Here is a 132233-nt window from a genome sequence, read left to right as displayed (position 1 = left end):
TGAAAACCATTTTGAAAGACCATTTGGGCCTACGAAAAGTCAAATCTCGTTTGGTACCGAAAACTCTCCATTTCTTGGAAAAAAGTCGACGCGATGATGTGTGTGAAACAATGCTTTCAGACTATCAGGACAACCTCAAATGCATCATTACGGGAGATGAGACTTGGATTTATGCTTACGACCCTGAAACAACCGACCAATCAAGCGAATATCGTGCTAAAGGCGAGGCCAGACCGAAAAGAGCACATCAAAGTCGTTCAAAAGTAAAGCTCATGATGACAGTTTTTTTCGATTTTCGTGGTGTGGTGCACTAAGAATTCCTTCCACTTCCTTATGCGTCGTTTACGTGAAGCGATTCGTCTAAAAAAAACCGGAATTATGGGCCAACAACTCTTGGTTTTTGCATCTCACACTCCACTCGTTCTTCGAGACCATTTCGCCAAAAATTCCACGCATATCGTTCCGCAACCACCGTATTCGCCTGATTTGGCTCCGTGTGACTTTTGGCTATTCCCAAAACTCAAGAGACCACTCCGGGAAACGCGTTTCGAGTCGATTGAGGAGATAAAAGCTGAATCGAAGAAGGTGCTGATGGCTATACCGGAAATGGTATATTTGGCATGTTTCGGGGATTGGAAAAATCGTTGGCATAAGTGTATTTCATCGGGAGGGGATTATTTTGAAGGGGATGAAATTGATTTACAAGAACAAATAAAGATTTTTCATTTCACAACCAAATTCACCTTACTTTTTGCCCACCGTAGTATATATCAATACTTCCAGTATAAAGGTGAACGCCTGTACATTGTCCACTACGAAACGACAACACCAAATGACGTAAAAATTTGTGTACTTTCATATTTTCACCCAATGAAGGTTATAGGCATGTTTTTATGATGGAACTACCTTCCCACCCAGGCCGCGCCACCACTCTCATTCGTCACTAATAATCGAATATTTGCTTAAATTTAATCTAAAAAATCTTAGTTTTTCCTATTTCCCACTATTTATAGCACTCTCTAGACTTCATAATCCGCAAAAGCTGTTCAACAATGACCCAAATGCAAAGTTCAAAAACGGTTTGAGATAAAAAATTAATAAAAATAGTTTTGCTTGATATTTTTCTGATTGGTTGTTCTGATTTTATTCAACGAGGCATAGCAACGGATGCCGGGTATTGTAATATTATGGTTATTAATAAAAAATTATTTTCTATGACTTACTTTGTAAACTGCACTATTCTCGTTAATTCTTCCATTTCGTGTAATAAAAAGGCCTTTTTCTTGCGATCAAGCGCATTCCGAAAATAAAATTAAGTTTAGCAGAAGATCAATTTTTCGGTCTTATTCAATAGACGCTTACACTCTTTTTGTAGTGTTTGGCAGAGCTACTCCTCCTATTTGTGATTTGTGTCTCGATGTTTTCTACAAATATGGGGACCTACTGTTTTATGCCGCCTGCAAAGTATAAATAGTTTTTTTTCTCTCTTATCGTTAGTGTTTCATAACCATAGGCTCTACCGATTAGTAGTAACGAGCTTTGCAATAGTAAATCGATCGAATTTGGAATGTACACCGCAGGCCTCATCGATTAGCCAAGCGTTAGAAAAATTGATTTGAGGTTTGCACTTCGACCTCATGATCTTTTGAGCCTCAAAGTTTAGCAAGGGGCGAATGATGGCGCTAGAAAAGTGCAGCCAAAAATTACTATTAAATTTTATGAAAACTTTTTCTGCGGCGAATTCAAGTTGCGAAAACCACCAGATAGCATCACGCGAATGGCACTGGAGTGGAACCCGCAAGGGAGCAGAGGTCGCGGCCGACCAAAAAACACTTGGAGAAGGTCGATGCTGCGCCAACTAGTAGATGCCGACATCTCATGGGACGGTGCAAAAACAACAGCACAGAACCGTGTACAATGGAAAAGTCTTGTCGAGGCCCTATGCTCCCGAGACGAGTGAACAAGGAAAAAAAAATGTAGGGGGTCTTAACAATCCACCTACAACTGAAATATTGGGAATTTTTTGTTTTATTAAATTTGTAAACTCCTTTTTCTGTGCGGCGAATTGAATTCAACGCCAAAGTCATGAAAAAACTGTTTAGCGCTTTTTTTTACTTAGAAATGTACTATGCTTTAAATACCATTTATTTTCAGTTAACGATTCTAAAGAATAACCTTACTCGTTGGTGGTGGATCTTGCTCTTTGACTTTGTTGTTGCTCCCACATGCAAAGTGTTTTACTTTCACACGTTAAGTGACAGAGGCCAGGGATAGCGACCAGAGAAGTAGCGAATCAAAGGCGCCTTGCATTAGCACTGGGATTTATTCACCAATTTTTTACTTCTCACATTTTTATAATTTTTTTATGAAAATGTACTTCATACTCCTACAAAAACCATATGACTCCAAGTTTCAAGCTTTGTGCAAATTAAAAAAAAAAACAAATCTACAAATTTTCACTTTTTAATAAAACTTAAAAAAAAAAAAAATTAGGTATGCAGTTTTGTAGCCTATTGAATTTTGTGTAACAAAGACCAAGTCTTAATTGACTGAGAATTCGCGTTGATTTTCGAGATATTTTTTTTTTTTTGCAGACAGTGTTGGGTATTTTCTTCTATAAAAATAATACTAATTAGAATTTTATGGAAATTAAAAAAAAAAATCTCCGCCCTTATATAGAATATGAGAAAAGGTTGTATGAAATTATTAAAATGTCTTACTCTTGATCAGAGGTGTTAACTGCATCCAATGAATAGAACATTTGACTAAAGGATGCAAAATTGAAGTCAATAGTCTTTGTACGAGATTAAGTCGCAACTTTTAAAATGCACCGTCCACGCTAGTCTTTGCTGTCATTAAAAAGGACCTTTCAAACGACGAGCCTAGATGTTGTTTCAAATAGATGAAATTAAATGATGATTCTTTCGGGTTTCACTATTTTTATTCAAAATACGACTCTCAAGAATTATATTTGAAAAATTACATCAAATTACAATCAATTACATTAAATGGTACCATGAGCTCGTCTACAGGTAAAATCCGCCAAACAGTCGATTCATGAATGCCTAATTGTTGAGAACATCGAATTATCGATGTCGAAGATTGTTCAGCAACACTTTACGCTACAGCACCAAATTCTCAACAGAGCGTTCAGTTTTTCGTCTGCCAGTCCTTCTTATATTTCCGATAAAACCAGTTTCGGGGAATTTTTTCACCAAACTTTGAATTGTCAACTCAATGGGACGATTACTTCCACAAAAAACATCAGGAGTTTTGCGATATGTTTTTATGTTTCAATGATTTTGGTTGAAATGGTTAAAACTGTTCATCTGTCTACTTGACAAATTTCAAAGGTGGCATAAAAAAGGTAAAGTCTAGGCTTATTCCATACTGACAAATTGGAGTCACTTTTGAAATACCTTTTATATTATCTGTATTATTTGAAACGCCCTACATACATATATATGTATACATCCATTATACCGTTTATTCTTTGTTATAAATCACAGATTTTCGGCGTCATTTATTGTAGTTAGTTCAAACAAAACTATTCGTATTTCTTACACTTTTTGTAGATTTCTTTGAAGAATTTGAATAATTTTTATCACAAAAACTAACAGCTCAATGCAGTCGAAGGCAATGAAAACTATTGCAATTTTTTTTAGTCTTAGTCAGGGTTTCAGTAAAAATTTACTATATACATCAACACCTCTGCAATTGGCAGCCTCGAAACAACTTATAGATCGGGTTATAATTTTGTGTAGGTGATTGGAAAAACAGCCGTTTTTTGTTTGCTCTATTCAGTTATGAGTTACAGGTTGTTGTTAAGTCAACAAACAGAAAATTCGGTACCTGTGGTACTCTTACCATCAGCAGCTAATTAAATGCAATTTTTGTTTCGCCGGCTCCATTGCCGAACTTTTGATGTTCAAGAAATCAAAGCCCAAGAGCTAAAAATCGACCATAAAACAATTTTAAATCATTTGCGCAAAATCAAAAATAGAAATAATGGATATCTTTTTCCCCAAACTAATATGGTCAAGCATTTAATCTTGTGGAATTTAACTTCTATGGATTAAATATTAACGCAGTTGAAATAGTAGTGACAACTTAGCCAATTCATTGACTAAAATGTATGATTTAACTAACACCCACACCTCTTTACATTCATATCCAATCACAAGCGAGGAAGGCTATCCCAAGAAAAACCAAAGCTTCCATTGGCTCAAGCGTTCAGCACAATCGCAAAAAGTTAGGTTGAACTAACCACTGAGATCTCAATGCCATGAGGCATGATGCTACCGATGCTCAGTTTTATCAAACGCTTCAAGACTGAACTGGGCAATAAAAAAGATTTGGAAAGCGTTATTTAAAAAAGAATCAGCTCTCATCAGCAGCGCTCATTCTCACATTCTGTAGAAGGTGGAAAATACCACAAATTCGAAGGGTGCGAATACCACCCTTTGAGAAAAGAAAACGAAATTTATACAGGTACAACTCGTGCTCAGGGCAAAATAAATGCGACATTATTGTGAGAAAAGAAAGCACCATTAATTGTCAGACCTGCTACTTACTCTTTCTTCCTTAAGAACCTCTTACTTACTCTTTCTTTCTGGAAGAACACAAAATAAACAAAAAATTCACGCCAATATCTATTAACGGCATAATAAGAGTTTGTAGAATAAATTGGTCACGCATACATTTGCACATAAGAGTTTGTTTATTTTCTACACTGACGTCACTCAATCGACAAATTCGCCAAACACAAAGTAGCACTTTTTGGTTGGCGCTATCTCTCTATTCTCTATATCGTTATTAACAGTATCTCCTTAGATGAAAGTGTATCTTTCATTTTTTGAGTTACGACGCTCATCCAACCAATGAGCAGTGGCGGCGCTAGGCGTCGGCGACGTCGGCCACCGCCGACGGCCTCGCGTCTGAGGGGGCCTCGCAGATAAGAGTTACCTATTTATTTTCGTTTCGCCAATCATCCTGGCTTTGCCTTTATGAGCGTTTTCACACACACTGCCCGACACGATATCTTTATTGGGTGAAAATATTTGTAAGTAATGTGTATGGCATTTATCATTTATTTATTGATTGAATTCATGGGTGCAGCTAAACCTATGAATGCAATAAATAAATCAGTTATACGTGCAAAAGATCTTAGTTTAGCATATATACAAACATAATGTGTGTGTGTCCTCTTCATTATGAGCGTCCAATGCCAATATCGAGCGCTCGATTTCGCGCACGCCGCACGAGACTCTGGACGGGGAGTCCCCGTGTTGTTTAGTTTATTTATCTATATTTCATTTGTCTGTGAGAGTAGTTTTCTTCATACGGCAACTGGCAGACTCGCAAGCGCAAAGTTTCTTTTTATTGTATTGTAAAGTCATCACCCCGACGTTCTAGTGGATAAAAGTTTTACGTTATTTGTTATTAATTTCATACCTTATGTTAAGGTAAGTCAACATCAACTTTTTAACGACTTTAACGATAGTATCTTACAACCCAAGGCCAGAAAGTTGGATTTCCTGGCGGGTGTGAGATGGTGGCCGAGAAGAAGCCGAGCCGGCCACGAAAGTCTTGTAATCCGCTAGAGCGCGCTGCAGCTCGAGCAGGCCTCAAAAGTCGCTCTTCCTGGAGTCAAATGCGGCCAGACACACCGTACTTTCGGCAGAGTGATCAAGAAAAATTATTTCGTCAAAATCAATAGTTACCTATACCTTTTATAAGTCGTAAATACTCGTAATATTAGTAAAGAAATAGATTCATATTTATATTTACCTAGATAAGTAAAGTACCTACCTCCTTATTTTTAAACTTGCGCTAGTGTTTTTTCTCGAAATAATAGAAATATTTCGCCTCCCGACCAATGCCTTCAAGTATATTTTGTATGCGTCAAAATTCGTAACAATTATTTTCACAGAGTTCTTTTTTCATACATACCTACATCTCTTGCGGTGTTCCTACAATAAGTACAAAATCATATGAATGAATAGGTACCTACAACGAATTATTTCACTTCTCCATAGAAAGACCTTGCTTATAATAAGTTTCTTCTGCATTACGTATTCCAAAAAATAAGTAGGTTGGTGCTACTTACCTTTGCCTTCTTAATAGTGACTATAAAATAAAAATATTCGATCTGTGGCATGTACGTACATACATATGCAGGGTGGACATGGATAAAGTGCAAATACCATTGAGACCATAGGCCCGCGACTGATCAAGGTGGCGCTCTTAGGGGAGGCCAATATCCAGCAGTAGATGCCTACCGGTTGAGATGATGATGATACAAATTGGCAGCTGACTCGTAAATTTTGTATAGTCGTTTTCTTTTCATTTCCGACAAAAAGTTTGACAAAAAATGTTCCGGGTATGTATCGTAATCCATGGTTTTCGAATTTTCACTTTATCCAGGACCTCCCTGTGTAATAATCATCAACCAACTCTTATAATCTGTATCCTGTAACATTGCGTTCTTACCAAACTGAACTAAAAAATATTTAAGGTTATCATGTCTGGAGGACCCTCTAGAGACAGAGATGTAGGGAGAAAATGGAAATCCGGTGCGTCAAAAAGAAAAAGAAAGGCTCAAACGGTTGTATCCAACCAAGCTCTGAGTTCCAGTATGATGATATTTCTTAAAAAGCCCTCTTCAGGTGCCACTGCTTCAGAGTCACGTGATGAATCTTTATTTTCTGAACCAGAATCAGCTACATAGTTCAATGAAACCTTTAGTCAAATTTCTGATACAACTTTACCTTCAACATCGAGTGAATCTGCTGTGACCCAAATTTCTGTGTGAGTCAGAAAATCAAGAGCAAGAAGTTCATTTAAGCGAACCATTAATAGACCTAGATCCGGGGAAGTGGGTATTGCCACTAAATGATGCGCAGCGCCATCTCTTAATTTAAAAGGGTCCCGATCAAGACCTAGAGAAATCTGATGAAAATTACCCAAAAGACCAAAGTAAAAGACATTTTTCTAAATTTCATTATACTAGAAAATTGAGTAACGGCGAAACGCAACATCGCAGATGGTTAACTTACTCCATGTCTCAAGATAAAGTTTATTGCTTACCATGTAGACTTTTTTCACATTTGCAGACACAGATAGTAAAAGAAGGTGTTGTGATTGGAAGGATCTGAGTCGGATACTGCAAAGACATGAACAAAGTCAAGGACACATGGAGTGAAGAATCAAACACGGTAAAACAATAGATAAGGATGGCGAGAGATTGATTAGGGAATCCCAAAAGCATTGGTATAATTTGTTTGAAAGATTGATAGATATAATAAACTACTTGGCCTAACACAATTTGGCATTTAGAGTTCATCGAGAATCCTTGAAATTGAACAATAGTAAAATTTGTGGCAATTTTCTAGACTTAGTTAAGTTGTTATCTAAATATGATCCGACATTACGGGAGCATATGCAACGTATTAATAAAAAAACAACTTAATCAACATTATCTGAGCCACGATATCCAAAACGAGTTAATTACTTTAATGTCTAAATAAGTTATTAACGAAAATATATACACAGGGTTAAACAAGCAAAATACTATGCCATCTTGCTCGATTGTACCATGGACGTAAGGCGTGTTGAACAAATGTCAATAATATTAAGATTTTGCAATTTGTCAACTGGCGCTGTAGAAGAACATTTCATTGGAGAAACAACAGGAGAGTATTTAACAAAATCAATATTGCAAGAACTGGAAAGAAATGATCTAGATCTCCAAAACTGTCGAGAACAGGGATATGATAATGGCGCCAATATGTTCGGAATTAGAAAAGGTATCAGAACAAGAATACTCAATATAAATCCAAGAGCATTCTTCACACCATGCGGATGCCACAATTGGAATTTACTTTTGATAGATGCAGTTAACTCTTCAACGACAGCCAAAACATTTTTCGGCTTTATCAATAAAATCTATGTGCTGTTTTCAAAGTCAAGGAAGCGTTGGGCGATAGTAAAAAGTAAATTAAAATTGACTTTACAAACTCTGTCTGAAACGAGGTGGGAGAGTAGAATCGGAGCAGTAAAAGCAATATTTTTTCAATTTAATGATGTCATCGAATTTGTGAATGAACTGAAAAATAAAACTGATGATTCCGAAACTCTAAGCGACTGTGAAGCAGTCCTAAAGGAAATGTTAACTTTTGATTTTATTGTTGCATTACACGTGTGGTATGAGGTTTTGCTACGTGTAAATAATATAAGTAAACTATGGCAATCGGTTCAAGTCAACTTGCAAGTCGCTATTGATACTTTACGTTCATTTTGTAGCTAGATTCAAGAATTTGAATCAGGATTTGAAAAAAGCGTAACAGAAGCTAGATTATTTGTGGAGAAAAGTACTTATGAAATTCAGTCTCAATTTAAGGAAAAAAGAATAGCCAGGAAAAAACGAATGCTTAGTTACGAACATACTGATGAACCAGTTAAATCTCCTGAAATACAGTTCAGAGTTATTTATTTTAACACAATGGTATAATATGCTATAATAGTCTATACCGAATGTCGATTTACAGCGCTCAATGAATATTTTGAACAATTTGGTTTTATTTATGATATCAATTATTTGAAATCTATGCCAAAAGAGGATCTTCTCAAACATTTGACTGATTTAGGTGCAACACTTCGGGAAGACGAAAACAGTGATATACAGCCTTTTGAACTATATGAAGAGCTTCTGCTTTTAAAAACTAATTCACTAGACTCTATCAACGACGCGAAACAACTCATCCAATACATTTTAGAAAATAATTTAGAAGAAATATATCCAAATGCTTATATTACAATTAGAATCTTGCTCACAGTTCCGGTCTGCACAGCTTCCGCTGAGAGAAGTTTCTCAAAGTTGAAATTGATAAAAACCTATTTGAGAAGCACAATGAGCCAAGACAGACTATCCGCGTTATCAGTTCTGTCAATCGCAGCTGAAATAGCGGCTAAAAGCCGAAAAGTTCGACTATTTTAATTTTTGTGTGTAATTATTTTTTGTCATCATTTTATTAACAATAAAACTCGTTAAACTCATAAATTATTTTATAATTTGGCTCACTTAATTTAACGGTTTTTTTCATTGCGAAGTAAAGAGGCCTCGCGAAGTTGATGTCGCCGACGTACACATTTGGTCTAGCGCCGCCACTGCCAATGAGCGATATTTGTAGTGCAGTGAACTCCTGCTAAGTGTTGGTAAAGCATCTACAGCAAATAAAAATAAGTTTTAACTTTCATTTTCACCCAGGGTTCAGGTCAGTGTTAACGTACGCAATATACGCAATAGTATTTGTATTTTCAGGCCTGCTCTCCACATTAGTGAACGCATTTTTGTATTGAAATTGCAAATTTGCTCCCAACGCTCTTGACCATGAGATTCTTCGCATTACTAATGCGTGGCTGTGTTAGTATGTCATAGTGCAATGCGTCCGCAGGCTTGACGATATCCAAACGCAGATTTACCGTTAGTTGTGAAGTTGAGCGCCTAGAGTGCATACATAAAACACACGTACATAAATCAATGTGTCATCATTTATACATCAATTTATTTAATTAGAATTGAGAATTTAGTGACAAAATGCATTGGTCAGTTTCAGTTGGAGTTGGCAGTGCTCTTCTGTTTCTAATCTATGGTAATCCGGGTTGTGTGAGTGCAACTGTGGTAACCAGCGTCAATTATGTCTTCGAAGGTTTTAGTCCATATGCAACTCTACGATTTTTTGAATTCAACGATAAAGGTTGGAATATAAGTGAGAATTGTTTGCGTGACATGTACAATTTTTTGGAAGGCCTTCGCCGCGGCTCCCTTTGGGCTGTGAAGTGTAAGTGTAAAGTTAACTTCATTATCTTCATAACGCGTAGTTTTCTCACTTTTTTGCTTACGAAGTGTATGACGCGACTGCTTATTATGCCGGTGGAGCATTAGGCGATGCAGCGGGTGTGCGTATACACAATCCGAATATCTGTCGTTCACTACTGCATCAGTATAAGAATCAGGTGCAACATGCTTCATGGAGTTTTCTTGCGAACGAAACTATTGTGCCATTCGCCGTACAAGTTATTATGGGCCACTATTTGTTGGAGATCGCCTACGAAGGTGGTTTCAAGGTTAGAGGCTGTCACTTAAAATTAATAGTAAACAAGTAAATTACAATTTTTAATAGACTTTCTTCGCTTATAATGCTTATCAAAAAAAAAAAACACAAATAGAACGAGAAAATAGAGCAACTTATTTGCTTTCCATCATCTTGTAATGCCATGGACTTGCAGCAGATTCTTGAGGTATATCTCTTCCAGAGCAATCATGTGGTAAGGAACAGCACATATCTGAAGCACCGAGTACTAAGCGATGTGTACAGCATTCGAAATGATACTGATTCATATATTCTAATGTAAGTATGTATGTACATATATGTACATGGTATATGCTACAGTGCCAAAACTTTTTTGAAACATGCCCTTTCTCAAAAAGCAAAAAAAAGATGCTAAAAAATAAATAGAACTTCATGCCGACAGTAGTGAATGCAAAAAAAATGTTCAGTGCTAATTAACAAAAATTAACTTTCGAGTTTTTACATTTCTTCCGTTTTTATAATACATGGTGGCGCAAAATTAATCACCCTATCGGAAGATTTATAATTATTGCAAATGTCGTAGTACGTGAATCATATTTGTGAACCACACAGCTGCAGTATACAAAGAGACAAGCAAAAAATAAAGATTTCCGTTACTCAAAAACATTTCTGTTACCCAGTAAAAAGTCATTCAAAAGCACAATTGAATGATTAATTGTGTGCCACCTTGTACCTAGTCGCATTGACATTTTTCTAATAATCAATAAATACAAGCAAAGTCACCTTTCAATTTAATTACATTTTATATAATATTTACATAACACATATTTTTATGAATTTCGGTGGTCCTTTACCTTTCCAGTACATTCGCCTGCAGTTCTTTTTTCGTTTATGCTTTGTTTTTTGTTCTGCGTAGCTATCACTCCTTCATTAAATACTCTGATTCCAACAATGAAGCGTTTCGAAATAATTTTGGTTTCGTGATGGACTACAAAAATTCTCTTTTAAGAAATATGAAACGATTTGCCCGCAAAACAACAACAGATACTGGTACGGTTGACATAAAATTCGGAGGTGAGTTTAAGTTACAACTATCCAATATCAAGAATTCTCCACTCGGTTCGCATATAATCTCTTTTGAATTCAAAATTACAAGTATTGTAATGAAAACTAAACTGTTTTCTCTCTAAAGTACCTTTTACACCAAACGAGCCTTAAAAGGTATAGGTATTTTGTTATATATTCATATCCATGTCTACCCATTCGCCTCTGCAACAAATAACTTAAGTTAATAAAACTAAAACTCATATAACTCATGCTGTTGTCTGTTAAAAGTGGACGAAATTGATCAATAGGTATAGCTGGAATGCTCAAGCCAGCCACAGTGGTCACATAATTTATTCGTACACACTGCTTAGCATATACAATTTGCAGCTTCACTAATTGTTTGCAGTGACATTATAAAGACTTTGACTCACTATAAAAATGTATATACGAGGGTTGGTATTTATACTTATATTTCTAGGCTAATAATGGAAAAATTGACAATGGTGGTTGAAAACGCTTATATGGCTTTTTAAAATATTCTCCATGACGATCAATATACCTTTGCAATCGTTTATTCCAATTTTCAAAGCACTTTGTCCAGTCATGCTTCCGAGCGTTTCTTAGATTATATGAGATCCAACGCGAACACACTTTTTTCACAAGGTATTCATGCAACATTTTTTTGATAATTTTGGCTCCTATAGCATAGGGGATTTGCGCGCCTATTTCGCATATATTTTTACACTCTTTTAATCAGTCGCTATTCGGACAGGAATAAAGTGGCATGACAGTGGCTGCGTTGATGTGTTCGTATATGACCAACATCTATCAAATATTTGACAATCTCTGTTGTAAACAAATCGCTGTCATCTCCCGTATTACGTCAGCAAGTCAGCTTCATTCAAATACCCTGAGAGTCTATTATCGGTTTGATGTTAGCCACGTTTTTGCATTCTATACATCATGGATCTTTTCTGGCACAACATCTGATTTAGATAACCTTCCGGAAATCGTCGGTGCGCGAACAGCGACCAAGAGACAATTCATTGCACTAGTTATGGCTTTAAGGGATGGTGCCTGCTTGGCGCATAATGATTTTAGTTAATCGATGTATTCTTGTCTTTTTAATCCACGTCGAAAATTGAAAAAAATAGTTCGCAGTTTAACTCGATTTTTTTCAGCCGAGATAAATTTTTAAAGCAAGTATGTGTAAACAACACTAATATGACTGAAACATCAAAACGTTCTGAGCACATATCTTTCCAATGGAAACGTCAAATCCACAAAATCGTTTTGAATGATCGAAAAGTGAAGTTGCGTGAGTTAGCTGACATCGGAAAGGTATCAAAAGAATATGTTGGCTTTATATTGTATAAGCCTTTGATTATGAGAAAGCTCTGTTCAAAGTGGGTGCCGCCTTTGCTTACTTTCGAGACAACGCACCGTGTCACAAGTCAATCAAAATAATGGCAAATCTACATGAATTAAACTTCGAATTGCTACCACATCCACATCAACGGTATTTGCCAGATTTGGCTCTCAGCTTGTTTGCTTCGACTGTTTTTTTGGCTGATCTAAAAAATGCTCACCGGCAAGAAATTCCGCTCGAATGAAGAGGTTATTGCGGAAGCTCAGCCCTCTTTTGAGGCAAAAGATAAATCGTTCTACCAAAGGGGCATTGAGATGTTAGAGCGGTTATTGATGGAAATTATGAACAAAAAAAACCGTTTTTTCTTTATTCGGTCCGGACTGCGTTATTAAGTTGTGTTTGGTTACTTGGTTACCTGGTTTGGTTACTGTGTCAATTTTACTTCGTATTCTTTTAGGAAAAGCAATCTTGTTTCGAACTTTTTCGGATACATATGTATTAGGGCGGGTCGATTTAAAAATCGCTCATTCCTCTGTGAAAATCGAATTCTAGGGATCAAAATAAGAAACTTTGCCGAAGGAACCATACCTCTAAAACGAGTTCTGATGTCCCCCAATTTGGGTCCCCACAAATCGACCCGGCCTAATATGTATGTATGCATATAATATATTCGACGTGCTCATTAAATTTCAAATTTTCATCTATAATGACAACTAAATATTTCATTCGATACACCTCCTCAATAAAAACATCATTTATTTTTAATTCAATTTATTTATTCCCATAATTTTTGTTTTCTGTTCGTTTAATTTTAGTTTATTACCTTTGAGCCATAAATTTATTTTTTGAATATCATAAATTAGTTTGCTTTCGCATTCAATTTCATTTTTCCTTTTTTCTATGTTAGAGTGTCGTCTGTGTACATTAATATTTTGCAATGCTTTAAAACGTTTTCAATATCATTTATGTAAATAATACGTAGTAAATCACCTAAGAAGTACCTGCTGTCATCAAACAAACAGTGAGCGCACTCGCGTATCGGCACTCGCGTCACTGTTAACAGTTATGATTTCGAGGTTGAAAAAGACTTCGTTTATTTAGGAACCAGCATTAACATCGATAACAAAGTCAGCCTTGAAATCCCACGTAGAATCTCTTTTGCCAACAAGTGCTACTTTCTAGGCAATTGAGAAGTAAAGTCCTCTCTCGACGAAAAAAACTAACACTCTACAAGGCTCTCATCATGCCCGTCCTAACGTATGGTGCAGAAGCGTGGGCGATGACAACATCCGATGAAGCGACACTTGGAGTGTTTGAGAGAAAGATTATGTGGAAGATTTTTGGACCTTTGCACGGTGGCAACGGCGAATATCACAGGTGATGGAACGATGAGCTGTATGAGCTTTACGACGACATAAACACAGCGCAGCGTCATGTCGTCCGAATGTATACAAACGCTCCGGATCTGAAAGTATTCGACGCAGTACCAGCTGGCGGTAGCAGAGGAAGAGGACGGCCTCCTTTGCGTTAGAAATATCAGGTGGAGAAGGACTTGATGTTTCCGTCTGGCGCTGGTTAGCACGAGAAGAAACGACTGGCGCGCTTTGTTAAACTCGGCCACAATTTCGTAAGCGACTATCGCGCCAATTAAGAAGAAGAAATCATCTTGGATCGACGACTGGGGGACACCTATTTCTACTTTTCCAAATCCAGAGAGAGTATTTCCCTTTCTATAGTTTCGAAAGCTCTTTTGAAGTCTTAAAAATACAGCCATAATTTTACTTTGCCTTTCAATACTTTTCCACTCGTTTATTAGGTAGTGTACTGTAGTTTTGCGTGAATATTTCTTTCTGAAACCAGAGTGGAATTTTGAGAATAAGTTATTTTTTCCAAACATTGTTCAAGCTGTTTTTCTAATAGTCCGGGAGCCAGGCGTCATTTTGACCTCATCATTTCATGCCAACTGATTTTAATTCTGAAGGCAGACGCCATCCAATGGATGACGAAACCTGCCATCAGCTGGTCCAGTAGCGGTGTCGGCGGCTGAAATTTTTTTTGTGTATTGTTCACATTTATAGAATTAAAAAAAAATAGTCAGCTGCGCCATAGAAAGGGGAAAATACGTCAGCGAACTTGTAAAATAAATTAAAAAATAAAACTTTATGCCGATTGAAATTTTTTTCCAACACGTTTCGTACCCTCCCACACTCACACCCACCGCGGGTGCGCCAGCTGACGTTCACTTTCGTTATTCATGAAAGCTAAATCACAAGTATAGTCAAGAATTTAACGGTATAAAAACGCAGTCCAAAATCGACCCCTGGCTGCCGGACTATAAGGTGTTTAATCCATTGATTAGCCTCAATCCAGTACTTGTTTGTATATTTAATTTTTGCTATGGAGAATTCTCCTTTAGATAGTGAGCTATTAATGATCCTCAGTTATGTAAGACTAAGTGAAGCCCAATGATCTAATATTATTTTTGGACTAACATTAGACATTGGACTAACGCTGAATATAATTCGGGAAATTTAAAAACCGTACAACTATTTTCCATGATATTGGCAAATCTGACATTTTCTATTGCTTGTTTGTATAAGCTTTACACTTGACAAAATACTCATTAAATTTATTTGATATTTTCGTATAATCACTATATTCTATTTAAAAAAAAAACTGTTTTTATTTTACTTGTGCATGTCTTCACTAATGTTTGTTATTTAGCAGATTGGTATTAAAAATATTTGTATAAAATATATACTGTTATAAATCATTTCTCCAGCAGTGAATATGCCGAAAGTTTGGACCAAACCGCGATCACACAAATTGGACGATATTTTAGATGCTATATCACCACACAATGTCCTTTATAATTTATTTGTTGGCGACGTAACGCCACAGTCCATTATCTATGTAATTTTTACAATACTCTTAATTTATGAATATTTGGAGACACAAATCAAAGCAGTATCAAGCAATATTGGGCCGAAGAATGGAATGGAAACGGCAAGAGTTCAAGCTTTATATTACGCCAGTTTCCTGATTGACGTTTATTTCTTTGTGAAGTTGAGTCAAATGGGCACTTACTGCAGAAGTAGTGAAATGGAGCCAACATTTACAGATCATTTCACAACTTCACTTGATTATTCTTGAGACTGAAATGAGAGACATTGTACTTACTCCTTTCTTTTATTATGCAGTGGTTCAAAATTGGCATCGGAGTTTCTAAGGAGATTCCCCAGCGAGAAATATCAAGTTTCCCAACAAATGCTGTTTATACTAAAGTTAACTCTGCAAAAAGCTCTTTCGTAAGTACCAAAACTGAAAATGTCATTGCTTTAATAATTTAAGCAGATTACTAGAAATTTTTGCATAGCATTTTAATTTTAAATCAAATAAGTATAAAAAGTAGAAAAAATAAGCTCTGAGAAATTTGATACTCTCCTTGTGTCAATATTACAGCTCATATTGATAAGAGATTTAGATGATAGACAGTGAAACAACTTTAGCTGAATTGTGTAACATCCAGTGATCAAAAATTACATTTTTTCGAAATAGTTTTTCTCAAAAATTTAGTTGGGATTAATTATTACAAATATATAATAAAATAATATATGTACTAATGTATATAATTATTTATTTTTATAATTTCGTTCTACTGTTTGTACTATGGCGCCTAAAAGTATGTCGGAAGGATTATCACTGAACATTAACATTCGTACAATTATTTTGTGACCAGATGTCACTGTGAGTCTTAGATTTTGGTTGGTGACTTTGCTAGACAGCAAATTAGGCAGAGAACGTAAATACGCACACATATATGTATGCAGCGTTAAGAACGTAAATTAATGGCCGTAATTGGGGTTTCAGTTTCACGCGTAGATAAGCGCAGCATTAATAAGGAACAGAATAAGGTACAATTTCGGAATTTGTGTACATATGGGCATTTGCTTGCTTGTATTTAACCCACGAGAGGCGGTTCGTTATGGTACGACCTAAGATAGTTAGCGATGACTCATCACCTCCGTACAAAAACAACTTATTGTTGGCACAAAAACACCCCCGTCTTTTATATGGTTCATAAACAGCTATCCCTTCCACAAGCAACAACACCATAAGAACGGAGACTAGAAATTCTCGCGATTTGAAGCATGAACCAGTTCGGCCAGCGTCGATAGTGACCGAAGAAAATACGCAAAAAGTCGAAAAATTAGTATTAGCCGATGGAAGAATTAAATTATGGAATTAGAGATTAAAAAAAAAAAATAAATAAATAATTGGCGCGTACACTTCTGTTAGGTATTTGACCGAGCTCCTCCTCCTATTTGTGGTGTGCGTCTTGATGTTGTTCCACAAATGGAGGGACCTACAGTTTCAAGCCGATTCCGAACGGCAGATATTTTTATGAGGAGCTTTTTCATGGCAGAAATACACTCGGAGGTTTGCCATTGCCTGCCGAGGGGCAACCGCTATTAGAAAAATGTTTTTATTAATTTTGCTTTCACCGAGATTCGAACCAACGACCTCTCTGTGAATTCCGAATGGTAATCACGCACCAACCCATTCGGCTACGGCGGCCTAGAGATTAGCAGAGAATTAATGGGAAAGGATTTTCATTTTCATTTGCACGGATGACTCTAAGCTGGAGAGCAGGGTAGGCGGAGGCGTATATTACGAACATTTGGATATGCCCTTTAATTCTCGGCTACCCCACTATTGCAATGTTTTTCAGACTGAACTGATGGCAATAATTATGGCCTTGGCCGGAAAATGATATCTACATTTTCACAGCCAGGCGGCGAAAAACTCCCTCACTAAGCAGTCGACAACACCCAAGGTAGTGATGAAATGCCGGACTTCTCTTAAAGAGATGACTGCGTAATTTCACCCAAATATAGCTTGGGTTCCTGGTCATCAAGGGGAATCATAGGGCTGATGAAATGGCGAGACTTGGCAGTACACTTCCTAATGAGAATATTGAAAATAATATCGGTATACCCCAACAAACATATAAGGTACTTATTTTTGAGAAATTCTTAAGAAAAGCGAGTGAAGGATGGCAACTCGAAAATTGTGATCGACTCTCTATGCCAAACGCAAAGAATCTCTGCTAAGCCGAGATAAACATATCATTGATTTTTGTTATAACGGGGCACTGTCTTATGGGCCGACACACTCAGAGAACAGCCGAAAATATTGCTGTTGTAGCCGAAAGTGTTGAAGAAAACCCAGGGTGGCCCATTCCTCCTCGTTCTTTGGAATTAGGCATTCCACAAACGTCGTTACACCGTATTTTGCATTAAGATTTGGGTCTTAAGGCTTATAAAGTCCAGTGAACACAAGAACTCAAGCCGGCCGATCATCAACAACATCGTGTCTTTGCTGATTGGGTCGTTGAAATGCATGAAAATGATCCGAAATTCCATCGCAAAAACATCTTGAGTGATGAGGACCATTTCCACCATCGTCCACAAACAAAATTGTCGGATCTGGGGCTCAGAAAATCCAAGAGTTATTGTTGAAAAGCCTCTCTATCCTCAACGTGAGGTTTATGGTCCGGCGGAGTCATTGGACCTTACTTTTTCAAAAATGAAGCTGGAGCAACAGTTACGGTGAATGGATTGCGCTATCGAGAGATGATTAACGATTTTTTATGGCCGGAACTGGATGGTATTGATCTGGACAACGTTTATTTTCAACAAGACGGCGCTACGTGCCACACAAGCAACGAAACCATTCTTTGAATATCAAAATAACACCTCTTATTGGAAAACCCTTTATAAGAGAACAGATAGAAAAAGGTCGTTTGTAAACAACTGATTCTGCCAAATTCAGTGATAGCCGAGTAGAGGCGGAATACGCAACCATCTTATATTCTGAACCAGTCTTAAATTCGACCAATTATATTTGGCCAAAAATGTCAAAAGGATTTGATAAAAAGTCTTTATTAGATATTTAAAGTTTTTATTATTAAATTTTTTAGTTTTGCTAATTTAGACTTGTATAAAGTGTTATTTGTAAGTAACTGATGATTTATGAACGAATTATTGATATTTTGTTATGGAATTATAAGGACTCACGCGCCCCCCTTATTGGTTAGTTAAGTAAAGTGGGGATACTAATTGCAATTTATATAAAATAAAATAAACTTATTAATTTTTATTATTTTAAAATGTCAACCAAAAAATCCTTTCTTACTTCATAATTTTAGCCTGAGTCCATCTTTTGCGTTTTGCACATTCGCTGAACATCTTTTGGACAAACATTTTCACTACAATATCGCACTGGAGATTCCATCCTTAGACTACAAAACATGTAATAAAAAATTAAGCAACGTTCTGTATGTGGACACTTTCTTTCCATTAGAGCAACGGGTAAGTGGAAAAAACAACTCACATATTTCTATACACTTGGAACTAAATACTATTGGCACGCTACCGAAAATTAATATAATATTTTTCGTATGAAGCAGAGGAGTATTTCTGTCAATTATGAGTGAAAGCTTATACTGATGGCTGATAAATATTTTCGAAGAACATTTTAGTCCTTAAATGATCTATTAAAAAGGCCTTTATAGACTCGTGTCCTACAAAAATGAACCTTGTGAATTTTTTCTACAAAATACAATAATATTTCCATCAGAAGTCGGGTTATAACGTTTTCTACACGTAATGATGATTAGTTACAGTAATGTTCATCAAGTTTGGAAAATATAACTCTTGCCAAGTCTTCGGACGGTGTTGTTGCCATCGGGTTTTAGGGCTGTTTGCTTACAACACCGCCACAAAGTAAGCAAGCGCGTAATTTGTTCCAGTAAAGAATTGACTGAGCCCAAGAAATTAACATTTTTTTGCAACAGAGTAACCTGAGAAAAGCACAGCAAAACAAATTTAGATTTTTTTTTTTGCAACAGAGTAACATGAAAGAGAACGTGCTGACCATTTTTCCTGAACAAAGCATTAAAAGGTTAAGAGGACTAGAATCGCTATTTGTAGCGGAAGTACAAAAAGTTAAACTCCTTTTTCGTTTTTTTTTTCTTTTTTTTTTTTGGGTTACCGTTGGTTATTCTGTTACAAAGCTACTGTTAGACTGTGTTATTTAATAAGGAAATTCACAATTCACAATGAGGAATCTGTGAATGCAAACCGTTACAAAAAAATTATCAAAAAGCAACGAGAATTTTGAGCTACTTGAAACTAGCACTTCATTGTACTAAAATTGGATGGGCTATAAAACTGTGCACCCAAATTTGGTTAAAAAATGTTGAATAAAAAGCTTGAAATTTTGAAAAAAAAATTAGATTTATATGGAGCTTCTCATATAAGAGCAAGACTTTTTTTAAATGTCAAAATGGTGCTGATTCTTGTGCTTCCACGGTTATTAGCTATTATTCGAATTTAATTGTGAACTGCCTCAAAATATTTACTCTCTCTGCGTAGGTTTTTGACCACATCGAGTAAGTATAAGAAAATATTGAAAGAAGGCAAAATAGTACAAAGTTCAATTTTAACATGAAATTTTCAAAGGCCAAATGATTTTTTTTTGCATACGACATCGATTGCACTTAAGGTTTAGAGAATACAGAGTGTGGCTCATGGATGATAGATTACAAGTTTTGGCCATTCGAAGCAAAATTCTGAGATTAACTTCGGATGCCACGTCACCGGGGACTCGCTAGTAAAAATGTCTGCTCATTTCACACGTACGAGGTGTGTTCAAAAAGTATCGCGAATTTTGTGTTTTTTCAAAAATCATTTATTTATTCATTAATATCTATTTTGTCCCCTTCAAAGAAATCCCCATGAAATATTATGCACTTGTGCCAACGTTTTTTCCAATTTTCGAAGCACTTCAAAAAATTATTTTTTTTCTCGTGCTCCTCCTTCGTCGTCCTTTCATGGGCCTCTTCAGTTTCGGGAACAAGAAAACGTCAGATCTGGGGAATACGGTGGTTGTGGCATCATTATTGAACGTTTTACGCTGTGGCAAGAACTCATGCGTTGTGCATGCCCCTGCAATCGAAGAAAACGGTAAGCAAATCTTTTACATTCGACCGAACTTGGCGCGCTTTTTTCGGCCTTGGTTCGTGCGTCAGCTTCCATTGAGATGATCGAGCTTTGGTTTCCACGTCATAACTATAAACCCACGATTCGTCACCAGTTATGACCCTCTGGAGCAAATTTGGGTCGTCGCAGACAGAGTAGAACATCTCATTAGCAATGCTCATGCGATGTTGCTTTTGGTCGAATGAGCAGTTTTGATACGAATTTTGCGGCGACCCGTCTCATGCCCAAATCATTGAAAAAAATCGAATGGCACAAGCCAATCGATATGTCTAGGTCCTCAGCAACTTCTCTAACGGTGATTCGACGATTGGCCAATACCATTTTCTTCACTTCATCAATTTTTTCGTCCGTTGTCGGGTGTCCTGCACGCCAGCACGCTTTTCTTCGTTCACATCTTCGCGGCCTTCTGAGAACATTTTGTACCACCAATGAACGTTGCTCTGGTCCAAAGTAGCTTCTCCGTATGACACAGTCAACATTCGGTATGCATCCGCGCACTTAATTTCATTTTTCACACAAAATTTGATTCAGGTTCTTGGATCCATCATTTTGAATAGGTAATAATCGAAGACGAGCCGAGCACTTGCAAGCAAAGCAGCTGTCAACAATTAACTTAACATTCAAAATGGCCGAACTCCCCGGCATGAGTGAGAGTCATTAGTACCAACATATCGCTACAAAAAATCGAAATTCGAATATACGTAACCTGCGAAAATTCAAAATTCGCGATACTTTTTGAACACACCTCGTATTCTTGCACTCGTAATGCACACATGAGTAATGGCTGCGTTGATTTTTGTTTTTGTGTATATTACCAGCACTATCTCACGTTTTGCCGACCTCTAGAGAAAAGTGTTGTTGTAACCTCAGTTACATTAGCAAATTCCCTCAAAATGGAAGAGAGCCGTTTATCGGTCTGATGTTGGACACATTTTTAGGGCCTCGACAAGACATTTGTCTTGCGTTGGTTAGGTTAATACATATATTAGAATTATGACAGGGTAGGTGATTAGCCTACCGCTACAGTTCGAAACTTAGTAACAACGCGTTCTTACTGCTTGGAACGCCATCTGTGTTGAACATTTTTCTGCCAGAAGGATCGTACAGATGGTTGAGGACTTCGCTAAAGTTGATATGTCTGCGCTATTACCGCGGTTGCCCGCTTCCTCTTGATGGCACCTCTGATGCAATGTGTAACTGTGTGTTTTTCTTTGTTTTTAGCTTGTTTTATCAGCCACAATGCAAATAATGCGCTGACTATTATGCGGGAGTGAGGATGGAACGTATACGTTTGGATTGGAGGAGTGACTCTGAAAATGTTTTTTTTTTTTAGATGGAAAATATTTGGAAACAGGGAAAGTAGGTAAATTTGGAAAAGTGCAGGTACCATGCTTTAGCTATTAAGCTGACGGTATTCCAGATGTTTGCTCTAATTTGTTTAGTGTACAAAAAGTTGCGCACACTTTTTCAATTCAAGCTGTGTACGCAATCTTGTATTCTACCAAACCTGGAACGTACCATTAATTATAATTAAAAATATATATAATATAACTGATTACTTAAATATTGTAACATATGCTTATAATGAAAAAATATATACTTAATTACTTAAATATAAAAAACAAAATCCCACTGCAATTGTCCGACTGATAAGCCAATTGTTATCTTTTTTATTATTTTTCAAGTGCATGCCCTGGACTTGGTTTCTTTCGCTCGAAATGCAATTCTTCATTGTTGCTTGCTTGGTTTTACTTCTCGCAGAGATCCACTCAGTCTATGCGATAATTATTGGAATAGCCACGTTTGTCATCTCCATATTAGCGTCCATAGTATGGGAATCCAATCCAATCACCAACACTGAATTCTCGCTAGAGTAAGTGTAACAAAGTATTAATTTTACTTAATTTTATTATTTTTTTTAGTACTAAACACTTTGTTTGGCCCTACACCACAGCACTTATATGCAAAATGAATTGGCCGACTTCCATTTGGTTTTCGACAACATCTGTCTGCGCATTTCTCCATATGTATTGGGCGTTTGTGTCGGGTATATCTTGCAGCGCACACAATCTAATATGAAAACGCATATTCTGATACAAATTTGTGGTAATGAAAATATTAAAAAATTGTATTTTCATATCTACATTAGTTTCTCAATACCCCAACAGGATGGCTGGCTTACTTGCTAATGTTCGGCTTATTTATATTCGGTTACCAATATGGCTACGAAATGCTACTGCCCAATATAAAAGCTGGGCGTTGGTGTCAGGCGATACTCTTCACCATTTCGCACGCGATGTGGTCTCTGATGCTGCTCTGGACTACTCTCACAGTTGAAACTCATCAAACTTGGAAACCGCTGAACTTTTTGCTTGACGGGAGATATCTGCATGCCTTGGAGCGTCTGTCACCGGTCAGTCTTCTTGGGGCTCCTCTCATAATCCGACTGCTCGTGTTCACAGGAGACACACCCATTTACAACTCGATAGGACAAACAGTAAGTTGGACAATTAGTGTTCTGAACCTCGAGAATAGTTGATATTTAAATGTTTTAGTAAATTGTACTTAAATTTTTAGTTTTCCATATTTATCGGATGTTTGCTAGTGACGTATCTCAGCGCGCTTTTGCTTCACTTTTTATTCGATGGACCACTTTGTGCCATTCTCCAGGAGACTATACTTAAATAGCAAGAAAGGAGAGCACACTTACATATGTACAGATACAGATATAAATTAATTACATGATATATAAGTATTTAGAAAAGAGGGTGAGTTTTAATTTTAGAAGTGGATTAGCCCAATTTAGGTTAGGCTTGGTTGGCTAATTGTGACCCCATTACCTCTTCAATAAAATGCAATAAAATGATTTAGATAGTTTAGTAAACATTTAAAATCCATTGGTGTTCTTTTAACTCATGTCCACTAGAAAATAAACCAGTGTCATCGTAGATTTCATCGTAGGATTTTGGAAAATTCTGCAGAATCGTACCAGCTGATTGCTCTCTCACTACACAGTGTTGCTAAACAGTACATTTCGAAATCATTTACAAAGTAAACTTAGAAAAATAAGAAAAAAACACACCATTTTACTATCGGGTCATTACTTTCTTCCAAATGACAGAGATTTTGCAGTTGTGGAAACAGCATTAAAGAAAAAGGATCAATTATACACTGCCGAAGACTATTATAATGCAATAAAGGCTTGCCGCAAAAAACAGCTTCATTTTGTATGAAATGAAAAGAGAAGACTTTGTCTCAATCAAATCTCTAGAAGAGACAATATAAAACAGAAAAAAATACGGACGGATGAGGTTCCGAAGAAATTAACCTCACAAATTCACCTCACTTGGTTATTCGTGTATTTAAATGTCTTCATTTTGACTATTACTTTTTACATACAAATTTCAATAAAGCTTTATGTCTATAAAAATATTGACTTAAATATGCTCCTGTTTTTATTTCTTGTAATATCTTATTTTTGAAAGTGGAGCTAAAAAATCGTTTATTTTGTCAAATAATTTTAGTAAATATTATTTTATAATAAAATGTAAAACGTGTATAGTGTAAACATCACTGGAATTGATTAGAGTTGGCCAATATTTTTAAATTGATTCAAACGCATACCCTTAAATATCTCAATATATGGAAAAATTTACTTATACCACTTTCAAAAAAACCAGCTCATATGTAGGTAAATGATATAATTGCCCTGTTCTACTAGTTTTATATAGTTTTATAGTGCAACATCAAGAAATTAGTCTATTACGATTGATGTTCTCATTTCATCTCACGTCAATATTTGGTGCGATATTAGTGAGACGAGTATGGTCATGCTTGAATAGGTAGGCCGACAGGATATTCTCCATAATAGGTAGTCGATTAATCATCTGACCGAAGTTATTTAAAGTGTAAACACATTGCAGGAATATGAGCCCGATACACTTCAACTCTAAAAACAAAAAAACCGCTAAACGAAGGAAAATAGGGGAAACAAGGATAAGATATCGAAAAAATTACAGAGCCAGAGCATCCATTCGCACCACATAGGCTAACCAGCAGAAGGATGTTAAAGTCTTATAATTGCCAGTGATGGAAATGAACTGACCTATTGATTTATTCGAAATGGATATTCATTTAGCAATATATGTACATACATACATGCAATATTCTCAGTTCATCCAACGAGAAAAGGATAAGTAAACGCTGCGGCTCATTTCGTCCGCTTATGCAGACAATTATATGCTGTTAGAGAAAGTAATACTCGAGTGAAGCATCAACAGCAGAAATCACGCGAAAGAAAAACATGCTTTCTCAAGTTTGGTGTAGAATAAAAACATTTGAGGTATTTTTCAAAATAATTTTAGAGTTAAAGTTTTAGAGCGAATGACTTTTGGTGCAAAGCTGCACGCAAGGTTAAGAAGTTGTTGATTATCATTCACTTGAGAAGAGCAAAAAGCAATTATTTTGCATTTTTTTAAGCTTGAAGTAGGAAGCAATTTCAATGAAGAAATCTGCTGAAAACGATGAAAACTCGCACCGCATAATAGAAATCTCATCTCAAACATGCACTTCGATTACAGCGCCCAACCTTCCATCAGCTAAACTATTCGTTCGCTCATCTATTAGCTTATGCAAGATCTATTAACGCATTCGCTTTGGCCTATTAGAGGTACAAAGAGCTTGTAGGGCGAATAGTTAAAATCGCATGGTGCGACAGGGGTAAAAAGTGTGCGAACATCATTTTGACACTTTCACTTTGGATTGTAATCACACCTTTTAACATTGCTACGTACATATGTATATAGGGATATTTGCATTCATATTGGTGTTGCTTGTATTACAATCAGATCTTCCAATGTGGATTTCATATACCAATTACTCGTATGTACGTTCGTACATAAGTAATTTACATAGCAATCAACGTACACGCATTTGTGATCACTGATATAGGAGTACACCGTTATTTATCTCTGCAAAACAATGTATTATTTATGTACTTGTGTAATCAAATTAATTTTTGGAACTTTTTTCTTGTTTTGGTTACTGCAATGTTGAAATTCACTTAAATGTCACTGAAATAAGTTATATCACCAAAGAGCATTGAACAAGAGTAATATAGTTTGTTGTTGCTTTTGGCCCAACAACAACAAAGTAAACATTTTCAAAAATTTAAAATATTACTCTAAACAAATCATTATTTAGATATATTTTTAGCCACAAAATGAACTTAACACCCGTAAAATATTCCTCCTTTTCATTGAAGCACCACGCTTAATCACTGTGAAACGCTGGTGCCATGAGCTCTAACGTGACCGTCAATCCTTGCAGGATGCATTTCGTGAAGGCCGTCCAAAACGGTTGTTTTCCCAGAAACGATAGATGATGTGTGTCAATTGATAACGCGGAGTCGTCAGGCAGCATGTCGCAAGATAGAAGCTTTGGGCATTAGTGAGAGCAGCACGTTTAATATTGCATGAACATTTGGGCGTCAAGTAGATTTATTGCCGTTGGATACCGCATAATTTGACAATTACCCAAAACAGATTCGTGTCGATTAGTTTAAAGAAAAGTTGAAAAGATTCAGCCGCATTGGTTCGAAGCACGTCTGTGACATCGTAGGATCAAATCTTGTATCTATGCATGAGAATCTTGGATTTATGCCTGCGAGCTAGATACAAAACAGCAATCGACATTATGGGTATTCCCCTTAACCCAGCCAAAGCAAATCGTCACGTGTTTTCTTCGAAAATCTGATCATGTCGCAACTGTACTTCTAGAGAAACCTGCAACACTCAATTCTAAGTGGTACGCCAGAATTTTTCGAAGAATTTAAGAAAACCAAACGCCGTATACGAATCGACCTTCACCAAGGCAATGTGAGCTCTTTCGTTTAGGCTCACGCAAGACAAATTTTAAGTACTCAAAATATCTTACAGCCCTGATTTGGCACGTAATGAATACCTCTGGTAACCGAACATAAAAAATAAAATTCGAAGTCAACGAAATTATTGAAGCCCTTAAACAGCTCCGAGGTATCCTCTTCTGAGTGGCAAAAGTACTTTGAAAATTGTTTCAAGCGAATGTGGAATTACATTGACTTCTAAGGAGAAGATTTACAAAACCAGTAAAGTCATTTTCATTACTATTTTACTGCGCGCAAAATATAAGAAGAAGTTTTTCTAAATGCTCTGCCCGTCCTCAATAAGGGTGGCCCTGCACTCTTCTAAATATCGTGTACATGATTCTATTGAGAGTATCGTGCGAAAGACTAAAATCCGACCATCAACCAACGACAGTCGGTTCCACGTTACCGAAACGACCCGGATTTATAGATCACTCCAGCAGCATTCCCCGTATGTAAATATGGAGAATGTTTATGCCGCTAGAACAACAACAACAACCTTATCAATTTCAATTTAGATATATATATATATATATAATTGGCGCGTATACCCTTTTTGGGTGTTTGGCCGAGCTCCTCCTCCTATTTGTGACGGCGCCTTGATGTTGTTCCACAAATGTAGGAACCTACAGTTTCAAGCCGACTCCGAACGGCAGATATTTTTATGAGGAGCTTTTTCATGACAGAAATAAACTCGAAGGTTTGCCATTGCCTGCCGAGGGGCGACCGCTATTAGAAAAATGTGTTCCTTAATTTTGGTGTTTCACCGAGATTTGAACCTACGTTTTCTCTGTGAATTCCGAATGGTAGTCACGCACCAACCCATTCGGAATTTAGGCCTGTAAAATCCACAATTGACCAATCGAAAGGTCCATGGAAGGAAAGTTTACGTACATCATCTTTTCGTCAGTTTTAAAGCCACATTCGACAGCACAAAAAAGAGTTTGGATGTCTAAATTCCGCAAAGCTGGCACGGCTGTGCAAGATGACATTAAGCAATACCAGCAGCGCCGTCAGAATTGGGAAAACACTCCGCGAGCTATTTGATACCAAACGAGGTTTCAGACAGGGTGACTCGCTGCCGAGTGACTTCTTTAGAGCGTACATTTGCTGGCAAATGTTGAACAAATAGGAGGAGGAGCTCGGCCAAACACCTAACAGAAGTGTACGCGCAAATTATTATTATTTTTTTTTTCATTTTAAAGGACTTCGCTTGTTTAGGAACCAGTAATGTCATGATATTTTATGGAGAAGCACTTCTTGGTTAGCACGAGAAAGAAAAGACCGGCACGTTCCATTAAACTCGCTCAAAGAAGCGAGAGAATATTATTAGAAAAATCTTTAGAAAGGCTTGCAATAGCATTAGGTACTTTATTAATTACGCGGCTTGCCGTGGCCACAGAAATTCGGTATAATAATTAAAAATTAATAACAAATGATTAAAAAAAATGTATAAAAATGCAAAACAATAATCAAAAATTTAGTTATTATTTTTACAGCTATCAGCTACTATTATCAGACAACCCATCGTAAGTTAATTGGCAGATATTTGCTGAACCAAACATAATTAAATCACTTTTTATTTATCGACCGATTGTGTTCTGTTAAAGCGCTAAATCAGGCATTGAGCAAACTGTTCTTTATGTATGCGCGGGATTTATATTTTTAGCTTCACGGCAGCGAAAACTGTTTCATTTTTATTGCAAATATTTGAGCTAACAATAACCAATAGAAAAAATAAGAAGCTTACTCGCTCTCTGTTTGTTATCCGGCATGCTCCTGAATTCAAGCTCGAAAGGAAGGGATTTGGTTTTTTATGGCATTTCATATACAAATGTATATATGTAGCTCAATGTGTTTTCAATCAAACTGGGATGTTACATAAGTTCACGCATTATAAAAAAACGCAAATAAGGTAACACACAAAAATGTGCTTAGCGGTTAGCCATACAAAAAAAACAAAAAATTTACAAATATGTTATATGCGCACTCATACGTAAGATGAACTACCAAAATATAAAGGAAAATACAACTTTAAAAGGTTTGCAACACACACATTTATATATACGCATAGAAAATGTGTGATGACGAGAGCGCGTGTGCACAGGTAAGCGAAACTGAAAGTGAACAAATCAACAAAGGCTGCTGCTCAGCGTAGCCAACGGAGACCTACTATGAATCTATTGCCAACATTACAACAACATCATCAGCAGCAGTTGTCATATTTAAGCCAAATGCCACAGATATAAACATACATACATGCATACACTGAACCGACTTGCGCATCGTCGAATCACAGCCAAACTGCAAAAGTTGTCGACACCGTCTATTTACAATGAAATCCATTCAACAAATAAAAGTTATGCAACACCTGCTGATGGTGACCTTTATATGCCTTCTCTTCGCGTTATCATCCCATACTTTGTCTGCTGGCGCAGACTTGGCTTGGCTAATTGCTCGAAGCGGACGCCAAAGATCGACGCGTGCAGCCGCTTTGCTTGTCCGACTTTTCTGTCGCATGCAATACTCTGATACTCTGCCCTCTTTTTTCATTGAGCATTGTCTTAGTCGTCGTTTTTACAACTGAACATTTCTTTTTCAATCTTCGTGTATATTTTTCTGTATTTTGGCCTTCACAATGCTTCTCACCTAAATTGAGTTGGCTTCACCTAAATTTAGTTGGCTTCTGAGTATGCATACTCCTGGTTGATACTTTGCAGAGATTCTCAATTGTGTTAACACAATCCTGCAAGGCAAGCTACTACATCCTAATGGTGTTCGAGTGAATTAGAAACCATGACTAGTTCGCGTTCCTTCTCTTTTCATTATAATCAGCCATTGCATTTTGGACTGCAATGTCCCATGAAGTGTAATTTGTCGTTTATTGCATCGCTTTTTCAGTAGTTTCGAATCAGTTGTAAATTCGATAAATTATATTCAATGAAAAGAAACTGAACAGTTAACTGGGTGGTACTAATGCCTTCAAGACTACTGATGCTATGGTCGATGTGGTAGAGCGCTGAGCAATGACTCCGTTGCGATTCTGCAGGTAGAAAAACATTTTTTAAATTTAATTTTACCAATGCATTTCCGAAAATTTTATAAATGTTATAATTTATTGAAAAGTTATCCAATAGAATACATATAAATAAAGGGTGATCAGATTGGAGGTACTTTTTCCAATAGGGTTTTTTTGACAGATCACGCCTGACTACTGTCAAACTGAACCCATCATTTTTTTAGTATTCATTAACATTTCATCATGGAAAGATTTACGCCTAAACAACGTTTCAACGATTGTATTCCGAAAATCGACGCCCTGTGAAACGTATTCATTGCGCGCTCAGGCCAACTTATGGTGTTTGGCGATGAGGCCCATTATGGCTTAATGGCTACGTCAATAAGCAAAATTTCCGTGATCATTGAACTGAAGAGCAACCCAAAGTCATTCAAGAAGAGCCATTACACCCATTGGAAATAACCGTTTGGTGCGGCCTATGGACTGAAGGATTCATCGGCCCTTATTTCTTCAAAGACGAGGCTGGCGCCAATCTAACAGTGAATGACGAACGCTATCGCACCATGACAAATGACTTTTTGATGTAGGATGCCGAAAAATTGGATTGATCTCCACAACCCTTGGTTGCAACTAAAAGGCGCTACTAGCCATACTTCCCGTGAAATAAAGGATATACTGCGTCGTCGTTTCGGTGAGCAATTTGTCTCTCGTCTCGGGTCAGTGGATTGGCCACCAAGATCGTGCGACATCAAACTTTTGGACTTTTATTTGTTTTGGACTGTTTTATGTAAAGTTTAAATGCTTTGTGCATAAACCGGCTTCAATTGATGCATTGAAAGCAAACATTTCTAAAGTTATTCACGAGATACCGACCGAAGTCCTCCAGTGTGTCATTCAAAACTTAAGTTTACGGATGGTCGAATTACGGCGCAGTTGCGGACAACATTTAAAAGGGAATATCTTTTAAAAATAAATATCATGAATGGTTCTACACAAAAGTAGTAAAGATTGGGCAATTTGAGTTTTCGTTGTTTTATTTCAATTTAAGATCCGATACCTCTAAATTGATCACCCCATATTAGGATGGCACAAAAATATTTTTCTTTTCTAAAGTTGTTCTATATATAAGACAATATAAGACATCTAGTGTTTTTATATTTTTTTATTAATATTTGTTTTATTAATTTTAATATTTACCGTAACGCCAACGCTTTGAAACTTGCCATTCAATTTCCATGGCAAAAATGCACTTTTCCGTAAATTTGGTAAAAAAATTTTCGGTATAATTTAATCTAATTTACCCTTCACAAGTGTTCAAAAAAATGTACCCGATAACTCATTAAAAAGAAAAATTTACTATTTTTTTTTTAATTTAAGAATTAAAAAAAAAATTCATCTCGTTTTCTTTTTGTTTTTGGTAAAAATTAAATAAAAAAATTGGTGTCTAATTTTTTTGCCACAGATGTTTGTTTTTATTTTTGGACCACCCTAATATATATGTATATACATTCGGTGAATTCGAAGAAGTATTTACAATATATATTTTTCAAAGTCAGCCGTCAAAATAGCATAGTTGTTACACCATATACTCGTACGAGATGAACGGTTTCCTGACGACATATATTCTCGGGTTTAACACAGTCTTACTCTAAATACAGATGCCGCTAATCGAAACATGAGAAGTAATGGGATTCACAACTGTTGAAATAGATACTTCGCAAGAAATTTATTTCATAGGTTTGGGGTTTTCCCTGCAGGGTATTAACTTAAATGTTGCCAATATGTGTATCAAAGTATACACCCTTACTCTGGCAGATACAGGCACGAATTGGAAAGTAAATAAGGAGTAAAAAAGAGATACGAAATGTGTGTGATCATACATGAATACAAACTTTTGTTCGAGCATATAAAATTATGTACCTGCATTGAGCCAAGCGAAAATCTACGCCTAAAACCGTTAATAAGTTTGGCATACTTTGAATATTTTTGCTCTCACGGCTGGCGGACGTTTGTAAAGTGTGCATTATATCTTATTATATCTAAACAGATATCTACAAAGGTAAGTGGTGTACCCAATGCCACTATCAAATAGACAGATTTAAGTTTTAGCTCACATTGTCATAGTAGGTACCTCGTTCCCACGTTCCCTAAGCATTCTGCATGCCTGCAATAATAATATAATATAAATAAAAATAAAAATAATAATTATAATAATAATAACCAAAATAAACGTTAAGTAAATGAAAAAAATTACTCCATACACTAGCCGTCATACATTTAACTTCTTTATATACATATGTGTATATGACATGCGTTCTGCTGATCATCGTATCATAATTCAATCCAAACTCTTCTTCATCTGCTCCCCAATCACGAGTTCAATATAGCAACTTTGCAATTAGTTAAAACGATCAACTGCGATCACTACAGGTATACCGAAGCGTGTGGGGTTGGGATAATCACAATGTAAAGTGACCAGTATAAAGTCAGCTTCTAGGCGGGTGGCGTTAGGCTACATATGTACATCCTACTTGCTCTAACCACTATTAACCCTTTGGTTGCTTAGGGCGAGAGGTATTGGAGTGCGCAGTAAAGAAAATAAATATTGTACGTTAAACGTTATGAAAACTAAAGCTTTGTTTAACATCTGAAAAATTTTTCATAAAATCAAAAACGGATTTGACTTCTACTTGACGAAGAAATGCCGTCATCTTCCGTCTTATCAGATTCAAAGTAATATTCGTCAGATCTATCACTATCTAACGTATCCTCTCTAGATCGATTAGCCATCGTGTGTAGGATAAAATATAAAATATAATATATAAAAAGCCTGTTGGTTCCTCTGGCAGTTAAATTCGTTTTGACTCTACCGTCGTTTCACATCGAAAGTTTACATTATAAGAAAGATAAAAGTTCATCGCTAATGGCCCCTAATGCCTTTGAATGAAAATGCGACTCTTTTACTATACCTATGCGTATCTTATCGCTCAGAACGACAGACGTCACGAGCTTTGTAACTACGAATTAATTTGGGCGGCTATATGCCGACACTCGTCCCCAAAGCGTTAATTCGTAGCCTAACGAATTCTGCTTATATAACTGGAATCATCAATGAAACCTGAAACAGACTGCTAAATATTGAATTGCCGGTCATTAGTAAGTTGCTTATGTCTTGCAAGTAAGGGAGTGGATATCAACGTGGTAAAATCGGCTACCTCATAAGACGTGTATTTTGAAATATTTTCTATATATCGATGATGGTGATGATGATTAATTGCTATCCCGCCTATCACTGGACAAATAGTGTTAGAACAAATGATTTCCATTGATTTCGGTTTTCAACTTTTATCTACCTTAACCTGTGATCATGTCAGGTTTTCGTCTATATGATCGCGGTCATCTATGCTGCTATGTCGCCAAGAGCCCCTTAGTACATCTATTTCTATATGGCGATGATCTTACATTTTCTGAAATAAGAGGTTTATATGGCTTATCGACGCTTCAATTAGAACTTAACGAATTTTGTAATTCGTCTGCTAGAACCGCCACATAATAACTTGTCTGAGTCTACGGTGCTATTGATCCGCTAAATGAACCTTCAGGTTTAACTTTTTCTAAAATTTTTTTGGATTCAGACTTACGTTATCTTAAAATTAAAACTCGAACAATATTTTTTGTGGAATAATTATTTAATGTGTATAAAGTACTTGTGTCTCAAGCGTATGTTCTATACATTAAACAAAAATAAAAAAATAATACATTCCTGTTTGTATTGAAACTTTAGGATTTCAAGCAAAGGTAAGTTCGCTGATCTGGAGAATTCCAGAGATACTTCAAAAGTAACACTTTTCACGCACCTCAACTTGTTTGTAGGTATAAATACTAATTAGAAGAATCAAGTCGAAAAGTGCACGCTATGCTAAGAAGCAACGTAGCTATGTAAGAATAAGTAACTGAAGCAGGAAAGCTTGAAGAAGGGCAAGAAAAATACATACATACCTACCTACGTATGCGGAAGTGCAAATGCACATAAGGATATGCAAATTTAGCCACAAACATGAGTATGTCGACACAGCATTGGTTTATGGAATCCAATTTTGATCACACACACATACATATGAGCATAAATGCATTCGCATATACACGTAAATTGAAAAACATCTATGCTGCATGCACTGTGGTACTGGTAATAGCCAGCCCAACGGCAAAAACACGCACCGGACAGTTAACTACAACTACTACTAAGCTTATAGACATATACAGTTACTCACACATCTAATCACATTTGACGAATTTCCAAGTATTTATGAGCATAAATATTTTCTTTGAAACAACTTTCAATTGCTTGTGATTCTAAACCTACAAACCTCTTGAAATATGAAGTTAGACAAAGTAAATATCCTTTGGTCATGAATTTATTGTATTTATTTGATCATCAATAAAATCATTGGAAGCTTAATAAGAACTAACCGACCGTTTTTCTGGTTCTGCCTTCAAGCGGCATACAGCTGCAACTGCATGACAGATGGCCTTGTACAGCAAAGCACGACTAAGCAGATTCCTTCTAAAGGAGAACTCATTGGTATATGACAAGCAAGCAGCTAACTACTACTTAAGGAACTTACCCTTAGCCACGCTATTTAAAGATGTAATTAAAAGACAAATTATCGGACCTTAAAGCAAACTTGATCAAAATGGGGCCAAACTGTGTACTCTGTGTAAAACGAAGGCCTATAACCTGACATCGGGTACTAGACCGCAGAGAAACATGCAGATACTTATTGAAGATACTACAGAACGGCGACGGGAAAGAAACCATTTCTCATCTTCTCTAATACTATCCCGAAGTAAACTTCGTTATGATCACGCCTTTCCAAGATGCTCTAAATCAAGTCGGGAATATTTATTTAGAATGTTGGAAAAACCTTATTAGGAATATCGGCTGGTTGAGGAAGGGGACTAAGACTGTAATATAATAGACAAAACTAGAAATGATCACATATATCTTCAATATTTTAGACTACTGACGAAAAATAGTACAGAAAATGATAAAAAAGAAAAAAAGCAGTTGCCACCTATTTTAGTCAATTAGCCAATTCATGAACACTCGCCGGGACAACCCAATTTTCAAATTTCTCTTTCACAACTTCGAGCGCTGGTCACATGTATGGCATATAGTGACATACTGTTGGAAGCACAGCTTGGATATAACGACGTTGTCGATCTGTGGCTGCAGAATCACTGATGATAATGTTGCCTTCTTTTTCGTTTCGATAGGAATACAATCAGTTGCTGCCGCCATGCCATAAATCCCACCAAACAGACAATATTTGGGGATGCATTGATGTTTGACCAATAACTTTGAGACTGGGCATGTTGCTAGTTGACATAGCCGCTAAACTAAAAATAGATCTTATCCGAGAAGGTGATTTTGCGACGTACTTCTTTACGCAATCGGTTATCTGGAACTGAGCCGGAATTTCGATATTTTTAATAATCCCCGCGCAATCGGCAAGCGTGAAGCGATGAGTGATGAAATGGGAAACCTTATTGAATATTTTGACAGCTGGATGTTATTGGCAATATTGACAGCTGCTGAAATATAACAAGTAGAAAAACTATCGTTCCTTTTTGGTCACCTTATAAGAACAGTATCATGCACGGGGTGTATAAAGTTTAAGTTGCGTGCGAATTTAGCCACCTTTTTACTCGTTTTTCACAAAAGCGATCGAATGTGTGGCTCACTGTATACGTGTAGTATGGATGCGTATGTGTAACAAGACCAAAAACCGTAAGCAAGTTCAAATCGAACAAAAAGGCCGCTTAATTAAAGCAATACTGTAAGCACTTACTACATTTACTGCATTTACTGCATATGTATGTATGTATGTATGTTCACATGCATGAGCACTGAACATACTTGTGCATACATGGGTATATATGTAAGGGGCTATGTACACATATTTAGTGGTAACTGGTAATAAGAAAAAACGATGCTCTGCACTCAGCATCAAAAGCAACAACTGCAACGATACCAACGGTTTCAAAATGAGCAAATAAAAGCAAATTACGTGTTTTTTGACCAACATCAACTTTTTACTTGCGCTGCTACCACGATGAAAGAGCAGCTAGTACGTGAAATATACATATCAACATAAAACCAGCTGAACAAAAGCAACAACAAAACACTGTATGCATTTCGTATCATCGCCATTGTTGATTGCATTACGGCGTGTAACCAAAGCCGGGAAGTGATTTTATTGAGACGAACGAGAAGCGCTAATGGGATGATCGAATGGGCAAGTAGCCAAGTACTAGTAAGGCAAAAAGACCGACTGAGCCCAACGTTTAGCAGTTGTCTGAACTTTTCAGCTTAACTCGAAAGAAGAAAACCGCTTTTCAGTTCACTTTCGTTGGTCGATCAGTAAAGTCGCGTACGACTCTAGACATCCTTAAATTAGCTAGGCAAATAAGATTTGCTAAATTTCAGTCCAACAGAGATTCAAGAGAGTGAGAGAGAGAGAGAAAGAAACCAAAATCAAAACCAAAAGAATACATATCTCTCAGTAAATTGGGTACCCCAAATAGCGTAGAGACAAATATTTCGATTGCGCTCACGCCAAACTATTGACGCCACAGTCAAAATGAAGTGCATGTCGGCCAACGTCGTCCAACTCTGGTAACAACGTATTTTTACAACAAACCGCGCCGCGCAACCGCAATTCGAATTTGTGCTATCGCACAAATCGGTCGACAACGCTCGCGCACGTTACACACTGGCCCGCTCACTGGCTGACAAACTAGTCACGATACGCCAAAAACGAATTTCAGCTTGTGATCGTTAAACAACATAAATACCGCAATAGTACACAGTGCCCGTAAATAAGGAAAGTAAAAGTGCTCTTCCTCAGGTGTTACATACGACGTTGAAGTATGGAGATGGCTCGTATTACGAAACAATCATAAGAAAATCGTAAATAATATACATACATGCATGCAAATACGTAATAGGCTTAACATTCAAAATAGTAACGACTAACAGAAATATGAAAATAAGGGTAAAGTGAATGATTTATTGAATTGATTAGCCACTGAAGTTCATTAGTTACGAGCAAACTCCGTCCTTTCATTTCCTGCCCATTTTTGAAGCGGATGCGATTGATCGACTTTGTTTTTTATCACATGCATGCATAAATTTATATACATATAACTGTATGTATTTATGCCTACGCACTTGCTGCATATAAAAAATAAATAAAGTGTGAACGCGTTTAAGTGAAATCCAACGAATTAATAAGATGTCAACCAACCAATGAGTGCTAATTTGAATTTGACCCAAATTGTACGAAATTGAACTGAGTTAATATTAACATAGAAATACGGCTACAAGTTGAAGAAAATATAATCAATTAAACAAATCATAAACCAAAGTGTATATCAAAATCTGAACGAGCGTAAAAGAGGGTGCAGATTTTTACTTTAAATTAATTTTTACTAGTGAATACGAGTAACTCAACGACAGTTCAAGCACAATGTATCCCCCGCGAATATCACTCAAATCCCATATTGGGTCATATTTTGTTCTTATATTGGCTATTGCGAGAATAGCTCAGATTGAGGCGGCCATCAGCAATGGTGACCTACCAAAATCTTCTAACTCAACCTTGGCTGCAATGACTTCCAGTCATAGCACCATTAATCTCCATCGACCTGAACAGCTAACTCGAGATATGAATACTAGCAGAGTGATGTCGGCACAGTGGAACCCCCAGAATGCAGTACGCCTGAAGGATGTGTTGAATATCTTTGATATAGCGCACGTTGCAGACCGTTGGAGCAGCATCCAGCAGGCGATTGGTGATAATTGCTCCCAGGATTTAGAGCTGTATATACGTGGCTTGAATGCAGGCAATATCTGGGCGTTGAAAAGTAAGTCTTTTAAATTAAATTGCACTTGAAATCAATTAATAATCATTCAAACGGCGGAATTGTGAAATGTTGGTACTCGTTTTGCGCGCACACATAAACAGCTATGCATATTAATGTGGAATGTGTCAGCATGTGTGTGTTACTGCATTTTGCATCTGCTGTTTGGAGTAAACGCCGAAAAAACTGGTACATGCCTACTTATGTGCATATCTACATACCTTCTGCGTGTGTGTTTGTGCGAAGCGTTACTTTAGGATGTGTCATACTCAGACGTGTGTGGCAACAAAAAACAAGGAAAACTTGCACATAGTGGATACGCAATCGTCGGTTTGTCCCCTTATACAATTTTTTGCATTAACTGTCGTTTCAGCAACTACGCTTGGCGTTTTGCCATCATATTTTTTAGCAGCACTCGAACGCATTAATGTTTATCGTAGTATGTAGATGTGTTGATATGTATATTTGGAACAAGGAACTTGCATTTTTCTGTTTTGTTAATAAATCGCACAAGGACAATCAAAAGAAGGGAAAGTAAAGCCATTAAAGAGAAATAAATTTGTGTAGGTGCTCGTATTACGCATTTAGACTTCTGCTGCGAATTTGTCTTCTTCTAGTTGAGCGCAGTAAACGCCAGAGCTTAAAATATATAAAACTTTATACTACTTACTTAGCTGGCAACTACAACCGATGGTCTGTCTTGGCCGCTACCAAAATGTTGCGCCAATCCCCTCTGCGAGTTTCTTTTTACCCTTTTATAGTCAGTAAGCTACAACTTTGCAGGTTTGTTGTCGATTTCATTGGGGCAAGATTTTTACGTGGCTGGTCTCAAATTGAGTGCACAACCAGGTATCCTGAGTTAATTTTCCTTTTCACATTACCTCGCTCGAGAGCTACCCAGAGGATTCTTAGGTGAAGCCCGGAAGTTGTGAGCTGCTTCGACCGTATGCTGAAGAATCGTCTTGGCCACTCCCAAGTGAATGCAATCAGGTACTTTCCCCACTTGCGTGGGCTTCTACATAAGGAACCATTGTCCGAAGAAAAAAAAGCGACAACTTTTTCAACCTCTTCCCGACTTGCATGCCGCGAATGATGCGCTTTACATTGAGTTCCTAGTCTCAAAGAGTTGTTGGCTCATTCTCATGAGCCATTGGCTTCAAAGAGATACTCAAAAATGCAGAGCTGTCTAATCGCATGATCTTGAAGGCCAGTCCTCCAGCCTATTACTAGAAGTAATCTTATCCCTAACAGGTTTCTTCACTAAATCGATGTGTTACCCCTTGTTACAAAAGAAATCAAGTTTCTTTCAAACATGTTTGCAAAAACAAAATTACAATCTTTGAAAATGGCTCTATACTGATCGCTGGAGCCGGTAACGACTTCCTCGTCTTTGAAGCAGTGCGACTACACTATGTTTTCTGTCCACAAATTCTACCAAACAGTGAATTTTCCAGAATGAATCGGTATTCGATGAGTCACCTGTGAATTAGAGGTGACAATTTTACATATTTACAACACCTTTCAGCCAGAAAAGAGTAAAGTATTGTATTTATTATGTAAGTATTATGACTTAAACTATGAGGCTCGCCAGAATTTATCCTCAGAAATGCTTTAAAAACACTCTGTGAGGATATTTTAAAGAATTTTTCGTGTTTCAAGAAGTTTTCCATCTAGTGTTTCATTTAAAAAGTATTTTGTCTGTCTTAAAGAGTAAGAGTAATAGGATGTGGTGCTGCACTTAAAGGCGTTAGTATTTCTTAAACTAACCCATGAATTGGCAGAAGCTTTTTCTATAAAACTGTCAACAATCCGCATTGCAGTAATTTTTTTTATTTTTTATTTTCATTAGTATTCCACTTGGGAATAGAGAGCTTCAACAAAATATTTATATTTTATTCTATTGACTGCTGTTCTCTTTGCAATATCCCACGTTTAGTTAACTGTTTCTACAAAAAATCGCGAAGGTATTTTTTGCCCTTGAGGGTTCCATCCCAACGCTGTTCTGCTTTCCCCTTTTTTCTCTGAGAGTGTGCACGATCCATCACCATTTACGACCTCTTATCACCTTTTGGATCACCAGCTCCATCTTGAGTTAATAAGGAAACTGTGTCTAGATGAGGTATTGTGATGAGTAGAGGACACAAAAGACCATGAGGTGAAGTGCATAAAAAATCTAATCTAATAATATTTGGTAGAGATATTCCAATATTCAAAACTATTTTAATAAGCCGAATAAGGAGGAACTTTCACCTCATTCTGTGAGTTTTTCTTCAACCGCGAAATCTTTCTTCCCAAATCGGACCATTTGCAACGAAAATTCTCCATCTAGCGCCACTCCTTATTTACTATATAGCCTGACGAAAAAAATCGTAGTAGATCGCATTATGGTACACAAGGAAAACGGCCTAGGAAATTTTCATTTCTTATTGACTTTGTTGCGGTTTTAGGGCTTTGGATCCTCTAAAATCGCCATTCCAGTGATTATCGATAGATATTAATAGATCCTTGTGTCGTCACTGATAATAATTCCTTCGAAAACATTTTGCCCCAAAAAACATTTCTTTAACTCGCCTCATCCAAAAATGTCGTAGCGGCTGCTAGCTCCCTGATACTCTCGCGGCGATCTTCTCGATGTTTTGAACAGTCGCAGAGACGAATAAACTGTCGGAACGAGACAAATGATCAGGCGCAATATGGCCAGCTTTAAATTTTTTGTACACCACTCGTATCTCTGTGTTGTTGACAGGGTGTAGACCTATGTAAACATAAAACTTCTTGCAGACTTTGGCTCAACAGAATCCATTGGGTCGTAATGCGCAGATTGGTTCAATGACTTCTCAAAAAACTATTGAATGAATGAAACTAAAATTAACGATTGCTCTTCGACCTTGGGTTCTATTATACACGCACTATCTGGCGGATCGCTGGCAAAGGTGGCTTATAAATAACATAACTGATAGATTACTAAACTAGAAAAAATTATTTTGAAAATATATCTTAAGACTTGTTCGTTTGAATGCGAAACTTTATATGCACAGAGTGTATGTTTTATTAATAACTTTTGAAATAATTTTGTTTAGGAAGGTTTTATTCATAATTTTTTTTTTTTTTTAATTCAGTAAAAAGTTGTTCAAAAACAAAATTAGATGATTAATTTCTACGCCACCTTGTGCATAGATTTGAGTTATTTACGAGGGTTGCTGTTTATATTTCTAGCATTGAGCACTTCTAGTGTTGTCAGACGCTGACGTTTGAATTGAACAGTTTGGCGTATTTTATCATAAATGCAATCAGAACGTTTTGAAATATGAGCCATATTAGTTCTGTTTAGATTGACTTTAGAGATTCATCTGGGCAAAAAAAAATAGAATTAAACCGTGAACATTATCGTGCGATTATTTCTTCCAATTTTCGACGCGGATTAAAAAGCAGGAATGCATCTATGAAATAAAATCATAATACGATCCTGCTCATCGATCCTCCATTTAAAAATATAAAAAAAATATAAATAATTGGCGCGTACAATTCGGTGTTTGGCAGAGCTCCTCCTCCTACATGTGGCGAGCGGTTTGATGTCGTTCCACAAATGAAGGGACCTACGGTTTTAAACCGACTCCAAACAGCAAATGGTTTTCTATGAGGAACTTTTGCATAGCATTAGCCGAATGGGTTGGTGCGCGACTACCATATGGAATTTAAAGAGAACGTAGGTTCGAATCTCGGCGGAAGATCAAAATAAAGAAGTTTTTCCGAGTGTATTTCTGCCATGAAAAAGCTCCTCATAAAAAGTATCTATCGTTCGGAGTCGGCTTGACACTGTACGTCCCCATTTGTGGAACAACATCAAGGCGCCGTCACAAATATGAGGAGGAGCTCGGCCAAACACCCAAAGTGGGTGTATGCGCCAATTATATATATATATATATATATATATATATATATATATTTTCATAGCATAAATATAATACATTCGGTGGTTTCCCTTTGCCTGCCGAGGGGCGATCATTTTGTTGTTTCATGCACGCAAATTCAAACTTACGTACTCCCGAATGCAGTGACGCACCAACCCATTCGACTATGGTACATCCATTTAGCACCGTAAAAAAATGATACAATAGATTTTCTCGTGGTCGCTGTTCGCTCACTGACGAGGGTCGTGAAGATGGTCCAAAGGCAGTTGTTGTGCTACAAATGTCAGATACCGTGACACGTTAATATGACGAGCGTCCATTAGATTTTGCATGATCACTTTGTGGTAAAAAGGCATGTTCGCGTTCGATACCACACAATTTAAAAATCGACCTGGAAACTTGACTGAAATAATGGGTAATATGGTAAAATTTTCAATTAACAGCCCGCAGCTGTAATCACAGCTAATAAACTAATAAACGCCCAAAATTACTTCAGTTAGAATTGAGTTGTAGGAGGGTTGCTTTTTATATTTCTGGCCTAACAATGGAGACATGAGTATTGGTTTTATTATTCTCCATGCTGAGCAATACACTTTCACATTTGTTTGAAATAATTTTCAAAGCACTTTGGAAAGAAAATATTTCACATGCCAAGTTGATACGTTTGCTCCAATTAACTACATATTTCATTCTACTGTCCTCAATGTTTCCGAAATGACATTTGAGCAGCCCCCGTCATTCACAACCTGTTCTGTCGCCAAAGGTGCCAACTTTATTGTCAATTTTCATGAATTTATAATAATATTTTCTTTCGCTTTTATCTGTCTATTACCACATCGCATAGTTGTTGTTGTTTTTAAAATAAATTTGAGTAACATTTACATATACATACATACATGCACATTCCCCCAGATACCTGAAAGCAGCTACCACTCTTTTATTATGTAATCAATTAGGGCTCGTCTGTCCATTTGGCGCTCAGCGTGCAACATATGATTATTGTTGTAATGAACAAATATCTTTGTGTATTTAACTATACACTCTCGTTGTTATTATGCTTTCCATGGCTACGTACATACGTACGTACTTCGCAAACTTTTGCACTATTGAGCTGTTTTGAAGTTTTGATTTTACATGTTGCCATTTCTTGCTGGCCGCGCCCGCTCTTTAACCGTCCTTATGTCCGCCGTCCATTCAACGTAAATCGAAAGCAAGTTTTCCAGTTTGGATATTTAGTTTATTGCACTCTTAATTGTTGGTCGCCGCCAAAGTGTGTCAAAAGATACGAGTTTTTATTCGTTTTGTTTTCTTTTTAATGTTTTTTTTTTGTTTTTGTTTTATTTTGTATTTGTTTTGATTGTGTGTTTGCCGCACTGAATTGTACCGCCACTGATTAAGGCGTCAAAGTCTGAGCGGCACACATACATACATATGTACTTATGCATGTATGTATGTACTTAGCTGCGCACCACACTTGGTACTTACTTTCTGGGCTCAATTATTGAATTTTCAAACATCCAAGGCGCTGAAAGAAACCAATGACAAGATCAATAGTTAACTGCCTGTTGATCGGCTGCTGTTCCGATTGCCCGCAAATCTATGTATTATACATAGGCATGCTCAAACATTTCAGCGGGCAAAGTAGTAGATATACAAACATAAATACAAATATGTTTGCGAGTAGGTATATTTTTAAGTATGTGCTTAACCAGCGTGTGGGGCACTGCGTAGCAGAGGAAGAAGAATTAAAAAATGCCTTTTAGCGGCATTAAAGTGGTGTAATATCAAGTTTTCTTAATATTACAGCACAGCGGCCAAGAGAGAGGCTCGAGACCAACACTCGGCCATTGATGTATGTACGAGGATACAGTAAATATTGAGATAAAAACACGAGTGCATATACACTGAAACTATTTGTGTCTGTATGTATGTATGTATATATGTGCATAAGGGTACACGAGTATATGCAGTTTTTTAAACCGATTACCAGATTGTCCACTCAATTGAAGTATTTTCAAGGTCTATGAATTATTTAAGCCAACAGCTGAACTGTGATGCTTTTAATTGAAATAACTGCAATGGTACGTAATAAAATACGCTAAGGTGAATTAAAAATTTGCAAATGTCTGTATGTATTTGAGCATTTACATGCATACATATTTATATGTAGATACACTCATGTACATTTAACAGGTATATACATACACTCACATATATATTTACTTATATAAGAATGGAAATATGCATATAGGTGGGCATGCGCTCAAACATATCTTGTCTAGCTACATACATGCATACATACATATGTACATTCATACATACACACTATGTGGATAAGCTTAAAGCGTATTAGTTTTGAAGGTAACACTACTGTAAAAGGTTAAATGCAGCCATTGAATTGTTGGCATTTGCGGAGCTCGGGCGTGAATATCTTGTTGATCAAGAGTTCGTTTGTACATTAGATCGAGCCAATTCTTATAATCGAAAAAATCTATAACAAAAAAAAAAATAAAATCACAAATATCATTCTGAGAATAAAAACTAAGCTCAATTTTTGCAATTAAAAGCTTGAGTATTCATATACAAAAATTGTGTGCCGCAATATCTCGATATCCTCGAAATATGTATTCACATATGATCAAAATTACAAATACAGGTGCACTCAGTTTTTCAATGGCCAGGATTAGCTTGACATTTTAACACAAAATTACGGAAGTGTTAACCTTTTTAGATATGCAAACACAATAAAAATCGATTTAAAAAAATTAATCAAATGAGCCTAAAAACTCACTAGTTTCAAGTTGCCCTCGCTAAATTCTTTCAGTCAAAGTTCTATAACTCCCTCATTGTCTGATTTGCTTAAAATTTTGATACAAAATTACGGAAGCGTTAACCTTTAATAATACCTTTTTAAATATGTGAAAACCATCAAATTCGGAAACCAGTTGTTTGAGTAAAACACTGGGTCGGGCAAATGCTTCCATTTGCTCCCGAAAAAAAAAACACTAATCAAAAAAACTTTATTATTGCTCATTTGGATCAAGGCGAATTAACACACGGTGGCTTTGGTGGAGCAACACCAATATTTACACCTTAAAGGTTTTTCAAGAGACGCGCTTAGATGTTGCTTTAAAATAAAACATGTAAAAACTTAGATTCTCGCGGCTCTTAAAAATTGTATGTCAAAAATTTCATCATTTAAATGTTCATCTTGACGACGTCTACAGGTAAAATCCGCCAACAGTCCATTCATGAATGCCTAATTCTTGAGAATGTCGAGCTATGGATGTTGAAGATTGTTTAGCAAAACTTTGCTCCGTAACAGCAATCTTCTCAACAGAACATCCAGTTTTTCGTCTGCCAGTCCTTCTTATATTTCCGGCAGAACCAGTTTCTTGGTATTTTTCACCAACCTTTGAGTTGTCAACTTATACGGACAATTATTTCCACCAAAAAAATATGCATTTTACTATATGTTCTTCTTAAAGATCGACAATTTTCATAGTAAGTTTCAATAATTTTAACGGGTTGTTCTATCGTGTAAAATTGTACAACTGTCTACTTGACAAATGCCAAAGGTGGCATACAAAAAGTTGCCGTCTAGGAATAATTCACTACTGGCATCTAGGCGTTCACTTTTGAAAGACCCTTTACTATGACGATCATCAGCGACATCCATGCACCTACGTTTCAAGATACAGAACTCCAACCAACGGAGAAATATGGAAATATGGAATGAAAGCCTTTTCTTAACAATAATTGAATGTGAAACGCTGTTAAAGCTGTGTAGAAACAAATAGATGTATATGTATTTCACATTTCCAAGAAATATCCATTTCATCAAATTCATTATGGTTACTTAAAAAAATTACAAATAATGAATATCAAAAATACAAAGACAAAATCCGCTATCAAGGTTTTCTTCCGAACTTTTTTCGGCCCACTAATGAACTCACAAATTAATAAGTCTGCGGCATTCAGGTGTATGATTTTCACAAATTATTTCATGACAAGTTCAATTAGCCACTTGTCACCGGCACAGAATATGTAAGTGATCATGAGACATTGGCTCAATGGCAAATATTTTTAATTCAATTTCATTTTTTGTAGTTCTGACTTTATTTACTGCGAAATTTGCTTCTTCATGCTGTAGCGATAGACATCATCGAAATCAATGTCTAACTATTTTTATAATAAATACCAATTTTCCATTACGCTTTTAATATAAAATATGAATATGCACGTGGATAAATGAATTTGTAGATTGATGGTACTTGTGTAGTACTTTAGCTGTCCCATAACTGAGTAAATATTGTGGTTAATTGTTCAGGTAAATTATTTTTTATTCGCATTCGAAATTTCTATTAATGTTTTGTAATGATTTGTTCAACAGATATTGTTGACATATTTTTACCCACATATGCATGTATGTATGTGCTCATATCTATATAAGTAAACACATACATATAATCGTACATACGAGTACATTATTGTTTACAAAAAATTTGGCAGCTAGTAGCTCATTGAATCATCAGATAATTTTATAAAATACCATATATTATATTGTAACTAATAATATTTTATGAAACTATCTGTGAAGCCTACGAGAGAAAAAATGATGTTCAATCAGAAATTTCGTACAGATACGCAATTTATTATTAGCAACTATTGAATTTTGCTTAAGTCAATGGAGTCCCAAAAGCTTGAAAACCGTTTTTTAAAATTAAAAACTAAATAAATAAATAATTGGCGCGTTCTGTTTGGTGCTTGACCGAGCTCCTCCTCACATTTGTGGCGTACATTTTGATGATATGCTTCAAATGAAGGGACCTGTAGTTTTGGCCGACTCCGAACGGCAAATATTTCTTTTACGAGGAAATACACTCGGAAATTTGCCATTACCTGCCGTGGAGGGCGACAGCTCTTAGAAAAATCGTTTTCGATAATTTTGCAGTTTCCTACACGGAGATTCGAACCTACGCACTCCCGAATGGTAGTCACGCACCAACTCATTCGTCTACGGCGACTGATTTTTTATTTTTTTTGATTTCTTCAAAGTTGCCTAGCTCAAATAATTTTATCAAAATTTCTACTCGATCATTTCCAACAGCAGTAATGCTTAAAATAATGCACAAGAAGTTCAAAATTTGGTATTGTTATCTTGATTATACGAGGGTTGCCGGTTATATTTTGCGCCCTATAATGAAAACACAGTAAATTAATAATAAAAATGGTTTTATTGTTTTCAAAATATTCTCATTTGAAGTCAATACACTTCTACTTTCGCTTGAATCGATTTCCAAAGCACTTTTGCCGCTCTGAAGTGGGTACCTCCAAAACATTCTTTTCAAGAGCTTCTTCAGGTGTTGAAAAGCAGTGATCTCACATTTTATTTTTGCTGTTCAGAAACAAAAAGAAATCATTAAGTGCCAAGTCAAGGCTTTAAGGCGGATGAGCCATTAATTCGATCTTTTAAGTGCTAAAAACTCTCTCGTGCGAGCCGATACGTGGGAGATCGCATTGTCTTGGTGAAGGATGATTCGTATTCGGCGTTTGGTCTTCCTTAGTTTTCCGAAAACTTCAGGCAAAAAAATGGTTGTGTGTGCTGCGTAATCCCACTAATGCTCAAGGATGCTTCTTTCCTCCGAAATGTCGCATGTCGATCTTGCGTTATCAATTCACGCACAAAACGCACGAATGTTACTACCACAACTGCCATTTGCGAACGGCTTTCACGAAATTTCTTCTGCAAGGATTGACGGCCACGTTAATACTCGTTATATCAGCGTTTCCCAGTAGTTAAGTATGGTGTGTCAACGCCAAAAGTCGAAGTAGGTTGATCAATGCACTCCTGTTTCGATTATCCATTTCGAAAATCGTAATAAAGGGTGATTTTTGAAGAGCTATAGGAAAGTTTTTCAAAAAAACACACGTAAAATTAAAAAAAATGCATGAAATTTTTATTTAAATCGATAGTACGCTTAGTCCAATTTTGGCATACTCTTTCCAATGTTTCGGTCGGTATCTCACATATAAATGCTTTAATGTTGTCTTCCAATGCGTTAATTGAAGCAGGCTTGACTAAATAGACATGAGCTTTAACATAGCCCCACAAAAAATAATCTAAAGACGTTATATCGCACGATCTGGGTGGCCAACGTGACAGGTCCCGAACGTGAAATAAAATTTTCACCGAGCTCGCCTCTCAACATGTCCATTGTTACGCGTGCTGTGTGGCATGTGGCACCGTCTTGCTGAAACCACATGCCAGGCAAGTCAAGCTCTTGCATTTTGGGCAAAAAAAGTTGGATATCATTTCACGGTAGCGCTCACCATTCACAGTTACGTTACCATTCGCAGCATCTTTGAAGAAGTACGGTCCAATGAAGGTATCAGCCCATAAACCGCGCCACACTGTGATTTTTCTGGATACATTGGTAGCTTTTGCAATTCTTCTGGCTGATCTTCCCTCCAGAATCGACAATTCTGCTTATTTACGTACCCATCGATCCAAAAATGAGCTTCGTCGCTGAACACAATTTTTCGATAAAAATGTGGATCTTTTGGTAACGCTGGAGAAAAGCTGCTAAAAATTACATTTTCTTGTGAAATTAGTGAGCTATACCAGTTTTATGAGGTATAAGCGTACTCGCTAGGGCGAATCCTGCTCGATAACATTGTTGTTGCTTTCACATGCCAATTTTCCGTCAAGTGAGCAGATGTAACGAGCAGAGAAGTGGCGACGCGGAGGAGTCTTCTATGAAATTTCTAATGAATACCCCTATCCTCAAAATCTCATTTATATTTACATACTTGTGTGTATATGTATAAGTGCAATAAGCAATTAGTTAACCATTAAGGCGTTGTAAGCATGAGCTTGTGTCCTATTAAGTAACAACTCGTACCGTTCATCCATCTCATTGACCGCTAATGAATGTGCCTACAGATGTGTCAGCATTATCGAAAATATTTGCAATGTAAAAATGTGTTATTCTAACTAGAAAAAAAACAGTGGAATGTGTTGAGCTCAATAGTTTTTAATACAGATAATCACATCATAAGTCTGGAAAAACATGAATTTTACATTACAAGCAATCGACAACTACTAATATCACCTTTCATTATTAAGCTAATCTGAACTTTTTTCTATGCGTTTGTTACCTGCATAAGCCATTATTACTCAGTTTAATGGGCGAAATTTCTTAATGAGAGTTTTTATTTTGTTTCTACTGAAAATAAGACAACTTGAATATTTTTCTTACAAACTTGTAATTAAATTTTCTCAAACAAAATTACAACAAAAATCACTTAAAAACCAACGAGCCGAGTAACCAATGTTGGCTATTTAAGATAATTAGTTTCATCATTAAAAAATAAAAAGGCAGTAGAAATTCATAGCCCGTGCATGCTAATTTTGAACGTGGACTTAATCAACATACCATATAAGAGCTTCAACGTCCCTTATTTATTAATTTATTTACTACTAATACTAATACTAAAGAATAATGAAAATATGTGCATACGAGTATATCCATATTTAAATTACAAACTTACATCTAGCTAAACTAAACGTTATACAATAATTCAATAGTACAGAAAATTATTTTCTTGTAACAGCGAAATCAAGGAAGTAAGAATGAGATATTGCATTAAAATCCAGAAGAGCTCATTCAATAGCAACATAACGAGCATAATTTGAATTCAACTTATTTTAATCAAAAGGAAGAGCGTTGCAAAGAATTCCAATCTTAAGCGAACGAATACAGTAAACAGCAATTTCAGGGTATGAAGGTCCGTAAAATATGAGCCTAAGACAGAATATGATTCTGATAAGATGAATTTAATGTGATTATTAAATGAAAAATGACGGTCAAAAATCACACCCGAATCTTTAGATTCTTTAACAGATTTAAGTATAATGCCCTCCGCATAAAGAGGATTTCAACAATTGCAGGAAAACAGAGTGAAACCATAGCGAAGATAATTTATATAATAAAATGTTGTTAGAGACGCTGCCGAAAACTTTGGAAAAATCCGTATATAAATGCAATTGCCTTGCTGCTCTTCTGAGAAGGCTCTAATGCAATGTTCACTAAAAAGGGCGAGATTAGACACAGTTTACCGACGAGGGACGAATCCATGCTAATAGGTCGAAATTAGGCTTTTAGGGCCAGAAGACGTTTTTTCTTTAGCAATGGTTTCAAAAAATTTTAGAAATTATCCTGAACTTGGAAATTTATCGATAATTACTTATATATATAAGTATGTAACACCCTTTTTGGGTGTTTGACCGAGCTCCTCCTCCTATTTGTGGTGTGCGTCTTGATGTTGTTCCACAAATGGAGGGACCCACAGTTTCAAGCCGACTCTGAATGGCAGATACTTTTTGTGAGTAGCTTTTTCATGGCAGAAATACAATCGGAGGCTTGCCTTTACCTGCCGAGGGCGACCGCTATTAGAAAAACCTTTTTCTTCACCGAGATTTTAACCTAATTTCTCTCTGAATTCCGAATGGTAATCACGCACTAACCCATTTGGTTACGGCGGCCGATAATTACTTACTTCATTCTTATTGCCGCGTTTAAAAATTGGTTATATACTTGTTAGTTTCCAGTCATCGATGAAAATTCTATCAGTCTGTGAGGAAGGAAGGGTTAAGCTTAAAATTCTATGTTCGACATCATCATTTGAATGATTTAGATGCGCAAAATTCAGAGTTCAATATTGATTTAAAAAACGATCCGAAAAGCGATAAGAATCTAAACAAAACTATACCCCTTAACATTTGCTGAAAAACTATCCCATAGCTTGTAACTCATTTTCGAGGGGTGTTCAAAAAGTTAAGACTTTTTCATTTATTTATTACTTTTTTTCGAAAAATATTTATTTATTAATCATTGTCTATTTATGCCAACGCTTTTTCCAATACTCGCTTTAGTACAAACCGAACTCTTCCAACGATGCTGAGTTTATCTAAAAAATTTTAGCAAACCTAGGTCTTTTTATAGATATTTTCTGTTTTGGCAACAAGAAAAATTCACAGGAGGCAAAGTACGGTGAGTACGATGGCTCAAGCACGATTACTGTATACAGTGTTAGTTTTGACCAAAAAATTCCGGCTTTTTTATCCATTTCTTCGTTAGCTGGACTTCGTCAAGTATGTCCTAAAAATTTATATTTTATAATATTAAGCTCAACACATGTTTTAAATCGGGAAAGGCTCATATTTTTACCTTAAAGAATGTTTAAAATATTGTTTTACCAGATAACTAAGAGAGTGTTGTTGTTCCGTTGCAGTAAAGAAAAATTCGAAGTTTGTATATAAAGATCTTATTGCCAGTCGAAAAGCTTTGAAAACACATTTACACAAAATAATAAACAGGATTAATACTATACAACTAATTTTGGTATTCATTTTAAATTTAAAAGGTCGCATGAACTTTTTGGTTACCCGACAATTTGAAGTACTGACATTTTATGAGCATAAGTTGCATTGAATTTTTACTAAACGGGACTTAAATGCAGTGTGTGGACCAAGTTTGCTTGAATTTGACAGAGTCTACTTAAATACACTAAAAAAACGCCAACACGCAAAACTTATTTTGAGTTGTAGATTGTAGATCTCTATTCCGTTTTCCTAGATCAGGTAATTTTCTGAAAATATTTCGATTTTAAGTTTGCAAGTACCGCATTATTTTTGAACGTAGCTAAAGCGTTGGACAAAGTGTGGCACAAAGCTTACTCTACAAAATAAAACGAATGCTACTTTTTGACTACTCTTCTTCTTCTTAATTGGCGCGATAACCGCTTACGAGATTTTGGCCGAGTTTAGCAAAGCGCGCCAGTCGTTTCTTTCTCGTGCTAACCGGTGCCAGTTGGACACACCAAGTGAAGCCAAGTCCTTCTCCACCTGATCTTTCCAACGCAGAGGAGGCCGCCCCCTTCCTCTACTACCACCAGCTGGTACCGCATCGAATACTTTCAAAGCCGGAGCGTTTGTATCCATTCGGACGACATGACCCAGCCAACGTAGCCGCTGGATCTTTATTCGCTGCGCTATGTCTATGTCGTCGTAAAGCTCATACAGCTCATCGTTCCATCGTCTGCGATATTCGCCGTTGCCAACGTGCAAAGGTCCAAAAATCTTCCTCAGAATCTTTCTCTCGAACACTCCAAGCGTCGCTTCATCGGATGTTGTCATCGTCCACGCTTCTGCGCCATACGTTAGGACGGGCATGATGAGAGTCTTGTAGAGTGTTAGTTTTGTTCGTCGAGAGAGGACTTTACTGCTCAGTTGCCTACTTAGTCCAAAGTAGCACTTGTTGGCAAGAGAGATTCTACGTTGGATTTCAAGGCTGACATTGTTATCGGTGTTAATGCTGGTTCCTAAATAGACGAAGTCTTTTACAACCTCGAAATTATAACTGTCTACAGTGACGTGGGTGCCGATACGCCAGTGCGCCGACTGTTTGTTTGAAGACAGGAGGTACTTCGTTTTGTCCTCGTTCACCACCAGACCCATTCGCTTTGCCTCTTTGTCCAGTTTGGAGAAGGCAGAACTAACAGCGCGGTTGTTAAGGCCGATGATGTCAATATCATCAGCATACGCCAACAATTGTACGCTCTTATAAAAAATTGTGCCTGAGCGATTAAGTTCTGCGGCTCGTACGATGCTCTCCAACATCAGGTTAAAGAAGTCACACGACAGCGAGTCACCCTGTCTGAAACCTCGTTTGGTATCAAACGGCTCGGAGAGGTCCTTCCCAATTCTGACGGTGCTGCTGGTATTGAGCAACGTCATCTTACACAGCCGTATTAGTTTTGCGGGGATACCAAATTCAGACATAGCGGCATACAGGTAACTCCTTTCCGTACTGTCGAATGCAGCTTTGAAGTCGACGAAAAGATGGTGTGTGTCGATTCTCCTTTCATGGGTCTTTTCCAAGATTTGGCGTATTGAGAATATTTGGTCGATGGTAGACCTTCCAGGTCTGAAGCCACACTGATAAGGCCCAATCAGTTGGTTGACGGTGGGCTTCAGCCTTTCACACAATACGCTCGCTAGAACCTTATAGGCGATATTTAGAAGACTAATCCCGCGGTAATTGGCACAAATTGCAGGATCGCCCTTCTTATGGATTGGGCAGAGTACACTTAAATTCCAATCGGCAGGCATGCTTTCATCCGACCATATTTTGCATAGAAGCTGATGCATGCACCTTACCAGCTCCTCGCCGCCATGTTTGAATAGCTCACCCGGCAGTCCGTCGGCGCCCGCGGCTTTGTTGTTCTTTAGCCGCGTTATCGCTATTCTCACCTCGTCATGATCGGGCAGCGGAACGACAATTCCGTCGTCAACGATTGGGGTATCGGGATCTTCACTTTCTCGGTGACATGCGCAGCTGTCACTGTTTAATAAGTTCGAGAAGTGTTCCCTCCATAATTTAAGATTGCTCTGTACGTCAGTCACCAGTTCGCCGTCTTTGTTCTTACAGGAAAACGCCCCGGTCTTAAAACCTTCTGTAAGCCGCCGAACTTTCTGGTAGAATTTTCGGGCGTTGTTCCTGTTGGCCAGCATCTCAAGCTCTTCGCACTCACGTATTTCGGCCTCCCGTTTCTTCTTTCGGATAATACGTCTCTCTTCCTTTTTCAGCTCTCTGTAGCGATCCCACATGGCTCGCGTTGCGCCCGATCGCAGCGTGGCTCTATAGGCGGCATCCTTTCTTTCTGCGGCAGCATGACATTCCTCGTCGTACCAATTGTTTTTTCGGGCTCGCCGGAATCCGATTTCTTCTTCGGCGGCGGTACGTAGAGAACGAGAAATGTTGCTCCATTGTTCGTGGATGCCGGTTTGTTGGGCAGTACTCTCTGAGAGCAGGAGTGAGAGTCGAGTGGCGAATCTTCTGGCTGTCTGTTGTGATTGCAGCTTTTCGATGTCGAACATTCTTTGCGTAGGTAGATGCACGTTTTTTGCTGCACAGAGGCGTGTGCGCAGTTTGGCTGCAACAAGGTAGTGATCCGAGTCGATGTTGGGTCCTCGGATCGTACGTACATCTAATACACTAGAAGCGTGTCTTCCATCTATCACAACATGATCGATCTGGTTTCGTGTTTTTCGATCAGGAGACAGCCAGGTGGCTTGGTGAATCTTCTTATGCTGGAATCTGGTGCTGCAGACTACCATGTTTCGGGCCCCGGCGAAGTCGATCAGCCTCTGTCCGTTACCGGATGTTTCGTTGTGCAGGCTGAATTTTCCGACTGTGGGACCAAAAATTCCCTCCTTGCCCACCTTGGCGTTGAAGTCGCCAAGCACGATTTTTATGTCGTGGCGGGGGCAGCGCTCATAGGAGCGTTCCAGGCGCTCATAGAAAGAATCTTTGGTCGCATCGTCCTTCTCTTCCGTCGGGGCGTGGGCGCAAATTAGCGATATGTTAAAAAAACGAGCTTTGATGCGGATTGTTGCGAGACGCTCGTCCACCGGAGTGAACGACAGTACTTGGCGACGAAGTCTCTCTCCCACAACAAATCCGACACCGAATTTGCGCTCCTTTACATGGCAGCTGTAGTAGACGTCGCAAGGTCCTATGGTTTTCTTACCTTGCCCCGTCCATCGCATCTCTTGGATGGCAGTGATGTCAGCCTTTACTCTCACGAGGACATCAACCAGCCGGGCAGAGGCACCTTCCCCATTAAGGGACCGGACATTCCAGGTGCATGCCCTCAAATCATATTCCTTATTTCGTTTGCAGGGGTCGTCATCAGCATAGGGAGGTCTCATCCGAGGCTTTTTCAAACTTTTCATTGTGGGGGGATTTTTAAGTGGCGGGTCCCAAACCCAACGCACAACCAGCTATCCTGGAATGTTTCGCCTTCTCACGTTAGCTCACTCCCGAACGGGTGTTCGGAAGCTACCCAGAGGATACGTGGGCTAATCCCGGCCGTTGTGCGCTGCTTGAACCATATGCAGAAGAATCGTCCTGGCCATTCCCAAGTGAATGGCGATCAGTAACTTTCCCCACTTGCGTGGACTTCTACACATGGAACCATCCTCCGGGAACTTTTTGACTACTATCTCATCATAAAAAGCTACCTAACCGACCGAAGCTTCTATATTAAATATGACAATGAATGCTCCGATATTCATCAAATAACAACTGGAGCTTCGCATGGAAGCTACACTATATGGACTACAGGCGTGGGAAACGGCTAAAAAAAACTCATATAGTAAAAATTCAACGACAACAATCGAAGATTCTCCGAATTTTGAAAACAACAAGGCACTTTGAAAAACTACACACACACAGTAATGCAGAAATCAACAAACATCTTGAAAGGGGGAAAAACACAAAAAGACGTCTAAAGAGAACTCGACCAAGCGACCTAATAAATGCTAGAAAACAATAAATTTGTAAAAATACTTAAACTGTTGTTATATTGTTGTACACTTGAAATTATGGTAATTATGTAAAGTTAATCTTGTATTGTATATTATTTCGTTTACTTTTATTTTTATCGCTTTTGGCACTGCCCATTAAGCCATGTATATAAATCCTGACCAAATTGTTAAATAACATACTTAATGTCAATAGACAGATGTATAAAATAAATGGGGACTAAACACAAAAAAAAACAAAAAAAAAGATTACATCGTCTCCCAAGCAATTGTTCACAGAAACAAACGAAATCGGCGAAAGATGTCATGAAACCATAATGGCATTCGATGATCGTTTCGCTGGGAAGAGAATTGACTCTACGCTTGCTGCATTAACGCTGTCGATTTTAACTGAAATGCATAAAAAGATATAAAGATTTTAAAACGCAGCCAAAGCAAAACATTTTATTTCTTCGGGAAAAAATAGACAAATCAATACAAAGTATTGTATTATATGGTATAAAAAAATTTAATACAAAAATTTAGTAGAAATAGGTCAGGAAGTGCCCTAAATTGGAAAAAATCGTAATTTTGAAAGAGACTGTGACTTTTTTCATTCAAAAAAATCCATAAATCGCTTGAGAGACAATGCAAATTTAGTATAGTACCGAAATATTTTGAGAAAATGAATTGATCCGGAAAAATGGAATTCAGATTCTTAATCTATGAGCCAAAGTTACTTTTACATGTCTCGGCGTTGTTATGTGTCATTTTAGTGCCCCTACAGTGTTACTCAAAAGTAGGATCATTTGCCAAATTTTTTAGGAGTTGAACAAATTATATTCACTTACACTCCTCGGAATGCACATAATTGTTGCTCTTTTCAAAGTAGTCATTATATAGAAAGTATGATTGGTTTTTAGTACCTCGATACCGTTACTCTATTACAAACAATCGTTATCTAAGTGAATTATGAAATTAGGTTTGGAAAAATAAAATTACACTACACTGGTGCGTACGAATATACCACAAATAAAATTTTAAAAAATTCGATGTAAGCAAAGTCCTCCTCTAATGTACGTTTATGTGCATGTAAAAATACTAAATTGCCACACCTATACACACATAGGTATAGTATAAATGAGAAGTCGAAATGTGGCACATGCAACAAAACCGAAAGTTAAGACGTCACGCAATGTAATTTCTTCTACTACGGGTATTCGTATTATCAGCAGTTAATGCAATGTTGTATTAAACACACACAAAATTGTGTATGTTCATGGGAATGTGCTTAAAGTGTTATTTACTAAGTCTATTGTTAAACATTGTACAGACCACTATTATACCATTTCCCAATTTACATCATTATCTTACTTATGCAACTGACCACTCTTTTGTAAATAGTTTAATTGCAGTTATGACGCATTAAACTGCGTGAAAATGTTTTATGGAGTGAGAGGCGAATTAAAAACATATATTTCAATATACCAACTAACCTTAACCCAAATATGATTGCTCTTTAATTATTGCAAAATAGATAATTTAAACGCTTTGGACCATTCACAATCTGGGGTATTTCGATTATTTTTTTTAATAGTTTGCTCCAACGAATCATGACCGTACAAAAGGGGTATTGATAACTTTTACTCTGCTACCAATTGATAAACCATCTTAAGAAAACACATAGCCAATTCGGTCTTCAATGTTTACCATCATTAGTATGTCATACAATTGTGTAGTAGTAAAACCGATCCGGCCTAATAAAATAATAATGGAGACACATGCGTATAGATATTTCCTGAAGAATTTCGAAAAAGCCTGTGCTGTTTTTTCTTCATTTATTAGTGTACATTTACACACATATACAGATGCACATACACCCAACTTCACATTTTTATGCTAGTGCATCGCCTAACCCATTTCCAGCCAAAGCAATTCAAAATTATGCAATTGAAGCAAAGAAAAAGCTTAAGGAAGAAAATAACTGCAGGCAAAACACCTAAATGTGTATGTACATATTTTTGCTTTTCGTTTTCTCTATCGCAATTCACTATTTTTAATTTTAGCGGCTTTTTGAATATAAATACCTATTCGTACGGAAAATTCGTGTTCTGTTGGTACCTAGATGAGTAGCAATATCTCTGTGTGAGCCTCCCTATCGAAATAATGGACTTTTTCACTTAGTTCACATAAGTTATAGTTAGAATGGGGATGGCCTAAAAAATATTTTTTCTTTTGCTGCTACCCCTTAAATTTTTTATGTGGCAAAAAAATAGTCACCTGACGCATTCAAGCTTTTAATAAATGAATTGTGTTGTCAAAACCTTTTGACCGATTGGAAAATATTCTAAAGCACTGTAATCAGTTCAGAAAATATGGAAATCCTCAAAGAAAAATTGCTTACGTTGTTCAAAACAGTTGAGGAAAGAGAATGCGTTGAACTACATTCTGTTAAAAAAATACCGAGAATCGATCAATAAAACACAAAATAATTTTTTAATCAACAAAATTTATTTTGTCGCCTTCAAAATAGGCTCCATTCGAAGCAATACAAATTTTTCTTTGAATGTCAAACTCATATACCCGTGTCTCATCACCTATTATGATGCACTGGATAAACGTTGGGTCCGATGAATTTTTTGAAAGAATATCAAACCTCTTTGAACGAGTCGAGCAGCCACGCGTCTAATGTCCAATTGATGGTGTAAAATGTTGTGAACTGATTCATGAGGCACGCTAAGATCATAAGCTACGTCCCTCAAACTTAAATGATGACTTTCCGAAACCATTTCCTTGTCCTTGTCAACGTTTTTATCCGTTGAAGACGTTGATGACAGAATGTAAGTATTGTATTTTAACTAAGTTGAACGGATGGCGTTCCAAGCAATAACTACCGAACAAAACAAATGGAAAAAGTAAAATGGACGGTAGAGTGTGCGAATGTCGAAAGCTCATTTCAGTAAGGATTAGACTCATGGTGAAAAAATTGTAAAGTTGAGCTCTTTAACAAGCCGTTATTCGGATCTGAGCGATTTTGACAAACGAAAAAATTTACCAAAGGCACTTCGTTGCGATCTGAACTACGACTGATTAAGCAAGTGTGTGAATTCATACATGTGAATACGGCTGTCAAATCCCCAAGTGACGTGGCAGTCACAGTTCCACTCACAATTTTTTTTGTTCACCATAGTTAAAGAGCAAACCTTGAGATCTACAATATCGTCCTTGGATTCAACTGATTATAACCGATTAAAGTCTGTAATGAAATCACAATTTTAATATCGGATCGAGCAAATAATATTCTTATAGTTAAATCAGAACTTTTTGAAAAATCTACAGCGTCCTTTAAGGGCATGTAAAATTTTCAAAAACAAAACACTACTACCTCTGATGAGATCTTTTGTGATTGGCCACGAAAATACAATTGAGGGCTTCTAGTGTGTTTTAGCACTTCCTCAGACTTTTTTTCATATCTTCAATGGACTTAGAGTCAGTTAGAGTCCTAGAAGTCTTTCGCGTAGCCCTTTAGGAATGCTAAATTGAAGTAGACTTTAGGAATCACACAGTTTAGATGATTGATGAAAGCAAAAGCTGAATCATATAAGACTTGCAAAACTGTAGAGAGTTCGAAACGGGAGGGTCCTCGAAACATTTTTTAATTTTGAGCACGAGTTGAGTGAATCTTCATCTGGCAAGAGGTACAAATTCGCAGAAGATGTGCCCAGCACGTAAAAACAACATTTCGTTGTTTCTACTAGTTCAAGTTTCTTGAAATATGTAAATATGAAGATTAGAATGTCCCGTAAAGTACCCAGTGAAAGTTCGTAAGTTCTATCTATCTAAGTTTAGGGGCCTACTTGATGTTCTGCTAGAAGGGAGGATAAATTGTTTTATCAGCATCTGTGCTGAACTTTCCATCTAGTGTTGTATTAATTTCGTGTCATCCCAGTCCTCGACAAAATTCTTTATGTGAGATTTGGAATACCCGTAAAATTTTCTGGCCCATAGAATGTTGATGTCATAAACTGCATGTCCTAGTACCCAACCCAACAAGCCGATAGTCCGGTAGTATATCCTGCAGTGAAGTATTCCTCAATGAGTTTAATTGCTATTAAGCGACACTGCAGTTCCATAAACCCACGGCTGCTAAACCACCAAGTCTCCTTAAGTAGAGGTAAGCAGAAAAAAATAATTAACTTTACGCGCTGTCATATCTTCTGGGGTTGACACAACCAATATCCATGAGATCCAAAAACACATGTTTGTCAGGTTCCATACCAGATGTTACTAGCATAGTATCATACTTGTTCCCGCTTGATCAATGTGATGTGCGTCCAAGACTCATAATCTCATCTGTGCTTTAGTTTTATACATTTCAAACAATCTTAAAGTTATGAATATGACATTCAGAATAACTATGCGTTTTTACTTAACCTTCTACTACCGACGTGACATCTTACTTGCATAAGTACCGACCGGTGGTCTAACAGGGTACGCGTATAATTACACAAGAGATTGTCATTGATTTTTTATTAAATTAAATTGCATTTATTCTTTAAAATTTAGCACTAACGCTTTCGTATGACTTTTCAAGTAGAGTGAGGATATATGTATGTATATAATTGCATGCTTAAACCTTGGTTGTCCAAGGTGTCTGTCATACACACGTCGGTACTGGAAGGTTAAAACAGGTTTCGATTCCGCCTAAGTAAAACACTTTTTTATATTTTTAAATAGAAGTTGAAACGTACTTATTATTTCTAATTTATGCAGTAAATTGAAATTTTTCTGATAAAATTAGTAAAAAAATAAATATAATATTTTTTAAACTTTAAATAAAAAAGAAAGAAAATGAAATATAAATGCAAAACTGCCTGTTTTTGTTTTTTTGTTGATAAAAAATTTCCGTTAAATTATTCTGTTACATTTTTGACGTGATAACGTCTTATAATTCGATTTAGCCGGCTGCACGCACGAAAAAATGTGTCGTTACCTTGCTCATTAGTGTTACCTTGCCCATTTGTCGTTACCTTGCTCATGTGTCGTTACCTTGAATGAACTGCAAGCGAAAGCGCGGAACGAACAAAGCAAACGAACGGCAACGTTCGACATCTTGCTCTCTCCTACTTAAGTGAGCGTATATATGTATGTAAATGCGCATATGTACATATATAAATTCACGTATTTGTATTTGCATATGCCTTCTTATTGATTATTATTAATTTAATTTACTTGAAGAATTTAAAATAAAACCAAGTTTGTTAATAATACCTGTTGTTTTAATGTTATTATTATTAATTTTTTTATTATATTATATATGAAGGAAAAAATTTATGGTAATATTTACCACATACCTTATAAGATATGTTGTATACTAATATATGTATATAAACATGCATATAAAATACATATACAATTTCGCGCAATTTTCAAAAAGAACAAATCTATATGTAAAGATGCATACAAGTCATATGGACATATCAAGTATACGAATCTATTCCGTACGCAAGCAAATGTAAGCTAATGTGCTTGAACTGCAAGCGAGAGCGCGGAACGAACGACAAAGAGCACAATCGGTCCCGCGTTCGGCAACGTTCGACATCTGGCTCTGTCCTACTTGAGTGAGCATATATATGTATGTATTAACGCATGTGTATATAAATTCACATACTTGTATTTGCATATGCCTTCTTCCTGTGTGCATGGTAAGGAACCATTTCTCTGTTGAGAATAGGACGATGATAGAAAAAGTAGGAAATGAAAGGGAGTGTTTCGAGTTTAAAGTGTCTTGAAAAAGGCAAATCGATGATGGTGCCTCTTAGTGTTGTTGACTTATTAACGTCTGATGCACAATCGAAATTGAACATATCTTTCATGAATTTGATAAATGTTTCGTCATTTTTCACGTCTGTGTAAATGTAACTTGACCTATCCCATTGCAATTCCATTTACATCCTCCTCTATATCCATACAAAATATCTATCAAACAAATAAAATTAAAATTTTGTTTTGAAAATTGCAACCATTCCATCAATATTTTCTTATGACGTTGTCACGTTAAACTATCGTCAGTAAACCGACTTTACAGACAACCTCTTTTTTTCACAGTAATAGTTCCCAAAACATCGCTATAGTATTGCACTCACATTCGTATTTAGCAGCATACCTGCTATTCGATATGTCACTAGAAACCAACAGCCAACGGATCTGATTATTGGTTTGTTTGTGTCTATTAAAATCCAGTAAATCGCGCAAAAAAGCGTGCGTACATAAAATACTAATGTATATAAACACAGTTGTTTGAAAACAGTTGCTCTCTTTTTAATCACTTTTGGCACACTAACTTCATTTTTATTGTATTTTTACTTCAAAAGTGCCCGAGGCAATGACATTTACGGCCAGTCGATTAAAGAAGTTATGTCACTTAGTAGAATCAATGGAACCAGAATAGACTTTAAAATAACTTAAAATTTAAATTTCATACTTACAGTTGTCACAATACCATATGGCTCAAGAGGCAAACAAAACCAGTAGCTTGAAAAAATAAACGTTTGAAAATAGTGTAAATTTCTCTTAACTCATTTTCTTTGCGCCACAATTCGTGAGCTACTTTTGCGTTTTCGTTTTCATTTTAAATTTTTTCCTCACTTATATGGTGTTGTTGAAACTTTCGTGTTAACTAAGCATATTTAACTATAAGTCGCCGAATTGCCTCAGACCCTCCTCTGTATAAATAACCATAGATTGATTTGCGCATGTATAGATACTACATAGTATCCATATGAGATCCACATACATAGATATGTGTACGCTTGTACCAATATTTGCGTAAATACTTTAAAACCCATGACGCGCATCCAACGCTCCATAAGCTGTGCTGCGTTTTTAGTTCAGAAGACGAAAACTGTTGTTGGACTTGGATTATGAAATATCTGATGATGAGATTTACCCAATCCATGTTACTCATACGCTCAGCTGTACATGATTTTTATAACACAACAAGCGTGTATTTTTATTGTGATTAAAAACTTGTTAACATTTAAATTTTAGGGAGCCTATCCACATCTGATGCAGTCTACTACACATATAAATATATATATTTGTTTTTTTCATGTACATATTGTGCGTATATGTATATGTGTAATTGCAATGGCTGCGCTGGCGCTCATCAAAACAGCCTCAAATGCAGCGAAAAGAATTAGCAATTCGTTGGAAAAAATGTGCTGCGTAGGCATATATACATAGATATTGCTTGCTTTGTGTTTTGCTGATTGCAGGCAACACTTTAGCAATAACAACTAAAACAAAATTATTTACGCGCATAATGGTCGTACGACTAATACCATTTCAAATTGGTTTTGTCCAGTCGACCTTGTGCCGAATCTCGTCCAGAGGTAGCAGCATACATTTAAATATTTATTACATATCTGCGCATGTGTGTATATGTGAATGTAAGTTGAAGCCCAGCAAAACCATTTAAAAGTCATTGCGCCAACTTTCGATGACTGCTGAAAGCCTCCAATTATGTTTGGTTTTAGAGGCGATAATTATTTACCTTTAGTTTTCGGTTATTTTTTTGTTTCAATTGTATATTAACGTTCGATGTTGAATTTCTCTTGAACCGTTATAACAATGAACATTGAGTGGGCAGATGCTTTGACAATAATAATGTGTGTATGTGATCATGTGAAAGGCCAAGTTCAGGTAAACATGACCTACAACACTGAAGCGCATTAGAAGTCAAGATAAGTTGAGTCAAGATTAGGTGAGTAATTATATTAATTTTTTTTTGGCAAATTTGTATGTGTGTAGACATAAAGATATCCAAGTTTGCAAGCTTATAACACCATATTTTTATGGGATTCTATATATTTAGTATGTAGATATTTGCTTTTAGTATGAATGCATCTGTATGCATGTATGTATATGGATGTATGGAATATATAAACACGAAAGTATATAAATATGGATACAAGTATATGTATGTACCATATTGAAGATGCAGGAACAAAACTTTGCATTTAACAAGCCTCGCAAAGTGCCAAGGTTGCATCCCGAAAACCATAAAAACAAAATGATCGCTTGCCTTTAACTGCTTACTTTAAACTACAGTAAGCTCAATGAAATCACTATTAATAACATTAATATTATTGCACATAAGTGTAGTAAAAATTAGTCTCAGGAAACTTATATACTGTATATTAAACTTATATATTGTATAGAGTGATTTTTTAACTGCCTGAAAACTATCGATATCGGTAACTATAGCTTGAGTTTTATTCCAGAACAATCGTCGATTCTCAACTCATTAGCCCTTGTATTTCGAATGCATGGAAAATTTTACATAGATTAGGTTATGTCAATCCGTCTGGAATTAAGCCACGCATAGACCTTTTGGTCCCTAGCGATACCAGAGGCTGACCTTCATTAAAATTTAAAGTAGAAATCACGTAGGATGTCAACGCTTTTAGCAAACCTTAGCAGTGCAAAATGATTTATTTTTGAGATTCCCCCTCCGACCCTCAAACTGTGGGGCTCCCAGGCATTTCGAGCTTTTTTGATAGTGCCGGACAAATACACAGAAGGTGCTCTAAAGTTTCCTCTGATTATGACCTGTCAGCATACCTATAATAGTTCTGCAGCCTTTTCGTGAGAGCTGAAGTATGAATTGAGTCAGTTTAGTTAACCGCACTTTTAGCCATCTCATCAACTATTTCGTTTCGTACCTAATAGATGTGCAGCCTTCCGTTTGAGGCTAGCCTTTCTATCGCTTCCTTGCTCCGTTGGCCATTTTTGGACTTAATACATTATGAGGTAAATATTAATTATTGAGTTATTTGCAGTTTTCGTGCAGGCTTACTCCGCGGCTTTCCCAACAGCAAAAACTTTCGCTTGAAAAATATTGCCCTGATCCTGCAACTTGATTGGCTGCTCCCACTTCGTTTAAAGTTTTAGAACCGTCTGTGTAAATGAGGATAATCAAAGAATTATCTACCAGACTATAATAAATCATTCCGACAAAATTTCTGTTTTGTATTATCATTTTAAGTTGTCAAGCTCTTTAAAAACACCCGATATAAAGTTTCATATTAATAATAGTAATAGGGTTCCTGAGATTCACCGCACCATTTTCCTCGTACATTGCTTTCACAAATTTACGCTTGGTTGTCTGGAAAAATAACTTATATCGGTATTCGGGCAAATTAAAAATTTTGCAATTATTAAGACTAGTTACAATTATTAGTTCGTGTGAGAAGAAAAGAACCGGTTTTTTCTTGTAACTTCAAGATTTATTTCGTTCTGCTTATTGCTCCGTAATAGTCCCACTCATGGGCTACGACGCCAGTGCTGACTCAGGTTAGTGTCGTTCGAAACTTTCCCGTAAACGCAACCAAACAAAAATTAGTGAAAAGAACGCGGTGCGTTTTGAGGCGGTATTTTTTTGCACGCATTTGAAAGGGCCGAAATTCCGAGCGCGACTTGACGACAAAAAAGTAGGATAAAGTGATCGTTCAACTTTTTAAGCGGGACCCTTCTTTGTGACTACGCCAAGCACGATCAGTTCTTGCTAAAAAGGGAATAGATGTGAGTATCACCACCATCGAACGTCGACTGAAGGAGGCGCGCATATCCTACCGTCCCACATCATCAAAACCACTGCTTTCAGAAAATTACATTGAGAAACAACAAAACAAGAAAATGGCGTCATAGTATTGAACTGGCCTTCCCAGTCCCCACACGCCAACCCCATTGAAAATGTGTGGGGAACTATGAAAACGCATCTTGCCGAAAGAGCAGTCCATGATTTAAAGCAAGTCGTGCATCAAGTTAGCAAAATCTAGTCCTGTTTCCTAGTCCTAGTCGATGAGTCCTAGTCGATGAGTCCTAGTCGACGAGCTACGCAGAAAAGCTGGTTCTAAGCATGAAGAAGATGCCAGGCTATACTCGACAACGATGAAGACTACACGGTTTAATAAGTAATTGCGACGCGTAGTTTCGTACATACTTTCATGTAAAAAAAACTTTAATTGTATATCTTTTATACTTCATGAATAATCGCGGTTCCCTTTTTCTGACACAGAATGTATATTAGGAAACGCACAGTTGCGAATGTTTTTTTCTATTAAGAAATTCTTATTCACCAACTTCTGCAATTTAAATAACTAAAGAAAAACAATATTAAAAAACCAAAATATGTTAAAGATGCTGATTACACTGTGCAACAATTTCACGGTCATTGTCTGGGGCCGGAACGATTCCAACTCAGTATGAAAAACCTAGGCGCATTTAGTAAAACTTTCAACTCTCGTTAGATCAGAAATGAAAGAATTTTTTTGAGTTTCATTTTATATTTGGTGTGTAAATATAACACTAGCATATTTCAAGATATTTTTTTAATAAAAATTTGGGACGTTGCCAAGTAACATTTTTTTCAAAAAGGTATCTAACAGAAACTTTCCTGTGAGAGCTGATGGGTTCAAATGTTCTACTAATTTATTTCACGTAAAATTTTACTGTATATATCCAAACTACATATTTCACTCCCACACGAATTTTAGCCGGTTACCACATATAATAAAAAAACTCATGTGAAAAATTGCTATTTTCATATAGCCAAAAAAAAAATGTTACCTAAGAGTGCAAAAAGATTTGGATATTTTATCATATGAGTTTAAGTCTTTCGTCATGAGTTGTAATTATTTCGCTCCTAGAAATGTTGTATTAAAACTAATATTGATTGTAAGTGAATAAATTTACAATCAATGTTAAAAGAAAAATTATGTTTACTTAATTTTTTTTTTCATTTGTCAGCTTAAATTTTATTAACGAAGCATCTGGAACAAGCTTATTTCTTTTAAAAATATGTTTGTTAAAAAATAAAATCAAAATATATATACGTTAAAATAATAAAATAATTACCAAATTGGCATTTTCAGAAATTTTTTTATTTTTAATTTTTTTTTGCGCGGTGGTACTCGTTTTATTTTCATAACGAGGTACATTCTTCAAAATCAATGTCAACTACAATCTTCTTTATTTATTGATATTATGTCTGTAAATAAAACTCATGTACTTATGAACTTGCAAAAAATATTTATAAGTATGACATTCGTGAAGTTAAGGACACGAACACTGTTATAATTGTTATTGTCTGAGCTTCAACAAATATGTAGGTATGTAATTGTTGTATTTTTTTATTTGATTAACGCGAATTACGCTTTCGTACCTAGACTCATGAATATATGTATGCACCCATGTCAGTTCAAGCAAGTGATGTTGATTTTATTTTTGATTTTTTGATAATAAAAATCGCAGCATCAAGTTATTCTCAAAAGGGCGACTCATTAATAAATATTAGTAAATAAAAGTGACAGTTGTAAGTGTTCGGTTGTAGGATAATTTTATTAAAATAACTGAAAATAGCTAAAAGTGGAAACTAAGGCAAGGCGAAATATAATTTAAATATTTTAAAAAACTTAAACAAAAGGCTCTTGATGTGCTGCAAAAAAAAAATATATATATATAATAAAATAATTATTTTCAACAAATAAATTAGAAAGTATGCAATTTTTTATTAGTGAAATAAAAGCACATAGTACTTAAAAAATTAATTAAAAAAATATTTTTCTCCTTGACTGGCGCGATAGCCCCTTAGGCGATTTCGGCCGAGTTTAGCAAAGCGCGCCAGTCGTTTCTAGTGCTAACCTACACCAATTGGGCACACCAAGTAAAGCCACGCCCTTCTCCACTTGATCTTTTCAACGCAAAGGAGAACTTTCTCTTCCTCTGCTACCACCAGCTCGAATCGCATCGAGTTCTTTTAGTGCCAAAGCATTTGTATCCGTTCAGAAGACATAACCTAGCCTGCGGAGTCGCTGGATTTTTATTGGTTGCACTATGCAAATGTCGCAGTAAAGCTCATGCAGCACATTGCTTCATAGCCTTCCATACTCGTCATAGCCAATGTGCAAAGGTCTTGCACAGAATGTTTCACTCAAACACATCAAGAGACGCTATCGTCCAAACTTTTGCGCAATATACTCGTACTAAGACGGGCATGATGAAAGCCTTATGAAATGCTAGTTTTGTTCGTCGAGAGAAAACTTTTCTAGTCAATTAGAAATTTTTTTTTATATTTTGGTATTTCACGCACGGAGATTAAAATATTCGCACTTCCGAAAGGTAGTCACGCTCCAAACTATTCGGCTGCGGCGGCCGCGAAGTCTCTGACTACTTCAAAAATTACATAAATTCAATGTGTGTTCTTATTGTTGTAAATAAAGAAATATTTTGTCATATTATCGAATGTGTATTAAATGAAAAAAGTTGTACATATAGAAAATGTGCGTTCGGTGTCCACAGATGTAATGGATGCGTACTTGAAATATCATAACTTTGAAAGAGTAAAGTAATTACCTTCTTATTTTAATTAGATGCTCTAGAGGAATTTATTATCTTTTTCAAATACCGAAGCATTTATTTTTTACAGTCTTGAAACGTTATTCGTACTTTCTGCGTTTTGCAACAGATTCTGCATCACCGCTTGATGCTTCCAATTAACGACGAACTTTATTAACGAATGAACGGGCGCACTTAAGAAAATTAAAGACTTCTAAATCGGTGTGATTTGGATATATAGCGACGATAACTACATGTCTCCTCATATCTTGAGTTAAGTTGTAGTCATCCATGTCTTATCTGAAAAACAGAAAAAAGAAAAATAATGGTTTCAGGAAGTTATAGCCACATACATGCATGCGGTTGTTGAGTATGCACTCTGTGTATCATAAAAATATTTTAGAAACAGGTTAGGCCGATATCCTCAGCTGATGTTTGCCTTACTCATTCATTATATAAAGGCGCCGTACCAAAATATTTAAACTTCCTTTTCAGTGTACCGTTCGCCCGATTTTCATGAAGCATTTGAAGGAAATAACTTTCTTTAGTGCAAAAATGTTAACCCTGATAATGGGTGGTTAAGTTTCAAGGGCCGAGGTAGATTTGGAATAAAATACAATTTTTGAAGAAATTATTATCATTTCTCTTTATTATGATACTATTGGTATAGCTCAATTACGAATGCAATAAAATATCGGCCAAATGGCCGCCGCGGCCTCAGCGGCACACCTCCATCCGATGATCCAAATTTTCGATGACGCTGAGGCATAATTGATGTTCTATGCCGTTAATGTGCCGAATTATCTCATCCTTTAGCGCTTGAATTGTTAGAAGATAGAAGTCCAACGGTGTCGTTGACGTTTAGGTGTAGTTCACATTCAACATCGGCCCTTGAAATTTAATCACCCTTTATAATTGTTTACCACTTTTTTCGTCGGAAAACGAACTTTCTAATACACATGAGAAAATCCGAAAGAATTTGAAATGAAAGGGGCATGGCATCTTACATATAGACCAAAATGTGAAAACGAATATAGCTCTAAAACCTATTTAACTTAGTAACTGAAACTTGGCATGAATGCATAAATTGTAGATTCCGTACCTATGGTGAAAAGTGGTCGGTATTGGAAAAAGGTGCGTGGCACCTCTCATATGAACAGAAATCTCCAAACCGCTTTTCTCCGGAACCACAAAAGCTAAGCCAATGAAGTTTGCTACAGTTACCCAAATGCCAATACCTGTCCTGTAGTGAAAAATTCCAAATATTGGAAAAGAGAGCGTAGCACCTTCCATACTAACTGAAACCTTAGCAAAGCTGGAAACGTTTATGCTAAGGTACTGAAATTTTAAAATATTTGTTATCAAAAATTTAGTTGAAAATTTTGAGAAACAATTTTTGTATACCAAATTATGCGAAATAATTATACTACAAACGCGGAAGTAAGTCTAAAAAATTATCTCCCTTGTTTTTGGATATCTAAATTGCATTTAGCGCAAAATTCGAATAACACGAAGCCAGCTTTTTTAAAAGTTGATAACGGATCTTTTCAGTGAATGCATAAATTAAATTAAACTTGATCATATTTATGTACTTGCACTTTAATTGCCATAACGCAGATGGAAGCATAGGTACATGTATGGATGTATGTGCATATGTATGCAGGTGTTTACATAAAAATGAATTTGCGCTTGCATAATATTTAAATACATTAGCCCATTTTTAATCGTCTTGCTGGCACATATGTGCATAAATATTTACATATAAGTATTTGTGTGTGTTTTCAAAGTGCCATCACCGTCCGTAAGCGCACCATTTAAGGTCATTTTGACTAAGTTTTTAAAGAAATCTCTTATTCAATATTGTCTTTGCTGCATCATTTATTGTAGTGGCTAAATACAAATGCATAAATGCATACATATGCAGTACAAACATACAAGATGAGTTCAATTTAGCGCTCTCTATTTCTAGCTCTTAATTGTTGATATACACAAATTTGGCATCTTTTAGAGTTGTGCTAATTTGCTGTTGTTGTTGTGGCTGCGCGCTTCGTGCAGTGTTTGTACGTGCCTTGATATCAGTTCAGGTTGGGTTCCGTGATGCTGGTTCGATAATAAAACACCACCACCAACAACAACACCAACTATCATATTAATAATTGAATCAAGGCGAAATTTCATCACATTCACCGTAAAGATTACTGTTTTTTTTTGTTATTATTTCTGGTAATTATTGTATTTTTACATCGTTTCGACCTCCATTGCTACGGCATGAGCTAACTATGCACATACGTTCATATATATATACGTATATATGTAAATATATATGATGTAAAACTTAACACTCTTACATGCGCTTTGCTTTTTTTTAAATTTTGGAATTTTTTCCGACTGGTGTTGTCTCACAAATATAGGGCGCTATAAACTTGGTAATGCAACCTATTGCAATAAATACTAAAAAAAAATTGTTAAAATTAAGCATGTGCACATTGTTATTCTGTGCACGGATTTTAAACTGATCTTTTTGGCAAAGGTTTTCATATTTGAGGCCTTCTAAGTTCAATGTCATCCCCCGGTTCCGGGTCTCGAGATAATAATATTAGAAAATGTCCTTGGAGCAGCTGAGAACTCATTTAAAAACTTCCTTACATAATAATTTTTTTATTAGGAGACCGTTTAAATATTAATGTATATAGACAAGTTGGCAGAAAATTAATCACCCTATCGTTTAATTTTTCCAAATGACGTCGTAAATGGAGCGTGTAAAGGTCAAAATAAAGATTTTCATCACTCAAAATAATTTTTGTTTTTCACTCAGTAAAAAAATTATTAAAAAAAAAAATATTGGATGATTAATTTTGTGCCACCTTGTATATACAGTCAATCTTGGAAGAGTGAGTTTCGGATACGTGAAAAGACAACTCGTTTTAGTAAGGCTAATTGCTAAACCTTCTCACTCCAATTAGAGAAACCATCTATGTACAAGTCAAAAGCTAAGATGACTTTTCATGAAAGAGAAAAAGAAAGCGGCATATAGACATCCTATAACAGAGGTTGTCAGTTACCTTTGCTCATGTTTATTTCATATATTGTATATTATTTATGGCACTTTCCCAATTTCCGGGAGCCAAAACCGATTAGTGCGCCACAATATCATAAATTATACTCTAGTTTGGTTAAGGGGTGCATTTTTTTGGAACTAAAGAACTCTGTTTATTAGCTTTCAGCTTGTATTCTTCTTCTTCTTAGCATCACAGACCTTGGTGGACGGACCATTGCTTTATTCACAAACTTTCGCCACCCGTCTCTATCTAAGGCTACTTCCTTCCATTACAGCACGTTCAGCTTTCATCTCCAACGTCTTCGAGCCATCTTTTTCTAGGGCGTCCTCTTCTTCGGCCTCCAGCAGGGCGTAATTCAACTGCCTTTCGAGTTTCTCTCCCCTTGGGCATTCTAAACACGTGTTCAAGCCATCTTATCCTCTGTGATTTTATAAATTTAATCACAGTTTCGTGTTTTGCTGAAAATTCCAGCTAATGATTATATCTTATTCGATAAGTACCGTCCTGCAGTCTTAATGGTTCATAAATTTTTCGTAAAATTTTTCTTTCGAAGACCATTAGCTGATTAATGTCAGTAGTTTTTAGCGTCCACAGTTCGCAACCATAGATAAGCACAGCGGGATCAAGACTTTATATATCCCTAACTTTTGGTCACGAGATAATAAATTTGACTTAAGCAGTTTCAAATTAGAGTAATAAGATTTATTTGCTGCTAAAACTCTGTCATTTATTGTCAATGACATATCGTTATTGGCTGATATTTTGATACTCAAATAGGTAAATTCTTGCGCATTCTCGAATGCATAGTCTCCGATCAGCAGGTCATCATGTCTTAAACCGGAGCTGGACGGGACCATAAAATTCGTTTTTTCTGTATTAATTCTTAGCCTGTAGTTCGTACTTTTTCTACAGTGCTCTGTATTTCACTCCTGCTTTTTGCCATGATAAGGCATACTATATGTACAAAGCTGGAACGGCTTACTGTATAAAGTCACATTTGGATTTAGTGCGGTAATTGCTGCGTGCAGGACCAGATTGAATCTTAATGTTGATAAAGCGTCTCACTGTTGAACACTCGATATAATGGGAAGTGATTCAGAACACTCTCCTTGCACAATGACCTTCGCCGCATTTATATTCGCTTGTATTGCATTGATCTTTAAATTTCGAGCATATCAAGATCATCGACTGCGTTTTATGAAAACCAACAACCGCAGCTAGCTTATTAGCATAGATCAAGGACTTGTCGTACCCCAAGTCAAAAGAAGTGAAAGTGGCTAGTTAAATAGATAATTTTCGAGATGACTCAGTTAACAAAAGGTCGTTCAAATAAAGTGATAGTTGCACGCAATTTATGACGTGACAGATTGGCTCTGCCTTCTGTTTGAAAAAAATATGCACCGATTCTGTCTCACGCATGCCAACCGCATCAAACAAAACATGTTTTTGGATTTTTTTGGAATTTTTTGGATTCTCACTCCAAATAAGGCAGTTTTGTTCTTTAGCATACCAATGAACCTCATCGCAAATGTGAACAAAGTGAATTTTGCAAATAATTCGCACAAGCCGTAAAGCTGGTTGAAGTTTTCTATTTATTAATATAGTCTTTGAATTGGCAGATTCTTACAGACTATATAAACTAATTTGCAGCAGCAACTACTAAGAAAAAGATGTAAACATTTTTAAAACAAACTGCCAAAAGTATATGAACACTGGTTTAAGAGATATTTGACGGACAGACGGTGCGTGGAAAAAATGCATAGAGTTTTATTGAACCATTTTATTGCTACATACGTCCGGTATCCCCCAAGGGAGCATCTTTGGGTCACTTCTTTTTGCCATTTTTATCAATGACATAAGCAAATGTTTTACTTCTTCTAATTTCTTGCTCTTCGGGGATGATTTAAAAATTTTCTCATCAGTTAAGGACTCAGTCAATGCTCAGAAGCTTCAACTCGACTTGAACAATCTTCATCGTTGGTGCGAGAGGTCGCGTCTGTCTTTGAATATTAAATAAAAATTAATTTAACATTTTCGTGGCGTCAGTGCATTTTTAAATAAACCTACACCATTTCTAATACTGTATTACAAAGTGTAACAGAATTTAAAGATCTTGGAGTTTCATTCCATACGAAATTTTAATTTTATTATTTGAAAATCGTATTCGGTGCTAGGCTTCATTCGCCGCAATATGTATGTACATATATTTGAATGTCCTAATCCGTATACCTTTAAACTGCTGTTTACGGCACTTGTTCGCTCTCACTTAGGTACGCTGTTATACCTCGGGGCCAACTTCCGATTAATAGACAGGCATTACGTTCCCTACAATTTGAGTGCCCTGTTCCATCCTATAATTCTCGCCTAAAGCTAATTAAATTATAATATTTATAAAAGAGAAGGGCAGTTCTTTCACTTTCGTTTATGTTCAGTGTTGTTAAAGGCTTGAGCGGAAAAGATTTAATATTCCATAAAGAAGTCTTCGCAATTTTAACCTTTTTTATGGGGAAAATTTTAAGACTAAATTTGCCAGTAATGCATCTATAACTCATTATCCAATACCAGCCTGTTTGATTTCGCTTTCTCTAGATCTAATTTTGTAAAAAAATTAAATGTAATGCTAATGTTTAAGTTGTCAAATATGGCTTGCTTTTCTTTACATTTTTATTTAATCTGTAAGGTAATTTGTACTTTAGTATTAAAATAATTAGGAGAAATTTACGATTTTTTATGTTAATAATTATTGCGATATTACGATACATTTATATGTAATATTTTGTTTTCATAAAAATCATTTTCTAGATAATAAATTTATACATATCACTTTTTACCCTTTTTTTTACTTACGTATTGAGCATCCGGGGTTGACTGCGCAATACTAATGAACTTATTTTTTGAATATAAAATCATTTTTATTTGAAAACTCTTAAAGCCCTCAACAAGTAATCTGCACTAATATTAAATAATAAAGATTATATTTAGTTTTTTATATTCAAAGCACAACTTTCTTACATATTTTTACCAATTTGGTTTAAAAGTGCAAATGTTGACACTATTAAAACAAAAGTCAATACGATCATCTGAGTTCAGGGTTATGATATTTTATGTTCCGACTTGGTAAGCATTATTGTACTATTTTTTTGGCAATTACATCTTATGGAGGCGGTTAATCTCGCAAATGCCCGACATTAGCCCCATTGGTAATGACCCTAAGTACCGAGCAGGCCAAATGTTATTCAAAATTGCTCAAAGCATTTTTTATCCAAAAAAAACACTTATTAAGATATTTATAGTTATAACTACATAAAGATGTGGGTATGTACATATACATATACATATGCATGCATATGCGTTTTCAGCACTTACATCGGCATCGTCTTATATGTTTAGGTATGCGCTCAACGTACACTAGAAATTCACCTGTAGCAAAATCCACTGGTTCCGCACTGCTGAAATTGTAGTGACACCAGACCATTGCTATTTCAAATCGCGTAATTTTTCTTCCCGTTTTTTAATAATTTGCAACTTAAATGGAACATATGTATGTATTTGAATGGAATGTAAAAGGTGGCGCAAAATTTATCATCCAATTTCGTTTTTGAATAACTTTTTTACTAAATAAAAACAAAATAATTTGGAGTGATCGTATTTTTGATTTTGATTTTCACGCGCTCCATTGCTGGTGTAGTTTACAAGTGTCAAATATGATTGACGTACGGCGTCGTTATGAGATAGATAAATAAAATTTCCTGTATGATTTTTGAACAGGACTTTTTTTTCATTTTCTATACATTTAAATAACGAAAAACTATTGTATTAATTGGTGATTGGTGTTAATTTATGCCGCGAAACTGATAGCTGATTTAATTTAGGAAACTTCACATTTTTCGCATAATTAATTTGATGAAAAAAGGCATGCTTTTCATTTTTGTTCTTTTTTGGGGTTGCAAATATATATATATATATATATATATATACATTTATAGTTGGTACTTACACCCGTTTTGGGTATTTGCCCGAGCTCATCCTCCTATTTGTGGACCTAAAGTTTTAAGCCGAGTCCGAACGGCAGATATTTTTTATGAGGACATTTCTCATGGCAGAAATACGCTCGCCATACAGATACTGTTATTTTATTCAACCTGTTTCTGTATAAAAAATAATGCCTTTTGAAGATCTCTTCCTTGTCTAGCCACATTTTACTCTCTCATTAAGTAATCCGAGTCCAGTCCAACTGGATTAAAATTTTCACATTTTAGATGTCCCATATACACAATTACATAATGCCAAAATCAATATTTATATACTCAATCCGGTCTAGAAAGTTTTTAAAGTTAAAATTTAAAAAGTCTTTACATTAACTAATATTTAAAAATATTTATATACACTTTTTAGCGAAAATACTAAAAACTATAAATAGCTCACAATTGTTATTTATTGCACGGAATTTTTTTATTTTATTTTATTTTTTTTAATAATAGTTATTGCGAAAAACCCACTAATTTCCTAGCAAACCATCTATCAAATTGATGAAATAATTTTACCATTAATTTAATTTAATTGGCGCGTACACCCTTTTTGGGTGTTTAGCCAAGCTCCACCTCTTATTTGTAATGTGCGTCTTAATGTTGTTCCACAAACGGAAGGACCTACAGTTTCAATCCAATTCTGAACGGCAGATATTTTTTATGAGGAGCTTTTTCACCATTGCCTACCGAGGGGCGACCGCTATTAGAAAAAATTATTGGATCGTACCAGATGAATACTGTTCTCTATCCGTCTAATTTCATGCATCCACTTTGAAGCCACATAAGAAATACTTTTTAAGCGCTTTATTCCAAATGATTATATAACTAAAATTGGTGGCTTGTTATTTTCATTACACAAAAATATAGTTTTGATGCTAGTTTTACTTCCATCTCAGCTCCCATTCACTATCATAGGGGTATCTCCGTTGCTTCGAGCCCGATCTCTTAAGTCTTCAATTGAATTGTTGAATTGATTCGCTGCTCATTACACAATTGATTTGAAGCCCCTCCTCGTATCGGCATTTCGGTACAAATTCGCACAAATATAAATAGCGGGTTCAAATCTACCCGTTTGTCGACATTTAACTTCGGCAAAACAGTTGAAAGTGTAACAACATAAAAGTAAAGTCAACTTCGGTGAACCAATTGAAAGTGTAACATCGTAGAAGTAAAGTCAATAGAGGTATTGCTTGAAACTTAAAAAAACTTCAAATACTCCAAAAACCTTGAAACTTTTCCAAATTTTGTATGAAATACACTTTACGTGAATCATAAAAGTCAAATTGTTCATGAAAATAGCATAGCAAATAGCCTAATATCACTTTCCATCGAGCTTGCTGAAAGAAACAACTTACTTACTAGAACATTTTAAAAGGCACCAATAATTTTGGAACCGAAATAAGTAAAGAGCATTAATTGAAAACAAATGAGTTCTTATAACCAATTTTCCACAATAATAAAAAAAAATGTATATATGGTTGGCATTTGTGAAGAATAAAAGTAAGCGATTGAGTGCGCGTAATGGCTCAATTTGCTGCCGGTTATATTCCTATGCATATACACAAATAATTGTGTACATACGCATGAGTACGTTTGGTTACATATAAGAACTATAATGCGTCAAGCGTTCTGAAAAACTCTCCGCACTTAATAGCCACTTTAAAAAATAATTCTTTCGACGCACCATTAGCATTGATGTTTGCTGCCCATTAAACGCATGCGAATGAATTCTTATTGTGAATTTAAAAAAAATATCACATCGACATTGTGGAATCCTAATAGTAAATCAGTTTTATAAGTTTTATTGCGGTAAATTTAGAAGTTTAATGGCTTAACCTATTTGGCATGTAAACTATTCTTCATAGTTAGGAGGGGATATGTACATATGTACTTACAGTTACGTATGGCATATAAATCGAAGACTTAAAAAAATAATTAAAAATACTGAAAATGGAATTTGGCGAAAGATGAAACATTATACACTAAAACAAAATGCTTGGTTATTAGAATAACAGATATAGTTATAAAAATATCGTAGGGAAACTATACGACCGCTTAAAAGCGACTGTTATGAGGGATCCTGTGCTGCTATAAAACTCATACAGCTCATTCTTTCATCGCAGTACTCTACTGTCTTTATACCTTCTGCTCAAATATGAACGACACGTTATCAATAAAACGGTCCGCGGATGACATATGGCAAAAATAAATTTTTTGTTTTTTGGTAGGACTGTTATAAGCTTACATGACAAATTTCAGCGTGATATGTCACATAGTTTATTTTCTGACTGTAAACAAGTCAAGCTCGAGGGTATTCTTCGAATTTAACGATTGGAAATTCAAGTTGAACAAAGAATTTGTTTGAAATTTTGTTATTCCAACAAAATTTCGGCTTCAGACGCCTTATAAATGTTGCAGACAACCTATGGGGACTCTGCTCTATCAATTGTCTCAAAATGTTTTCCACGGAGCGGCAACTTGAGCTTGGGAAACAGGAAAAAGTCACATGGAGCCATATCAGGCGAATACGGTGCTTGCGGAACGATATTAACATTAATTTTGTTCAAATAATCGCGAACAAGACGTGATGTGTGAGCTGGTGCATTAACGTGATGCAAGAACCATGACTTGTCGTCCCACAATTCCTCCCTTTTAAGACGAATGTTCCCGCGCAAACGCTGTAAAACGTCTAAATAATATTCAGCGTTAACCGATCGGCCTTGCGGAAGGAACTCCGAGTGCACCACACCTTCGTAATCGAAAAAAACAGTCCGCATAACCTTAATTTTTGAGCGTCTTTGGGGTGGTTTTTTGGGCAAGTTTTCAACCGATGTACGGCCCTCTTTGAACGATTTGTACCACTGGAAAACACGTGCACGCGATAGAGCAGAGTCCCCATAGGTTGTCTGCAACATTTTTAAGGCGTCTGAAGCCGAAATTTTGTTGGAATAACAAAATTTCAAACAAATTCTTTGTTCAACTTGAATTTCCAATCGTTAAATTCGAAGAATACCCTCGAGCTTGACTTGTTTACAGTCAGAAAACAAACTATGTGACATATCACGCTGAAATTTGCCATGTAAGCTTATAACAGTCCTACCAAAAAACAAAAAATTTATTTTTGCCATATGTCATCCGCGGACCGTTTTATTGATAACGTCTCGTTCATATTTGAGCAGAAGGTATATAATTGGCGTTTACACCCTTTTCTGGGTATTTGGTCGAGCTCTTCCTCCTATTTGTGACGTGCGCCTTGATGTTGTGCCACAAATGGAAGGATCTTTATTTTTAAACCGACTCCGAACGCCAGATTTTTTTATGAGGAGCTTTTTCATGGCAGAAATACTCGTACACTCGGAGGTTTGCCATTGCCTGCCGAAAGGCGACCGCTGTTAGAAAAATGTTTTTCTTAATTTTGGTGTTTCAACGTGATTCGAACCTACGTTCTTTCTATGAATTCCGAATGGTAGTCAGGCACCAACTCATTCGGCTACGGCGGCCGCCAGCGATACATACATATTTTGCTACAGTCGCCTTCGTTATTCACTGTTGTTGTTGTTGTTGTTGTTGTTGTAGCAGCATAAACGTTCCCCGTGCATATACGAGGAATGCTGCTGAAGTGACAGTCCTTGGTCGGATATAAATCTGGGTCGTTCCGGTTACCTAGAACCGACTGTCGTGGGTACGTCGACAATCACTGTCGAATCGGATGCTTCAACTTCTCTGATTTAAAATACTATTTCTATCCTTTACTTGGATAGAAAAGTTTCCAAGCTATAATGCAAATCTGCTCTTCACGTTAGACACCAGTGTGTAGCTCTTAGTCTTAAAGTAATACCGGTCACAAAACGTTCTGTTAGCTCTTACACTTGCTCATCATTCCTGGAAGTGCCATCATGGATGAACTGGCAAGGAGGGGATCTGAACTTGTACGGTAACTGGACAGCTTTGGCCGAGAAGAAATGAGCACAGAAGTAGGGCTCTCATCAATCTAGGCCAACATTCCATCAGTACCGTGGTTGCTATCATCACCGGGCACTGCAAAATGGGCGCACATAGGAAACGTATGAGGCTTCCCTCAAATGACTTCTGTCATAATTGCAGAAACGAAGAGGAAGTGGTGAGCGTTGAACAGTTCCTCTGCCACTGTTCCGTTCTTGCTAGCACGCGAATCGCCCTCCAAATTCCTCCTTTTTTGGTTGTCTTGGAAGCTTAGAATCGGTGACCGCCCACAGTCAATGTTTCATCATTTGTCTGAGGGGCGAGGTAGTTGCACCATATTGGAGAGGTTGGAACTTGAGTCTAAATAGTGGTATCACAATGGAACTTCAGGCCTTAGTGGGCAACCTATACACCCTTATGGATAGTGGCAACCACCGTAACCTAGCCTGCCCTTCCTCAGAGAATTTCCGGTAATTTTTCATGACCATATCTCAAGCAATTTTCATTGAAGAAATTTGGTTTCCCTCTTCTTATTCTTTCAATTGAACTAACAAAATAAATGAAAATAAAGACAGGAATGTGAGTCATCCAAACGACGGATATTCCGAAAATTACGCGCATTCACGTTTTGTTTATATTTTTTGAGTTCGCTTTCACGACGCCTCTTACATTAACCACGTACGTTCGCGCACGCATTTTCTGGCACCTTTTTTGACAATTAAAATTTTTTTTGCATAAATTGCAATTTATATATGTAAGTATAGTTAGTTGCAAAATTATAAAAGCAACACGAATTGACAAGTTTTAACTATTTATTTTTTAATCTCAATTACTTTTTATACAAACACCATATTGATCGAAATTTTCAACTTTATACAAGATTTATAAATATTCAAAAAAATCAATTGAATTTAAAAACGCATATGTGTATGCAGTTTTATATCTCACAAACCTTTAGTTCGACAATTGTTTTCGACAAAAATTTTCCAAAAATTTTGAATTCTATTTAAAAATTATCCATAAAATTTTAAGGTTGGTCTTATGTGGTTAATGTTACAGAAGGAAATATATATTTATAAAATAAATAATTAAAATTAATTTTAAAAACTTATATAGGCAAAACTTATCACTATGTTCAGTTCACGTTCTTAGCCCTAAAGTATTGCTACTAATTTCATATCTGATATGACATGTATGAAAGATGGATATTTAAATCCATTCTTTGTCACTTTACACTGGCATTAGCTAAAATGTTTGTGTTTGTTTTACGTGTTTGTTTCACATAAATCTGTAAATAGCTTGCCCAAACGTGTCTACAGATTCATCTATTGTGCCTTTGAATTCATGAAAATTAACATGGCTTATGCCCTTTTCGAGGTTGAAAATATGGATTTTTGTACTTTTTGTATGAAATTTTACTACCGAAACCTTTTGTATGAAATTTCAGTACCTTAGCATAAGCGGTTTCAGAGAAAAGTTCTATGAAGGTTTCAGTTTGTATGTGAGGTGCTTCGCCCCCTTTTCCCATACCTATCACTTTGTAAAAATATATGCATAAAAACAAATCTTCGTAGCACAATTTCACACCTATACCACGCCTGATTGTCCCATTATCAATATTTTAGTTGTGGTGCTATTTAATTTGCAAATTTCAATAACTTTTGAATGAATTATTAATTTAAAAAAAAGTGTGGAGAGTTTTTAATGCAGAATTTTTAAACATTTCAAATGTGGTAACTGGTTTCAGAAAAAAATAAAAATTAAAAGAAAATGCAAATTGTTCAGAATTATTTGAGAGGCAGTTTTCACTGATCAGATTCTTTCATGTAACAAAGTTATTCCATTGTTGGTGCATAAACTAAACTAAATTTCTACCTACTCAGAAATGTTGCAACTTAGCAAGGGTTAATTAAAATCTCTTAACAATTTATCATATTTTAATTTTCAAACTGAAATGATTCAATGAATTTTTTGATAATTTTTTTTTTTTGTGCAGTTCGGTAATCTCCTTTCTTTCTATGCAGCCAATTATTCATCAATATTCTTTTATTACATCTTAGAGTTTTTAAGCGTTGCATTTTTGAGACTCAGCATTTATGATATGAAAATAAAATTTGCATGCAACTGCAATTAAGCTCTGATGTGTCTTGTCTCAGCTTGCCGTGGCTGTCACTTTACACGAACTATTTGTCAGTTCATGGTCACGGTATTTGGCCAGCAACTTCCATAATACGGAAAATCGCAAACGGAAGCCTGTGGTTGGCTGTTATACATATATATGGATGTATGTATGTACTCGAGTGAAGGTATACTATATATGTATATGCACTTGTGTGTGTGCATACATAATTCACCAAATGTAACATTCAATGTAATTGCTTCATTGAATTTCCGACCGTCATCTGTTGGCTCATTTTCTTGGCCAAGGTCTAGGAAACTAACAACAAAGATTGTTGCTTAATAACCGACGAAATGGAAGGAAAAAAAACACACTGCCGTTGATAAATAGTGATCCGGTCCGGAAAACTTGTATACCATGACGCGACACGGCAACTGAAAACCAAAACGAAAAATTTCAGACAAGTAATAGATTTTTTGAGCTAGTCACTTGGAACACGCTTCGTGCAGCAAAAGTAAAATTGCAAGCGTAACACCGTTATAGGCATAAAGCTTATAGCAGAAAATATTTGTAACCAGTATTAGCGGAGAGGTGACCTCAAAAAAGCTTCGCGAATGGAATATGAAAGTAAAAACAAGTAGCCAAAGTATATATTTTGCGGTATATTTTGAAAGCAAAAGTACGAAAGAAAATGGAAAAGAAGTAGCGGCAAGAAATCTCGTTTCTGTTATGCAATCGCTTAAACACAAATACTAGTTAAAAAGCTATAAACTAAACCGGGATACTCAATGTATGCCATATGCATGCTAGCGTGCTAGCATCATATTATATATATGTATGTGTGAGTGTTTACAAATATTTATTTTTTGTGATAGTTACAATGACAAAAACTACTGACTTGAAGAAAATCTTACTTGTAGGTTTGGCCATTTGAATTTTCACATTACAACGTTGGTTGAATACCTCATTAATGAGGATTTCAATCGCCCACTGGACTACTATGAAGTGGTACGACTTGTATTTTCAATTTACTCATATTCAGCTAAGGAAAATATTTACTAATAAAAAATAATAAAAGAAATATTGACTCCTTCAGTGATAATAATAGTAATGATAAAAATGCTAAGCCCTTCTGTATTATTTGCTTAGCAATACATTTAAAATAAATTTTATCTTTATTTCTCTTTTTACTTAATTCCTCTAGCTCCCTAGGGCAAGAAAAACTACGACACTCACTCAGCGTTGGTTCACTGTATATTTTTTTATTTATTATTAGGTGCGCAACTAAGTTTTCGCTGTTTTTTTGAAATACAACTTTATTTTGAAAAAATGGTTCCAAGTGAATCATTGAAAGTATTGTCCACCGCTGGCTACTACTTTTTCCCATCTTTCTGGTAGATCTTGTATACCGTCGCTGTAAAACTGTTCATCTTTTGAGGCCATCCACGGATTCTCGCGCAGAGCTCGGCTTAATCGCATCAATTGAAGTCGGTACTGATCCACAGTGATGGTTTCGCTTGGTTTTAACAGTTCATAATAAATAACACCAGCTTGGTCCCATCAAATACATAGCATAACCTTCGCAGCGTGAATATTCAGCCGAGGCGATGACGTAGAATAATGATCGGGCAGTCCCCATGACTTTCTTTTCTTTGGATTGCTATAATGAATCCATTTTTCATCACCAGTCACGATGCGATGAAGAAAACAACGTTCAACATCCCTTGGTTTTAACTTATAAGGAACCCAAGTCCCCTGTTTGTGAACCATTCCCAAAGCATGCAATCGCTTGGAAATGGATTGGCGGGTAACTGCTAATACTGAAGCAAGCTCTTCTTGCGTTTGACACGGATCCTCATTGAGCAATACCTCCAATTCAGCGTCTCGAAGGTTTTTGACCTTCCTTAACGCGGACAGTCGTCAACATTAAAATTACCATCTCTGAAGCGACGGAACCAATCTCGGCACGTTGTTTCATTTAAAACAGCAGTTCCTTAAACTTTCTGTAGCTCTCGATGCGCTTCAGCCGCCGTTTTTTTCGAATGAAAGAGGAAAATCAACACTTCCCGCATATGACGATTATTCGGTCAGTCATTTTCACAAAATCAAAAACAAAATCACTAATGTGTCGAAGCAGTTTGTTTACCATATGTCTAAGCTTGGTTTATGACGTTTAGGTTATGTTAGAATCGACTAGCACACACTGCTGGGGCATCTGTTGACAAACAGCGGGAACTTAGTTGCGCACCTAATATATTATTTATCCTTTATTTAGCTTTGAAAACATATCCCTCTCAATGGCTTCTCTTTTCTCTTTCTATTTTATAGTAAAGAAATGTATCTAAGTTGTGTTTACAATGCTTATACGTTTACAACTGTGTATGGCAGCCTCAAACTCACGTACAATTTTCTCTTTTCAGTGGATGATGCTTCCGGTCATTATACATCTGGCTTCTTCTATGGGAATAACTATTGGTTAGGTTCGCTATCGCTATGTGAATCAATTTACCACGAGGATGAAGATGACAGATTAAAAGCAAGGAATGCTAAAAACTCGGGCTTACCGTTTACCAAAGCGCATACGCAGATCTATACAACGGTCTACAATGAGAATCCAACATTTGTTCCGGGTTTCTTCGTTATAAAACTATTCGTGAATGAAACGATTCCGATATTTGTGGTAAATATGTTTAATATAAAATAATTATTTATAGAGGTACAATAATTTCAATTTAAGATTTTATCAAAGTTTTTGGTATGGGAATAAGTTTCCGCCCCGTAAAAGAAGTGTTGCTGCTGATACTATTTTTATGTTCGCTCTAGTAATATAGTATACTGTAGTAGTAGTAATACTACTAGTAATATACCGGTGCTTTGAAAGTGTATATGTTAGGTCTAGAACGCAGTAGTTGGCACTCGTTTGTAGCGTGAAGATCCTTTTTTATCTGACGTCAAAATGTCTACACTCGTCCCGAAAAAACAGCATTTATGGGAAGTCATGCTTCATTATACGTTTTAAAGAAAAGTGCAGCTGAAACGTGTCGTATATTGATCAATATTTACGGTAATCACGCTCCAAGAAATACAACTTGTAAAGAGTCGTTTCGACACTTCCAAAGTGGCAATTTCGACGTGAGTGATAAAGATCGCGAAGGGGAACCGACAAAATCCGAAGATACTCAACTACAGACGCATGTCGAACCCTTGACGATCTAAAGAGTCGGGTGTTGACATATCAACCGTCGGTAAACGTTTGCACGCGATGGGAATGGCCCAGAAGGCAGGAAACTGAATGCCACATCAATTGAAGGAGAGGGATATCGAGAGACGTTTGGTGACGTGTGAGATGCTTCTTGAACGGCATCATCGTCACTGGCGATGAAAAATGGATCTATTATGATAACCCTAAGCGTCGAAAAAGTTGGAGCCTGCGAGGTGAACCAATTCCATCGATAGTTGGTGTGCATCTGGTGGGATCAGAAGAGTGTCATCAATTATGAACTCCTTAAGCCATCTGAAACCTTGACTGGCGATAGTTACCGACTGCAGCTAATGACTTTGAATGGAGCTCTCAAAGAAAAGCGGCTGGAATTACACGGTAGACATGACAAACTGACTTTTCTGCATGGCAACACCACGCCACACGTTGCTAAATCTGTCCAGAAATATTTAGAGGCACTGAATTGGAAAATCTTGCCCCACCCGCCGTATTCCCCAGACATTGCACCTTCAGGTTACCATATGTTCCGATCAATGCTGTTAGCTCTTACTGGAGAGCGGTACACTTCTTACGAGACTATCGCAAACTGGCTCAATGAATCGATCAAGTCAAAAGAACTCGAATTTTTCGTTAGATGAATCCGTATGCTGCCTGAAAGATGGAATAAAGTTGCAGCTTCCAACGGCCCATACTTCACATAATATTAAGTAGCATTTAATTGTTTAAATAATTCGTAACTTTGGCTAAGAAAGGACGGAAACTTATTCCCATTCCCAATACAATATAAGGCATCTTGATAAATTCACATAGAACTGTATACTCATACCTAGTTGTGATATTTTGAGCTTGAGGCAATTTTTTACTTGGCATATAATTATTGCCGAGGGTCGCTTTCTAGTATTTGATGTTCATGCACGGAGATTCGAATGTACGCGATCCCGTATGGTAGTCACGCACCAATCCATTCGGCTACGGCGACCGCATACAGTAACACAACTTAGCAAGAACTGATATCAAAAATTTCAATATGCTCTAAATTTCATCGAATGTTTCATTACTCGTCTTTACACTCTTTATTACAATAAAAACATTAGAGATTTTCAAATAAATATCATTTTTACTTTCAAAAACAGTAAGTCGAGTGTCTGATAGTTTACCTAATGCAAAAAGTTGCAAGAGGAACCAAAAACCGAGAGCGAAATAATGTGAGATAGCTGCAAATTTCTGCTGGGAAAATTTTTCTCAGTATAATTTTCTTGCTTAAAAAACCACTCATTAAAAGCAGGTAAAATTCAATTTATACAAATCAGAAAATTTTAATTTAGCGTTGGGAAAAATAAATACCATATGATATGAAAGACGTCAGTAAATATACTTTAGACTTAACGAAATGTGCCTCGAGAATACATTATGAGCGGCTTTTTTCCACTTTTCTTATTTCACTCTTGATTTTCATTGTAAAAAAACTATCACCTAACCGCGGAACCAACAATTTTTACTGGATTCTGTACATTTACTATTTTGAATATTTGTCTCTTTGAAAGATATCAGATGGAAAGATGGCAGAATTGCGCTGCTGAATAATAAGCCGCCTTCGATTCGCCACTTTTCTGCTTTTTATGTCTGGGCTCTGCTCGCTTAGCGAAAAATTTGCATGTGAAACCAGCAACAAAGTTATCGAGCAAGATTCGCCGCTAGCGAGTACGGTTATACCTCATAAAACTGGCATAACTCACTATTTTCCCAAACAAATGTAATTTTTGGCAGTTCGTTTCCAGCGCTACCAAGATATGTTGATTTATACTAGTAGCTTCATCTATTCGTCCCTTGCTAACGCTTGGTGAAACGAAGAGGTATCGTGTTCGATAACTTAAAAATTGGTTATAATTATTTCTAATTTTTCCCAGTACTCATTAGTTAACGCCAAAAACTTGCTCATCACTAAAAAATTCAGAGAGCAAAGTCACCGCTCGATGTGAGAGAGATGTTCATTTTGTACTGGAGAAATTTTAGACAGCAAAAATTATCCATCACGAAAGCATATAATCTGAAAGCATATGACTGAACATTTTGTAAGCAAAGAAATTTATTTTTTGCGCCTCTGGTCTTTTGTGCTCTGGCTCGGGTTTGAAATTTGCAATTTCCTGTCAGAAACGATAAAATGGAAAATTTACCAACAGAAAACAAGGGCATATAAGTATTTTTGTGTTTTTTTTGGACATCCCAAAAATGTTTTAACAAAAACTGATATGTGTTCTTTTACCGTTTTTTGCAAGTAAAGTCAAATTTTCCCTTTGTGAACTCTTTTGCTGTTTTACTTTTCTCTTGATTTGGATTAATAGCTGGGAATGGTTAGTTTTGTTATCGAACACAACTAATATTTACTGAAAAACAGCCGAACAAACCTAATAGCAATATGGTCTATCAAGCTCGAACTTCTTACTTAGCAATATTTTATTTTGACATTTTTCAAAGTTTACTGGTACATCTTCTAACGTTGTGGAAAATCCACATCGTGCTGAAAGGGTGCGAGAAGTAAAAACAAAAAACTTCACGGCAAAAACGGCATATCTGGGAAAATAGAAAAATTTTACCAACACTGTTTGATGCGCATAGTCTAGCGATGTCGTTTTGAAATGTTTAATTTTTAATTGAATTAAAAAATTAAAAAAAAACCGATGCTAAAAGACCCTGTACTTGCCATTTTGATTTCACACAACAGAACTTTAAGTACTTACATACATATTTAGTTAATCATTTTTAGTTACTCTCACATTCAACTCGTATTTGTCCATTCACGGACATATCCCCCATCCTTGAGCAAATTGTATGCTTTTCAATTTCGCTAATTCCCAAAACTTGTTTCCATAAACTAATAATTGTTTGTCTTAACTTATTTGATAGCACTAAGGTGTTAATTGAAGATAGCTTTTTTTAACAGTTTTACTTTTTATTATAGAGTCACACATAACCACGTTTGTAAACTTTTTTAATTCATATATATATTATATTTAATTTGCACTTTAGACTAGAACCATCTACGTTGGCGTTTGTTTACCTTCCAGCTGTTCTACCAATGAAGTTAACACGTTAGCAGAATTCACACAGCAGCCCACCGAGACGCGGAATATTAAAGTGTTGGATGTGCGAATGCCCAGCAACAAGAAATTCAACCTATACGACGACCGAACATTTTGGATTTTAATGTGAGATTAATTTTTTAATCTATACTTCTAACATACTAAATTCATTTATATCCGAAATCCTTTAGGTAAAATTTTTGTACTCATGCAGTACTTACATACATACATACACACATACATGCATACTTGCATACATAATTGGGTGTTTGGCCGAGCTCCTCCTCCTATTTGTGGTGTGCGGCTTGATGTTGTTCCACAAATGGAGGGACCTACAGTTTTAAGCCGGCTCCGAACGGCAGATATTTTTATGAGGAGCTTTTTCATGGCAGAAATACACTTGGAGGTTTGCCATTGCCTGCCGAGGGGCGACCGCTATCAGAAAAATGATTTTCTTTAATTTTGGTGTTTCACCAAGATTTGAACCTACGTGCTCTCTGTGAATTCCAAATGGTAGTCACGCACCAACCCAATCGGCTACGGCGGCCGCCAGTACATGCAGTACTTAGTTGCATATAATTAAGTATTTTCTCCTCATTCGTTTATTACCACCACTGTATAGTTAGAATAGGGCAGTGCAATTCCAGGTAAAATTGCTCACATTTTTGAGAAAGAGCCTAATTTAAATAATTCGGACTTGGAGGGCTGTGGTATACCGAGCCCGCTTAGTTCAAGATACTAAATTTAAAAATCTTGGCCACAGTGTCTCAAATTATTTATATTAAATTTGTATATATTAAATTAAAATAATATATTGAAATATATTAATTAAGGCGAATCTATTAAAGATGGTGGCACCAGAGTAACAACAACATTTACATGTATTTTGTTCTTGCAATTTTGTGTACTGATTGTCAAAATGTCCATGAGAATGTAAGCAAACAAAGCAACAACAAAGAATCAGGCCACTTTAACAATCAAGAAACAAAAGTGGCACCGCCTTGAACGAAATCGTCTTGCACCAAACTGCTCAATTTTCAAAAGTGTAGCTAAGTGCTTTCATATTTTTTATATATTTTCTTTCTTTTCTTTGTTTTTTTTTGTTCGTCAATAGGCACTGCAGCCATGAAGTTGTGTTTTTCTAGAAAAGTGTTTGTTTTCCTTTTCTGCCTGTACTTCTCCACATTTCCCAATAAATTACGAATTTTCTATAAAAACTTTAAATCGTTACCCACCAATTGTTTTCAACATACCATATACCTACTCATATGTTGATCGACCGAATCAGAGTAAAGTATGCCTGTTGCAATACGAATGTCACACAGAACAACTGCTTCTTCCACATCGAATACAAAAATTATCTGCGAACAAAAAGTTTATCTTAGATACTTTTTCTTCGCGGAATAGACACTTGAAGAAATATCTAAATGCATAAACATCTAAATGCATTTTCCGAGTAATTTGATGTAACTTTTACACCAGCTTCACTCTCACCCGCTAATGTAACTGATGACGACAAAATTATTTTCTCTTATTAGTGCAGTTGAGCCAGTAGCCCCATCCAGACTTTTCTCTATATTATAATTAATACATTTTCTCACCAAACGCCTTTTCTGATTCTATAAAAAATGTATGGCCCTAAAGCAGTACAGCATTAGAAGTGGTTGCGGGTGCGAACAATGGCATTCCATAAATATGTATGTATTACGCGTATATCCTTTGTTGGGTCTTTGGCCGAGCTTCTCTTTCAATTTACGATGTGTTTCTTGAAGTATTTTACAAATGGTCGGCTTACAGTTTTTTACCACCTTCAAATGGCAGGTCGTGTTTTATGAGAAGAGGTTCAAGTTGCTCTACAGGCTTCAAAATCGATAAAATACTAACACGAAAAATGCTGCATTTATCTGTCAATCGAAAAGGGAGGATTAGTGGACCACCACCTACCCCGCCATCAAACTTTAATTTGTCGACGTGGTTACACCACTAGGTGGCATATGCTTGGAATACGGCAGATATTTTTATTTTTTCCTTAAATATGCATATTGGGATATAGAAGCCTCTTCCCAACGCTTAATTTTTCTTTCAGTTCAGCTACTTTTTCCAGAATAATACCCAGATATTTAGAGATTTATTTGATAACGAACCTTAAGCGATTTCACGTTAGTTCTAGTGGAGCTCCCGCTGGCATTTGCTACAAGAGTTTCACTATACTTACCTACAATTGTGGTAACTCTAGCCTCCTGTATTACTGAATAAAACCAGTAAAGCAACACAGATATGAAACGCGGTTTCAGTAGATTTCCCCTCTTGATAGTTATGTTCACTATTACACAGCAACGGGACATTGTCACGAATGCAATCCTTGCTAGCCAAGCAAAGAGCGTTCCAAAATAAGGATCTGAAAGAGTTCTTGTTTTATAGCTTTTTTTGAGTATTTTTGCTTTTTGGAAATTTCAAAAAAATGTTACATTTTCTGAAAGCTTTTGGAGTGTTTAGCATTTCTTGAGCAATTATATAATGGAACTTAAAAAAATTTAGTGCAGCGTCTTGCTAAGTGAATTTTATACGAAAAAAATAACAGAAGACAACTCAATTTCACCAAAAAAAAATACCACGAAATACTGGACTATGCCACCAAAACCTTTAAAAAAAGAGCAATTGATTCGAATTGATTCAAAATTAGCCGTAAAGCGCCTGGAATTCATCAGATTTGGAATCATTTTCCAGTACTTCTTGCAGAAGACCCGCGTTGAGTAAAAAATTGCTAATAGAGGACTCCAGAAACAGCCCATTTATGAAGGAAAGCTCCGACATATACGAACTATAGCTCACAGAAGAGTCTTTTAGGATAATTTTGACTAGCCGAGAATGTTTAGTTAGTAGGCATTACATTAGTTTCATAAATGAATAAGGGTGTATGAATATCTGCATACGAGTAAATGATGTGCTTTTTTATTATTTATTTGATAATTTATTTTATTTTTTGTTTTTGCTATAGTGTCATCTCATTTCTGGTTTTCATACTCATAATTACCGGTACTCTGTACGAAATTTACTTAACACATCGGTTGAAGGTAGCGATCCGTCGCCAGGATAAGGAGATGATGAATAATAGTGAGACCTCGTCGGGCATTGGATGTGCCTCATCCGATTACGGCGATTCCATGGCACATGAATCGCTTAAGAAGGAGTCCATAAAGGAATCGCTAAATGAGTTAAATATCGTACTGAATATGCCGCATGAAGTAAACGGTGGTCCAACTAGTAGCAACAACACTTCGGATGAACATCTGGAGGGGCATCTTCACGAACCGGAAAAACTAAGCGTTTACTCCGAATTACTACTCTCATTCTCGGCCATTACCAACTTCAATGCCATCTGCGATAGGAATGTCGGCGCCGATACCATCCCCTGCATACATGGACTTCGTGCTTTTTCAATGGCGTGGGTTATACTCGGACATACTTGCATTGTAGTTTTCAAATACTCAGACAATATGGAGATGCGCAAAGAAGTTGAGAAGAACTTTTTCTTCCAAGCCATCACCAATGGGCCATTCAGTGTGGACACATTCTTCTTCATCGGTGGTTTTTTGGTCTCATATTTGTATTTCCGCACGAATGCCAAGGGAAAATTAAATAAACTCACAAAAGGCACCAGCGAACTGGCGGCTGGTACTGCACACTTCCTCGGATTGGTCGCCTATCGTTTTATGAGGTACGTAATTATTATTTTTTTTTTTATCTAATAAACGGTGCAGGCTATATGAAAAGTTTTACAAATTGAAAATTTTGAAACTCTTCGCAGGTTGACAGCACCGTATATGTTTGTGCTTGGAGTGGTGCAGGTAACTATGAAATATCTGGCTGCATACTCGATTTTCGATCCACCGACGATGGATCATGAAACGTGTCCAAAATATTGGTGGCGCAACTTACTGTATATCAACACTTTGTTTCCAGTCGATCAAATGGTAATGAGTTATAGTTAATTTTTTTTTACTATATCTAATTTTTCTTATTATTATACCCCTCATAGTGCATGTTGTGGAGTTGGTATCTGGCCAATGACACACAATTCTACATTATTGGCGCCATCATACTGATCGTTGGAGTACGGCATTTTAAACTCGCCGCAGGTACAACTCTATGTTTCTTGGTATCATCTTGGATCACCACGGCTATAATAGCATTTACCAACAACCATCGGCCCGATACTGATGATCCGCTGGCTCTATTCGATAAAATATATGATAAACCCTGGACACGTTTGGGTCCATATCTCATTGGTATGGCTGTTGGTTGGATATTGTTCCGCACCAATTGTAAAATACGTTTGCCCCGTCTCACGGTGGCCACTCTCTGGGCACTTGCTCTGCTCAACCTGTTTGTACTGGTCTTCGGGTTATACCGCGCTGAATTATCACAATTCATGGCGGCAGCTTATAGCTCGCTTAGTCATTCAGCCTGGGCATTATCTTTGGCATGGATCACGATTGCGTGTTCCACAGGATATGGCGGCTACATCAATTCATTACTCTCAGCTTCTTGTCTATACCCCTTTTCGCGTGTCACTTACTGTGCGTATCTGGTGCATCCCATTGTCATACGATCAATGGCGCTCAATACCGACGCACCTCTTCACTTAGGCGGTGATACCATGGTATGTTGGAGGATTAAAAAAATTATATATAATATTTTTAATAAGATTCTTATGATTTTTAAATGATAACACCGTGCGACAGTTAGCCAGGAAAAATTGCATAGGTATGGTAAACCATAGATTTCTCAGTTTTTCATTTTCTCATAGATCAATTTGCTAAAGAACTTTATTGTATCAAAGAACTAGATTTTGGAAAAAATGGTTATAAATATGAATATAAAAAGAAAGAGGATATATTAAGTCATACAAAATTTGTTTGGTTACTTTTCGTCAGGTCAAATATAAAGCAGTAAAATTATGTCCCTTGAAAAATTTAATTTAAATATTTTAGAAATATCCTAATGACTTATTTTGAAAAAATATGTATGCTAATGGCATCAGGTGTTTTTTTAGCTACATGAGAACTATTGTTATCGATAGCTGTGGTATGACAGCTGACAATGGCAAACTGTGTTGGCATTTCTGTTCAGTAAAAACAAAAAAAAGGCTCCTCATAAAAATATCTGCCCTTCGGAGTCGGCTCTGTAGGTCCCTCCATTTGTGGAACAACATCAAAACGCACATCACAAATAGGAGGAGGAGCTCGGCCAAACACCCAAAAAGGGTGTACGCGCCAATTATATATATATATGTACATATATATAAAGTTTGCCAAGTCATCATGAATAGTTTAAGAACAGAAAAATGTTCCAAATTGGGAAAATTTACTTTGGAAAAAATCTGTTCGCCAAGTTTCGAAATGTCGATTCATCGCCGTTCTCAACTTGTTGGCTTTTTCCCTCCGACTACGTGGAAAATTTTGCGTAATAATCTTGGTTTGCATGCATATAACAGCTCGTGCAAAAATTGAAGCCAAATGGCCATCGTTTGCGTCGCATTTTTGCAATTCGGCTCATTTAGATTTATTTTTCAGATTTCCTAAAAAAAAAAAAAAAAATTTCAAAAATTGGACTGATCGAATGGTCAATATAACTTGCAGCCGCAGCGGTCGCATGCCGGATATTATATTCAAAATATATCATAAATGCCATAAAAGTATTTGCCAGTTTCTAATGAAAAAAAATGCATTCCAATATTATTTATGTTCTGTATTATCATTTTAAGTTCTCAAGCTCTTAAAAAGCTACCCGATAGATGCATACGCTCATGATTAATTAAATAGGCGTGCAACGCTTGCGTAAAAATGATGAAAATTCTGCAAATGACTAAAATATCAAATCTTTTAATCTTCTTCCGCATTTTCGTCCACACAAAGTACGTTCGACATTTTTTTATATGGAAAAGAATAGAAAAAAATTGTCAAAAGTCAATGGTATTTTGTAGCCACTTGCAACTTGTAATAAAAATAAAAAATAAATAATTGGCGCGTACACTTCTGTTAGGTGTTTGGCCGAGCTCCTCTTCCTATTTGTAGTGTGCGTCTTGATGTTGTTCCACAAATGGAGGGACCTACAGTTTCAAGCCGACTCCGAACGGCAGATATTTTTATGAGGAGCTTTTTTCATGGCAGAAATACACTCGGAGGTTTGCCATTGCCTGCCGAGGGGCGACCGCTATTAGAAAAATGTTTTTATTAATTTTGCTTTTACCGAGATTCGAACCAACGACCTCTCCGTGAATTCCGAATGGTAATCACGCACCAACCCATTCGGCTACGGCGGCCGACTTGCAACTTGTGCTTTACTAAAATTGATTGGGTTATAAAACTGCGTACCAAAAATTAAAAAAAAAATTCTGATTTTCATAATTTTTGTACAAAATGTTAAAAAAACACATACATATAATTCGTTTATACTTTGTTGAAGAATGAGTTAAACTAAAAAAAGTTAATGGTCCCTTAATAAACTATAGTAAAATAGGTGGTCCAAATAACGCACACCTATTTTTTGTCTATTACCTCAACTCTATTCTTCTTGCTGTTATAAAAACGTATGAAATTAGTATACGCAATGGATACCTCTATCCACGTTTTCCCCATTGAAACTCTAAAGTTCTTTAAAAAATTAAATTGTTGAAAAAATTGAAAAGCCGAGTATGCAGTTTTACCGTATAAATTTTGTAGTTTCACATGTTTTGATTGGTTTTTGTTGCACGGTGTAATTATAACGTTTAGTTCTCGATTATTTTAAATCATAAATTTTTCCGGATTCATAGGTTATATTTTTCTTCGGACTTGTCGTGGCCTCATACCTGCTTTCGTTTGTTGTGTCGATGTCATTCGAAGCGCCTGTGGTCACAATGCTGAAGATCTTGTCTCCTAGTCGAAAGAAGCGTATCGCTTAGTTGAACTGATATCAAATATACTTAGCGTATACATGTATATATGTATCTATTACTTGCTTCATTCATAGTTACTTGTTAATAATGTTACTTGAAGATGAAACCAATGTACATACATACTTACATAAATAGGTTTTATCATAGGTATGTAGACTCATGACCACAAATAATTGCACGCATGCTCAAACATATACCCACATTGTATGGGTTTGAGTGGAACGTGAAAACTAAAATGGAATCTATTTATCTCTCATTGCGAAAATAAACGAAGTTTAAATCATTCAATTAAAACGCGATTAAAAATACATACATATTCATACTGCATCGTAACCACGCCCACTTTTATGGTATCATTTCTGCACTCGTAGCCGATCGAATTTCTATGTAAACAAAATTTATATCTTTCTACTAAACTTTAATACCATTACAAAAAAAAAAATATTTTATATTTTTTTATATTTTATATGTATGTCTGTACACACATACTGGAAAGTATGCGGCATATCGTTAATGTCTAAGAGAAATCATGATCAATGGCACAACATATTTATTCCAAAGGTTGCGTAACGCATTCATGCTGTAAAATGCATAAAACTCAACGAAACTCCATTTTTAATTGCATTGGTACCTGCATACAAATCGTTCACTTGCTGCAAGAGTACCTTAATTACAAAAAAATGTTTTTCTTATGTTATGTTATCTTATGTTACGTTATGTTCTGTTATGCTATGTTTGTTTTATGTTATTTTATATTATGCTATGTTATGTTCTGCTATGCTATGTTATGTTATGTAAAAAATGCATAGCGATATAATGTAAGCAGTATCTCATTAGGTGAAGTGTGTCTCTACTTTTACTTAGCGAGGCATAGTAAATTGAAAGCTTTGAGCCGCTCCTCTCGGCATTTTGGTTTTTTGAATTATAGCACTCTTGCAACAAACGCGTAATATGTATGTAACAAAGAGATGTTCAATAGTCACTCATTAATTCACACTCAGACACTTAGTATAGTTGCACATAAATACATGAAATCTATATAATACATACATATTACATACATATACAAACATATGTATGTATGTATTCATGCATATGCACATGTGTATGTATGTACGTAATTTTAAGATTTTTTTTATATAAAATCTAATGTCGATAAATATATATTGTACAATTGTTGTCGTTTGTAAGTTAAAATGCACAAAATAAATTAATAATAAATAAGTTCAAATTTTGTCAGTGTTTTGTTTAACCCTTCAGCCCGCAGTTTTACCCACAAGAATTTAATAAAACTTTCTTTAATGCCAATAAATTACAGAATAAAACAGACTTGGATGTACCTTTGAATGTAAAATAAAATTAATTTATATTCTGCCAAAAAATATCGGGGATTTCATTTAAAAACTGCGCGTTACACATATGTCTAAATTTTTTTTGCTGGAACGTTGGTACAACTATCCTCTATAGTGACGCAGAGCTTGAGCGTGATCTGTAAATTAGCTTGTTTTTGGCATTTAAATATATCAGTCAACAGCAGGTGTGCTCTGCGATTTTCACTATGGATAAAAATATCGAACAAAGAATTTGTCTTAAATGTTGTGTTTTGAACGGGATTTCGTGTGCCGAATCGTTGAAAATCTTGCAGAAAGCCTATGGCGAGTATACTTTTTTAAAAACACGGGTATACGAGTGGTATAAGGCTTTTACAGAGGGCCGAGAAGTCGTGGAAGATTTCAAAAAATTCATTGGAAGACATGCCTGAGCAAGTGACAAGTGAATTCGGACCCAACGTTTATCCAGCGCATCATTACAGGTGATGAAACGTGGGTACTTAAGTTTGACATGCAAACCAGTCTACAGGCGGCTGAATGGCACTATCCACCTGAGCCGAAACCCAAAAAACCACGTCAAAGTCGGTCAAAAGTGGAAGTCATGCTACTCATTTTCTTTGATTATCATGGTGTTATGCACTCGGAGATCATTCCAAATGGTTTTACGGTAAATAAAGAATATTATTTGGAAGTTATGCGACGTTTGACAGAGAGAATGTGCATAGGAAACGGCCCAATTTGTGGAAAGAAAACTCATGGATCTGGCACAATGATAACGCACCGTCTCGAAACTCGAAAAATATCATCGAACAACCACCGCATTCACCGGATTTAGCACCCTATAACTTTTTCCTTTTCCCAAAACTTAAATTGCCACTCCGCGGACGACGCTTTGAGTCGATAGAGACCACTAAGGGGAATCCGCTGAAAGAGCTGAAGAAGATCTCTTCAAACGCGTTTAAAAGGTGATTTGATAACTGGACTAATCATTGGCATATATGTATGTGTTGCTTCGAATGGAACCTATTTTGAAGGCGATAAAATAAATTTTGATGATTAAATAATTATTTTGCGTTTAATTGAACAATTCCTGGTACTTTTTTGGCAGAATGTATTTATTTATGTTATGTCAGTCTTGATGGTATGCGTGTATAGTGGAAAATCAAGAAAGATAATTAAACCAAAAACTAAAAAAGGAGAAAGAATCTATGTTCTCATTTCAAAAGGTTCAAGGCCAATTAGAAGTAAACGCAAATTGTAAGAATAGAAGCATCAGAAAACCTTAAAAAACGAAGGGCAAATTTCAGTCATGCAGTAGTTTTAGGGTATAAGGATCTTCGAAATTTGAGCCGCTTCAATGCAGAGAGCACGAAACTCCTTAAGATTTTAAAATACAGTAATAAAATTAGTGTAAGAATTAAAAAAAGTGAGAGTCAAAAACAAGCAGAGTAGGAAAAATTTAAGTATTTAAGATATTATTTATGTTTGACGTGGACGACACTTTTGACACCAAAGAAACAACGAGTCTAACTCCGCTTGAAGGTTTACGGCATCAGTAGCATTATTTATTACAGAAAATAATTTTAAATTATCAGCATATAATGAAAAAATTACAAAGGAAAATCATCTACTATAATCATTGATGAATAAATCAAAAAGTGAAAGTGGCCCTAAAAACTTTCTTGCGGAACGCTAAAGAAACAGTGAAATACCCGGAAATAAGAGTCTGATTTGGGAAATTAATACATTTACGCTTAGGCTATGCTTTCGAACTGTTTGGGAACAATCGACAGTTTTTAAATAGGTCTGTAATCTCCGACGTCGTTTTTTTCGCTTTAAAGTCGCTTTAGGAAGGTAATAATTGCTGCGTAGTTTTTCAATCAAAATTGTCTGAATTCTACATATGTGAGTTGACAGTTTTAAACTTAAATTCCTACAAGAAGTCCGCGAGCGGTGATAGAAAGAATTCTCAACTGGCATACAATCAAAGTAGTAATAAAAAACTCAGCCAACATATCTGCTCTTAGACTGAAGATGCCAGTGCAATTCTCATACAGGCTATCTCGTCACAGCAACATTCTAGATACAAACGGAAAGTAAGACTACGTAATTCCACAAGTTGAATTGGCAAAAAGCCTAGCATCATTATAGAGTAAAATGGATTGCAGAAAGGTCTGGAATCCACATGACCAGAACCCATGGACAGATGTGTCCAAAATGGCGAAAGGGGTAAAAGCGGCTGTCTTTTGCCCGCAATTTGATTTCGAAAAGTCTTTCAGACTCCTTAATTACTATTGTAAATTTCAAGCTGAAATCTATGACGTAACAAAAGCAGCTGAATTAACTCTGGAATTAACCCCTCTTAAGGGGTTAGGGGTAGTCAGAATTTTCAAAAAATCGATTTTTTTTTTTTTGCATTTTCTTAAAGTATAATGTTTTAAAAATATTGTGTAAAAATTTGAAGTGAATCCGACAAATACTTTTCAAGTTATTCAACAATTAACAAAGGGCGCTCGGCCGCTCCGGAGCCGATAGCAAAACTTTAAATGCGTTTTTCTCAAAACTATGTTTTTCAAACTGGTGAACACTGTAACTTAAAAACCGCTACGTAGATTTCAATAAAATTTATACAGCTTTTGAAAAACATAAAAAACTTGTGCCTGATCGAAGGATTTTTTTTTTTTCAAAAATTTCGATTTTTTTTTAACAATTAACTGTTGGTTTTTTCCCGAAAATCTGAAAAATATTTCCTGAGGCCGCCATTTTGTTCATTTTGAAAAAAAAAAAAAGCTTCGATCCGGCTCGAGATTATCTATCAATAAAAATAAGTTTTCTCATCCGATTGGTTTTAGATGAATCTGCAAGGACTTGTGATGTTCACCGCAAGGGACTTCTGGAGAAACGGGCTTCACACAAACAGCGATAACTTTTGCAATTATTAATTTTTTTTTTTTGAAATTTTGGTGAAGTCAAGTTAAAACATGAGGTTTTTATGCTATGTTTTTATTTTTGTTAAATAAATTAATTAAGTAGCAAAAAAAAATTCGTGAAAATCATAATTTTTTCGGGCCTCTGACTACCCCTAACCCCTTAATACCCGTACAAACATTTTCATTGATAGCCAAGCGGCTATTAAAGCGATTATGGCTCTTTAGACTAACCCGGAATGTGTTCAACAACGCAGATCCGAAATGGATGAACTCGGCGGAAACGGACAGGTCATTTATTCACTGAATACCAGGACATAAAGGAATAAAAGGAAATGAGAGAGCCGATGAGTTCACTAAGGCAGGTATTCCTGTACCCATCACTCTCCTTTCTAAAAGCAGAACTGAATGAGGAACTAGGTCTGGCTTTTACAGATCAGCCAGCACTACCTAACCTAACTTATGATTTGAAAAAAGACGAAGTGAACAGAGTGTTTGAGACGTTAGAAAAAACATATTTTTTTAAATTTTGCAAACAAATTAGCAACATTTGCTAGGTGTACTTTCAAAATCATCATATAAGCAAACTGCATAGTCATAGGTCCGGTATTTTTAGACTTAAGGTACTTTCAAAAGGTCTTTCCTCAAGTCTCAATACTCAATTATACTCTAGAGATATACACTTGTGCTCAAATAAGTAAGTCTCTTAATGTTTTTTTATATATGTGCAATATTTTTCATGCTAAACTTTTTTTTGGTAATTCTTTATAAAAATATAGTTAATTATATTACAAAAACAAAACAAATTAATTAAAAAATTTAAAATTTTGATGATATTTTTTTGGAATCAGTAAAAATTTTTGTACAAGGTTTTGAACTTTGACTTATAAATTTCTTTCTTATACAAATATTTTTATAAAATATTAACGAAAAATATTCATCATGAAAAAATTGCAAATTAGTGGAGCGAGTGGAGCTTTTATAAATATACGTATGCGAGTAATTTATTTGAAAATGCCCATACAAACATGCACCACTTTGAATCTAACAGCAAAATTGTAAAGAACTGGTGTTTAAATATATCGACCCGAGAGTGTACTGGGGCCGGCACTCGAAGTGTAACCAATTAAAAATGCCATAAATTTAGTTTGGAAAATTACTTTTATTCAATTCAAAGTAAAAAATGTGTGAAAATAATATGAAATTAAGAATCAATTTTCTTTTGTTATGACCACCTTTTGCCTTGACTATGGCCTTGAGACGGTCCAAAAACGAATCGCAAGCTGCCCGAATATGACTTGCAGGTATTTTGGCCCAATCACGGACAATGGCGTTTTTCAGCGTCTCGAGACTTGTGAATCTTTTAGTTCGGATCCACATCTGGTGAATTTGAAAGCCATTGAATGGGCGGTATGAAGTTCGGATCGTTGTTTTTTAGCCATTCTTGGTTCACTCGAGCTTTTTGAGACGGTGCCGAGTCCTGTTGAAACGTCCATGGTCTTCCACCGAAATGTTTGTCTGCCCACGGCTTTAAAGCAACCTCCAAAATACTTTCCCGATAATATTTCGCACTTACCATGACGCCAGGCTCTATGAACACGATTGGACGCTACAGCGGCCGAAATCATTACCTGTGGCGGGTGCTCAAATAAACCCTATCGTTTTGGGAGTTTACGAGTTGCTCAATTTGAAAAAATTTCTCGTCAGAAAACCCAATTCGCTCTCTCAAGTCTGACTTATTACTGCTTTGTGGGAGAACATGCGCCTTTTGGATCTTGTAAGACTTGACTTTGCGAACATTTTTCAGTATTCGGTCAGATATTTTCAGTTCTTTCGCCATTTGATAGGCACTTTGTCGGGGATTTCGCTCAAGTCGCTTCTTCACTTTTTGAACCATTTCACGTGACGTTGCAATCTTTTGATGACTACCTCCATGACGTTTCGCGATGCTAACAGTATCATTGTAGCGAGTAATGGTGCGATAAACAAAAACTTAATTTACTTTAAAGTGCTCGAGCTCACAAACAATCGCTGGTTGTAATTTTCCAGCCAAATATAATGCAATCACACGAATCGATGAATCTGATATGCATATATATTAAAATTACCTTTGAAATTCATTACTGATTGCCTTTTTTAGCGTTTACTCTCGGTAAAATGCTTCCGCGCGCTTGTAAACAATACTCTAGACTGCCTGTTCTTCAACTGGGGGAGCGGTCTGAAATTGGTTACACTTCGAGTGTCGGACCCTGTATTAAACGCTAGATAAATCAAAGAAAAGTGGCCTATAATATTACAACAAGAGGTTAGTTGAAAATCGAAAATTTGTATATTTATTGTGCTGATTCTTAGTTCTCAAGTATGCCAATGAAGTTTATAGGATATTATTTCTAAGAACTCAACATTTCAACACCTGGCGCTTACAAATGGAAAAACACTTTCCGACATCAAAACACACATTTCCTACTTAGTTATTAGATTTAACAAAATCGCAAGCTGAAAATTTTAAAGAAAGCCCCTACTCAGGCTTAAACAACGTATAAACGAAAAATTGCAATATTTATTTATTAATTTTCAAAAAGTGTCAACTTGGAAACTTTGCTAGAAGTGGCCAATCAGCCGTTACTGTCTTATCTACCAAAAACTCTTGCCGCAGATTTCTATGTTTGCGGTCCGCACCCAAGAAAAAATTGTGTCTTGTTAAGTTTTCAATACATGGTGCTCGGGAAAGATAGAGAGCATAAAACCATGACATCGAAACATAAAAAATTCACTTTAATACAAAACATTCTTTCTTACAAAATGTTTAGATAGACAGATGATTTCATTCACAAGTTGAATGAAAAGAAAAGTACACAGGAAAATAAACTGCTAAAACAACATCCAAGGAAAAATATGTCCAACTTTGTCCGTAATGCTCAAAAAGCGACGAAGACATACGTTTTACTAAGTTTATGAACTGTAAGTTGTGGAAAATCCCGCACTGTTCAAGAATTCGCAAATAAGCCAGATTTGTGGCGCTACAATTCTAGGTTCTCTAATTCACCACCGCATACCGCAGTTTCAAACACACCAAGATTTTGCATTACATCACATTTTATTCACATTCTAAATATTTGACATCTACGTGCTTTATGTGCTCTAAGTAAAAAAACAATATCAATACATTGCCAGATTATATAAATTCAATACCGAGGAATGTTAAATTTATATTTATTTGTTGGTACAAGAAATCTAAAATAGCTTATAAAAAACACTAAAAAATGTTAGAATATGCATTAGTTTTTCTTTTTATCAGATGAATTTTGTGAAGAAGTCATAACCTCATCAGTCTCAGTATTTTCTTGAATTGCAAGTCCTGTATCCAACCTACTCTTGTCCACTGGATAGAGCCAGCGTTGATATAAGTATATAAGAAATACAACATCATCACGTAAACAAGCCACCCTATGTGCAGTAGGCATGGTAATAATGAAGGCGAAGAAATCGTCTATGAACGTATTGAATGCTTTGTACATAAAAGCTCTCCACGGCAAAGCAGCAACCGATTTTAATTTATAATTTACAAATAACTGAGGTAACATAAAAAGAAAACCAAATGCGTAAACTCCATTAACAAGCGAATTAAGTGTCCAAGAGTACCAACTCTTATGTGGTTGGTATAAGAGTGAGTAAACAGCGCCCGCTAAACACAAAGGATATAATAAATAGCTTAAATATTTCATTCCTTGTTTGTCAAATTCTTCCGTTTTCTTTTCGGCACTTCTGCATACTTCTCCATCTTTCGATTGCTTTCTTTGGAAACCGCTTAAACCTATTTCTAATTTTAATATCTTTTTGCACTTCCACAACTCTATAAGCACCCCAAGGCCTGCTGGAACCAATACTAGCATCGATGTATTTTCGTCCAGTAAATACAAAAATATCACAATTTGTGAGAATGCACGCCAAAGCGTTGTACGCGTTGAAAGGCCCTCATAAGACTTTTTTCTGCGCCAAAATATTACGTCGTTTTTAAACGATAAAAAGTCAAAAAGAATCTGTAAAAAAAGTATGAATAGTGTAAAAAAATCATGAATCGATAAGCTTACTTACATGTACACTGGCAACGAATATAGTGCCGCAGAGGAGATATACGTTCGTATCGGAAAACATACCCTTCACTTCATCAATATCTTTCTTTGAGAATCCTATAGTTTGCATCATTTGCATAGCGTGTTCGACCATTAGCATTAAACGCAACTTTCCAATACCAATTGGTTTATAGTTAAATGTTATCTTGAACTCGGTGGTATTTTTGGTTACTTGTACCAAATTTTTCAAACGCGTATTAAAAAAATCAGTCTTAAGAATAGGCATTATTTGACGATTGCGATTAATTTGTATGAGTCTTGCCATCTCAGGAGGAACATCTGTTTTTGATAGTGAGATATTGTCGGTAAGCAAATTGACGTGCACGTGAGACATAATATGTGTAACCGGTCTCATTGCCTGCGCATAATCGTTACTTTTACCAGACGTTCCAATTGTTTTTTTTTTATTGTGGAGGTCTGAGTTTTTATTTTTCTGTAAAACATAAAAACACACTTTATTAACTTTGATTTATAGGTAGTTTTGTATTTAATATTTAAAACTCACACTATCACCGAGTAAATTAAATGCCTGTATTCGAGGTGCGATATAATCTGTCAATCTGGTCGCATGGATTACAGTCGGTCCATCTCGTCTCAATGTCTTCCACTCGAGGGGTTCCCCATTCAAGGCTAACACCACCTGGATGAAAAATATAAGTGCAATTAAAAAATAAACCTCAAATTATTTATTGTTGAGAGCTGTACGGATTCAATACATGACAGGAACAACTACATTTATATGCGTTTTAAAGCATTTAAGTATGATATTACTTGTAAATAAAGGCTTCCGTTGCGGCGAGTCTTCAAAGGAACATCGATTTGGAATTCATCTTGATATGGATGCATATAGTCGAAGTTCTTGGTACTAAAAATTTTCGACGCCTCAGACGATATGGGATTAATACTACTGGACGTAAATAGTGCCAACTGCATACGTGGATTCTCACTGAGGAAGGATGTATAGCAGGGCTGGCTGGAGCAATGCAGAGTGGTGAACAATTGCGCCATAACCCACATTGAATGGGCTATATAGGCCATAAATGCAACGCCCAAAATTGTTGTTATTGATGGAAAGAACATTTTGTGATATTATTGAAGTAGTATAAATTGCCGGAGTGAATAGGTTGAAGCAAAATGATGAGTTAGTATAAACAATTACACTTGTTTCACACTTTTATCAACTTAACAAACCCATTGAACCGGTCAGAAAATTTCTACTAGTCTAATAAGAAAAATTCACCTTGTTGACTTCTTACTCTTCTTTGTTAACGCAGTCACAATAGTATTAATAGTTGAGGTGCGATTACACTCTCGGATTTCCGCGTAAAATACTTTATGAATTTTTGAATGCTAGTTTGACTGCAGTGAATTTTTTAAACTAATTTATACTAAGTTTAAGTCTGAAAAATTTAGAATTTAAACTAAGTTTGAGTCTGCAAAATTGGGAACCTAGGCTTGAATTTAATGGGTGTTTGTACAAAGCGTCAATCGCCTCTTTGCGAGATATATTAGCAATTTTTCAATGAAACTCACAGGACATGTAAATATCAGGCCTCTATTCGCCACTTCTCTGCTCGCTATCTCTCTGCTCAGCTAACATGACAAAAAATTTGTGTATGAATGCAAAAATAAATGACCTCTTCTATTCATCACTTCATTGCTCAACTAACTTGACGAAACACGCGGGTGAAAGCAACAACAAAATTATGGAGTAAGATTCGCCGCTAGCGAGTATGGTTATACCTCATTAAACTGGTATAACGCACTATCTCACAAACACATCTGGGACCTCTTCTATTCGCCATTTCCCCGCTCGCTCTCTCTATGCTCGATTAACTTAACGAAAAATTTGCATGCGAAAGCAACAACAAAATTATCGAGCAAGATTTACCGCTAGCGAGTATAGGTAGATCTCATTAAACTGGTATAACTCACTATCTTACAAACATATGTAATTTAAGGCAGCTCTATTCCCGCGTTGCCAATGTATGTTCATTTATACCAGTATTTTAGATATCCATATAAAATACAGACATATGAAATTTTAATATTTAGTGGAAATTTAGAATAAAAAATCGGCCAATTTTGTAATCCAAATTGTTGTTGTTGTTGTAGCAGCATAAACATTTCTCGTGCATATACGAGGAATGTTGTTGAAGTGACAGTTCTTGGCCGGATATAAATCCGGGTTGTTGTTGTTGTAGCAGCATAAACATTCCCCATACTTACATACGGTGAATGCTGCTGGAGTGACCGTCCTTGGCCAGATATAAATCCGGGTCGTTCCGGTTACGTAGATCCGACTGTTGTACTTTTAATCTAAATTGTCGCCTGCAGCGCTTTTTTAGATAATACTATATAAAAAAGGTGTAATATGTATGCACATAAAATAATTATAAGGCGAACTAAATTTCGTATATTTTTATTGTCAAGATTTTGATATTAAAACTTTTGATGATAAATGTTTCAAAAATATCCAGAAATAAGCACACATTTCACGAAACTCAAATTAATTATTAAGAAAGGTAAAATCTATAGAACGAAAACAGTTTAAGACCGCTAAGATAGAATCCACTTGGAAAATTTGTTGCACACAACGGACAGTAATTCTAAATTAAGAATGTGTTTAATTTCATCAGGACTATTTGATTTATTTATAGTTCGTACTTTTCTTTCAGATGGAAGTAATCCAAAACACAATTTTGCTTGTTTTTAATTTTGAAACAATCTTTCGCATTGTACGACCTCTCTCTCCATGCTAAAATTTTTCCTTACTCAAATTCAGACAAAGCTTTTTTGCGGGGTATATTTTTTGTTTCTAAACCAAAACAGCCACACAAATACATACAAGAACGAAATAAAGCGATCAAAAATTCATAAAATTCCATTGTACACTTTTAAATTAAAAGCAAACGCTTTTGATCTTATAATTATTTCGTTTTGCACATGGCAAGAATTTGTGCGTTACTAAAATACCAGCAATAAATGCGGAATATACCATTTAAAACATACAATCAATGAAAAAATATTGAGACATTTTTCTATTTTTGCTTATTATACTTATCATCATAATCATCTTGGGCTCATAATTTTTTCGTGTAGTTTATATAGGTATCTAGACAATCGAAATACAGGAAACTCAAATACTAATGCATATAAATCAAAACATTTGCCTTTTTTTAATCGATTATCTGTTATTGCTGGTTTTTCAGGTATCTGCCAGCACTTCTTGTTGTTTTTTTGGCTCTCCAAAACAGAAGTGTTCGTCAATTTTACAAATTGTTAAATCAAATAACTTAAAAACTATAAGTGTTTTAAAGGTAGGGTTTCAGTTACAGAATGTGAAACGATGTTTTGCATTATATTGGCAGAAACAGCTGTGACATGCATATATAATAGGTCCTCAGATTCTTATTCGAAATTTGGGAAATCTTATCTTCCACTGGTTAAGTGTATTTTGATGTTAACTTGCAAATTGAGGGCCTGCAGTATCACAACGCCTCCGAAAGATAATTTTGTTTATGCGCTTTTTCCTATCAGAAATACACTTGGAGGTTTTTAATTAGAACAGCTATTAGAAAAAAAATTATCATTTGATATTTAATGCCCTTAATGGGTTTCGATCATAAATTATACCGCTCGGTTACGGCAATCAAATACATTTACATATACATCATCATCATTTTTGCATTACTGTTCGGTGTGGACCAGTGCCTGCTCTACAATACGCTTTCATTCTTCTCGACATCTCGTTTTCGCTCTGTGTTGTAAAATTCTCATGTTTCGTATATCGTCTTCTACGTCTTAAATACACATTTAACAATTCTAATGCACATATTAGAAGAATAAGTTGTGATTTTTTTCAGTTAATCATTATTTTCATATAAATATTTATTGAACCCAAGTTAAAAAGCGAACTATATACTAATATAAATGAGCATATTGAGATGAGTTAGACATTACGTATACCCAAGGCTTGTTCCAATTCGGCGCGCTTCTGATTTACTTTTGTAAAGAAATAACGTGAGACAGCTTCATGAGTCCATGGTTGATAGTAGAATTCTGCTCGACGTTCTTCCTCAGGGTTACCAACAACATCCGTCATTGCCTGTAAAAGTAACACAAAACATTAAAAAATTTCATCTCATATACAATTTGTGTACATGCCTTCAAATCTCGAGTTTGGCTTACTATCCAACGATGGATAAATTTCTGTGGATCTTTCGCAAAACTCAAAAAGAACTCGCGATTAGTTTTCATCTGATTAATGGTATCGACTGTTTCGTGAATCTTTGTATCCAAACCTTGAATTTCCTGCTGACTGGCTGTACTCATTAAAAAATTATTCATCTGGTTTTTAAGTGTGTCATCAACTTCAACGTCGATATCATAACATGCAGTTTGCTTGTTCTCTGCACCACTTTCAATAAAATGGTTGATCACAATAGGATCTGGTGGATGAAGGAGCGGGTTGAGGCGTTGTGGTATCTCGGCGAATTTCATGCGCTGACACCCAAATATCTGCTCTAAATACTTGTCACAATTTATATACTCCCGCTCATGAGCATCTTGCAATTTATGAGTTTTTATATATTGCCAGAGTGCAGAAATTATTACCGGACGTGTCTGAGTATGAACACCCAGGAGACGTGCTAGTCTGGGATCCAATTTGAATTGTAATGGTTGGTAATCCAGTAAAAGCAAAATTGTACACCGCACGTTTCTGTCACCTGGACGTTTCACTTGAAACCCATCAGTTTCTTGCGTAGTGTGGGTGCGATGCCACTCAACCAAGTGGTTATCCGGACCATACAACTCCTTATCCAGTTCAATTACCAAAGACTTAAAAAATGAAGAGAATTTCCTTTTTATTTTTGTGGTAGGGTCTCCCTTTCCGTCCTCTAACAAACGACCTTCTACACGGAGTTCCCAAGAGGCCACAGAGCCTTCATCTCCGTCATTGCTTGGCTCTTTACTGGGATAAAATGTATTCGAGATAAAGATACGAAGTTTTCGTTTCTGTTTCATAGGTCTTTTCAACGCTTCTTGAATATCAAGTCGTTTCCGCATGATAGTGGCATCTAGTTTTCTCTCAAATGTGAGTAGATCCATGTACGCTTGCGATTCTGGTACCAGATCGCGTACTTTCTGTGGCAAAATTTTATCTGCAAGCTTTTTCTTTTTCTTTGCCGCTACAAAATCTCCTTTATTTTGACTGCTGTTAATATTACGTGCTTCAGCTGACCTCTTGTTTCCACCCCCAGAGCCGCTACCCCTAAGACCACTTTGAAAACCAGGTTGAGAAGCCCGTTGATGTAATGGTGGCCCACCTGGGGAATTTGTATTACTTTGTCCAGGTTGCGATGTATTTTGATGTAATGGAAATCCACGTTGCTAAACCACATTTTACATTAGCTATTTTTTCATTTTAAGTTAATCGATAATCTCAAGTACTCACCGGAAAAGCACCACCGGTGGCGTATGGACGCATCCCAGCTGTTTGAGGAGGAGGTGGTTGGTATCGAGGTTGACCCGGTACTGGGGCAGGTCCTGGTTGACCAGGAGCAAATCTTTGCGACATTTTATATTCGCTTAAAACACGCAAATTCTGAAAGCGTCGTCAAAAAATGCAAATAAAGATGGCGTAGCACTTTACTTCACTGTCAGACAAAATTTTTTCAATTCACCACCAATTAGTGCAGCCAAGTTTTTGATATTTAGTTGTGCAGAGCTACCACTAAATTGGAATTCAAATCATAATAGTCTAGAAACATTGACAATGGTTACGACAGATTTAATCACCACCCATAAAATAATTATGGTTTTTAAATGATTTTAAACATATATATCCATTTTGTTCTTTTTTACATAGAAAAATATCACTATGGGCAAGCTCTTCGCTATGTCGCTGCCGTTTTGAAAATATTTAAGGGGTTAGCATTTGGCAATAACGAAATTTGTATGTCATTACGTCGTGAAGAGCCATCGTCAATGTATTTGTACTATGTTGTTGTTGTACTAAAATAAAAATTCCCCATACATGTACGGGGAGTGCTGCTACAGTGAGAGACCTTGGAGTCGCTCCGGTAACGAAACGAATCTCTCTTTCACTACAATTGCTGCCTCATATTCATTGTTCCAATTTTTATACATTTATTGGTTTTCAATTTGCATTTTGCATTTTTTTTCTATTATCATAATATTTGCATTTAGTGAGCAGCCACATGTATTTCCAACAAAACAAAATGAAACAATGAGTACCCAGCAAATTCTTTGTCGTTTAGTATACCATTTATGACTTGGGCAATACTGCTGTTTCCGTGGCGCCGCAATTTAATGGCGGATTCTTATAGAACTCGACAAAAGAAAACGAAATGAAGGAGTAACATTTTTGATATCTCGCTTAGTTTTCGAGATATTAACCAAATATAAAACAAAAACAATGAAATTAAGCGTATCACAAAAATTACTAAAGTAATTAAAATTAAATTAATTAACACAGTATTTTTGCGTAAAACTCCTTTTCGCGTGGGCGGCCTTCGGCCGCGTTTAAAAAAAAAACCCTCATCAGTCCAACTCCGGCTACGCAATCCACAGTATTTTTGAGTAGAACTCCTTTTCGCGTGGGCGGCCTTCGGCCGCGCTTCAAAAAAATAACCCTCATCAGTCCAACTCCGGCTACGCAATTCACAGTTTTTTTGTATAGAACTCCTTTCCGTGTTAAAATCATTGCAAATGCAAAAATTGCCCAATATACATTATTCTAAATTCCGGCTTTTTTTATTCAAATCTCGAAAACTAAGCGAGATATCAAAAAATTTCACTCGTTCATTTCGTTTTCTTTTGTCGAGTTCTATAAGAATCCGCCATAAGATTGCGGCGCCACGGAAACAGCAGGATCCCCATGGCTTGACATAAAAATGCAAATGAATGCTAAATTATTCGTGCAAATGAAAAACAAATTTTTTATAAGATAATTTGAAAACAGGAATGTGTGGACACAAGATTATCAAAAGTATATAGTTACACTCTGGCAGCACTAAGAATATGAATATGTCAAAAGAAGTGATTTGACATTTCTTGATGAAAACAATTCAAAACACCACCAGGAGGAATATTAAAATTACTTTGGCATTGATACTTCTAAACTAGTTTTCAAAAATTATCTACATTATAGCGAGTCGATCTACAATGAGTGAGAGCTGGTTCTGCGAACAAATAGAAAATCTTAAGATTCAAGAGAATCGTATGTCAACGCTATCTGAAATTCGCGTACGCTTAAGCCAACTTGATGGAAGTTCCAATTCTCAGTTGGAAGCTCATGTTGCTAATTGTTTGCTTAACGCTCCAGAAATTTATGAATGTTTAAATGAAAGCAGTGAATGCGATCAACAATGTGAAATCGCCACAGATATCTTATCCATGTGCATGTCGAACATGCACATTGGTCAAAACAATATGCCAGTTTATTTGGAACGTGCATTGACCCATCCGCGGCCACGGATACAAGCGATAGTGTTCAAAACAATCTTGAAGCAATTAGAAAGGGAACAAACCCAGTCGACAGAATCCGACATATCTGATGAACTCTTAAATCTCGTTTTGAAAGGTCTTCAACACGAAGATACTGAAGTCGGTGTACCTGTCGTTGAAATTTTATCAATTGTTCTTAAATCACGTCTGGACCAAATAGCCATTAAACAAAAGTTATTAGATGTGTTGTCATGCAGTGAAATCATTAAGTGTCGTGTATATGAGCTTGCGGTGAACCTTGCTAAGCAATCGCCTTCTATGCTTAAACAAGTTGAATTTCTGCTCGATCGAGCTTTGTCAGAGCTCGATAACGATGATGTGCTTTTTCAAGTCAACATTCTTGAAATACTAGTTTCTCTTGCAGAACAGAACCACGGATTGTTATATCTAGAAGACAGACAAGTTTTCGAAATAATTAGTAGGCGAGTAGAAAATGTTGAACAAAATCCGATAGACCACCTACTCATCCCGGGTATTATGAAGTTTTTTGGCAAAGCCGCATCGGTGCAACCGCAAAAAGTAATTGTTGGATATCCGCATATGATACAATGCTTCTTTCAAAGCATACTTTCCGGAGACGTTTCAATATTACCAGCAGCATTCGACACCTTTGGTATGATATGGTATCAGTATTTAGCGCAAAAGGTAGCAAAGTTGTTGAAAAGTTAAGTACAATTTTTGATAGTTCTTAAGTAAATACGATTTTAAAAGACAAACGAAAACTTTAAGAAATAGTGAAGAATACTTCAAAATCTTCACTTATAAATATATGTGGAATTATGTAGATACTTGTAACACATCGATTATTTGCATATATTTTGTGAATATCAACTTTTCAACTACATCCATAGAATAGTCTTAACGTCAAATATTGTTGATCCTGAATTGGAAAATTAGCTGTAGGGATGATTTCTTATGGACTATAATTTTATCAGAGTGATTACTATACTTATAATATTTTGAGAGAAACCATTTGTAATCGAAACTTAAAAATTAAAAATTCTCTTAAAAATACTCGTATTTTTGAATCTTACGTAGTCGAATTTTCCCGTTCTTAAGGGAGAAACTTTGCTACTTTTTGACACAAATCTTATGTATAAATATATATAAATTAATCTGCATCGTACCATACATTTTATTGTGAAAAGGAGTAACATTATCTGCATTTCCAAATTTGATTTCAGCAAATCTCGCACTATCAAAAAAGGGCAAACTGCTTTTGGATCAAAATTATCCAGCCATGATAAAAGAAACTTTCGAAGAAATTGCTTCGTATTTACGAAACCTCTCGACGGATTTAAAAAACCGTGCATTTAACACGTTGGAAATAATTTTCACGACAGAGAGTGTTAGCCAGGCTGACATAGAGTAGGTAGTTTGTAATATAATTGAGAATATTTGTGTTCTTATTATTTTGATTTCAGTGAGCTGCTACGAAAATGGTTCGTTTATTTAGCGGACGGTGAAAATATGCAATTTTTGATGGACTTCTGTCGCAACCCATTCCCTGACATCAAAGTAGCTTGCCTAAGTTTTATCAAATCAGTTTGTCGCCATAGGTGGGGCGTAGTAGCGCTTAAAGACACAGCGGGCTTTGTGGAGTATTTACTTGATCGGAAAATTGAGTTTGACAAAGAGGCAAAGTACAAGAAATTCGAATTAATTAGCTTATTGGCAGATAGTGATGTTTTCGATGTCCAAACGAACATTCAATTGCGCACTTACGCAAACGAAGGGCCCTACTTCATACAAAGCATAATGGACATAGCCACTGAAGGCAATTAATGTAATCTCTATAAATGCGTACAGTACTTTGTGCATAAAAAATTACAATATGGAAACATTCCATAAGAAAAGTGAAACAGCGCCTTTGGAGAGGCTTGGTGGCGCTTCACTCTAATATATTAACGCTATTAGAGATGATGTAAAATATCGATTTCAGAGTACACGTCGATTTAACTTCTATCCCGAAAGATGATTTAATTGACGTTTGTTTTATATATTTTGTATGCATGAACTAACGCTTGCTGAAAAAAAAGATTTTTAAAATTATAATATACAATATAAAAATATTTATACAGAATGCAGTGTAACATTTGTATAAAACTTGAAAATTTGATTCATATGGTTTTTGTTTGACATGGAACTATACTTTTATACAAAAATATTGAACATTAAAAAAAGAAACCTAGTCAAAACTGGACTATCGCTTTTTCGCTTGGGTGTATTATATCTCATATATGATATAAACAAAATATGAACAAAAGTCTATGTAAACCACTATTTTCGTTGGTTTGAAAGTCCAAAAAATGTGTTGATACAGTTTTTTTAACCTTTTTTTAATCACAATAAACTTAAAAAAATCCATTATTTAACGTATATAATAAAGTTATGGATAATATCACAAAAACAGTGTTATCAAAAGTATACATACAGATCGAAGTTCCTAGCTAGTGCCCTGGTAGGCTGTGCTTTGATAACGGTAAAATACGTTTTTTTTTTTCTATTTTTTATTGTGTTTGCAGTTTTACTAACATTGTAATTTAAAAAAAACAAACAATTAGTTGTCGTCAGAAATTTGGCATAGAAATGAAAAAAGTCTTATGGTGAAATTTATAAAAATTTCAAACAGTACAGACCATTGCAAAAAACTTTAAATTTATTGATTCTACCGTAAATAAGCTCGGTAGTGATCGCCCGGAGAAACTACCTCGTAGAGACATCCGTTTGAAGCGGAAGTGGACAAAAATCCAAAAGTTAACGCTTCAAAAATAGCCGAAGTTGTAGCTAACACATTAGAAAAGTGTGCCCATCCAGGAACAATTCGAAGAATTCTGAACAATAACGCTTCTCACAATGGAACACCTCTAATTTCTGAAAAAGCCGTAAACTTCGCTTGGAGCTCGCCAAAGCACAAAGAAAAAAAGTCGGGTTTTTGGCTAAAAATTTTGTTAACGATGGTAGCACAAAAGTTTGGATGAAAATAAATGCTGAGCTTAATCCGAAGAATTTAGTATCAACAGTAAAGCAACTGTCGGCATCTGGAGTTGGAAGAACAGCATTCATTGAGGGTAACATGGATTAATACAAATCTTTACTGGAACATAATCTAAAACCTTCGGTGGATATTTTGAAGTTTGGTGTAGGTTTGATCTTTCAACTAGATTACGATCCAAAACACACCGGATTGAGTGCATTACTATGTGCCAAGCCACTTAAGGTACTTGACCACCTTGGAAAGCTAAAAAGTACAACATATTCAATAATTTTTTTTTTATGTTCTGTATAATATATTAAAATAAATTTTTTTTTAAATTTTTATTTAGAGCTTATATAATACAAAAAAAAATTGATTTATTAAAATTTCTTTTTTTAACATATATCCAGGAGGCGCCAAAGTCGAGGCCTGAAGAAAATCATGTCTTGCGGCGGACAGTTAATCTTAGAAATGGTAATTCTAAAACAAAAGAGAGAAACAAAATTTTCAAAAGGAAGGTTCCTTGCGTGAGAATTTACCACAAACTGACAAAAAAAAAAAATAATAAAAAAATGGCGGATGTTTGAAAAAAAGTTAAGAAAACACCCCTGTTTTTCACAATGTTATGCTTAAAAAGCAATACTTTATTAACTTTTTTTTTGCAAAATGTGGTAAATTGGCATACAAAACATCTTAACAAATAAAACAAGACCAAAATCATTAAAATCGGCTAAGCAGTTTCGGAGATAAAGTGTCCGCCATTCGAAAAAAAGTAATTTCTGGAAAAACGCGTTTAAAGTTAAAACTTGCTATTTTCTTTCAGCTGAGTCAGCAAGTAATGAGTGCAGGATGCGCCTGCACATTTTCACTGATTTCACTTTGTTAGAATTCGAATTTAAAAAAACAGTTTCAGGTGATGATTTTTAAAAGTATAAGGATTGAAAAAATGTAAAAAAAAAAATTTAATTTTTTGAAACTTATAAGGTGGTCAAGTACCTTAAACACACCATAGCAAATATTATTGAAGATGTATGGGAAAATATGGAATTCAAAATTAGAAAAAAAAAAACGGTGTGCAGCACTACTACACTAAAAATGCGTATGATAGTAGCTTGGAACAGTATAACATCTGCAAAGCTGACAAATTTAGTGTCTCGACGTACCGTCGGCTTCAAGCAGTTTTTGATGCTAATTGTGGACCAACTAAGTATTAAAAATATCGGAGGTTTACAGCATGAATTAATAAAGCGTTGGAAAAAAATGTTTCACGGTGGAAATAGCTTTATTTACTTATTACAATATTAAAAAAACGTATTAAAAGAAAAATACTGAAAAAGTTTTGTATTTTGTTTGTTACGGAACCATATGTAAAGCCTAGTTGTAAAGTATAGAAAACAGTTGAAAAGCGGGAAAAGTATTATCCCACAAGAAAGATGAGCAACATCGACTCCATGAAAATATAGAGAAATGGATAGTGAACATGCTTAAAACTAGAATAATCATCGGTAAGGTTGGCAGCAGCACAGTTAAACGCTCTGTCAACAGGGGAATCCGTCAGGGAGGGGTCTTATCCCATTTCCTGTGGTTATTAGTTGGCAATAATATCCTAACAAATTCAACCGAGAGGGAACTAAAGCAGTGGCGTATGCGGATGACATAGTGATTATGGTTTCGGGAATGTTTCCTGGGCCACAGATTGTGGTTTAAGTGGAAACCCGAGCAAAGCTGAACTTATGCTATTCACTAAGAGAACCAAGACACCAAACTTCCCAAAACTAAACGACGTTAGTCTTATGCTAACCCAACATTCAAAATACTTAGGTGCCATCTTAAACCCCAAACTCAGCAGGAGGTCTAACGTATAGTACAGGGTAAATAAAGCGAATATAACACTTTACACAGAATGTTGGGTAAAAAATGGGATCTCCAACCAAAACTATCCAATTGGTCCTACATAGCCATTGTAAGATCAATACTAACATATGCGGCACTAGTCTGGTGGCCCGCAATAGAAAAGGAATACAACCAAACCAAGCTGAACAAGATACAAAGAACAGTGTGTATCTTAACTACAGGAGTGCTTAGCACCAGACCTACTGAAGCGCTTAATGTACCAACACATATATTACCATTAGACTTACATATAAAAACTATCGCTACTTGCAGCGCGGTGAGAGTCAGAGACATAGGAAGCTGGACAACAAGATCGTACGGTCGCAGTAAGATCCTCCTACAGGGACCCTTGCTGCTCAAAAACAAATCAGACTTCACACTCCCCAACCTTAACTTAAAGAAAGACTTTACGGTGCGTTTTCCGCCGAGAGCCGAATGGAGGAAAGGAAAAGTGATTAGTATATTCGACGTTGAAATCTAAACTGATGGTTCTAAGATGAACTGTGGTGTTGTAGCTGGACTCTGTTCAGAGCCGCTCAACATATCCAAATCAATCCGACCTGCTGACTATGCCAGCGTGCTAGGTTCGGCACTACACATGACAGAGGCGGTGGCGGTTGATACCCCTTTTAACACAATAAAAACATCCAAACGTCCATTGCTTTGCACTACTATGCTTTAGCAGAAAGAAGGGGGAAGAAAATAATTACGTGTTGTACTACAATAAAAGCATGGCCGTCGCACTACAATAAAAACAATACCCAGAGGACGAATTATCTGTTAGGATGCTTTTGGCGTATAACTGCAACCTTTGTAGGTCACTGGAAAGTAGGGGCTCACGCAGCCATACTTAACCTCCCTTCAATCTCATCTGCAGAAGCTGTGAAGCGGAAGGGAGAAAGTCCGTTACACTGTAAGCAAATGTCCAGGTCTAGCTAAAGCAAGACTTCGCTCTTTCGGCAAGCCCTTCTTACAGCAAATTATTGAAATCTCAGACGTCGAGATAAAAAGTTTGCTGTTATACCTAGATCTAACGAAATGAAAAAAAAGTCATCATCACACGAGAACAGTAGTAAAACGGCGCTAGTCGCTAATCAGCAGGAATACTCAACCACTACAACAACAACAACGTTGTTGTGGCTATGGTTATGGTGACGACTATGGCGTTATGGCTACGGCACCACTAATTGCAGCTTAAAGTACGCAGTTTTTCGGTTTCCCCCCTTACTTTTTTATTTTATGTTAAAGAATATTTTTTTTTAGTTTATTGTGATTAGAAAAAGGTTTCCAATAAAAATGTGAAAACACATTTTAGGTCACATGAAAACACATTTAGGTCACCGAACCTTCAAGGAGTAAAATAATTTTACGGATATCTTTTATAAAAAGTAATATCTATAAGTATTTAAAAAAGTATTTTTATTTTTATAGTAGTTGAGTTATGTACGCTTTAGAAAAGCACCAATTTCTACAGAAATTCATTCCAAATATGATTAGGTTACATTATTTTATTATCCTGAAAATTGGTTGACGTACGACGCCATTTGCAAAAATTATAAACCTTTCGATGGGGTGACTGATTTTGTGCCACCCTGCATATGTATTTTTGTTATAATTGTGTACAGCTCAGAAACATAAATAAAAAGTGTGAACTCTATGTGGAAAAATAAGAGTGTTTTTAGTGTTTAACCCAGCTTCTCTTCGAATTTTTAATATACTTTTTCATGTTGTTTATCAAATGGATGGACTAACACTTTTATGCCGGCAGATGGTTCTTATGATAAACTTTTTCATGATCGAAATGCGCGCGGAGGTTTATGACTGTCTACCGAGATGCAACCGCATTAGAAAAAATCATTTTCTCTCAATTACTGTTTTAACAACACCCAGCAGACCAAAAGCTATTCTGCTATCTTTATTTTAATTTTTTGACACATAAAGAAGTTGCATCTTGGCCAACCAGACAATGGTCGCAATTTTTTCGATTTCCACTGATATCCCACTTATTGTTTTCATTTTTAAGACATAAAATATACAATTTTATATTATTTGTATCTCCTTTTATACTACAGTAAATAAGGAATAAAAGTACACATAAAATGCTAAAACATAAAAACATTGGAAAGGTGTCAACTGCACAGTTTAAAATTATTGAACTCATAAAAATGTTTATAACCCTTGAAATGGCGCATTTGAATTACATAATTATTTGACAATTTGTGTGTATGTTCAAATTTATTACAGCCGTGCTTGAACGCATACATATGCACATATATTCGTTTTTGATTACTCCACTACTACTCCACTACTGCTCGACGATGTACATAATACAGGAATGGTCGAGCAGGTCTTACCGCTATTCCGCTCTCAGTGAATTTGACACAATCACTGTGTATGTGACGCCGCTCTTGTACAATTTATTCGTGTGTTGTTTGTGTAATTTTTTCCCCTTGCATTCTTGTTCGCAACTGCAACAGCGTTATTTCATGCAAAAATTACTCCGTGTTGGGTGCAAGTTTGTATTTGGGGGTTCCATCAGAGGGGAATTATTTTTGACTAACGTCACACTGGTGCTGAAATGTGAAAACGCTAACAAAGATGCAATAAAAGTCCCCAATTCCAAAAGTAACTTCTTCTGGCCTTTTTCGGCAAGATATAAGGACGGCTTTTGTTTTTTGTTGTGCCAAGTATAAATTATTTTATGCTAGCCAAGATTGCACGCTCAGGACTGCATGAATCGCGTAGTTGCGGATATCGGCTAAATTTTTAGTCGTCACCACAAACGCAATATCGTCGGTGAAGACAATTATCTTCATTCCCTCTGGATTCCTAACACGGAGAACACCGTCGTGCATTACATGCCACAATAATGGCTCAAGTATCGAGCTCCGTAGAATGCTTCTCGTTATGTCGCGTTTTTGCGGCCCTCTGATGCACTGTATCACAGAATTCTGTCATTAAAGTAACTTCGCATTATTCTCCTCAGATGAGTGGAGAACCTAACTTGCTCCAGTGTTTCTAAAATTTTCGTCCAATTTGCAGAGTTAAATGGATTTTTGACGTCCAGCGTAATAATCACACGGTACTCTTTGTTGCCATTTAGCCAACGGTTACCGCTGATTTCCTCGATGCGATTGCTAAAGAAACTGCGTTTAACGTTGATTTCCCCTTCATAGATCCCAATTAATCTTCCGACAGGCCTTCCTTTGATCTAACCTCCGCTTTTAGTCTATCGGATAAAATTCGTTCGAGTAACTTACTCGCAGAATAGATTAGACATATTAGTCTGTAACTAGACGGTTCCTGTTGTTATTTTTGTAGCAGCATAAAAATTCCCCATATCAAGCAATGCTGCTGGAGTGACAGCTGATCGAAATCTGGGCCGTTCTGCTAACGTAGATCCGACTGTCGTAGGAACGACGGCTTTCCAGCTGATTTGCCTGGTTTTAGAAGCAAAATTAAATATTGGCCTTTGCAAATTACGGCATGTGTCGATATGTGTTTTCAGTCACTTTATCGTATATGAAATTCCTAGATATATAATAACTTTACGATACTCTGCTGTATTCTTGCGGCCCGATTTAAGGTGTTTGAACTTGAAGGGCAACAATCGGCACAAAATTATGCTTTGTGTAATGAAAACTTTCACCAGTGTAATCAACATCTGTATGCGTACACGCGGAGGGCATTTAAATAAACACCAAAATAAAATAAAATATAAACTCTCTACTACTATGTGAATGAACAGATAAAGTATTTTCATACAAAATATGTGTTTAATAAAAATAAAAAAAATTTAACTCGAAAGACGAGAAGAAGAAAAATAAATGAGGTTCCCGTGGCGGACCTGTAAGGTCTAAGTGAGTTGGTCGTATAGACCGACTGCCACCATTACCTAACCCAAGTCTGTACTTTATACGATTCATCCGATTGTGATGATTTGGTGGATTTTGGCTACACTTGCAAAGCTGAAAGCAGTGATAAGTTGTTGGAAATGTTTTTTTTTTCTTTTTGTTTTTTACCAGGTATAAGTACAAATTATTTATAAAAAGTTGACAAAGACAATCTGACTGATTTGTGTACTCGTAATAAGGTAAAAAATTTCGCTTAGAAAGTACCATAAGTAGCGTTAGCTTGTGTATGTATGTATGTTTGTATTATATACTACTAACATCCATCTTCAGAGAATCGCTTCTACTGTAGAGCCCGTTATTTTGTGTAATGCTTTAAATTATATGAGATTACACAGGTATTCGAATACCATAAATCATCGTAAACTGCGATAATATTGGAGTGAAGGAGGCGTACGAAATACTTCGACAAGCGCCATTTTGGGGTAACTAGCAGCCAATGTCGATGTAGCACAGTGTGTTTGCCCATTAAATTAACTACAAAAAATTCGATGTTTTTGGAATACATAATGAGTTCTTGCAAGCAAGCCCTCATAATATAATAAATATTTGTATTTAGGCAAAATCAGAAAGTAGAGTAAATGGATAATGAAAGGTAAAAAAAAAATTGATATGTTTCACCATTTTTCATTCGCGGGCATGTGTACTTAAATATTGTACATAAATCCATCGCATGTATGGGCGAAATTAATACATATGTGTGTATGATACATAAAATTGTGTGAGCTAAGATTTTAATGGGTTGGTGTCGAAATTCTGTATGTACAAAATTCTAAAAACAAAATTCTGCTTTTTAAAATTCTGCTTTTTAAAGTTCTGCTTTTTTAAAATTCTGCTTTTTTTAAATTCCGCTTTCTAAAATTCTGCTTTCAAAATTCTGTATTACAAAATTCTGTATTAAAATATAATGTTAACAATGTTAAAGAGGTATTATTATTATTTTTTATTATTATTCGAGATATTAAATAAAAAATAATAATAATAATCATTTTTTCTTCAGTTTCGATAGAATGCACAGTATTTTTGCGTAGAACTTTTTTTCGCGTGGGCGGCCTTCGGCCGCGCTTCAAAAAAATAACCCTCATCAGTCCGACTCCGGCTACGCAATCCACAGTATTTTTGCGTAGAACTCTTCTAAAAAAAACGAACAGCTGCGAAGAATTATTAAGAAAAGAAATGAATTAAGTCACACTACATATTTAAAAAGAATTCCAAAAAATATTGTAATTGGCTAAACTAAAATATTGTTATCGCTTAAACATATACATATGTATATTTATGGAATAAATGTTTATTTTGTTACTTCTTGTATGACGAAAATCACAAAACTTGAATAAAGCAGAATTTTTCGCATTAAACATGCAGAATTTTGAAAAGGCAGAATTTTAGAAAGCAGAATTTTAAAAAGGAGAATTTTAAAAAAGCCGAATTTTAAAAAGCAGAATTTTTTTGTAATTTACAGAATTTTGTTACCCAGAATTTTGTAATACAGAATAATGACACGCTCCCGTTTTTAATACATGGTTCAAGAATAAGAGTGGTAATCCTGATCTTGGTAATTTCACATTTCGGAAAGCAATAGCGCTCTTGCGGTAACAAATATCGAAGATATGAAATATTCTCAATACTCTCCTTCATCATCTTTATTTAGGATCATCCTGTTTCTAACAAAAGCTTATATAAATATACAATACAAAAAAATGTTATTAATGATCGGATGTTGATTCCGATGTCCAGTACTCTTCCATTCCTTTGGTAGTCTTCCTCGCGGATGTGTAGTGTTTGGTTTCTCAGTCAACACCAGTTTAGCCAAGCGCTCGTCGGCCATTTTAAGGACATGTTGCCTCCAATCGAGTATTTCGCACATTTTTAACACACTTTTATTAGCTCGGGTTGTATGTATATGTATGTATGTAACGGAATCTTTGAGCTTAATTTTCACTGGCTTCTAAAAGTCTGATCAACTTGAAATTTTGCACACCTATCAAGGACCGATGACAATGCAATAATTTGATAAAAGTTTTCCATTATCCTTATTAGGATTGCCAGGATTAATATTTTCCATTTTTTACTGTGGGCAAAAAGTAAGGTGAATTTGGTTGTAAAATGAAAAATCTTTATTTATTCTTGTAAATTAGTTTCTCAGGCTCCCTCCACGAAATAAGTTCTTCATCCCGATTACTTCTTTATCACGGCGATAACTGCATAGCTTTAGACTCACAGTCGATAAGAAAGGAATTAAATATAACACGAATATATCGAATCATTTATTCACTGACTGCAATGATAACATTCATTCATAATAAAAAATAGTTAAAAAAAAAAAAACTAAAAAACACGCTTTTTTGCTAATCGAACTAAAAAGTAGAAAATAAAAAATAGTTAAAAAAACTAAAAAACACGCTTTTATTGCTAATCGAACTATAAAGTAGAAAATAAATTTTAATGACAAAGAGACCTATAATGAAGTAATAGCAAATCGAACGATCAGTCATAGTCAACTACCTCAGAACAGAATTATAACAAAAATTAAGATACAAATAGAGTAAATTCAAATTAGAGTTAAAAGCGTGGGATGCATTTTGCTTCACTTTCATAACCTCCTGTATATAGGTAGTTGCCAATAGAATGATTGTAATATTTACTATATCAAAGTTTTTTAAACTATTTTTTATTTTTAATATGCCACTGGCTGACAGTTAAGATTTTGGGCGGAGTAAAACTGTCTGTGGCAAAATAATATATACTGTGAATTATCGGCTAAGAATGCTCAACTTAACGAGCATTTCGAATAAGGAACCAAGTTTCGTATAACCACCAAAGATAAAGCGGAAGTACCGGATTGCTCGTAAAGGTCTCTGTCTGTCTATATTGAATTTAAACTTTTTATTAGAGAAATGATGAAAACATGAAAGTCTGTGGTTTTATACACTAAAAAGCATCACCACAAACAGACATTGGTTATACGCGCAAGAGATTTATTCAATTATAACAAACTGCTCTAGACATTTTCAACAACAACAAACTGCTCTAGACAGCTTTTTGTTAACGAAGAACTAGGTATGCAATTATGTATCATAAAAGTATATTTTTTAAAGTTGTTCCATTGCGGAATGTCTCATTTCGCCTTATATTCAGTTTCTAAACAAATTGCAATAAAAGTTGATATAGAAATATTTAAGAGCGTTCTTTTCCCGACCTGGAACGCATTATTTTATTTTACACTGATTTATATGGGAATAATGGTTTTACTTTACGATGCAAATTTTGAAATGAATTGTATTTGTTAACCGAGGGCCCACTTTGATTTCAAACTATATAAATATTTCTGTATTTGGTCCACCCTGTACATAGCAGGTACATACTTCCAAGAGGGAAATGAAGTCTAATCAAATGTTCCATAAAATATAGTGGAAATATTGGTTTCCATATTTTTAATTTGGCACAGACTATTTGGCTATATCGAAAATGTTGTTCCAAAAACGTCTACAAGCGTTCAAAGGTTAACTTCTTATTTTATTATTCGCCTTTTAAAAATTTTCGTATGCCCATAACAAATTAAAGATATTTTGCTAAGACCCCTTGGCTATTTTCTGGAGCGACCAGTGCATTTTACTTGAAACCCATTTGTCCTAATTACGTCGACAATTATGCGAACGAAGAGACCTCTTTCTTAATTACAATCTGCACTCAAGCCGGGTGAGGTACGATTGAAGATCGAATCCAGCATTTAGAGCGATTTTCCCATCATTAAGCAGACGCATGCAAATTAAAGAAACCGTAAGCAGTAGCCACTACTAGCAATCGCACCAACTAGCAGATACGTACATAAATCAAGCAAAAGCGAACTTTTTGCACATTTTTCTCTCCTTGAAAGCTTCTCGTATTAAGGTTTTTTGTTTTTCATTTACCTCAACAGTTATACATAAATATGTACATATGTATGTGCATAACATAACATCGAAATCATTTGTCTCATTTTTTCACCATTCTTCTGTATTGACTGTACGTTCTGCTTTACATTAAATTTAAAATGCCGCTGGCTTTCACGCCTACTGCTCGCAGAAAGTCCCCTCTCATCAGAATGCATGTCTCCACGAATTTTTTTCATTGCAGTGTGGCCGTTGTCCAGCGGTTCGATGGTGTTTTTGCATCTGCATTCTTGTTCGGTTCTGCCAATCTGTGGATGAACGCATTAAGATTGGGTTGCCATAGGCTAACGAAGAGTAATGAAAAAGTGTTAATTACCCAGCTATTGAAATCATTCAACCAACATGCGCGGTAGCTTGCCTGCTTAAAAAAAACAGATCGAATAAGTTAATTAAGGCCGGAAATCTCAGAAAAGACAGTGGCTACTGTTTAAGTTACTCAATCGCTTGGAAAAGGGCGCACATTTATATAAATAAATCTGCATAAGGGTTGTGACGTTGCGTATAGCAACCATTTGTTAACTTAAGACGACTTACAACATAGTGAGGTGAGATTTTATTACCGGCATTGCGAAATCTTGAAAACTGTTGGATCGTCCGCCACTTGTCATTTAATCAATCATAGAAATTGAAAAAAATATTCAGTGTCTCTAAAATTTACATAAACAATTTTTCTCTAATTCCGCTCTTGGGCGGACACTCACCATCAGTCAGCTTTTGTCCGTCCAAAAGAGAAGTATCTTCCGATACTTCAGATTTTCTATAGAAAAAATGTCCGCTCAAGAGAGTTGTCCGGCTAATAGAGGTGTCTGTTGGGAGAGGTTACACCGTAGTTCAAAGTTTTATAATTTTTGCAATTGGCGTCAATCCTATTTGACATTTGTGAATTTGCTGTAGTAGAGTAGAATGGGGTAAGATAGGTATGGGGGCACAATAGGTAGGGGGGGTTTTCGTCGCACTGTTTTTGCAGAGGTCACTCGTCTTATGTGAATTGAATACGTGGTGGGGAACAACGTTTGCGACTGTCATTTCGGCCGTCACCATTCATTAGTTATCCTAGTTCTGGCGTCGTTTAGTTTTTTGTGAGCTTTTCTCCGACATAGCATTTTTTTTATTCTACGGTGCAGTGCATTTAATGTATGTAAATATTTGTCAGGTGAGTTTTATTTTACGTAGAAAATAATGCTGAACACGAATAATGTGTTAGTTTTTTGATATTATTGTTTTAAAAAAAAATATCGACACTAACATAAAACATGTGCTTGGGGGCACTATAGGTCAGCCGTCTGGGGGCATTATAGGTCACTACTTTTAATTGAATAAAATAAATTTTAATTGTTTTTGCTGCAAAATGGTGCGTAATTATGTGCGAAAAACGCCGAAACGAAATGAAGAGGATGTAAAAAACGCAATCGCGGCAGTCCGAGATGGCGCTAGTGTTCGATCAGCCTCTAAACAATTTAAAATTCCGTTCGAAACATTACGTGCTCGCGTGATGAATTAAAGAAAAATTCCTAACTTTTATAACATGTGCAGTGTTCATACTCTATAAATAAAAGTTAAAACGTTAATTTCCAAGCCATGTACATTGTTCTTTTCCTCTCACACATAGTGACCTATCGTGCCCCCCGATTTTGAAAATATCGAAAAAAGTACCTTTGTCTTATTGAATGCAGCTTCCAAAAAATATTTAGCCAAACATAAGTCAGTATAACCAAAATGTTAGCAGATAAATAACCTTTCAAAATCTTGCTTATTTTTCAAAATCAATGCAAAAACACCGTAGCAAGAGCTCTCCAAAAAAAAATGACCTATCTTACCCCATTCTACTCTATAACATACAAACATTATTATTATTATTATTATTATTAAATTTGTATAATAACAAGTTATACAAATATAAGGAGGCAGCAGCACGAGCAGCATCGGCTGACCGTGAAACATACAAACAGATATGCAATGGAGTGCGTAAAGGTCAAAATAAAGATTTCCATCACCCGAAATCATTTTGTTTTATTTTATTTAGTAAAAAAAATTATTTCAAAACAGAATTGAATGATTAATTCTAATATACATATGTACTTAGTCTTGCCATAAATTCTGTGACAAAGCTTACAATGTATACGGCGAGAAGAAATTCGTAGAAAAAAGTTCCGTTATTTTTTCTTTTGTTCGTATGTATTGTCTACTCATAAATTAAACTCAGTTTCGTGGCAAAGTTGGCTTATTAACAATGGAGTGGGAAGCTAAGGAAAATCGCATTGCAGTGATTGCATTGCAAAATTGGAAGTGAGATTTACGAATTGCTTAAAAAACTGAATATTTCGAGGTTGTTTGCTTACCGCACCATCAATCGTTTTTCCAAAACGTCTTAAAAGACAGATAGAAAAAAGTGGTAATCCTCGCGTGGCACGAACCAGTGCAGCCATAAAAGCAGAAATTCGCAGATTCCCCATAGAAAGCAGAAAATCATGTCCAGGGAAATGAATGTATCAACCAGATCCATGATCCGTATCGACATGACCATTTCGAATGAAAATAAAAAATATATATACTTAACACCTCAACATATAAACTTTTATATTTTTAATATGAATATAGTTCCTGAGATTGAGATTATAATTTTTTTTCCTCGTTCCCCTGCTTCACAAATTTACACTCGGTTGCGTTCGGTAAAAATTTGTAATAATTATTGTCAATATCAAAAAATTATCCATCACTGAAAATTTAAGGGGGAAAAATGACAGTTCGAAGGAAGAGCGACGTTCATTTTCTATTGGAGAAATTTTAGAAAGCCACAAATTATCCATCACAGAAAAATATGTATGGTCTGAAAGCATATGAATGAATTTCTTGAAAACAAACTAATTTATTTCTTACGGAATCTTACCTTGTCAGAAACGATTAAATTGAAAATTTAACAACAAATAACGTGAGTATATAAAGAACGAGTATATTTATGATAATTTTTGCGAGAACACAAACTCTTGTAAACAAACTCAGCTGATATATCTCCTCTAACGGTTTTTGTAAGGCGAATCCTTGCAAGATAACTTCCCTATAGCAGCTCATTTGCTTTTTTTCTCGCGATTTGCTGGTAGGAATGTGGACTACTTCTTTGTTGTTGACTTGTTTGCTTATTAACTTTCTAATTGAAATTTCAACAATCCAACTACCAAATTACAAAAATAAACTATGCAACTGTTGTTGAAGCTTTAGCAAACTCTTCTCTTCTTGATGAACTCGATACCCATTTCTGCGATTTTGGCCGAGTTTAACAAAACGCTCCATATGTTACCACCATCAAGTGGAGCCAAGTTCTCCTCCACCTGATCTTTCAAACGCAAAGAAAGATCTGCTACCACCAGTTGGTACTATTTTAAATACCTTCATCGCTTTACCTTGGCGTCGTCCTTTTCTTCCGTCGAGCGTCGGCGAGAATATGCGAGATGTTGAAGAATATTGCTTTAATGCGGATTATTGCGAGACACTCGTCCACCGGAGTGAGCGAAGTACGAAAGTACGGCGAAAACTCTCTCCCACCATAAATGCAACACCGAATATGCACTCTTTTACATGGCTGCAACAGTAGTCGTCGCAAGGTCCAGTGATCATTTTGCCTTGCCTTGTCCATCGCATATTTTGAATGACGGTGATGCCACCCTTTACTCTTACAAGGATATCAGCCAGCCGGCTAGAGGCACCTTCCCCATCAAGGGATCGGAAATTCCAAGTACATGCCTTCAAATCACAGTCATTGTCGTAGTCGTCATCAGAATAGAGGCACTATGTTTATTTTTATTGGGAGTTTCGTTTTTGGCGGGTTCCAAATATCCTAGGCTGGTTGGCCTATATACGAGTATAACACCCTTTTCGGGTGTTTGGCCGAGCTCCTTCTCCTATTTGTGGTGTGCGTCTTCATGTTGTTCCGCAAATGGAGGGACCTACAGTTTCAAGCAGACTCTGAACTGCAGATATTTTTTTGTGAGGAGCTTTTTCATGGCAGAAATACTCTTTGCCATTATCTGCCGAGGGTGACCGCTATTAAAAAATTTTTTTTCTTAATTTCCGAGATTCGAACCTACGTTCTCTCTGAATTCCGAATGGTAGTCACGCACCAACCCATTCGGCTACGGCGGCCGTCTTTTCGCTTTTTTTTCAAATTAGCTCGCTCTCAAATTATTGGTTGAATACTTGGGTGAAGCCCGGAAGTGCTGAGCTGCTTGAACCGTATGCAGAAGAATCGTCCCGGCCACTCCCAGGTGAATGGCGATCAGAGACACACGGAATAATTCATCTCTAACGAACTTACCTTCTAAGAATTCGCCTTGAATTTTTGCAAGTGATGTTGATTACGTTAGGTTGAGTCTGCTGATGGCTAATTTTGTTATCGAACACGACTTTAACTTATTAGTGATCCTTAGACAGTGGCGCAATGGGTGACGACCCTCTAAGCCCCTGTATAATTACAGTGAAATTCCCCATTACGGACAGTCCTTATAACCGGACAAATTTTGGGCACACAGGTTTTTCATTAATTTTTTCATACAAATATCATCCTAATAAACGGACACTCTAATAACCGGACGCGGACAAGGTATTTCAAACCATTTTCATAAAAAAATTTCTCATAAACGGACAAAATTCAAAAATATCACAAGCAAGCTTTGTTGTTCATTATAAAAATGAAACAGGTGATTCCCCTTTTAACATGTATACACTCATTCAAGTCCTGTGTTTTAAATTAAGAGTAGTTTTCCATTCAGTTTGTTAGGTCAGTTGTATGCGAATGGTTGCGTTCAAAGGTTTTCTCCAAATGGATCAAAATGTTTTCACTGAGGACAACAATATAGAAGTTCAATTTGACCAACAAGATGATACTATGGACATAAGTGATTCAGAAGATGAATTTTCAGAAGAAATAAGTGAGCCTATAACATCATAGGATGAGGCTTTAAAACTTGTTGCGGGCTTGAAACAATATGCAAAAAATGACTATGTAGCTTTTCAGCACATTAAAAATATCGAGAGTCACTTTGAAAATGAATATTTTAAATTAAAGCAATCAAGCATTACCTAATTTTTTCAATCAAACTAGTATTGAAATGTAAAGACTTGTACAATGTACTTAATCGCTATATGTACATACATATATGTATTTATATGTAATACTAAAGTATGCAAATATTCTTTACTTCCAAAAATTTCTTAAATAAACTATGTACAATACAATTCATATGTGTGGTATATAAATATTTTGTGACTTCATCCCTTATAAGCGGACATCTCCCATAGCCGGACAAAAACACTGCGACGGTGAGTGTCCGGTTATAAGGAATTTCACTGTATTTTTAATTATAAATATTTGTGAAAAAGATTATTAATACTTTTGATTTTCAAAACCTACAATACTGCAAAATATGTAGGTAAAAGAGCGAAAGTAGGTTTTTAACTTAATTTAATGGCAGTGATACATCATTTTCGTTAAAAATGGTAACGGTTTAAGAATATCAAAATTCAAGCAGCAGATAGTAACCATCTCAATTGTTACACTGCATGACAGTGAAAAGATTCTTTCTTCGAGACAGACATACAAAAGTACAACAAGCTGTAGGTCCAGTCAAGTAGAAAAAACTGCGTACTCGGAACACTTGACTTAGCCCTCAAAATATGTACTCGTACTTAGAGCCGAAAAATCAATATTTTATATGTTAAATGATATATATATTTGCAACTTTATATTTTTTTAGTCATTTAGACAATTTTATGTGACATTTAGCCACGATGTACAGAATACAGAAGGACGTACCTTCCGAAAACCGCTACACAACCGCTACTTTGACAACCGATGGAGTCAGTGAACATATGGTATTGAGCGCGACATATTGCAAAGTTATGACTATTTATTTATTTTATATTTAATTTTTAAATAAATAAAGTAATGTATTGTATATTACAACAAAAACCATATAACTTTAAGTTTCAGACTTTGTACAAATTGAAAAAAATCAAAAAATTTGCTTAGAAATTTAAAACTTGTTAATCAGTCCTAAGAAAAAAAGTTTGAAAAATTCGTAGCAATTTAATCTGCAGGGTTACTTTGAATCTATAAAGTCGATATTGTCAGTAAAGAACGCAGGCGAGAGCGAAATTTTTCATAGCAGTAAGTGATATTGGGCGCCACATTAAAACCGCCTAATTATTTGAAGTTTCACGTCATCTTTAATGCCAGTCGTTCTGCATTGTATGACAGTCATATCATAGGGAATTACACAAAGAAATTGGGAAGATTCGATACCGAAATGTTGAACGTTTTTTTTTTAATATTCCTCTAATTAATTAACTTCTAAGCCAATATATTTTTTTGGTTATGAAGGACTTGGTATTATTCTTCGCTTTTTTAAATGAAATGTAACTGAAAATTGTAACTGAAGATAGAGCGCTACTAAACGATAAGCTACAAATAACTTACTACATATTTCTTTTTTTTTTATTGACAGCAATCGTTTTAGTTTTAAATAGTTGCAGTTGAGATAATCACTTTATTGGTTCGAACTTTTGGTGTCCAAATAGTTCCAATAAATAGTCATTTGATTCCTTTGGGTTATTTTTTGTTAAGGTGAGCCAAGTCACTGCTCTATGTTGATAAACCAGTTACAATTTTAACAATTAAGAAGCGGACATTCGGCGGGATATTAGCGAGATAAGATTGGAAATGCTGGTAGAGGTTGATTAGATGGGTCAAATGATCTTTATGCGATGTATTCATATCTGCAAAAATATGTATGAACAATAAGTGCAAATTTAACTTGTTTTGTTGTTTTACTTAAAAAAAAGGGCTATACCTCTGAAAAACTCATTACTAAGATGTATGTACTAGTATGCATGTAGATAATAACCATAGTTAGTAACGAAATAAGTGTATTAGGCGATAATATTCATTAAATACAATCTCCGATTGTAGATATTTTCCCCCTATTTAAGCTAAGGAACTTAGGCGTCCATAACAAATTGTTTAATATTATGTAGTGTATAGTAAAAATATTGTTTTTTTTTATTCTCATTATTTTTTATCACAGATAAAACAGCACACGACCTTCATAAAATTTGATAGCAATTTTAAAATTAATTCCACCAACTGGAACCCCCATACACTAAATAAATGCATGCATGTATTATCTGCATGCCCGCACATACAATTTTACACACACATACCTATATTAATTCTATATACACATATAAGTAAAATGGGCAAACGCAATATGAACCTCTTTCACAACCAATTATAACATAACATACATATGGACGTACGAACATGCATGCATATGTATGCATGTACCAACATAATTTTATGAATGTTCAAATGGCAAAGGAGCTAACTGTTATCAAAGAGAGAAAATCGCATAAACCGCGTTGGGCGCACAAAACATTTGTAACTCAACGGGATTAGGACCACAACAAATAGCCTTGTCGCATTGACGTCGCTACATACGAAGGGAATATTTAAGTTATTGTTGGTATTATTGACTGAGGGTGTTCTGCTTAAATGCCGTAATGTGATACAAAGTTCTCTCAGCAACACCAGAAAAATCTCAGCCACTCTCCTGAGTCCTCATAGTAACTGGGAAATAAAAATTGCCTCTTATGTCAATGATAATTCCTTTTAAAGAACAATCGAGGGGTAGTCAACTTTAACACAACACAAGCGGTCGCGTGAATTGCTCTTTTTCCACAAGGCTTAAGTTGTTGTGCTTGTTGTCCTTATTGTTCTTATCATAGATCTACCGCCTCAGTGGGGTGACAGCTCTATGCAGCCTCAATACAGCATTGCACGCGCCGCTGTGATAAATGAGGATCATAATGGTGAAAATAGTTGAGTAAAACATGTTAAGCCGACAAATCGGTTTCGATTGATTAAAGGGCGCATCTAATTCCGTTTATCCGTCGTTGGCTTTGATTTCTACAGGCCACGAATGTTGTCAGAGAAAATTTGGCAAAACAAAAACAATCCTACATTAAATATAATGTACATACTCTCTTTAACAGTGGCTTAATATGGGCAAACAAATGAACAAAATATTTATGATTCTCAATATGAAAGATTATTTCGGGTTGTTTTGAAAAGACACTTGGCGTTAACATCATCTCTGTTAAAATAATTTTGAGCTTTGCCGAACGTTTCAAAATAATGTTGGATTATTATGATTCATAGGTACTTCATGAAGACAGAATTTTGCGGATTGCGGATTGAGTGATGGGGGATAATTTCACCTGAACGGATACGTTTACAAGCATAATCGTTATATTTGTGATTCTAAAAATTCATATGTCATTAAAAAAACAGAAAAAAACTTACAACGAGTCACTATGAGGGTGTGATTTTTGAGATGGTGGAGTCATTGGACCGTACTTCTACGAAAATGTTGCCTGTAACGCTACTGCTGCGAGCGATAAACGTTATCGTAACGTGAAAACAAACTCTTATGACCTAAATTAGATGACATGAACTTAGCCAATATGCGGTTTCAACGGGGCAGTGCTAATTAGCAAACAAACCATGATTCGATGTCCTATTGGGAGCGAAGTTCCCAAAACGCATTATCTCACGAAAAAACGAGGTCTCTGAGGCTACACGAAAAGTGTAATATTTTCAATAAGCACGAGACCTTTCAGAGGAGGAAAGAAAGAAACGTTATAAATGATATACAACTATGACTGAACTATGCCAAAAAGTCATGGTAAATTTTGATTTGCACATCCTATGTTCCCAGAGGAATCATGATAGGGTATTCTGTTTCATACATAAATGCCATAGACTATAAAACGTGATGAAAGAAAGGAAAACCATTAGACAAATTTTTTTGTGTTTTATTTATTAAAGTTAATCTGCAGCCTTTTTGCAACGCACAAATTCAGGCAGATCTTAGTCTTAAACTCAAGTCTGATTTATTTATTTAGATATTCTGTAACTCTTTGCTGACCACTTTCAATGAGATTGAAATCACCAAGAGCCCTACTTGACTCACTACTTTAGTACGAATTGGCATATGCCGTAGACGTAGCCAGTTTTATTAGTTAGCGTTTGCCTCGCTTTCCTTCATCTTTATCGAGTCTTATTGAATCTAGATGATTTCAATCTCCATAGCCTCTTTAGGCTGGCTCGAAACGAACTGGTCTGAGTGAATCATTTTTTTTTTTTATTGGCGCGTACACCCTTCATTTGCGTGTTTGGCTCCTCCTCCTATTTGTGGTGTGCGTCTTGATGTTGTTCCACAAATGGAGGGACCTACAGTTTCAAGCCGATTCCGAACGGCAAACATTTTTATGAAGAGCTTTTTCATGGCAGAAATACACTCGGAGGTTTGCCATTGCCTCCCGAGGGGCGACCGCTATTGGAAAAAACTGTTTCTTAATTTTTGATCTTTCACCGAGATTCGAACCGACGTTCTCTCTCTGAATTCCGAATGGTAGTCACGCACCAACCCATTCGTCCACGGCGGCTGAATCAAATACTTCCTTGTTTTTTTTTTGCTATTCATTAATATTTTATCTCCACGTTTTCCTTGGCTAAAGTGTCTAGCCTTCACTGATGGTGTTTAACTTGTTCGTTTTATAAAAGATTTAAAAGCCTCTCACCATCTACAAAGTGATATGGATGCATTCAAAAGTTGAAATATGTCATTCATAAAAAATTCAGATTATCAGTACCGGGTCGCTTCCGTGATGTTTCCAAAAATACGAAAGGCCTTTTGAAACCAAAGAGTAACGTAGCAAGACCAACGATTATGCCACAAGTAGTACAAAAATGAAACACTGTGCATACGAAAACCGCTTTTTTTTACACTCCGTCGGCGAATATGATTCGTATCTTGAACTTTGCATTCCACCAATATCACACCGCTCGCATCTTCAGATCCTGACAGCGTGTTAAATTTATGTAACCAAAGTCTTTTTTAAATAAGTGCTTTTACTGAGACTTATCAGTGAGGTTTGACACTCGCACTGCCTGTGGCAACGGATTGTCCAATTTTCCACGATGAGCTTTCACTTCCGTTGGCGGTGGCTCTTGCACTTTATGCTACATATTTTACAAAGCATAAAGTAAC

The 132233-nt window shown here is 36.0% G+C and overlaps 5 protein-coding genes across 5 annotated transcripts; 3 read left to right on the top strand and 2 right to left on the bottom strand.

The window, feature by feature from the left end:
• Nucleotides 1-22264: 22264 nt before the first annotated feature.
• Nucleotides 22265-23320, top strand: LOC128856525 (uncharacterized). Its single transcript, XM_054091827.1, has 4 exons — nucleotides 22265-22449; nucleotides 22531-22682; nucleotides 22745-23073; nucleotides 23154-23320. The coding sequence occupies exons 1-4, from the start codon at nucleotides 22265-22267 to the stop codon at nucleotides 23262-23264; spliced, it is 777 nt and encodes a 258-aa protein (XP_053947802.1). The 3' UTR covers nucleotides 23265-23320.
• A 12611-nt stretch (nucleotides 23321-35931) lies between these two features.
• LOC128858150 (O-acyltransferase like protein) lies at nucleotides 35932-94689 on the top strand. The gene is made up of 7 exons (XM_054094161.1): nucleotides 35932-37426; nucleotides 82674-82933; nucleotides 86501-86679; nucleotides 89552-90271; nucleotides 90362-90527; nucleotides 90593-91216; nucleotides 93371-94689. Exons 1-7 carry the CDS (start codon nucleotides 37030-37032, stop codon nucleotides 93497-93499), a joined length of 2475 nt encoding a protein of 824 aa, XP_053950136.1. The 5' UTR covers nucleotides 35932-37029; the 3' UTR covers nucleotides 93500-94689.
• A 6138-nt stretch (nucleotides 94690-100827) lies between these two features.
• On the bottom strand, nucleotides 100828-103118 carry LOC128856524 (lipid scramblase CLPTM1L). The gene is made up of 4 exons (XM_054091826.1): nucleotides 102656-103118; nucleotides 102390-102524; nucleotides 101847-102317; nucleotides 100828-101791 (listed from the first exon to the last, which is right to left on the bottom strand). Exons 1-4 carry the CDS (start codon nucleotides 102962-102964, stop codon nucleotides 101030-101032), a joined length of 1677 nt encoding a protein of 558 aa, XP_053947801.1. The 5' UTR covers nucleotides 102965-103118; the 3' UTR covers nucleotides 100828-101029.
• Nucleotides 103119-104741: 1623 nt separating this feature from the next.
• LOC128858148 (brahma-associated protein of 60 kDa) lies at nucleotides 104742-107580 on the bottom strand. The gene is made up of 3 exons (XM_054094160.1): nucleotides 107343-107580; nucleotides 106052-107278; nucleotides 104742-105992 (listed from the first exon to the last, which is right to left on the bottom strand). Exons 1-3 carry the CDS (start codon nucleotides 107463-107465, stop codon nucleotides 105837-105839), a joined length of 1506 nt encoding a protein of 501 aa, XP_053950135.1. The 5' UTR covers nucleotides 107466-107580; the 3' UTR covers nucleotides 104742-105836.
• A 1378-nt stretch (nucleotides 107581-108958) lies between these two features.
• LOC128856523 (26S proteasome non-ATPase regulatory subunit 5) lies at nucleotides 108959-111620 on the top strand. The gene is made up of 3 exons (XM_054091825.1): nucleotides 108959-110030; nucleotides 110602-110785; nucleotides 110842-111620. The coding sequence occupies exons 1-3, from the start codon at nucleotides 109076-109078 to the stop codon at nucleotides 111200-111202; spliced, it is 1500 nt and encodes a 499-aa protein (XP_053947800.1). The 5' UTR covers nucleotides 108959-109075; the 3' UTR covers nucleotides 111203-111620.
• The last annotated feature ends 20613 nt before the right edge of the window (nucleotides 111621-132233 follow it).

The sequence above is a fragment of the Anastrepha ludens genome, chromosome 3 (assembly GCF_028408465.1).
Source record: "Anastrepha ludens isolate Willacy chromosome 3, idAnaLude1.1, whole genome shotgun sequence".
Taxonomy (NCBI): domain Eukaryota; kingdom Metazoa; phylum Arthropoda; class Insecta; order Diptera; family Tephritidae; genus Anastrepha; species Anastrepha ludens.
The sequence above is the reverse complement of the archived record's forward strand: the minus strand, read 5'-3'. Positions and strand labels throughout refer to the sequence as shown.

What these genes read in the sequence shown, in the direction of transcription:
- LOC128856525 (XM_054091827.1), top strand. Translation starts at nt 22,265, where the DNA reads ATGCCCTGGACTTGGTTTCTTTCGCTCGAAATGCAATTCTTCATTGTT. An exon ending in AACACTGAATTCTCGCTAGA is followed by an intron (nt 22,450 to 22,530) that starts GTAAGTGTAACA and finishes CCTACACCACAG; the next exon opens with CACTTATATGCAAAATGAAT. An exon ending in ACAACTCGATAGGACAAACA is followed by an intron (nt 23,074 to 23,153) that starts GTAAGTTGGACA and finishes TTAAATTTTTAG; the next exon opens with TTTTCCATATTTATCGGATG.
- LOC128858150 (XM_054094161.1), top strand. Translation starts at nt 37,030, where the DNA reads ATGTATCCCCCGCGAATATCACTCAAATCCCATATTGGGTCATATTTT. An exon ending in AAACGATTCCGATATTTGTG is followed by an intron (nt 82,934 to 86,500) that starts GTAAATATGTTT and finishes TTTGCACTTTAG; the next exon opens with ACTAGAACCATCTACGTTGG. An exon ending in ACTTAGGCGGTGATACCATG is followed by an intron (nt 91,217 to 93,370) that starts GTATGTTGGAGG and finishes CCGGATTCATAG; the next exon opens with GTTATATTTTTCTTCGGACT.
- LOC128856524 (XM_054091826.1), bottom strand. Translation starts at nt 102,964, where the DNA reads ATGTTCTTTCCATCAATAACAACAATTTTGGGCGTTGCATTTATGGCC. An exon ending in ACGGAAGCCTTTATTTACAA is followed by an intron (nt 102,525 to 102,655) that starts GTAATATCATAC and finishes TTTTTCATCCAG; the next exon opens with GTGGTGTTAGCCTTGAATGG. An exon ending in TTAATTTACTCGGTGATAGT is followed by an intron (nt 102,318 to 102,389) that starts GTGAGTTTTAAA and finishes TATGTTTTACAG; the next exon opens with AAAAATAAAAACTCAGACCT.
- LOC128858148 (XM_054094160.1), bottom strand. Translation starts at nt 107,465, where the DNA reads ATGTCGCAAAGATTTGCTCCTGGTCAACCAGGACCTGCCCCAGTACCG. An exon ending in CCACCGGTGGTGCTTTTCCG is followed by an intron (nt 107,279 to 107,342) that starts GTGAGTACTTGA and finishes AATGTGGTTTAG; the next exon opens with CAACGTGGATTTCCATTACA. An exon ending in GCCAAACTCGAGATTTGAAG is followed by an intron (nt 105,993 to 106,051) that starts GCATGTACACAA and finishes TTACTTTTACAG; the next exon opens with GCAATGACGGATGTTGTTGG.
- LOC128856523 (XM_054091825.1), top strand. Translation starts at nt 109,076, where the DNA reads ATGAGTGAGAGCTGGTTCTGCGAACAAATAGAAAATCTTAAGATTCAA. An exon ending in AGCAGCATTCGACACCTTTG is followed by an intron (nt 110,031 to 110,601) that starts GTATGATATGGT and finishes ATTTGATTTCAG; the next exon opens with CAAATCTCGCACTATCAAAA. An exon ending in GTTAGCCAGGCTGACATAGA is followed by an intron (nt 110,786 to 110,841) that starts GTAGGTAGTTTG and finishes TTTTGATTTCAG; the next exon opens with TGAGCTGCTACGAAAATGGT.